Below are 123997 nucleotides of genomic sequence, written 5' to 3' on the forward strand. Positions count from 1 at the left end.
AACGATGAAAACACTTTCTTACTGTACACACTCATACACACACACACACACACACACACACACACATGACTTTTAGTCTCACACATTATTCACAAGAACACACACACACTCTTAGCCAATACAGTAACACCCAGGTCACACACTTCCCTCCACTGAAACACACACTCCCACATCAGGGGTAAGGCGTCAAACCAAAACCATGTGCACAGGCCGAAATGTTTAAAGTGAATAATTTGGCTTCACTTATGGTAAAAAGTTGTTATGATGGTTACAAAAAAGAATGCACAGTCACTGATATTCCTGCTTCATGAAAGTTTCTTTTGCAAATTCAGAATGTTTATGAACACAGTTCAGTATGCGCTTGTTTCAAGTCCGAGTTCTTTACGTATTGATACTGAGAGCTGGCTCCACATAGCCGGGTTTTCTTTGTGATAGTTGGCTTGACAAAACCTGAAAACCTAAAAACCTAAATCAGAGAGATTATTTGACTCAGCACAAAATAGAGCAATGGCGTGCCGCCTTCTTCTGTCAAGAACAGGTTGTTATAATAGATTGCTGTTAAGAATATTAATAAATATTAGAGCAAGAAAAAACAACAACACTATTGCACTTTTCACGCTCGGTGGCAGAAAACTGCTAATTGTGTAAATTCATGTTAATAAATTAGTTTTACCGCTTGATGCACTCTGTAAAGCTCTTTGAACATTAAACTCTGACACTGTCCTGTAATAAAGGATATGTGGAAATCACTTCAGGTTTTGGTCAGACCAAAGCGAAATGAATTTTATTGATTAAATATCACCCGTGATATATAGACTAACAAACAGCAAATCAGGGCCGAGCATAAAAACATCACCTAAAGTGATGATTGTTGTGCTGTCGTCATACTTTTAGTGTATGCCGTGTAAAATCTGAAGGTGTTAATATTACCTGAAGCCCTCAGCTGTCAGTCTATAAAGATTATAGAGAATATCGTCGGGAAAAGAGTTGGTGAAAGAGAATATGAATCTCAAACTCTGAACATAACCTCCTCTGGAGCAGGTCGGGTGTACAGCCAAGTTTCCATGGTGATCTAGCAAGGTTGAAAGAAAGCCACCTTGTGACATTGGAAACTCAACATACCCGCTGTTTACTACACACGCTACACACAATTTGTATAGTACCGCAGTAAAAAAGCATGTCTACAACAAGTATTGTTTCACTTCAGTTAGCAGTACAGTGCAGGGGTTTTTCTCATTGCATAACACTGGCTTTCCCCACAGTTCTAATTAACTTTGTGCATAAACACAATTTTGCAATATGTAATTCAGTCCTTTAATTCTGCTGCCACGTTCGGTTTATCCACTGAAAATTACTTTCAGAGCTGTGGACTCTTAGAAACGCTAACAAATACAAACAAAGCCTGATATTATGTAAAGGCCTTGGAAAAAAATATTTTCTCAATTAGCCTTTTTTTTTTTTTTTACGATGAGCAATAAAGCCCCTCAATAAACACAATTTCCTGCCAAGTTTAGAGCAGTTTTAGGATCTCACATGATTTGTATTTGGTCCCTGCTTTTGGTTTGAGGTGGGCGGTCAGTTGGAAAAACATTGATGACACGCAACATTCAAATCAAAATACGATAAAGAAATAAATAAATGTGGGTTTGCAGTCACTATACAGGGCATGGCCTCATGGTGACGTAGTTGGTGGTGAGTCCGTGATGTCACTCACAGGTTTCTGGAGTGTGGTGGCTCTGTCCGCCGCCATCCTGGCAGTTCTGCCTCCCAGCTAATCTAAAAATTGGCAAAGACGTGAACTGCTGATGGCACTGAGGCAGGCTGAATGATGACTGAATGTTCAGACAAGCCATCTGTAACAGGACACACTTGTCAGTCAGAGCATCCACGCTCTTAATCCTGCATAACTTTAAGCCTTAATATAATGTGAACAGGTGAGTTGTATATAAATTCACCCTCAGTACAGTTGTCATGAGCTATAGGGACCAAAACTGAGGCTGTAGAATATCAGTGACTATGAATTCTTTTCACCGATTTTGAAACATTACAAAGAAGAAATAACTTAACCCACGAGGAACCTTGAAGTTCTGCAATTTAAGTTCAAATGTTTTTTTAGAAATCACTTTTGGGAGTTCACAAAAAATATGACTCAGAATTAAATGATGAAATCAGTTCCACCCTTTACAGTAATGTTATAAAATGTGCGTTTCACTGTAATTGTAGACTTCTGGTTGTGATCACTGACGGTATAAAGAATGGACAGCGTATGCTCAGCTGTGGTGCTGGCTGCCGCCCTCCCGGTTCATCTAAAAATCAGCAACCATTGGCGGATCTAAGCCATCTGTAAAGGCACCCACCTGTCAATCAAAGCGTCCACGCTCTTAATCCTGCATAACTTTAAGCCTTAATATAATGTGAACAGGTGAGTTGTATATAAATTCACCCTCAGTACAGTTGTCATGAACGGGGAAATTAGCTACAGAGACCAAAACTGTTTTTTGTACCAGGCTGTAAACATGTTTATTTCTGCTGTGAAGTTGGACATTTGAACATGGGGACTTATGGAGACTGACTCTCTTCTGGAGCCAGCCTCAAGTGGACGTTTGAGAAACGGGGCACTTTCACATTGGTTTCACTTCACAACCAAGGATCGCCACTTGGTCTCGACAGGAGGCGCTGGTTTTATAGGACATGGAGTCGTGGTGGTTGGGGACAAAAGCTGACACCTGATCAACCAGTCGCCAAATTCAATTGCAATATCCAGGTTTCAACCAGTCTAGGGAGTAGCTCTGCATATTTATAGCACAATATGTATAATTCAAATACTTCGATCTGAAAAGGGCAGTTTGAAGGTTTTAGTTACAACTTTAATAAATAACGACTAACATGTTTCGTTCAACTTTGATTGTTGCTCAATCAGTAATGTAATGAGAAGAATGCTTAAATTTGAAGCCAGGTTTCCAGGGACTTTAAGGCACTGGCTACAGATGATGAATAATACTGCTGTAGTTGATCACATATTGAGTTTGCTTTACTGAGCCAACGGTGTTTTAACAGAGTGCTTGATTACAGCAGTTAGTCAGACATAACAAAGTTAGAGGTTTAAAAGCTCCACGTGGAATTGAATCTCCAAATTCTGCAAGTGTTTATGCCTTCGCTCATTGGGCCTCACAGAATCACAGGCACTCCTCACCACTTCGGAGAATTTGCTCCTCCATAATGGAAGTAATGAGACTAATAAGATGTTTTAATGAGTCTGCTTTAAAGAGTTTAAGTTCTCAGGGCGGCACTAGATTTACCAAAAATTGGGTCCTGGACTTGAATAGGATTTAAAAAAGCTTGATAACAGCTAATGAGAAGTGGCTTGAAGAGACAACTTTTAAGAAGAGGACAGCACTCTGGACTCCCATCCTAACCCCTGGACAAGTAATAAAAGTAAGTTAGTGATTAAAAAAGAAATCAGCTGCAGTCCCTTTAAAAAACTTCAAGGTTAGAAAACTTCTTCCTTGTCCAACTTTTTTTTTAAACTGACTTCGCAGACATTGAATCAATAATGAACTGCAAATATCAGTTTTTGGTTTCCGTATACTAACTTGATTTCTTTGAGTAACTGCATTCAATAAAGGACTGTCTGGAACATGAGGAATGGAAAATGCAGAGGACACCACTTTTTTTCCCCGACTCTTCCCTGGACAAGTAATTAAAGTAAAGAAGTAATTTAAAAAGAAATCAGGTCCTGAAAACTTCAAGGTTAGCAAAAAAAAAAAAGTGTGAAAAAAGTGTAGACTTTAAAGCCAAAACAAACTTTTTAATAAATGCAAATATCTCTTTTCTGTTTTTGTATACTCACTGGATTCCCTTGAATAGAACTGCATTCAATAAAGGACTGTGTGCAGCAGGAGGATTTTGAGGGAAATCTCCTTGAGAGACTCTCTTGTAGTTGCAGGTAATCAGGGGATGTGAGCGAGTCAATAAGTTGAAATGAAGCTGGATTTTCTATGATCTTTTCTACAATGCCCAAAGCTAAAGTTTCCATTCAGGATTTGCTGTTTAAAATTCTTTAGAGCCGAGAAGAATGCAAAATCATTTCCCCACATGCCCCTGCAGCCTCTCCGTCCATCTATTACCCATATCGGTCCAGCTTGTGTGTGCCTGTTGATATGTGCATGAATGTGTGTGTGTGTGTGTGTGGAGGTATTCGTGCATGCGTTCACCCTCCGATCAATATTCCTTGTCGGTTTGGGACAAGCGGCTCAATTCGCCTCACGTTCCTCCCCTCTGACAGCCGTGACAAAGCAAACAGCAGAATATGGATCAGTACCGCTGCTGTCCACCGGCCACTGGCCGTGTTTTGTTGACCAAAGAGCTAATATCTTGAGAAGCAGCATTTTTTTTTCTTATATTGTGTATGACAGTGTGTGTCACTATCCTACACACCAGCAACAAAAGCCATATAATTGATGCAAAGTACGCCCTCGGCGGTGTCATGGATTGATTTCAGCAGAGGTGTGGACCGTCTTATTTTTATTTTTTTTCTCCCCTCATGCATAAACACAAAAATCAACCTTGCTCCTCGGTTCTATATTTATTTGCCACAGAAACTATTAATCCTGTGATTTGCAGCTTCTTCTTTTTTTTTAGTTTGTGACCCAGAAAATGAAGTTTGTGACCCGTCATAAAAAACCTGACAGTTCTTTTCGCTTGATTAAAGCAAGAATGATCACGGAGGTAGTAAATAGCCATTAGCACAAAGAGAGAGCACCGTTATCACAAGGTCTTCAGGCTTAAAAAGGGGATTTAGTTTTAGAAAAACGCCTTTTCAGGTTATGTAAGTTGTAACTCTTGAAAAATAGTGCTATAGACTCGTGCAAATGTGCGAGCACAGCTTCAAAACTGTTATTGTGAGACGTGGTTTGTGGTTTAGTCCATTGACATTGGTCTTAAACGGGCAAAGGTGGAAAATACAACATTGAATGAGTTAATATTAGGCTATGATTAAGTGTACAAACCAGCTATGTGTGAAGAAATAAAACCCTTTCATGCATTTCAATAATGACACAGCACGTACGCCAACACCTTTGGCAAAACGACACAGGATAGTCGAGCCAAAGCTGCCTTGCTACATAAATGTGCACGTTCCTGCGAGGCTGCTGCCTCCCAAAGATAACTTCACATAGCCTTTGTCCAGTGTTGTGGCATCTTTTAACCCTTTAAATTAAGTAATCTGTTACTTCCTCTGGACTTCTGGATCGTACCATTACTTTTTTTACTTTTTTATGCAATATTGAATAAACTAATAAATTAAAACAGTCACAAATCTTCGTGCCACCAGCGGCAGCACTGAGCACCAGCTCTGAAAAGGAGGAACAGTTGGTGAGTGAGGAAACTTCTCGTCTAATAAAATATAAATCAAAATAAACTTTACACCAGACTTTTCTTTGCTTTGCTGAGTTTATAACTTTATGAGCGACTGAAATGTCCGAGGTCCATAACTAGTCCAAAGTTATGTGTAAAAAATAATGTGCAAACTAAAGCGTGGCTCTCTTCTTATCTGCTGTTGTGCACCGCTTCATTTAGAACTAATAAAAAAAGGGTCAGCCCTCGTGGCTCAGGGGTTAAGGCGCTGACTGTGAACTTTAACATCGGTGGCTCAAATCATCCGGGGTTCCATTGTTATCGCTGTCTAATAAAGACATACGATGGCCCCGCGAAAAAACTAATAAAGTAAAAGAAAAGTATATAACCAAAGCTTTAATATTACAGTGACTAAAAATACTACTTCCCTCTTTGATAATCAGCCCTGGCCTGGAAACACATTGACCGTTTAGAGTGCCCGTTTTATATTAAAAGTGCCATGCAGCTGAAAAACTCTGCTGGAGGTTCAGTCCATGTTCTGCCTTTCTGAACGTGTGTTTTTGCCTCATTTGCTTCATTTCTCTCTCCTTCGTGTCCCATCATCCCTTTTTAAACCTCCTCCACGCAACCGTCCTATTTTTTTACGACACTCCTGACGCCATAACATGGCCGTCTTAGTTTTCAGGAGGTTAAGAATGAACTCCGCTCTGGGACGTAAGGTCAGCGTATGGAGCAGAGGGACATTTGGTCACCCTCAAAATAGAGATCTGACCTCTAACCAAGGACCCTCTCCTTACATGCCTTGGCCTTCTCCATATATAGAATCACTTAGTTTTAGTTTTTCAAAGTGCCCCACGAGTTATTTATTCATGCAGAGAAATGTAAACGACTGCTCTTCATACCGGACCGGACAAGTCTGCTTCAGTGGCATTAGTGGTGAAGGAGGTAATGTGACATATTGTGCAAAGAAAACGAGGATAATTGATGGTTCATTTGGGTGTAATCAGTTTGTTTTTTGACCTTGGAGGGCTGAATGTGCATGATTATTAAATTATTAGTTCATCAATATGATTTTCAAGGATTTTTCTCTCTTGGTCTGGAGTCCATCTACCTTCACAAGTATGATTAAATGTTCTCGTGTGATTTAGAAATAAAGGCGGCACAGAAGTGTCCTTGTGTTTCTTTTCTTTTCTTGCCAGAGCTGGAAACAATTCGTGTTATTATAGAGATGGCCTCTTTCTTCTTTACAGTATGATGTGTGTGTGTGTGTGTGTGTGTGTGTGTGTGCGTGCACATGTGTTTGTATCTCTGCAAGTAGGCTGGCAGCGAGGAGCGCTTGGTTCGTCTGCAGTAAAAGAGGATCAACAAACTGAACTGCCACCTGGACGAATGACACTGAGTGTGTGGGAGATGGAGGGAGGCGGAGGTAGAATAGGAAAGAGACACAAACAGGAAGAGAGGAAAGTAGAAGAAGATAGAAATGAAGAGCAACGACCGGGAGAGGTTGTTAAACATTGTATAAACTCCTTTGTCATTACTCTACTTGATTATCGTTGTTATTATGTCGATTAAGTCCATTTTAATTTAGAGATTTGCATTTGAGAGAGGGGGGAAAGACAAAGCCATCACGCTCATTAAAATCTCTTTGATTTACATTTGTTGTTTCAGACTTTGTTGCTTCCGAAGAATGCAAATGAAAATCCATTAAATTAGAGACAAAACATGAAAAAGCAGACAAAGAAAGAGAGAGAGATGGAGAGAGAGAGAGCAGACACTTGAGAAGAGAGGAGAGAAGAAAGGCAGAGAGATGGATGGAAAGCTGTGGAGAGTGAGGAAGCTGAGATGATAACAGAGGGAGAGGTGAGGGAGAACGAGTGGGCAAACGAAAGAAGAGGAGGAAGGGGAGAGTGAGTGACAGAGGATGAGAGAGAGAGAGAGAGAGAGAGATGTAAGGAAAGAGAATAAGAGAGAGAGCAAAGATGTTAGTGATGAGAAGGAGAGACGGAAGAAAAAGCAAAGGAAGAGAGAAGAGAGCGTGGAATGAGAATGAGGAGGAGAACGGAGCGAGTGAGCGAGCATGGAAGACAGAGAGAGAGAGAGAGAGAGAGAGAGAGAGAGAGAGAGAGAGGATGAGTACTGAGTCATGTGACGGAGCAGCACGTGTTGGATGGTGGTGTTAACTCTCTCTCTCTCTTTCTCTCTCTCTCTCCTTCGCTCTTATTCCTTCCACTCAGATACAAGAGGTCCTTGCAGCCAATCAGGACGCAGCATTCCTGTACCACACTGCCTCCCTCTCTCTCTCCCTCTCTCCCTCTCTCTCTCTCTCTCTCTCTCTCTCTCTCTCTCTCTCTCTCTCTCTCTCTCTCTCTCTCTCTCGCCTTCACTGTCAGAATCAGAATCATCTTTATCGGGCCGTGTTTACGTTTAACCCTTTGACATCCAGTAATGATCTGACGGTGTCACGTACATATTCAGATCTCCTCTTGAATTTCAAAATCTGTGATTCTGAACAAGTTCGTAATGACTCGTCCTGCAGGGCAAAACAGCAGGATTTAAGATGTTACGACATTTTCTATCCCAAGTGATTCAAATAAACGAAGAAAATAATCAGTAAATTGAAGAATATGCAATAATTGTTACCTGTATCACTTTAAACTCACACAGATGTTTCTCGTTTTGAGTTCATGTAATTAATTCATAATCCTTCCTAAGTAAAAACATTAATGTGCAGAAGTTACATCTGACAAATGATCTTTATCCATGAGAACATAAAAAACGTCCAACATGACACAGTCAGATGTATCATACTATAATTATGTTTTGGTGTTGAGGTGTATTAATATAATTGTTCCTGAATGTGATGTCGTGAACGTAAACACTCCTCTTTCATCACTCGCTTCCTGTCATTTTCATCTCTCCGTCTATTCCTAGTTTTTTTTACTCGCTCTTTAAATCTGGATAGATATTTCTCACTTTCCATCTGTCTCTCTCTCTCTCTCTCTCTCTCTCTTCCTGTCGTGTGTTTAGTCGTGGATAGAAAGCTCACACACACACACACACACACACAACGCACACACACACACACACACACTCGCACACACTGGGATGACTAGGTTAAATATAATGCGTGCCGCTAAGCCTCGATGTCAGTGTGTGGCAGATGGAGGAAGGGAGAGAGAGAGGGTGAGAGACATTGGTAGTCAAATACAGACATAGCTACATTTTGAGAGAAACCCTAGTCGTGTGTGTGTGCATGCTGCAGTTTGTGTATTGTTTAGTGTGTTTGTTCATCTGTATGTTTCTATAAAGATGGTATGAATTTATGTCTAGACGTATTCTTTGTTCACGTGTGTGTGTATCTCTGTGTGTTTACATCCATAATGTTTTGCCATCACTGGCCAAACTGGGTTAATCGATACACACACACACACACACACACAGATACGATTGATTTACTACACAACGTTATGTGAGCGAAGATGACGTAACAAGTGTTGGGCGGGAGGAGGAAAGCCTTGAATGGAGTGTGTGTGGGCTGACAGATGTGACTCTGCACAGTATAATCATTATGTTGAATGTAAACACCATGAGCCTTAACAGAGAGTTTTTATCCAGCTGTAAATTTTAAAGCAGTGGGAATCCTACTAACACTTTAACGGCAAATATGTCGTTTCCGGTAAAACAGGGGGCAGCAATGAAACTATTCAAGATGGTTTCCAGTTAGACGTGTACAGTAAGTGGAACAGTAGAGCCCAGTGGTTAGTAGTTGTGTTTATTTGCATGAATAAGTATGAGCACACATGTTACAGCGGCGTGAGCCTGAAATAAAAAAGATGTTGCTGTGATTTAATTACAATAAACAGATCAAAAGGATGCTGAATTCATTGCATCACGATGGAAAGTCTAAATGTGTCCAGTCTGTCGGCAAGGCAACAAGCCAACTACTTTTGAAATGTTTGTTTTCTGACTTGAGTTTGGATCGATGAGGACCAACTTAGTTCATAGTAAAGACAGAATCAAGTAACACGTATTTATCATCGATCAGCACAACGGGAACTTACCTGAGCAACCCCTTATCCCCCGTACCCCTTAGTATCATAAAGGTCCACAGACGACGACGACACCTCTGCACCTCCACTGTTGCACACAGGTTGAGAAGTGAGAGTAAAAATAAATCCAGAACCAGCAGAACCAGACATGACTCCTGTGTTTGTTCCTCAAGAAGCTCCACCTCTGCCCCCACTGTCTTCTTCCTCCAGGCCCTTTGGGCTGCTGAAGCAGGCAGCTGTCTGTCGGCTAACAGGAGCTCGGTTCCCTTATTTTTCATCCTCGTATTGGACTGAGAGCTGAACAGTGACTCACTGTCGCCTCATGAGGAACAGGTGGTATTACAAGAGATTACAGGCCGAGGCTAGCTTCAGTAGATATCTCTGCAACACAATGCATAGACATCTTTAGAGGTCACCTCTTCAGATTCTGGATATGTTAATTGTAATTATTTGACAAGGAAGACCCTTGAACTACAATATATCTTTTACAAAACAGACCTGGATGAAACAGGAGCATCAGCCTTGATGGACTGAGAGACGATCAAAACATTGGATTCTAAAAGGATGAGGTGCAAACCAGAAGAAGCCTTATTGATTGAGAGAGCTCATTAAAGACAAAATCACCTTTTTTAATTGTTGCTTTAAAGAACTAAAACTGTAGCTGAAGTCTACAGGGAAGATGCCGTGTTGTCATTCGTGTAGACAGATTGGATTTACAGCAGCGGGCTCAGTGATAATCCATCTGCATAAAACAGGGCTTCTGGTCTCCATGTAGAGCCTTTATTTATTTACTCATTCATTTACTCATCCATAATTCACCGCCATGAATCTCGTGTGTTTTCTCCTGACGTGAGCAGATAGAAATTTATAGAGAAAGCAAAGATATGGGCGAACGTATGAACATGTAGCAGAGCAATCAATAATCCGACCTGGAGTCTGGATCGTCCATCACAATCCATCTTATAAATAAATCAATGTTCAGGTTACTGTGGGCATATGATGTAAAAACTTACAGTACTGTGCCTCTGTGTCTCTGACTAGTTCGCACTTGCAATGGGTCTAAGTGTTCGCTTAAGCATTAAAGGACGATGTACACAAAGGCTCGTGAACGGGGTCGCCCCTGCTTGGACTGTGGAATCTGGTCTCCTAGTGAAGGCATGGCTTCAAATCACAACAGCTGCTTCTCTTGACCCAGTAACGAAGTCATTACCACTTTTAGGACTGCTTCCTGTTTGCTTTTAATGATTAAGAAGTCCTTGTGATTAACCTTGAGAAGCTATACTTATCCTGAAACTAATTTACTTGGGAGCTTAGGAACTAAACTTGGGAACAGAGCTTTTTTTTTTTCTTTTTTTCACCAGAATTGGCAAGTTTAAAGATGTAGGAGCGCCCTTTGCCTTAAGTTTCATGAGGATGGCCATCAGCCGTCCATGTGCTCAATAAATGGATTGATAAGTTCTCTGAACATCTGTTACTTACATTGTTTATCCACCTAGATGTACCTTGCACATCTGTGACTTTGCCAATGACTGCAGGATCAGTGCTGCTGGGAGAATTCTTTGTGTATGAGGATGTTTATGATAGGTCTGGGTATCATCTGGCATCCATCCTGTGAACACTGTACAATATTTTTAATGCTTATGCAGCCAGCAGTGAAATTGTCCCTCCCAAGCCACCGTAGTTCCAGACATGTTGTTAGTATCTCCTCAAATGAGCTTTTAGCCATTACCAAAGAGAACGTGCGCTCAGAGTTATTCTCCAGGTCCCACTTCGGGGTGTTCCTCGAGTTTCTGTACTGAGCCCGCTGCAATGAGCTTTAGAGGCACTGCACAATCCATGAGACAGACCGAAGGTAGATGTTGTCGGTTGTTTATTATGTATTAGGAACAAGTAGGAACCGCAAACCAGCAAAAGATGCAACTGTACCATCTTTAGAAGAATCAGACGTTTCTTCAAAAGGACGTCAAACACGTTTCCTTAATCTTTTCCTTATATTTCTTCATGTATTACATCTACACCCCTCCCCCGACTGAAGATGTGAGGACCCAAGCTAGGGAAGCATGGATGTAATTAAGGGAATTGGGATACACTCACAGTGTTGTGCTGGGAGACCAGGCTACACCAGCAAGGCCAGTCAGAACGACCGGCTCAAGGTTAATCCTTCCTCAACAATTGGGCTTCTGGTCTCCTAATGGAAGTGTGGGTTCAAATCCCACTCCTGACACATCCTACAGTTAAGCTTCCTTGTTTTAGTGACAAGAACTCTCTATGAGTCCGGTGTTAAAAAAGGTGATGTCAGGTCTTTTTGTAAGTCGAGCAGCTTCATGACCAAACATCAGATAGGGCAAGAGACGCAGTGCCTTATCATAAACTGTGATATTTTAGACGCTTACATGAATTTCTATTCCTGCTGCATAACATCTAGTAGTTAGGATGCTGGCAGACATGCACCAATGCTCTGTCTACTGTTTAGATTTGGAGGAGGAGGAGGAGGAGGAGGAGTGCACTCCTGTGTAAGGTTATGGTTATGGGCATCATGTAGTTTTTTAAGGATGGCTTTTACAGCAGCGCCTCGAATGAGAAGAGTCGCTCGCTGCAGTCAGCTTTTATCTCCCAGGTCGCTTAGAGTGAGATAGTCAGGATGGCATGCCTGGTGATCCAAGATCTGTAATTCTGCTCACGGAGGCTTGAAAAGCGCTGGCCTAAAGATAGAGGCTATGAGAGTAAATATAGACACAGAGAGATGTTTCATTGCTTCTGCTGCATGACAACTGAATCCTCAGTTTTGGTCATTTTCAACGTTTTTGAACTTGAATTGAAGGATACTCAAGTGAATAAGATTTGCAACATCAGTAGACTCACAGTTCACTGTAGAGGCTCCAAAGTGCATGGTTGCAGGGTATTTCTCTTCGTTGTAAAAGTGACTAATGTTTCCAGTGTTTCACAGGTCACTTGTTATGTGCCGGACTAAATATAGTCCAGAAAAAACAGAAGATCATGTGGCAGAGCATTTGTTTTGGTATCGATGTAGGAAAACAACATCCAGGGTCCAAATACCAGAAACTAGAACCTGAAACCATCCTCCTCCTGGCAGTCCGAAGCCGCTGTAATACCAGCGTAAACACCAACACTCAGTGCTCTGACCACAGAGTTTGGGCAGTAATGTCACGGCTAACTGAGCTAACTAACAGCAGCTACAGTTCTGACAGTTGAGGCGAAAATGTTATGCATTACGCACTTCTTGTGGGAGATGAGTTACGTAGTGCAAGAACAGGCCTATGGGGTGCAGAGAGAGAACGACAGAGGCTCCACTGAACAGATTACAAGTCCGCATAGTAGAAAAATGATTCTAAAGTTATTATGTAAAGGTAGAAAAATGACAGTTCCTTTAAATGCATCAACTTTCCACTTTTCTTTTCACTCCCGAGCTCTTTCCCCTGGCTTTATTATTGGTAATGGTGAGTCTCAGGGGGACGGGAGCTAGGGCAGAGATGATGAAAAGGTGGAACTAAAGGTGATTAAAAAGAGGAGTTTGCTGTGGAAGTTTCAGACAAGTGGAAGTGAAGGAACTCTCTTTATCAGGAATTAGAATGTCCTCGCTGAGACAGCGTATAAATGAGGACGCTGCAGCTCGTTTGCACCTCAGTTTGGTTAAGGAAATGAGTGTGATGGTAACGAAGATTGGGGGAAGAAGGAGGTTGGAGAGGAGTGGGGGTAAGATGAGGAGCAAGGGATGAAGAATGAAGGAGGAGAAGGGTGGCATGAAGAAGAATATAAAAGAGGAGAGGAAAAAGTTGAGGAGGAAAATAAAGGGATGTAGAGAAGGTAAAGGTGTTGAAGAGGGGGACAAGAGGAGGAGTGGGGATGGAAAAGATGAATGATTATGAAATTATAATGAAAAAGGTATTGAGGAGTAAAGGAGGACGAGGGGAGAGGAGATGGATTGGTGCTGAAAGTGGGAGGAAACGGTAGGAACCCAAGTTGGCGGAGGAGGAGAAGAAGAAGAAGAAGGGAGGAGGCAGCGGCTGAAAACAGGAAAAATGCGGAAGAAGATTAAGTGTAGTAGGAGATGAGCAGAGTTGAGGAAGACAAAAAATGGTGGAAGAGGAGGAGGAGGAGGAGGAGATGAATGATGTGGGGAGGCAAAGTATAGGATGAGAGGAGGGAGTGGCCGTGAACATGTCTGACGTGTCCTCATCAGTCTCGATCACAGTCACTACCTCCAGCACGCACATACATAAAAATGTTTGCTCCGTACTTATGAGGTCCGTCGTTGATATGATGGATTCTTTACGGTGGCTGTAACAACAAGCATCAGAACTACGAGCCTGATCCCAACTGTTTGAACTTAAACTGAACTAATACCAACATCTATCAAAAATATCTTCACTATCAAAGTCTTACAGTAAACTCACATCAGTCCTCATAAAGATAGAAGCTGAAGAAGTTTTGTGTCCCTCCCTTCACACATGAAACTGTTTGCTCTCTGCATTAACTGCGGCGATGGTCGATTTGACACTCTGAACTGTGAAACCTCATTTTTCCCGTCGTTCAACCGAAATGACATGCCACTTTCACTAACACTAACCTTCAAAATGCGGATACAAAAAGTGACACTTGTAGTACGTCAAGAAAACAAGACATACTGTCCATTTTAGAAGCAGTTCAAGGATTCAGGTGGTGGATGGATGATCAAACAAACAGCCAGGAGACTGTTGTTTGTGCCCCATGTTAAATTAAGAGTACACATACCAAGACATATCAAGTTTCCTAAAGATAGCCGAGTAGTTTATGTGCCTAAAACTAACCAAACTTTAACCAATCCATTGCAGAAGAAAAGTATTCACAGAGATTACCAGAGATGTGTCTTTCCTGTCATTCTCGTGTATCAAGTTGCTAATCAGACTGCAGGGGAAGTCGTGGTCTGTTATCTGCTGGCTACACCAGAAGCCGTGATACATTGGCTGTTGGACGACGGGTTCTGAGACTGACTTCAGTCTAACTGAACTTTGCATGTTTTTTTTTTGTTTTCTTGATGCTTGAGATGCTGGATGCATCTCCTGGTCTTGTGGTGGCTGGGATGAGTTTTGACAAATAGATCGTGACACGTCAGATTCGATATATAACCTTTTGACACAATTTCACAGGATTTCTCAAATCGTTTTATTTCAGTAGATTCGCTCATGGAGGAAGAAATGAATAAAAGTTTTGGTGAACTTTGACTCACAAACAAAAACATTTCAAACAACACGGTAAAAAAAAGAAAAGACTTTTAACGAAGCTTGACACGCCTCGGTCTCTGCAAAACAGCGTGTTTATTGACCGCCCGCTTTGACACAGCTGGGGTTGAACGTGCTCCCTCCCTCCCTGCTGATCAATGAACACATGACCCGTCTATGAAATAGGTCACGCCACTGATTGATAACTACAAACAAGACATGGCTTCCTATAATATACATCAATAGAGGATGTTGTTTGTCTGCGCCGCTGTGTTTAATACTGTGTAATATCTCCTGACAGTTTTATGAGATTTTAATATATGAGGCTGATATTGGCCTTTTATTATTGCTTGATTGATCGCATGTTTATTGTAGGATCAGTCAATAAAAAGCTGCTTGTTTATGGCACGGCTCTTAAATTGAAATGATACTGACAGATCATTTCACACATTTTGGAGGACAGTTTAGTGTCCGTGATAATGTGATAATCTTTATCGGTTGTTCTTCTTGAGCAGTAAATTATGAGACCAAAGTTGTGACAAGTTCTTTTTCTTACTTTCCTTTGTTTCTCTTTCTGTTTAAAACAAACAAACAGATATATATAAAGCTCCTTCAGCGCTCGCATTAGTATCCTTGTATGTAAAATGCAAACAGCGGAGAACATCGTGGTGTAGGTGTTAACGGATCATTGGGTTACATACTGTAGCTGTAAAGGGAATATTATGTTGTTTTGGTGTAAATTCAAATGCATCAGTATCACTGTTCAGCAGAGGGGACAACATCCAGTGGGACTAGAGAGAGGATGAAAACATGAATGAAATATTTAATGAGATTAGGAAGAAAATTGTTTTAGCAGAGAGAGATGGGAGAGAGAGGTTTAGCTCAGCAGATGAATGATGACCTGTGTTTGATTTGATGTCGCAAAAAGCCAGAAATTCTTCCTCGTAATGTTCCCATTAAAATGCTGTGCAAGTTTTAGGCAAATTCATGAACTTTGGGGAAAATAAAGAATGGATTCAGTTTCCATCAACTACGTTTATGCAAATATATTCAGTAAATATAATACATGATTGCATTTCATTTCTGTTTCCCAACTATTTGTATGTATGTGTGTGTGTGGATTAGAACGGATCTCTTTGCAGCCCGCATGGATAGGAGGAACATTTATAGAAACCAGTAAGTCTTTCCATGTACATACGAGCATGGCAGCGTTGTTGCACACAGGCTTAAAGAAATATAAACCCATTCTTTACTGTAAGGCAGCCCAGGCTACTATTAGTATTTGTTAAATATGTATACATGTGTTCATAGAGATAAATACTCCCATATGGGGACACTTATGCATACGGCTAGTATGCATGCATACACAGATGAGTGACAAATTAAAGGAAAAACAACACTATAAAGTGTGTTTATAAGGTTTTGTTCCACCACCAGATCTGGAAGTCCCATGAGAAACATCTTGAAAGACCTCTTTAGGAACCTGTATAGCCTCCTCAGTGGCCACTAGAATGTCTTAAAGAACCACTAAAACACCTTGAAGGTCCACTAGAATATCCTGAAGGTCCACAAGAAACCTCATGAAAGATGAAGTGTAAAAGTAAGTGGCCACTGGAACCTCTTAGAACTACTGAAACCTCAAAAATACTCCTAGAACTTATTCAATGACAAATTCAGTCACCTAGAGAATATTATCCGTGCCAACTGGAACCTCCTAAAGGAATTCTAGACCTATCTCACTGACCACAACAACATCAACAGCCCCCTCAATGATTCCTTGAATCTTGCCACTTACAAAAAGGACCCCGAGAACCTCTTAAAGGACCTCTAGAACCTCTATGACTACTTAAACCTCCAAAACAATCCATAAAACCTCCTGAAAGAACTCAAGAACCTGCTTTACAGTCTCATAATAATGCACTCATATGTGAGTGAAATGAGTGTGTAAGAAAACCATGACTCATGGTTTGTCCTTTAACCTGTCACCTGTCCATGTGCTACTTCTGACGGCCTTGTAGGTCTTGTGTCCACACCCAACGACACAATCAGCTCATGCAAAACACCATTTGCCTCTTGCCCTTCTCCTGATTGGCCATTGTTGTTTGTCTGATGCCCTACTTGAGTCTTTAGGGCTGTAAGTTGTGCTCCAATGACCAAAGGATGAAAAGGTTCACTCTTTGCATCCAAAGATTTGCTTTATAGAAAGCAAAAGCATTATTTAATTGATATGTGGAGATCAACAAGCAACAAGCATCAAAGTGTGGACACACAGAAATGGTTGAAATTGGCTGTCAGGTTTGTGCACTCGCTTATTTGAATACTGATGCGATTTTCTTACTTGCGAGCTGTGTTTATGCATCAAAATGACCTGACAATATAAAATGTTTTATAGATGACTAGAAACCAAGGTCACTTCCACAAAGCTGTCCAGAGATTTGTTATGCAGAGAAATCTGATCTTCTAAAGCAGTGAAACAACTACATACATACATTTAGAGCCTTGGGCCCTGTCCAGAATGTAATGTGTAATGTTGGTTGACTTGGATTTTTGTAAATGGAGGTATATACTGTGTGTTATTTGTGTTTGACTGTTCACATATTACTGTATAATCCAAAAGAATGTGGAGTTACAGGCAATGTGAAACTGTATGTTTACTGTCAAGTCAGCACATGTACTGTAGGTTTGACCTGGAGCTATGTGTCCATGTGTGGGTGTGTTTACTCTCCACATAATATTCTTCATGTATGACAGTGTGTAGCCATGGGCAAAGTAAGCTCCTCCTTATCCTGCGATTCACCTTTTATTAACCAATCAGAGGAAAACATACAACCAGACCAGCCGTTTCATGCTGGGACGGTTTTAAAACCGTGCTTTAAGCATGCTTTCCTGAGAAAGCTGAAAAAGCCCAGAGACAAACTACATGTGTGAATAGCTCAGGGCAGTTTGCAGTTGGAATGAGTCAATGGGACTCATGGGATGTAAACAGAGAGAAAGAGGAGTGGCTCATGGGTTGGGACTGAAGGTGAGACCAGTGTTTCTCGTTTTAATGCTACCTTCAGGTGCTACAGAAATCTGTTGAAAGTATGAACTGTATATTCCAAAGTATTCTAATTGAAAAACTGATTTGGTACTCGCACATTTGGGCCTCTCGTTAACTAAGGGTATGCCTTTAATTATTCTCAGAATTAGGGCTATAAATGAGGATTAATGGTCACACAGGTTCTCTTGACCCTCAACATTAGTCCAACATTGCCCCAATCTCATAGAGTAGCAAACTAACCAACAGAATAAAAACTAAAACAACATAAAACATGGCAAAGCTTCCAAGTTTGAAGATGGATCACAAACACCCCTTATTGTTGGCGATCCATTATTGAGCATGAACAGTTCAGTAGTCCATAAAATGCACACATACGTTGCCATCAAAAACAAAACGATCCATTTAGCTCTTCTGATGTGACGTAGGAATTAATGGGGAATCTTCTTTGACATGGTGTCAATTAGTTTGGAGCTGAGTATGTTTAGTAACTGCTAAGTTAGTAGGATGAGGAAGGTAGGTTAAAAAACTATAGTGTGTAGCAAACTTTGTGTATAACTTGTAGCAACAAGAGCATTTTCAAACTATAATAACCAACACACATCTAATATTACTTAAATAAAACAAATAAAAAGAAGCAATATGTTACATGAAAATAATATCGATATAGACTCATGGGAGCTATTGCTCCAATCATTTTGAGCATCCATGTAAAATATATTAAACCAGTAATCTTTACAGTCACTGCAGAGCTAAACCAGTTCAGAATGACTTGCTCCAGCAGCAGTAATATGAATGGATATGAGGAAATGCATATCAGCAATGTACTTGATTCTATAATTAATTTATTGGCCATTATTCCATCTATGCATGGCCACCATCCTAACCGGCCATGTTATCATGTTCTACATCTCCTGAGCAGCACATCACTGCATTTCATTCACCATTGAAAATGGACATTACTCTGTCGTATGCTTCACTCTGCAAGGCTGTTCATGCGCTCTTTGCAGCAACACTCATGTAACTGCAAATTCTTACAAAAGACAATGTCAGTTACCAAATTCAGTCAGTTTTTCACTTGAATGTGTTGCCTCTGCTTTGAGTTACATGAAGAAATGTGCAGATTATTGTGTCTGTAAGCTGTAAACCACTCTCACACACACACATAGCCTCTTCACATACAAGAAAACAATTATGTAAATGTGCATTTTCATCATATCAAAGTGCCATGTAAGACATCAGAGGCCAGATCTAAATTACGGTAATTCAATCTGGAACCCAAACTGGTGAATTACGGTAATGTCCTCATTGATTTCTGATGATTGACCTTGAAACCTGACATCACCATCACAATCAAGTCTATATTTTTAGTCCTTGATGAGTAGGACCTTGATGGCAAATAGTGAGAAAAAGACTCTCTCACCAAGACCTTAAGAAGAAGGTGGTTGACAGAGCACGTGGTTGGGTACACGCAGTGATACAGGACTGATAGGACTGTTAGCTTAGCTGAAGGTGTTATTTTCACTTCCAAAGTCATGGCTAAGAAAAGCCTTGTGAAAGGTTATATCTGTTCATGTAGTAAGTAAAGACAAAAAACAAGTGAAGCGAGTGTAAAATCCGACACAAGCAGCAACTGTTGCAGATTATCAACCGGAGACTAAAATCCTTGCACTGTAATGAAAGACAGCTGGTACATGTTGGCTCGGTACATCCTGCTGCACTTTCTGTTTTTGGTTTGTTTCCGTAACAGGTATCTGTGCACGGTCTATCGTCTATCAGCGTCAGCAACAGCGCATCTTTCCTTTACCATTATATATAAATCAATGCAACTGCAAGGAGTGTGAACATACACAGCCGACAGTTACGCTTATATGAAGGCCAAACATCACGGGGTGGGTTATTATTACAACAACAGGCTTTAATAGGTCACTAAGTGAGGACATTTGAGCCAATAAAATCTATTTACAGTGTCAGTACATGTTCAGACCTTTCATGAGCATCTTAGGCTTTGATGAATGTCGACTTGGAACATAGAACTTGGTTTTGACTCAAGATCATGTCATAAATCTTATCGGAGATACACAGGAGGACGTACCAGGACTGTGCTGCCGGCTGCCTACAAGCACTGTTACTATATGTGCATCCTCTTCATACACCATGGAGCTTGGAAAAAAAAAACTTCCATGCCTACAAGTAAATTTTAAACACATGTCATGCATCAGTTACTGTTAGTCTGTGTGTGTTTTTTCATATGGTATTTCTTCTCTTAAAGACTGGAATGCAAAGGAAAAGTGCTCCGAAGCTTTCACACGCAGTAAATCTAGGGAACTTCTAACTAACCCAAACAAATATCTATACCAAGCCGGACCGATGACCAGTATCTCAGTTTGATCAGAATTTAAGACCAGGAAAGTACATTGCATCCATTTTCACAGCAAAACATGTCTCTAACAATAATATTTTGGGAATAATGGTCTGCCTTTAGACAAGGGCAAAGGAAAGACAAGACTGAGAATACAGGGCCCTCATGTGAGAAGATACAAATATAAATAGCCATGGATGTGGGGAGGGGTCCGTAAGAAATACCTGTGTCCAGAATTCTGCGTGATACTCTTCACATACAGCCGAGTATCATCATCATAGCAGTGGACAGTTGGTAGAGATTTAAACCATTATGCCTGAGAAATTTGAGTGTTAACATCACTTTTAATTACTATTAACATAAAGTAATAATGTCATATCATTATGAGACTAAATATGAGCCTCAACATTACAAATCTGATTTAAGATGAAAAAAAAAAGATATTCCTATGACTTACCATTTCACTTTGGACATAGAAAGCTTTAATATACATAAGATAAAACGTGTTAATACATATCTAAGAAAAACGTTGTCTTATTGTGGCCAAAACATGTAAACTAGCTGTAAAAGGATGCACCGATATGTGACACATGAGTTAAGTAGAACAAAGGTCAAGGTCAGCCTGCCGCCACAGTAACTGCATGCGCGAGGAAACAAGCCAAAGAATGATTGAGTGACGAAGCATCTGTGCACGAGTAGGAAAATCTTCTGCACAAGCGGGCGCACCACACAGGATGAATTAATACCTATATCACTGAGATTCACTCTGCACATTTTTTTTTGTCCTGCAGCCTTTCACCAGATTGGCCAACCAAGTAATGAAATTCCCCAGTTACATGTCAATGATTCCCGCTGCCTTGAATTAAACACCGCCATAAATCAGAGCGCTCTTGATTCAGTAATGTCCTCCGCAGGATGCATTTAAGGATGAGAAATGTAATTCATACATTTTTAGGACCCCCGTCGCTAAATATAACATAGGGAGAAGCAGAGGTAAGTGGTGAGTCTGGGACATGTTTGTGTTTGTATTCAGTTTAAAATGGAGGTCTGCAACAACACATAATCCAAAGAGGGCGCTGCCCTTTGCTTGACATTCATCATCTAATTAAAATATCTGCCTAAAACCTCCCTCAAATTTCCATAACTGGATTCTGCGTGTCTGACTTTCTCCCTCAGAGTGTCGTTGGCATCCGTTAATCTTTTTATAATCAAAGCTTGACTGCAATGCCGAAAAGGATTGAGACCATGGAATCAGCCATTTACTCGTGTTTATCATGACGTATTGGTTCTTTATGGAAATATTTAATATCATAAGTGTTACACTGGTGCACACATCACATATTTTATTGGCCTATTTCACAGTAAAATGTGTTTCATTGGCCCGACTGTGAGGCTGCTCTGTTGGCTCAGTGGCTGACTGTCTTTGGTCCAGTGTGTCTCTATTTAAAAAATATGGCAAATGGAATCAAATATGAAATGCATACTCCACTAAATTATACTACATTACGCTAAAATGCTTCTTTATATGTCATATTGGTGGTCATTTTATATAAGTTACCAGATGTCTTGAATGTAAACCCTGATAGTAACAGTACAGTTGAAGGAGTAAAGAGGACATTATCCGTCCTTCTAATGTGAAAGGTCATTGTTGCAGTACAAAGCATTGCTACAGTACAATCATGTCATCAATGTTGTCTGGTAGTTCGAGAGGAGGGATTCTGCATTGTGACTAGATATAGTTGCACTGTGAAGTGTGTCTGCTCCACTGTTTCAGTCCTCTTGCATTGGAAAATGTAATTTATTCAGTACCAAAACAACTGATGTAGATGCTGTAGGTTAACAATGCCTTAAAGGTACATGCACCTTAAAGTTAATTGCCAGTAACAGCAATACCTGTAGATCTTTTTTTCTCTCCTGTTGCTGAGATGTTTTTGGTAACTGCCTCAGATTTCCACTAACCATTAGGTAAATTTCCACTTGCAGTTCACTGGAAGTAACACAATCTATCAGTCAGTACCCTGACATTACTGTGGACATGCATGATCCTGATGATGATAGAAAGTGAACTCTATTTTAGACACGATGGAAGCTTACGTTGAGTGACCCACTTTGGAAAAAGAGAAATCTACTTTCCATGTAAGATACAGTGTCTTGTATCTAATATGCAGACATGCTTGGCATTAGCTGAACTCATCTATGACCCCAGCGGGAGGATAAACACTCCCTGATCATAGGAATGACCAATGACCTGAAAACGTCCAATTATCCCTGAAGTCTTCTGAGGTCAACATGACCGTTGCATGTCGACAGGTTCAAAAAGCTCACCACGTTATTTTCTGATCAGCACAAAACAAAGCGAGGAGGTGAACTGAGGGCGTAATACTGCAATGTCCACTTAGATGATATATTGTATTCACCTGACACATTCCAGCAGTGTTAAGCTACATCCTGACCTTAGATTGCAGCCTTGTTTTAGGATGAATGGCCGCACCACGAGGACTAAACATTATTGAAATGTCAGCTCGGATGGTCTGAATGCTGCTAAGACACACATCATCTCAGTTTACAGTTAAGAGACCTGGATTGCTTTTTAGTGTTAGCGGTGGTCTGCTGCAGCTCAGTGTGATATACAGAGCCACTAACGCTGCCTTGGTTTCTGCAGCATATAGCCTGTTTGTCATCTTGAGTGGAGTTTTCTTTTGGCTTGAGGTATTTGTTTTGTAAGCCCCGTGGCATTTCATTGTCTCTCCGGCACATTTTGTGTTTGTTCTCTTTGTCTCTTAGTTTTTATTGTTTTTACACAGAGATAACTAAATACAAGGAGAGTACAGAGTGCGTGTGGCTTGGGAGATGTTTCCCCATGGAGTGAGTATTTTTAGAAGACGACTCAGTTTAGAGTATATATCATAAAAGCCTTCTGTTAAGGTGTCGTGCAAAGCATTTCTCTCACCTTGCTGTATTGCCCTTAGCTCTCCTCACTGATCCAAAATCCACCTCAAGAACATGTTGTTTTATTCATCAATACACTAGTATCACCTCTGACCTTTAACCTGCTGAATATTAGTTTCCTGTGACACTGACACCGATGACGTGGAAGTTGAAGGTTATTCCACTGGCGGTGTATCTGGACCAGAGAGCTGGCTGAAGGCCTAGAATGTAAATATAAAATGTGGTAACATAAGAAGAGATCATCACGGGAACGAGACTTGGAACAGTTTATTGGCTCCTTCTTCTGAGGCCAACACCGACCAGACAACATGCCAACGTAGCAGGTTGAGTAATTATGGTAACGTTGCTATTTTTGCCATGAAACATGTGACTATTTCAGGTCGGGCATAGTTTTACACTACTAAATGAATGTGTTACATTTGATACTTTATTTCCAAGTGGGCAAAGCAAATGGGGTTGGACAAGCAGACAGGAAGACTAGAATGGAAGCTAAGCAATGCTCCTCTGTCAAAATGTCAAATCTAGTTTTAATACCTTTTGTATTTGAGTTGATATCATGGTATTATTGTATATATTCCTAAATACATTTGTATTTTAGCACCGTACACCATACTTGATGGGTACAGGTGTAAAAAATGGTCCCAAAAATTCTGAAAGACTGCGACAGTAAACCATGAACATTAACACTTAATAATACGAGCCCTTGTTCCTGTAGGTCAGAAAATACGTAGATTTGAAGACAGAAAATAAAATGTAGGTTGTGTATGAGTGAATGATGAGAAATAACTGAAAATTGTGGTTGACTGTGGTTGCACAACAATCACAGTTCAACATTTACTCAGAATGAAACCTGCAGTCAAACTGCATGGCATGGTGCTGTATCTTCTGCTTGTGTGGTTGCAGAATGGGATAACTATAAGTCGTCTTCCATGGATTTCTCTCTGCATTGTGTAACGTTGGCGTGAATGTCTGTTTGATTCTGAAGGGACGATGCCAAAATCACATGTTTGATGTGTTGACTGAAACATTTTCTGCAGTCAAACTACAATTTAACTGTTATATCTGGACAATTATGAGTTTAAAGCAGGCGCCTTTTCCCGTATTGCATATTTAGATTTCATAAAGAGATATCGGTGTGGTTCATAAACCAGCTTGACCATATGTGTGGTTTATCGAGCAGTTAAATTATGTACCTTTTTATTGCAACAATGTGACAAGTCGAAACAGGTAGTAATCCACAGTGGTGTGCTTCAACTGAAGCTGCAGATACCTGAAAAATGCAAAGAGATTTTGAGAGACATCAAGAGGAAGGCGGAGATTTCTTGTTAGGATGGCCATGTATGCGAGGCAGGAGGCTTGAGGCGGAGGTCGTGTGTTTATTTCACCGAAAGACATAAAAGACAAACTGTGGACCGGGCACGTAAGCGATCCTACCAACAGCCGCCACGTGTGGTGCAACTGGCAGCCTTATACCCTGCTGCTGCTACCAACCTAGACTCTGACGCAGCCCGGGGGATTCTGCCACTCCCATTACATCTCAACCAAACAGACATTAGACAAAAACCTTAAAATATCAAACTATGAAACTAACTGAATGTTTCTCTTGCAGGCCTGGTCTCCACTCATTCCCTGCTGAGGGCAGCACAGGACCTGCACACACACATTGTTAACACAATTTCAATAAAACATTCACTACTTTGGTTTGTGCCTCATTCTTTAATATATTAACTCATATTGATACCAAAAGTAAGACATGAAGTCAACCTCTGTAACACTTCTGTCATCATCAAGCACACACACACACATACAGGAATATAAATATACACAAACATTTCCTTTTCCTGTTCCGTCTCTTTTAACACAGAAATATGCAAAGACATACACAAATGTTCAGTTAGTTTGTACTGATCAGGACATACAGAAACATCATCATCATGACAATATTCCTGTTTGTTCCATTTATTTGCTGAGTCATGGGAGCACAAAATCAAAATGATGTCTGACAGTGCAAGAAACCCAGAAGGTTATAAACAAGCAGTGGAGGAGTGGTGCCTGCAGGAGAAGGTATACACTTAATTTATACCCCCAATTTTCTTTTAAAGAGGCCGTCCAGCAAAGGATAAACACCCTCCGTGATAAACAGTGACACGTGAGACTACTTTTATATTTAGCCCACCTGGAAATGAGCCAGTAGTATTTACACTTTGTCACTTAACTTCTGCTGCTGGACTTCAGGGAGCAATCATTATTCAATTATTTGCCACAGAAGAAGTGCAAATTACTACTGCTTAGATACCCAGTCCTTACTTCATGGACGCATGATAACTTTGTCATGCCTTTGCCATCCTGAGGAAAAAAATAATTCAGCTCACAGAACACAACTGGATGATGCACCTCAGAGGGTTGGAAATGGGAATACCCTGAATACCTGCATGTATGCAGCACCACAACACTGTAAACAAGCCAACACTAAATCACTTCTTTTTCACCAAATTGCAATAGAGTGGAGCATCCAACACTTGTTAGCGGAAATACAAATATAAAACATATGTACAACAATATGTACAAAGCTCCATTGGGAATGGCAACTTTGGCAACAGAGCCAAAAACTTTTTGACCGTTATGACTGCACTCACATTACAGTGCATTTTGACACAACTGAAACTCATTGTGAACACACTTATGTAGCAAGTGTAAGTATGAAAGTACGCAAATTACGACACAGGACAAGTGTGTACACAGTTACAGTAGGTACTGTAGGTCAGTCTGAACCAGATGTCGGTTAGACAGTGTTGGATGCTTCCAACTGTCAGTCAATGATTTTATTCCTTTATTTTATCTTTGTATCCTAATTCAAACAACATTAGTTTACTCTGCGGCCTGTGAGATCAGCTTGTGTTTGTGTCTCCTGTGTTTAGGAGTGATGGTCCAAAACTACAGAACTGAAACCCAGAAGCGCAGAAAATGTTCTCGTCTTCCAGCACTGTCCTCTCAAGTTTTTACGACACAGTCCTCACAAAGATAGAAGTACAAGACTCCACATGCACAGACATCCACACACACACACACACACACACACACACACACACACACACACACACACACACATTGTATTAAGGTCAGTGTTCTCAGCTTTTGATAGACATGCAGAGCTGTTATGGCCATCACCTGCCTCAGACAGTTAACCTTTTCCTGACCAACACACACACACAGAGCAGAAATCCCTTGTGGTGCAATGCAGTGATAACTTTACAATCAGTGTGTGTGTGTGTGTGTGTGTGCGTGCATGCGTGTGATTTCCTCTTTTGATCTTGTGGGAATAGCTTTGGAAAACTCATAACGCGATGAAACAGAACAGAGCGCCATAAAACTGTCATAAAATCATACAGTAAAAACTTTTGATTGCGTCATGTAGTCATTTTGTCCCCTGATGTAATCTCATGTTATTGTTCTTTTTTAAATTTTTTTTTAGGATGTTTTAATAAGATATCAGATAAGTGTGTCCTCCTGATCCGCTGCGTGTTGTGGCGTTGACTCTGAGATGCCTGCGTTCAATCCATAATGCATGTGTGTTCTTGCAAACTGCATGACTCACTGATGTGAAGCTGATTAAGAAAAAAAAACACAGTTATCTCTTTATTCTTTTTTAATATCCACTAAAATGTTTTCATCACGTGAGAATCAGCAACAATCGAGGCCAAACAACCAGTTGCAACATGTTGCCACCAGATGCAACTACTTCAACATGCAGCCAGTTTGAAATTGCCCCCGCCTTTTTTTTGCATGCCATGCAAATCCCGTTTATCTGCCCGCATGTTTTATGATTTCTAGAGAAGCTCCCTGAGAAGCAGTGATATCATGTTCAGACTGCTGCGTTCGTTGCCATTCAAATATAATTACAAAAGTTTTGGTGGCTGTCACCGTCAGCTTCAGAAAACACTAAAAATCAACATCCTTAGTTCAAATGTTTTAAATTTTTTTCAGCTAATGTCATCGACGCCGCTAAAGCTGAATGACTGACAGAAGTTGATTTTGCAGTTGCCCGGCAACGGCAAACGAGCTGCTGCTAACGCTTCTGTCCGTCTGCGCCGGTTTTTCTCAAAACAAAGGCAGAGCGGCTCGACGGGATTCGAGTTTCAAGAGTACAAAGTGTGTCCTGGAAGATCGGGCCTTTTTGTATTTAGTGTTTGTGATAATTAGTGTTAAGTTAATCTGGATGAAAGCGGCTTCCAGCTGGAGAACCTTGTTTTTGTGCGAGCCGTCTTGGTTCCTTGCAGTTTCTGGCTGTGATTAGGTGCAAAAAAATATGAACTATTGATCTTATGTGCCACATGTGGAGTTTTATTACCATTACATTTGTAGTATATTGATGTGGAGAAACTACTAAATACCAACCAGCCTCTGCTCGGCATTTTTTCCATGTAAAACCACAGGATGATATTTGGACTATCTATCTATCTATCTATCTATCTATCTATCTATCTATCTATCCATCCATCCATCCATCCATCCATCCATCCATCCATCCATCCATCCTCATGTTATTGTGGGCCCTGCAGGATCCTCCGCAGTGACCCCTGGACGTCCCCAGACCCCACTTTGGAGAACCGCGTGTCTTTAATGTGTTGGTTGTAAACAGATGCGCCCCCTGCAGGCGGTCACCGGGGGCACTGCTCCTCCTCCTCTTCCTATACTCCGCTCTCTGACTCCACGGCTCCTCATTCACTAGAAGATGGCGGACTGCGCTCCACTGTTAGATGAGGAACTCTCGTCCTTTGTCTTCAATTACCTGACAGAAAACTCCGGCAGCCAGGTAAGAGACTGGCCTCTTTGGACACACGGAACCTTGGGCTTTCCAACGCGGGGTGCGTCTGTGAGTGTCGCCGGCCGTGGCGCACGCTATTGCCCGGTTGATGCGAGGCTTTCGCCCCGGCTTGTCAGCAGCATCTCCCTGGCACAGTTGCGACCCGGCGTCTCGGTCTGCGTGCGTGTGTATGTGTGTGTGTGGATGTCTACTATGTCTTGACGTCTGGCTTTCACGTGTTTTTCGGAGGAAATGTCATCAGCCATGGGGCTGTGAGGGGATCTGTCGGACTAAAACGAATAAACGCGTTAAATATTGGCGCTGGGAGCGGAGAGCGGCCGGTGTGCTGCTGCTCGGGGAGGATTATTTGGTATGCGGAGGGGCGCTTTGGAAACTTTTGACGCAATCTTGAGGGAAGTTTTAATTTGAGTGCTGGAGACGTGGACACGTGGTGCGCCTCTGAACGCATGGACTTAGCCTGGCGACTATTATGATATTATGACATTATGATACTAATCCACCGGCTTCAGGGCTGCGTGGATTTGAAAATTTTGCGCCGACAAACGACAGACTTGAGTCTTTTCTGTTCTGCGTTACTGTTTGGCGTTTTATTTATTTCCTCTCGTAGAATCGAGGCGGATGTTTTAATAAAGCGTCTGCCGGTGGAGACACTGCAATACTTCAACGCTGTGTAACCTTATTTATCCACCACATACTAAGCTGTTTGCCACTCAGCTTAATCTCTGTGCTGGATATCTGCAGGGCTGCTCGGTTGCGCTTCAAAGTTGAGCAACTCCACCACCGATGATTCCTGTAATTTCTCCTAATTGGTCAATTAATGATTTTTGATGTTCTGCAAATCAGTTTTAGTGCTGATATGACAGTTTTTTTTTCTTTTTTGCAGCCAGTCGAGAAAGTTGGTGCGATTTGACGTTTTCGTAATGGTTTGCGTAATCGTTAGGCAACGGTTACAAAACATTTGTCTGGTTCACACGGAGCTGTTTGAGCGGTGCGTCCTGAAGCTGGATGTCTGGAGGGTTGTGATGATTTTACACTAAATCTCCAGGAAGCGCCAAAACGCCGAACTGCGTTTAGAAATCTCCGCAGTTTAGAGATTCCTGTTTAATCTGCAAACATGCACAAAACACACACGCACATTTAAAACGCATGGACTGGATCTGTCATTGAATGCACAGTCCACACACCGAGCAGCACTTGTTAAAGCAGCGTGCAGACTTTTTCGAACCGGCTCTCCTGTTAATCCCAGAATAATCTCCTGCCGGACTACTCGGCGGAGGGCGGTAGCGAGTGTTTGCCAATTTATATAAATTGACATTTCCTCGAAATGAAGTGATGCTTTGCACATGGAATGCACGCCGGATGCACTGGAGGAAATTCTTTATTAGCATTATCTCATAGGTTGTATAATATGATGTATTTTTTGTTGCCTGCATGGAAGGAAACAGTAAATTAGCAGATTTTTAAACGGGGATTGGTGTGAGGGGTCAAAAAAATAAATTCTCCAATGACAGAACAGAACATATCTGGTTGAATCTCCTGGCTGTAGAGTCCAAACACGCACGGATGATCACCGTGGACGTATAACCCCCCCCTGGTGTTACTGCATCACAGTGTGACGTAAGAATGCGTCGTGGTGATTGTTTTTACTCTGATTGCACGGTCATCGGAGGGTGTGTGTGTGTGTGTGTGTGTGATGAGGGTGGTGGTGGTGGGGGTCCGTCACAGCTGATTGACAGCTTAAGCAGGTTAATTCAGTGTGTGGTGGGATCCAGGTACTATTTATAACATGCAGCAGTGACTGTGCTTCCACATCACACACACACACACACACACACACACACACACACACACACACACATGCATGCAGATGAGAAGAAACAGTCCTTAATGAAGAAGCTGCCACTGTGACAACACATCCCGGTCATTCATCACGTCCTTGACATCACCCGGCTACGACACACCTTCAGGAACCCGCTGTGTTCTTACTGAGTTCATACACTGACTTCATAATTCGTTTTGATGCGCACAAAGGAAATGTGACGTTAAAGTGAAATAATGCACAATAAATCCTCAACATTCCTATTCAGCTGGACGGTGCAGCCGTGGAAGTCTTTGCATTGATGTCACACAAAACAAGCTGACGTCACAGTCCATGCAATAGGATAACTCATGCTGACTGCATGCATGTCTGTGCTCTAACTCTCTGTGTGTTTTTGCTGTAAAATCTTTCTTCTCGGAGCTCGTAACAGTTGGATTGCTGCAAAGTCCTTGAGTTAACACAGAGGGAGAAAGATGGAGAGCAAGTGGAGTGTGAAGAACAGTTAAAAGAAAAAAGATTATCACCGCTTAAGTTCTTTCTTCATGTGTAGCCCGATAAGGTTATGCTGCATTACCATGTTAATATTTACTCAGGGTTATTAGGACTGGCTGTCTCTCTCTCTCTCTCCTTCTTCCAGTGTGTGTCTATGCAGCTCGCCCCTGCCGGCTGGTTATTGTAATACTACTCTATCCTCGTGACTGGAGTTATAGAGCAGGGCTGCTGCAGTCATGTGAGTTGTAGTGGAGGGAGGGAGCGAGGGAGCGAGGGAGGCGTTTCCCGTGACGTAGACGGGTGACAGACCGTTCCTACCCCCCTCTCCTCCTCCTTCTCCTCCTAACATGTGACTGCCTCCCCTCTCTCTCTCTTTCTCTCTCTCTCTCTCTTTCTCTGTCATACAGTCTCTAGCTCTCTCGCTCGCTGCATACACTGCACATGCTTGCTCGTCTTTCTCTCATTCAAACACTTATTAATCATCCCTTTCTGTGTTTTACAGGCAGTGTAGGGATACGTTTGAATTCATGTGTTGACCTGTTGCAGATTGTTTGCACTCAATTCTTTCAATGTTACTGTACTTATAGCTGTTCATGTGTAGAGCTATAAGTGCTATAAGTGCCTCGGCTGTGATGTTTCTTCAGTGATCATCTCTCCCATTGTACGAGATCAGCGACCACGGGCTCATGTGATGCCTCGCTGGTCGGGCCCGACGCTTCAACTCTTTGGTTTAAATAAACTGCTCGACTCTAAAAAACAAATGTGTGGTTTCTGAGCAGAGGATGTGATCGGTGCGTCTGGCTTCTGCAACACACTTTCAGACACTGACTGACACCGCATGTTAAATGATGAAAGATGCAAAGAGATGAACGCGTTTCCATGACTGTTCAAAGTAAATCATCGAATCTGTTTATTGGGAGATAAGAATTTAAATGTTGTGGGTCACTTATGCAATCACTGAGTGAACGTTTGGATGAGATTGATTTTGCTTTCAACTTACTGTGACTCTGCATCTTTTCTCAAGTGCTGATCAGAAACGTCATTTTCTTAGCAAAGGAGGTCATGTCTTTGTCACTAATTTGGTCTTATGGTAACATAATCATACTCAGCTGTTCTCGGAGCGTCACAGGGGGCTTTGGACCCCCTTAAACATGCAGCTATTTTGTGTGTAAAAGAAGTATATACCGCTGGACTGATTGAAAGGCCGTAGAGTGCATTTGGTCGTCCAGATCTGTTTCCATGCTAATGATTGACCGGGTGTTTAGGGCCAGTCTGGGTCCATCCAGGGGATCGACTTTAGGGAAGATCAGGTCGACTTAACGTCAGTCACCACCACGTCCTGCTGTAACAGGACACAACCAGCCACGGGGCATATGCTAGTAAAATATTAGTCACTTCTCCTACTCTTCAGCTTTCAGCATGGCAGTTAAGCAAACCTTGATCTTGGAGAGAAAGTCACATGTAAGTCGAAGCACACGCCAGAAAATGCAGAACACATATCACATTTTGCCCTCCACTGATACGAATGTTTGCCGCATTGTGTTCTTATCTTAAACTACACGGGAGGCTAAGTTAACTTTGAAGCTCGGTTCAGGTCTGGAGGTCAAGCCGTTAAGAGTAAAAATAGTTGCACTAGTTTCCTCACAGAGATCATAAAAGTTTTTCAAAGCATCCAAGGTATCCTGCTCCGCTCCTCTGCTGTCTCAAAAACAAAAAGTCCAAATGTTTGATGATGGCATGCAAAGATCTGCAGCTCTGCACTCCCCGTTAAATTAACTTGAGTTATCAAAAAACACAAAGAAGAGAACATTCCCAACCTCAGAGAATATAAAGATGTGAGGTTGAAATGGATTGGTAATTGGAAAACTCTGGAACAACTTCCCGAGAACACGTCAAAATATTACTCATTGTTTCCATGTTTGCCTCCTCTGAACCCCCAAGACACATGTTGTTATCGGGCGGAGATAAAACTCATCTCTTAAGTGTTTAAAACGTTAATTGCATCACTGACACAATGCCTCCGCGTACCAAAATGGAAAACTTAATAAAGCTTAAAGCCATTACTGTGCTGTTGTTTAGCCCTATCGAGCCTCGTACTGTCAGTCAGCACTTTATCCCATAACCGTGATGCCTCTGCTCTTACGCAGCAGGCGGTCAGCTCTCATCCTCGGCTATCGGATGATCCTATCCAATTTCGGATCAGAAGTCACACAATCCCTTACCGACCACTTTTTTTAGTTTGATAGCCAAGGACATGGTACATGAACCGCCCCGATAATGCATCTACGCTTAAGTCAAGCGGTTAGACGCGTCACTTCCTTGATGTAGACCAATAAATCCCATTCAAAGTGGACGGTGACAGAGAGGAAGTGAAGGATCCAGACTTCCAGGTAGGCAGGCAGGCAGACAGGTGTATAAATAACACGAGAGAGTGATGGATACAGGTGTTATTGGCGGGTTTTGCAGCATTCCAGGGACAATGGACAGATTTCCAGGGAAATTTTTGTCTTTTTTGTCGCCCTCCTTTTTTTTGTGCAGCCTGTTTTGTCCCCGTTTCTACGTTATTATCTCTCTCTCTCTTTTCTTGTCTGTCTGAGTCGTGATGTGCAGTGCTGCAGTGCAATGTGTTCAGTGTGCAGCCTTGCAGTGACTCACCTGTCCCTTCTGTCACTGTGTACTGGACACACACACACACACACGCTCATGAGCATCACTTGCACACACACACACACACATTGCGCAGAAATGTGAGCTATAAGCTTGTGCTGCAGTTACATTTTTAGATTACAGGTCATGTGTCTGATGAGGTTACGTTGATATATAATGCGCTTCTTGTAGATCGCAGCGACTTCCAGCCCAGTGGGTCAAAGTTCAGGGGGGTCAGGGCTTTGTTTCAAGGCAAGACCCCTGTCTGTAATCTGAGAGAAGAAGAGGAGGGAGGACGGTTTTGAAGTTCCGGCCAGCGGTGCGCTCTTTTGTCCGCGGCCGGTGCTGTTAGATTCACAGCGTACATGTCGTGTCGCTGCGTTTCCTCCGTGCTGAGATGAATGACAGTGTTAAAATCGATGAAAGAGATTCAGCTGCTAAAATTGACTCTTTGGTCTTTGGGTAATGTTTCCAGAAGCCGACGCTGTGGGGAGCACGGCTGCTCACTGGTGGTTACTGTGGTGCTGCACCAAAGGTGCCTAGTGGTGGATATCTATCTGTGTGTGTGTGTGTGTGTGTGTGTGTGTGTGCGTCATAGTGGGCGCTGGGAATATGGCTGCTTCCTCTCAAATCCCTCTGAGGTTCATCAGGCATCCGGCTTAGACACTGACCTCCTCCTCCTCTTCCCAACCCGTGGGGTTTGTGCGAGCGCCTCTAAGCAGGAATCATGAACTTGCATGTGTGTGTGCTAACATGCTTGCAGAGGCAGGTAAGGGGGGGGTCTTTGAATAATTAATTGCGTGGCGATTCGTCAGCTGCTCACTCAGGCCTGTTTGGCATGGCAGACTACAGTGACACATGCACATCGAGGCTGCGTGAATCTGGATTCAAGAAGAAGAAGAATGATTTTCTCACTCGGAATGGAGAATACAATTATCTCTCGCTCTGCTTTGAGGATCTTTTTCTGGCGCGCCGACGCGATGCATAAAAGGCCCTGTCATTAGAGTTAGTGCAGTCACTTGAACACTGTGAATCATGGTCGTGTTGGGAGCCTTGTTAGCTTCGTCGTCACCAGAAAAGCAGTCGTGTAGTCTGTTACGCAAAGCGCTGCTTGTAAAACATGTTCCCCTGATTGTCAGAATTTCCTTGCAGTATGAGAAGCTCCAGACAAACAAGACCGACCCTTTGTGTTTCTGTCCAGGACTCTGGTTATTTCCTGTTCTTCATAATCACAGAGACATTTCCTTGACTCTCATTTTCCCTGCTCCGCTCTTCCTTTCATTGTCTCGCTCCTCTGTTATTCGTGTGTCTTTTCATTTTATGGATGCTACTCAGGAGTAATTAAAAGCTCCTGATTGGACGCAAACACGGCCCGAATCTAGTTTTCACTGAGACCGCGTCGGAGATATGAATCCAAATTGAAATTTTAATATGATTAATTATGGTGCAGGCCCGTGTGCAGGATGGAGAGTCATCCAGATTCATTAATTGCTCGCTACACCATTATTGCTTCGATCCATCCATCGATTTCCATCCTGATAATTTGTCGTTTACATCTTTCTCTTTTAATCAGCTTTATCCGTCGCCTCCCCGACAGAACGCAGCGCCAACCTTTAGCCTGCTTTCTAACACAGAGATAAACAGGGCCAGCAAAGGCTTACCGACCTGCAGGGTTTTAGGGCCAAACGCAACAGCACAGTGCGTCTTCATTAGAGCGGTTTCCACTGGCAAGCCGATATCAGGCTACACCTGAGCCTCCTTTCTGCTTCTCTTTAACCTAATTTGGACCTGCAGAGTTGCAGAGCTTGTTCTGCAGCTCGGTTTCCATCACAAGACGCGTTTTGATCAAGTGACTTTGGGATTTTTGCACGATTCATCAGTTATTTAATGAGATTTTAGTGACTAATTCGACTCTAAACTGAAGAAACTGCTCTCAGATCAGCACATGGACAGTTACAGCTCGAAGAATCTTGAAATCCAGTTTTACATCCCATCTCGCATGCATTGCCGCGCTGAGGGATCTTTCCGAACACTTCTTCTTCTTCTTCAACCCCTCCACCCCCCCGAGGTGGAGCGGCACTCAATCGTGCAAAGTGTCCAACACGCACAAATGGCTCCATTGCGTGTATCAAAGCGAGAGGCAGAGCGAGCAGATATGATGGAAAGGAAAGGAAAAAAGAATCCGACAGAGAACGAGACGCCAGTGAGTTAGAGTCTCTTTAGGTATTCATCATCTGCCTTTTTACCGCCTTAATTTATATGAAAATCTATTCGCTTCGTCGCCGTCTTCCAGGTTGTTGCAGTTATATCAGTGACTCAAACTAGAGTGGGATGTGAGGATGGACGTCTCTCCTTCATCTCGTCTCTCTCTCTCAGTTTTAACAGCGATTATATACTTTCCAGTCCGAGCCGGATTGTTACGACCTCATCATATTTCCCAACCCGTCTTTACTCCTTCTGTTTTTATGGCTCTTATCTTTTACGCCACATTCAGACACTGGGCAGACCACACGGAAGTCATCATTTTGGTTATTTACTGTTAAATCTTCATTTACATACCGTTTAACCTTTGCGACTCGCCGGCGGTGAGCAGGTTCGGATTCTTCGCCTGTGTCATTTGGATAAATGATTGTGCTCGCTGCTGTGGAGTTTGAACAAAGAGCCTTTTTTTTTCTGTTCAGGCCATTCTTTGGCCAGAAACTAATCATCAGATTACTTGCCAATGAAAATAATCACTACTTGCAACCCTGATTTGAATCGAAGCATGCAGGAGAATATAAAATAAGGTGGCTCCTGTATTGTTACCCTTTCTTCTCCCTAAATCCACCCTCATTATTTTCAGGGGGGAACATATTCCCAAATAAATCTTGCTTAATCAAATTACCTACGAGCTAATTGACAACACGGACTTTGTGGACGTCATTCCAGCGGGGCACCGGTTTGGTTTCTGGGTCTTTGGGCATGTGGAGCACTGTGCTTTAAGAGAGAGGGGGGGAACCTGGGAGGCAACAGGGTGCATACACATTGCATAGACGGCAGGAAGCGGAGCCCGGTAGGAGCCCAAAAAGCCTTCGCTCTGCGCCCCCCTAACACGATAATCCTTCCGTGTTCTCTCAGCATAAAATCAGCACTCTTTGTATGCCCGGTGGTGTTTCTGTACACACAGGTTGTCTTTGCCTCCGTGCGTTATCTCGACTCTTTTTGCTTCAGAGGATCGATGAAGTGGTCATGTGACGTGTTAAGTCCATCCATTCTTCTATGCATGTAGGATGGAGGCTCGGGATGAGTGTGCATGTATATTTCATAAAACATCCCATATCTGAATTCCTTGTCACGTCTCAGGCCCACTTATCCAAACACGTATGTTTTTTGTATGTGTGCACACAGACGTGCATGTGTGTGTGTGTGTGTTGAGTCTGTCCTTAGCTAACCTTTACTCGCAATTTGTATTCATCACAGGGACCCTGTTGCTATATTGATAGTGTCAATATGAGCGTGGGGCTGTTTGTCATTCTCCACACACACACACACACAGACAACGCAGCTTTGTACACCACCTGAGGGAGATAGGAAGGGGTTGAAGGCGAGGGGGAATCCAATCTCACCCAGCAGCTCAGGGCTTTGTAGGGAAGTATGCGGAGGCCCAGCGGTCGCCGAGCTCGCCGGCTGCCCTATTTCTTTAGAGCTCTCCTCCTCAGTTACCTGATTTATCACGAGGGGGGCTGCCACCAGGGAAATGTCTTATTTTTAAGCGTACGGACGGGGGGGGCGGTGTCTCTTTTGCTAAAATCTGAAGAGATGAGGAGAGGCAGATGAGGTGAGAGGGGTGCCATCAACCATCGCGACATGTCGACTGAGCCTGATGTCGGCCGTCTCTCCACATCTGCACAAGAAGTTGCGTCTGAAGCATTAAAGACGTGATGGATGCGAGTGGGACTGCATGCACAGTGTAGAACGTGCTGTGAAAGGGATGGTGCAAGCTACATTTCTGCAGCTTCAATTTCTTCCACTTTTATGAACAACTCAACGTTGATTCCTTTTTTAAAAAAGGGTTTATATGAAAGTTTGAAGTTTTAACGCAGCTGTAAAAAGTGAATTTTGAACTCATCTACCATTGTAAAAAGCAGGGCTTGTTCACAGTTTTAAAAAATGGACTTTAACACATCCTGCTGTTTTAAAATTGAGACTTTGACGCTGTGCAACACTGTAATAAACCGCGGGAGACAGATGAGGAGTTGTGCGAGCGATGGAGGTGTAAACGCTGCTCCAGTATTGGTTTGAGCTCCGTCACAATCCACAGCGTTGGTCTCTCTCTCTCTCTCTCTCTCTCTCCCCCCTTCTCTCGCTCCCCTTGATATTTTGCCAGTGTTTTGGCTGGGGCTCGTCCCCGACTTCACCGCCAGACAGATCGAGTTGTAAAGATGTCTGGACCGTGGATGGGCACGCACCCAACTGCACTAACACATCATCACTCCCTCCGACACCAATACTATAGCTTGCTGGACCGAAGACGTGACACACATTATAGCACACACACACACACACACACACACACACATACATATTGGTAGCCTGCCAACAGAAAAATGTATATACCAGTCTCAATGATCCACCGGCCCAGCAGGATTCCTGTGTGTGATTACGACTCATTCTGCACGAGTCTGGGATTTACGCGCTTCATTCGTGGCTGATGCAGAATTTCAACAGTTCCTCTGCTCGGCTTGAAGGAGCAAAGACGTGTGAGCTAGTTAGTACACTGACCGCTCTGCTAGTGGCAGGAATACTCCCATCCAAACATTCATAGCATCCACCGAATTTTGTCTGTGGTGAGACCAAAAGAGGATGAATGCATCAGCCCCAAAAAAAATAAAAAATACAAGCTTGGAAACACACTGGCTCTTTTCTGATGACATTCATTCATATGCAGATATCTGTTTATATAGAGATTAGCAGGAGTGTGTCTTGATCCTCATTCTCCCGCATTACCCGCTCAGATCTGTTTTCTGGATATCCGCTGGCTACAAAAACGATGTCAGGCGATAGCTGATGGGTTCAGAGATGGCAGAGGTTGTACTGATTGGATTCAATGGAGCAATTTGGGGTTCAGCATCTTGCCCAAGGGCACTTTGACGATGCAGACTGGATCCCCTGCTACGACTAACCACTGGCAGCGGACTGACAGTACTTTTAGTGGTAGTAATAGTAGTTGTAGCTGCTGTTGTAGAAGCAATACAAGTATTACTAATTGTACTGGTGGTAGTAAAAACAGGAGCAGTGTGGTGGTAGTAGACGTATACTGCTACTAGCAGTAGTGGTGATTTACTGGTTTAACAGTAGTGGGAGTTGCAGTAGTTGTACTTAACCACTAGTAGTAGTCGTCGTCATCGTGTGATTGTAAGGAAGGTTTGTCAGTTTAAAGACGTGTTTATAGTCTCAACAGAGCGGCGGTTGGTTTATCTCAACCATAGCTTGTACTACTGCACCCGCCTCTGTGTGTGTGTGTGTGTGTGTGTGTGTGATCTCAAGGGCACTAGTGTAAATGAGAGAAAAGGTTAAAGGAAATTTCCATGGCACGGTGTTGGGTAGCATGAGGACAAGAGGGGATGGACACACACACACACACACACACACAGGTGTGGCATATAGCCGTGGCAACCATGTGCCAGGGGAAGGCAAGCACAGGCTGGTGTGAACATGCACTTTTACAAATAAACTCAAACACACACACACACACACACACACTCTCTCTCGCTTAGCTCGTCGTAGTTATCTGGAAACACAGCCTATCACATTCAGTACAGAGTTATTTGATACGGTTCAATGCAGCGCGCACAAACACACACACACACACACACACACACACACACGCACACACACTCCTCTTCCAATATTCTGCTTTAAAAGCCATTTGGTGGTATTTTTAGATGTTTTTGCTTCCTCAGATAAAAGGTGCATTAATGTGTGTGTGTGTGTTGCAGCAGGGTGTGTGTGTGTGTGTGTGTGTGTTAAAAGTAGGGCTTTTGGCAGAGACGTGCACATCGCGCACGTGTGACCTCGGTGTGACCTCTGGTTCGATCATAATTACAGCGAGATCTCCATGTGGGTTAAGAGCGTCCTCAATCACAACTGGAACCAGCAACTCCCGATTCTGCCTCCGCCCTACAAAATAAAAGAGATGATCAATTACAAGCAGTAACTCAGTAACTGCCGACTAATGTAATAACTCATCAGAACCTAATAAATTGCCTTTCTGTGGGCGTGCAGAATGTAATAACCCTGATATTGTGATGTAACCCTCCCCGATAACGCGATGTAATTTCACTGATAATTCCTAACGATAAACACATTAGGGTGGAGCTGGCTGGCTGTGCAGGGCTTAGTGATGGAAACTTTCAAGGTATGTATGTATGTGTTGTGTTTGAGTGTGTGTGTGTGTGTGTGTGTGTGTGTGTGTGTGTGAGTCATATCTGTGTGTGTGTGGGTTTGGAAAGCAAGCGGCAGGCTTCTACCTGTATACAGTGCAGGGAGAGAAAGAGGTGGGTGAGGCCGTGACGTCCTTTGGGATGCATATACAAACACACAGCCTCACACATATTTACTGGACACACACACACACACACACACACACACACACACACACACACATATACGGCGTGTGTATGCGCGCCTAATAAAACACAAACCTTGTTTCTGACCCGATAACTTTCCGCTGTCGTTTCTGCTTTCTGTCTTAGCGTGTGTGTGTTTTTTATTTTATTATTTCTTCTTCTCTTTATCCCGTCATGATTTACTCTTTCTCTCTCTCTCATTCATCTCTCTCACTCTCTCTTTCTTTCCCTCGCTCGCTCGTTGACCTACTTCCCAAAGGCAGCTCAGGCTTGCGTGACCACACCGCTCAGTGCTATGGTGATATGGCATTACACACACACATACACACACATGCATAATGCTTGCACATACATATTTACAACTACACACCCGTGAGCATTCATCATGCATGAAGAGCGTGGATGGGCTCCCTGCTGTTGTATAATAATCCAGAGGATTACCAGTGATTAGATCTCCCTCTGATATGGATATTTATTGTTCCTTCATATATAGGTTGATCATTATTTTTTGTTTCAGTTAGCTGCTGGTTGTTTGTTTTTTCACTGGTTATATTTTATTTTATCGTGTTCAGTTTGTTTGTGAGTGTTTCTTTACATGACACATGAACCCTTACAGGGATCTTTCTCTGTGGAGATCTCCCCGTGTGTCTTCATGGGTTCCCTCCTTTCCTCTCACACCTAATAGGTTAATTGGTGACTCTAAATAGCCCGTAGGTTGTTTGTCTCTGTGTGCGCCGCGATGAGCTGGCGACTTGGTCGGGGTGGAATAGACTCCAGCCTTGCACGACCCCCCGATGAGGATAAACGCTTCTAGAAAATGAATGGATGGATGGATGGTGGATACCAGCCCTAGTATCATTAATAACTGATGTAAGCCTATATGATATCACAGTTTTACATCAGCAATCACCAAGTTTACAGATAATTTGTGCGTTCAGACATTCATTTTGTGAGTTGTAATCAAAGTCATCTTGCCGCTGCCGCCTTCCACTCTTTTTTAAATTATTTTTTTGTACATCTCCTCAGCGTGAAGAACCCGCCTCGTGAGAAATGCGTCCCAGTCGTTAAAGTTCACGTGCGCTCTGGAAGGTCTTCTGCAGAGATTGATCCAATAATTTGCATTAATTGCTTTTAATCACAAAATTGAGCTGTGCCTGTAGGGACGGCGGGGGGGTTCAGGTTAATGAGGAAATGATCTCAAATCATCTCGAGTTGTTATTGTGTGCGGCGTCTGCCTCTCGCTCACACACCCTCCCTCTGTCTGTCTGTCTGTCTGTCTGTCTGTGTGAATATCTCCATCAGCGGATTAAAAAACGAGTGGCGTCTTGTTGATTGCACTCATAGACACTCAGAGTGTGTAGTAACTGTAGTTCCTCCTCTCTCGTTCACTGTTTCCCTCTCTCGCACACACCGAGGCCGGGGCTGCTGTTGACTGAGGAATGTCATTACTATGATGCAACATGGGTAATAAGCCAAATTCTTTCATGGTGAGTGTGTGTGTGTGTGTGTTTGTGTGAGTATGTGTTTAAACATGTGTTCATCTGCAGGGATCTTTTGTGTGTGCGAGTGTGTGAAAGGTGTTTTGAGTTATTGTTGCGTTTCACGTGGGTAACTCGGGCGTTACTGAATGTTCATGCCGCGTCACCACAGTTTGAACACAGCAGACTGGATCAGTGTGTTCTGGTTTTATTGTTTCTTCACACCTTTCTCTGCTTTAATACCTGTGGTTTACCCCCCAAAAAAGCCTGTGTGTGTGTGTGTGTGTGTGGAAGCTGCCGGAGCAGAGATTTGTGCTGATGCATGACTGTTGATTTGTGTCATCTCGATGCATAAAATCTATATTAGCAGAGATTTTCCCCTCCGAAGCCTCCGGAATCACATTCAGACAGTCATGAGCGATCACTCTCCCGGGGTATTGTTCCAAGATATTTGAGTTTCTGTACATGGAGACACTTTTTATACCCGGCTTGAACTACTCCCACTGTTAGTCATATTGGGTAAGCACGGTGGTGCAGGGTGCAGTGCAGAATCATGCAGGGTGGGACCGCGCCTTTCACCCTGAGTGATCCGGCATAGGCTGCTGGAGGGGTTGATGGCATAAATGCATCAGCTTGGATGAGCTTCACCTGCTTGACATCACCTGATACTTCCTTCATTTGTCAGTAAGTTGCTCATGTAGCCGGTTTTGGTGTTAGGTGATAGCAGCGTCAGTGTTTTTCCTCTACACCAGAATCAACCATTCAGAAACCTACCTGCCAGTCGTGTGTTTGCTGTTGCAGCATGGTCTCGCCACACACACACACACTTCTTTCCTGTCATTGCACACCTTTCAGCACACACACACACACACACACACACACACACACCTCTCCCTCGTTGCTCTCTCGGGCGTCATGCTTTTCCCTCGGCTCCGCTCGGCTTTGTGCTTTTCTCAGCATCGCCTGACCTCGTTTCAACTCTCTCCCTCTCTTTCCGCCTTTCATTTACTCTCTCACCCGTTCGCTCTCTGGCAATGTCGCTCCCCCTTTTTTTTTTCCTCTCTCTTACTCTCTATTTACTGTATTCATCCCTTTCACTCGTTTCTCTCTTTCTGATCGTTTTTTTCTTCTCTTTGATGTCAGCACGGCTCTCTGCGTTTCACTTGAATATCGTTCTACCGATATTTTGGAGCTGTCTAGTTTGAGATGCCAGTTTGCCGGGACACACATGCACATGCACACACACACTCCCTCAGTGACAACTACAAGTTACCATAAGTGAGTGATGGATGTTTTGTCAATCAAATCCAGGATTTAGTTTGACAGCGTGCACACAAACACACACACACACCAACGGGTTGAGGAGCACAAACACTGTCAGAGGCCGATGGCTAATCGACACGGCATGAAATACAGAAAGAGAGCACGAGAAGAAGAGAGGGAGAGAGAGAGACAGTCTGGGAGTCTTCATGGTCTGATAGCTTATCGATTCCTCTGCAGGTGATTTCAGGGGGAAGACGGTCGGGTTGGGGGGAGGAGGAGAGAAGGTAGACAAAAGAGACAGGTGAGGAAAGATGGAGGAAGTGAAACTGGAGTCACGATGAAGTTCATTTCCTTCTGGTTAAAATAAAAAAATGAAGAGTTTCATGATGCTTGAAAGGAGAAAATGAAAAACTAAACCGGTTAGTCCACGAGTGGAAACCGAGTTAATCAGTAAGCCTTAAAAAAAGCAACGTCTTCCCATGCTGTGGACGTCCAGGCTGCACTGTAGACATTCATGGCCTTGAAATTTTAACCGGCTTTAATTAGTAAGCCGGAAATGGCCTTTATTGGTCATTCCAGTTGGCAGCGGGGTGAAGAGCATCTCTGCTAACCTCTTGTCTTCTCCCGCAGAGCAAAGCAGGCTAATGAGCACATGTTGGGCAGCTCTTTAGTTGATATTCATGCTAAGTTCTGTTTAATAATGAGGCACCAAGTTAATATGCCTTTCTTAGCCCTGGATGGCCTTGGCCGTCCCCGTCTTGCAAACCAGACTTAATTAGCCTCAGATTGTTCTTTGGGTTTCCAGGTTGGTCTGGTTTAAAAACGTTAGACCACTTGAGTGCAACGTGATTGGGTCCTGCAGCGGCTCTGCGTTGGAAATAAGTCTGAAGAGAAGTCCTGACACCTTGATTTAAATGTGGTTAAATGAGTGAGCTCTTTGTTGGCCCCCCGTTAGGCCCTGCAGAACAAATCAGGTTAGTTGGAGGGCCCCCGCGTTTGGCCCTGCGTCAGATCACCGCGTAACGCTATTTGATACTCAGGTCAGAGCCGGGGCCGGCCTTCTTTCTTTTGTGGCTTTTTATGTGTGTTTGGGTGGCACTACTGCCATATTGTCTGCTAATGTAGTGGACCGCCTACTGGGAAGGCTGAATGAGTGTGTGTTTGTGTGTAGGAGTATGTGTGTATGTCCCGGTCCCATCAGAATGAGCCGCATTGGTCCCGTTCATTAGTCCTGATGCCAGCAGCTGAATGAGGAGCCTGAACACCTCGGAAACCAGCGGAGAAAAGCTTTTCCAGAGCTTTCCTCGCTTCCTAACACTCCGGTCATGTTCTTGTATCGTGGCCACCAGCGCAAGAGAAGAAGACACGCAGCCAATACAGATTCAGAGCTCCGCTCTGGCAAAGCAGCAGTTCATTGTGTTCGGGGTTACGCTCTTATGCCGCCCCGACAGCTTCACTTCAGGAATTGTTTCAGAGTTTTCAAACGCGGCCGTCGTCTGGATGGAGTCGTTTTAGCATGCAGGGGTGTACAACAGAGGGATAAAGAGCTCTTCAGTGATGTAATGCCCCCTCTGGCAGCCGTTTTGGAGGTCCACTTAAACAGTGGCAGTAAAGTGCCGGTTGTTTCTGACTTTAGAATTTCAATTTGAGCAGAACCGAGTGGCAGATTTGTTCAGTTTCTGGGTAAAACGACTCTGAAGTAAAACAATAATATGATCCTGTGGAGAAACATGCTAGAAAACATATTTCTGGTACACAGAATGATGTAAAAGTTCGACCAATCTAATGATGGGAAATCAGCCCTTGACTGGACTGCTCACAGGTTGTGGCGTGGCTGCATGTGATGGCAGAAGTCAGACATGGCAGCTTTTACAGATCAGTGACAAACTTCAGGTCTCAGCAGGGAGGTTGCCAGCGGTAACAAGGTTTGAGCTGCCGTGACATAATTCTCTGCCTTAAATCTTAAAATCCTGCAGTCTGATGAAAAAATACCACGATGTCTTACCGTGGTACTCGAGTAATACTTTAGTACTGTATGTGGTTGTGTAGTAATCCTGCTCGGTTGATGATTGACTGGAAGCGTTTCCTCTCATATGGAAAGAAAAATGTCAAGACTGGTGAGATGACTAACGCTTGCATAAGAACATCCTACACACACACACACACACACACACACACAGCTCGTTTAACACCCACAAATTTGCAAATTCCCAGCGTGACAATGTGTACGTCCATAATTTGTCTTTTTCTTCTTGAAATATGCATTTCCTCGAGGAATGAGTGGTGTGTGTGTCTGTGTGTGTGTGTGTGTGAGAGAGAGAACAATTGTCATCATTTTCCTTTTGAACCTTAGCTGTTGCTTGCACACACACACACACACTTTGAGGATAGGACACACATCATCACAACAGTGTATTTGTGTGTGTGTGTACGGGGGAATGAGGGAAGTATAGTAATAGAATGAGGTGGTGGCGTGAAGGTCGTTCTGCCACTATAAACATGCTCACACACACACACACACACACACACACACACACACACACAAACGCACAAGGTCTCACATCAGCTGTCTGTCCCACCCTGTGTGTTATTTACTGCGACATTTTCCGAGCTAAACAGCTACCTGAGCTTTGTCCGAGTGTGTGTGTGTGTGTGTGTGTGCACGCGAGCGTGTGTGTGTGTGTGTGTGTGAAGGCCAGTTCCAGCCTGCCAGGTGAAAGATTTGCTGCAGACACGGTGACAGCGAGGGACATTTACCAAAGCAGCTGCTACCTGATAGAAAGAGAAAAAACAGAGGAGATTTTCCTCTTCCGGCTCCTTGAACGTATTTTCTAACTTGACTATGACTCAGTGTATTAATGCTGAAACAAAAATATGCCAATTTTTGCCGGTTATGGCCTCTTAAAGGTCCAGTGTGTACGATTTCAGGGGCTCTGTTTACAGAATACGACAGGAATGGAACATAACCTGTATAGATGTATCCATTATTGTATAATCACCCCCCAAAAAATCTGATTTGTTGAGTTTTTGTCAGCTGAGCATCTAGGATAGGGTGAAGCGAGGGGGCTTCAATCAGCAACTAGATGCCACTCAATCTTACACACTGCACCTTTAAATGTAAGGCTGACCTAGTTTCCTGTTTTATATCCTTGCATATTGAAAATCATTGGGGTTTGGACAGGTGGTCGAGGGGGTCTTCGCGGCCTCTGCAGGACATTTTCTGCCCAGACTTTTAATAGATTAAGTGAAAATGAATTGGCATATATCAATAGTGGAAATGGCTGCAGGCCGATATGGATTTTGTCCATCTATATTTCATTTTCAGTCCTCGTTCGTGCTCATACTCGTAGATTTTCTTCATTTATTTGCTTGTTTTGCAGCTGCATGTGTGCGTCTCTTATTCATAAAACTTGTACTTTTGTTTTTGTGATTTATATATTATTGGAAGTGAAATAACCAGATGCAAAACAAAGATAACTGTGTGTGTGTGTGTGTTGTTTGTGTGTACAAACCAAACCATAATGGCAAAATAAAAGAGGACGTGTGTGTGTGTGTGTGTGTCCTTGTGTACCTGTGCGATCATGTGCCGTTTGTGTACACACAACATTACTATGTTCGGTCTTTATGTGTGTGTGTGGGTGTGTGTTTTTTTGTGGGATAGCCTGAATATAATGGCAAAATAAAAGCGCATGTGATGTGTGTGTGTGTGTGTGTGTACATGTATGTGTGTGTGTGTGTGTGTGTGTGTGTGTGTGTGTGTGTGTGATGTAGAGAGGAAGCAGATCTTTTGATGGGACAGCTGGGAAGTTCAAAGCCCGCGCGGCTTCACATCTGATGACGAACACACACTTATCAAACACACACACACACACACACACATATTCTGGTTTTTGTACTTGGTACAGCTGCAGTGACGCGCACACACACATACACTCCCATGCAAACAAGCACACACACACACATACACACATACACTCCCATGCAAACAAGCACACACACACACCTCAGGAGCTGGTACACTTTCTGCAGAGCTGTGTTCAGAGATAAAGCAGGAGGTCAAAGGTCGTGGTACAAAGTCTGCGTCGCTCCGTCTTTGTTTCCTCTCTCTTTCTTTTCTACCTAATATGGCTCTGCTGCTGCACGAGTCCCTCCGTCACGTGTGTTGCAGTCCAGCGGGGAGGCCACACACACACACACACACACACACTCTTTCTCACACACACACTCTTTCTCACACACACACACACACACACACACACACACACACACACAAACACAAAGTTCACTGTCAGACGTCTCACACTGCGATTCTACTTCCTCCAGGGGTTGCTGCTTTTTTTGTTGAAAGTGTTTGTTTGGTTGTGTGTGTTTCTGTGTGTGTGTGTCCGTCCTCACATCCTTCTCTTCTTTCCTCTCCTCCCTTTTTATCTCTCCTCTTATTTCGCCTCCTCTCCACCTGTCCTCCTCCTCCTCCTCCTCCTCCTCCTCCTCCCTTTCTTTCCCTTCATCCTCTCCCCTCCGTCTTTTTGTGTTATCGCCTCTTTTCTCCCCGAGCCATCTTTTCACACCTCTCCTCCTCCTTTCCCCCTTTTCTCGTCTCCTTTTCTTCCTCCCTCTCCTCCTCCTGCTGTATTTTAGGATGTCAGCATGTGATTTCTTGCTCCTGCAGGTTGTTTTTTCAGACATTTGTTTGATTTGGAACAATTCACACTTTCTTTTATTAGTGTTTTGTGTGTCTGCATGCCTGTGTGTGTGTTCAGACAGACTGTTGATGCGTTTTGGTGGCAGGTCTTGTACATTTAACCATCTGTGAGATTAGGGAAATGGGTCTTTTCTTGCTGCTGCAGCTGCAAAAGCACCTACAGACTAAAATACTGGGGATACTTTTGAAAAATAGAACCTGCAGGTAGGAAAACGAGCCGTTTGGAGACGATGTGTGGGGGGGAAATACATACATGTACACTGTTGTGTACACACTGGAACTTTCAGAGCGGTGCAACTGGTTGTACTGGACTAATTCTGTATGCGTTAAGCCATTAAGCCCCGGTTATCTCCTCACATGTGAGTAAGCAGCCTTAGTCTGCTAACGTCTCCTTCCTCTGTTCGCTCACTGATCATCAAGTGGAGTACAGACAGTAAAGTACAGTGTGATTTTTCAAATCAGATATGTTCTTTAACAGGAAACGATGTGACGTTTAGAAGCTTCGGATCGTCCCCCAAAAGAAAAGCAATAAAACAGAAGCGAAAAAGAAAGAGACAGAAAAATGATGAAGTACAGAGACGGAGACAAAGTTAAAGAATAGATGGAAAAGGGCAAAGAGAGGAGAGAGTTAGATGGGAGATCAAGACTGATGATGAAGCGTCTCTTGAGTTTAATTGAAAACTGAGAGGGTGTAAAAGATGAAGACGCCGAGGGGGAAAAAAAAAGAAGAGGGGAATTGAGAGAGAGGTTCAGGAACATTCCCCGTGTGAGGAAACAACCTGAAATGTCACAGAGCTGGAGGAGAATATTAAAGCGTTTCAAAGACAATAAACATTTGTCTCTTAATAGCGTGCCTGTGTCAAACATAACACTCCAGCTTTTCCTAATATACTGTGTGTGTGTGTGTGTGTGTGTGTGTGTGTGTGTGTGTGTGTGTGTGTTTAATGCATCGACCTGAAATGCTCGTGCGCGTCATGTGTGCGTGAGCTGCCTTCTACGATGATGTGGCACCCCGGCATCCCTCACTCCGCCTCAAGGACAGAGTCGCTGATTGCACCGGCCACCCTCCGCTGCCTCCGTGTGTGTGTGTGTGTGTGTGTGTGACAAGGTGTTTATGCGAGCGTGCGTGTGTAAGTGATGTGTGTGTGTCTGCGCATGATGCAGCAGTGTGTTTGTCACTGACTGTCCCTGCATCTTCATGGTTTTGTGTCCTTGTAAATTATACCTGTGTGTGTGTGTGAGAAGCGGTGACAGGTTGCAAGTGGTGAGTTGTGTGTGTGGGGGTGGTGGTTCGCTGATATACGAGCGGATCCCTCACATGATCCGTGTGTGTGTGTGTGTGTGTGTGTGTGTGCTTGTTAGTGTGTGTGAAGCCACGTCACAGAGGAGGTGGGAGATCTGATACTTGATCATAGCGCCAACTGATCCGCCGCTACTGTACGCCTGTTTCCGTCATACATGTACCGCCGTATCTGTATGTTGTAAGGGGCAACGTTATCCTTCCATGATGTAACTCTGCACAGGTGTGACCTCCATTAATATACCCTCGGCGTCTCCGCTGCGTGAGCTGCGGTCGCCCCGTGAACAGCTGGTTGTTGTATTTGCAGAGTTCTGTGGGCTAGCTGACCATCCCTCTCCCTCCTGGGAGTTTGTCAGCCGTACTCTGCCGTGCATTGTATCAGTAATATCTTTTAAAGTCAGGATTTTTTGGAAAATGGCAAAAAAAAAAATGAGTCTAATATGTTGCTGCATGTATGGCATGAATCTTTTTATAGCGTGGGTTTAAGATAGCACAGATTAGTCCGGTTCATGTGATGAGGCGAAGTGGGACACATGACTAAAATTAGTTCCTCTTGGCTCCAAATTTTTTAAGACATTCCTTCATTTCCGAAGTGTTATTTGGAGGCGTACATCACTGAACTGCCCTTCTGTGTCTAAGAGTGAAAGTCAGTTGTCTTTTTTTTATCCTCAGCTCAGATTGTGTATATAATATTTGCCAAGGACGGTGGCGAGACGATGTTTACGAAATGTCTTTGTGGCGTCACTTCGCCTTGTTCTGTATTAAAATAATAAACCTGCTGGTTTCTCTGCTGGAGCTCTTACAACAAACTCTTACGCGGTTCTTTATGTTTTGGCTTTTACCTTCACAGTACGAAACCTTTTTACTCCCACTTTATTTGTCTGCAGCTTATTCTCTTGATCTCAGCGGGGATAATATATATATATATATATATATTATTTTTTTGTGGATGGTATGCGTATCTAAGAACAGAGCTTTGCCCTTACAACAATCTTCAGCAGAAGCTGCCAGCGTTCTTCTAAAATTATCATTCGACCTGTCGCACTCATCCCAAACATCTACATCTGAGTGGTGGAAGTGACTGACGTGGCCTTTAGCAAGGCGCTCGCTGACCAACTGCTTCATACCTGCAGTGCGGTGTGTTCCGGATGAGGTTTTACAGCAGGTATTTTTGTCCTGCGGCCATAAATTTCTGCATTTTTAGTCACCTTGCCCACTGCTAAGAAGGGTTAACAAAGGTCAAAGGTCAAGGCACGGGGGGGGGCATTCTTACAAGTTGTGGTCGCGCGTGCCTTGACCTAAGTTTGTGTCACAACGCTCAGCAGTAAAATCCACTGTAAGTAGACGTGTTAATGCCTAGTCATGCTTTTAGTTTTACCTTTCCTTGCATTTCTGTATCCGTGTCACGACTTGTGTAGGTACTGGTTATATATATAAAGAGAGGCTGCATCTGCTGTCAACCTCTCTGCATGCACACACACACACACACACACATAAAAACATGAAAGTGAACACGCCAAACATATTTATAGCTGTGCTGTGTGTGCGCATGTGACTGAAATACCGTACTCTACTTTGGCGTGGGAGCACTTGACGATCCTTGAGAACGTGCCGAAAAGGCTTCTGTCATTCACATGCTTGTGAGGTCACCATCTGACCATTTGTGTGTGTGTGTGTGTGTGTGTGTGTGTGTGTGTGTGTGTGTGAGGCCTGTGCCAGAGGACAGTGTGCTCTTGTGATGAAATTGGATCAAAGGTGCTCGGAGAAAAGTGAAACGACGCCAACTCGACCTCTTGAGCGGCGCCTGTCACCTCTTAGACTCGAAGTCCATATTGAGCAAGCTCATGGTGTGTGTGTGTGTGTGTGTGTGTGTGTGTGTGTGTTGCTGCAGGAGAGCATCTCTGATTGGCCAGCATGTCAAACTCGGGCTTCCCGGAGGCCTCCTCGTAGGCCACTTCTGCAGTTCTCGCTCTTGTTTTTTTTTTAAAGGCTGTAAGAAAATGTGAAGAGAAGCTGTCAGGATGTTTAAAGCCTCGCACGTCCTTAGTGTTGTTGTAGATCTCTGCAGCCGAAGCTGCGTGGATGCATTCTGCATCGGAGCGGCAGCTTAAATGTCTGATTAAAACGGGGCTTGGCTGAAATTGGATCTTATTGCTGTCATTTAGAGTTACAGCCTGTTTAATTCTCTCTACGTCTCGTTTACATTTTGTCCAGTCATTACGCCGCCTTTCTTATGTAATTGGATTTGTTCAGATGCACGGAACGCCGTTTGTCACTTTCAGGGACTGGTTTTTGAGTTAAAACATCAGCTGCGTTGCATTGTTGGCTGATAAAATGAGTCAAAAGTCAAAAACTAATGAGGAATTCATCAATCTGTTTCATACGGTAACACCAAACTCTCTTCAGGCAAGTTGTTATCGTTTCTAAATGGAAAGATGCACTGTACAAACACTCTAAATATGGACTTTTTACCGTCACATCATTGGCTTCATTTGTTTTTTTTATTGTCAGTCTACATTGCTGGTATCACAGCACCACATTGGGCTGTTACTGGAGGTTAGCCTTAGTGTCTATCTGGGCCAAGCACAGTGTTCAGAGCCCTGGGGAAGAGAAACACTTTTCTTAGCCATCAGACCTCGGTTAAAAAATAGAGCCTCGGTGCAAATGGTTTCAGATAAAAGCTGTAATGCACATGATGCACACTTGTGTGGAATGACTGCACAACTGCCTCACTCGACTGAAAACATCTTGAGCGTCCTCTACGAGTCGGACTAAGTCAAGGAGGATATTGAGCTGCTCTTCCGATCAGTCAGAATGCATGAAGTTATCTGGCTTACGTGTTCACACTGACACGTGTGGATTCTGTGCTGACGGCAGCTTCAAATACACAAAATAAGTCGAACTTATGCAATAAAATATCCCATAGACGGGCACTGTAAGTGTGCAAATGATCTTTCCTGATCAAATATGGATGGATACCTCCTATAAAAGTGAAACGCTGAACACATGATGTTTCAAACAAGTGACTGAACAGTACCAACCCACAAAACTGTTATTAAATGAAGCCATTAAAAACAAATCAATTTAATTACAGTGGATTTTAAAGTTTAATGGCCCATGAGCTTGGATGAAAACACTGAAATCTTGGCATGAAACCGGTCACATTCGGAGCTGAACTAATCACACGTTTGTGACTTTGTTACCAGGCGAGTGGTGTGTGAATAATTTGAGCTTTGATTGGCAGAAATCCTTGTTGGATGAAACGGGTAAAATGGCGTACATGGTATCATGTCGTCTGATTGGTTCGTGTTGCTTCTTTACTTAAAAAAAAAAAAAAGTGATAAAAGAAAATGAATTTCAGATTTGGCTCCTGAATTTTAATTTATGAGCTGGTGTAGGCGACGGAGTGAATTTATCTGTGTTAGCCGACATGAATGATTCCTCTTTGCTCCGTCCTCACGTTGTGATACCCCTGATGGTTCTGAACACACCTTTTGCAGCTTGACACGTTTTAATCTTAGCAAAAATCCATAATGCTATCTGGAGCGTTGGTTTCAAGGTTGGCGTTCAGAAGCCGTATAGGAGGAGCTGCTGCTGCTGCTGATGCTGCTGCTGCTGTGCAGATGTCGGTAAATGAAAGAGAGCCGAGGTTGCGCGGCTTCAAGCTGAATCCGATAATTCTCTGACATGTCTTGTGTGGTTCTGTTTCTTCTTCAGTCTGATACTTTCACACTCCCAGGTACTGCAGGCGGCACTACAGAGAGCAGAGGGAGCCGGGGCTGCATGCTGTATTTATAGCTGCACTGTTTCCATGCTACGTTCTCACATATATGCTGCATCCAAGCGTGTGTCCTTCAGGCTGGGAGCCGTGTGACCTTCATGACTGCTGCATATCAGCAGATATGGACAGCGATGGGGAGGGAGGAGGAGGAAAGATGAGAGGAGGAGATGGAGTGACTGAAGGGGGAGAGAGGTCAGAAGGAGGTGAGACGGAGAGCAATGAGAACGCCGTTTAGAAATGTGGTGCGCGTTTGCAGGCTGTTTGTGGCGTCGCACTCAGCTGTGCACATGAAGACGGACAGAAATAGTCAAGTAAAGTTCAAACCCAGAGGAAACGGTTGGACACAGTCACTGTCAGAAAGGTGTGGAGGAGGACACTGGCCCCTTTAAGAAGGAAGGATAAGGAGGTGGAGGTGAAATAAGAGGGAGGGAAGAAATAAGATGGTGTCAAGGAAAGGAAGAGGGAAGGAGGAGAAAGAGCTATGGTTAAAGGAGAGGAGAGGAGTTAGGATGCAAAAGAAAGACGAGACAAAAGAGGAGGAAGTGAGTGTTGAGGAAAAAGGAGATGGTAACAGGAAAGAAGAGGAATAGAGGAGGGAAGTGGACACGTAATGCCTCACTCAAGGCATTTTATTCTTCTTTGGTCGTCGTGAAAGTCTGCCTCAGTGCGTCTGAATGCTAACTGAGCTTTTTGTCCAATCGTTGGCCTCAGAATCGACCTCCCTGTCCCTCTTTTCTCTTTCACGTGTCCCCATGTGGGTGCCCGAGGTGTGATCGTGCACGTGTGTGTGTGTGTGCGTTCACGTATGAGCGTGCGCCTCGGTGTGTGTCGCGGGTCATTTGAGGATGACGCAGCCTGCTACTTCTTCTTCCACTTTGGCTGCTGAGATAGAGACGATTCACAGATTTGAATGAGAGGGGAGATAATTAATAGTGTTTATGCATGTCTGTGTTCGTGTGTGTGTGTGTGTGTGTGTGTGTGTGTGTGTGTTCGTGTGTGTGTGTGTGCGTGCCAAATCTGCAATGCTGACCGTCTCCAAGGAGATGCAGGAGGCGAGGGAAGCAGCCAGCATGGTGTAGTAAACCCAAGAAATGTCACTGTGTGTTTCGCAATAAAAGTGTGTGTTGGCAGGGGGTGTTAAAGTCAGCCCTCTTTACCTGCTTGTTTGTTGCCTAGCAACTCTGTGTGTGTGTGTGTGTGTGTGTGTGTCCTTCATCAATGCTGGAGAGATGCTTGATTGCAGGTAGCCCAGGTGTGTTTGGCCACGCCAAGTTTACCAACATGCCAGAGTGTGTGAGCGAGGGATCGTGTTCCAGCGGAGTGTTTGTCAGGTCTGTGCTCCGTGCTTTGTTTCAGGTGTTAATTACCTCCTCTCCTTTTGTAATCCATCAATCCATCCGTCCTCCTCGTTCTCTTTCATCGATGGACACTTGTATCCATCCTTCCATCCTCGCTTGCTTTCCTTCTTCTCCTCATCAGCCTCCATTTCCTTAGTTCCTTCCCTACTTCCTTCCGTCCATCTTTCTTTCCATCCTTAATCCATTCAGCTTTTCTCTTGCATGTTTTTCTGTTATCCTCAGTTTCCCTTCCTTCCTTCCTTCCTTCCTTCCTTCCTTCCTTCCTTCCTTCCTTCCTTCCTTCTTCTTTTCAGTTTTTCTTGCAAGTTTTTCTGTTTTCCTCAGTTTCCCTTCCTTCCTTCCTTCCCCTCTTCAACTATATTTAGACTCCTTGTAGACCTATGGTCTGTCAGAACACTGATGTTTTATCTCCGCTATGCAACATTAGATGGTTGTTGTGGAGTTTTGAACAGATACATACAGAGACATCGATCACGGCTCTCATGATGTTCACCTGTTGATGAAACCAGACGCAGCTCTGCAGTACGCTTCCCATAACATATTAACGATATATTGTTGGAAGATTGATCTCTACACATGTCACATACGTCCATAATGAAATAATCCTAAACCATGAACAACTTCAGGTTCAAATTCACAAACTCGTTCCCAGTGGAGAGTTTCACCATCGATTTGAAATGATCCTGAGGTTTTGTTTGACGCCCGGTGAGAATCTGCTGCTTATGATGATAATAATAATTGTCTATCAGCAGCTCTGCTTTAGTTTGATAACAGCTGCACAATAATAGACTGATGAGTGTCGGGCACTTTTACCCTCCTGTCACACACACACACACTGACTGTTGAGGTTAACCTGATACTATCTGCTGGGTGTGACTCTTGTCATGTTCTATGTACGCACACACACACACACACACACACACACACACACACACACACGTGTAGATCAGATGAAGTAGCAGTTGGAATGATGCTGCTGGTGTTACCTAACAGTGTTTGTAATCTCTCCTTAAGCTTTCTCCTGAAGTGTTAATTTGTCCTCAGCATTGTACGAGGCACGAACGCAGCCAGGAGCGTCTCAAGTAGCTTCCTGAGGTTAAAAAAAAAAAAAAAAAAAAGTGACCGCCAACAGTCACGCGGGGATATAGAGCAGTTGCCATGGAAACGCCGGCCTTGCTCAGGTTAATGAAATGTTGATTGCAATCCAAACACTTATTGTCGTGGCTGAGTTCAGTTTTTTTTTAATTGTTTGATGAACAAATTAGAAAATTGCCGAACAGAGGAGGAAACAAAATGTGATTTGGAGTTTTTTTTTTATGAACGTCCTTCAGTTCCTCGGAGTCGAGCTCGTTTCAATTAGTTAAATTTGTGCAAGAGATTAAACAGGTGGACGCTGCCACAACTCCAGGTGCTTTTCTTTTCTCCCCACTTGGCTGATTATTGAGCTCTCTGCCGCTTACAGTTTACCTGAATGTTTTATATCCTGATAATGGAGTCAAATTAGTAATCAAACACTAGACCTTTCTGCTTTAGCTGTCTGAAATACCGTAATTAAACTGTGTGTGTGTGTGTGTGTGCGGATGAAGAGAGATGGTTTGTGTTGGCTTCCGGCCAGCAGTGGGAATTACAGGTTATTTGTCAGAATAATGGCGTTAGTTGACTGGAGGAGTGTGTGAAGCTGCAGAGTTGGACGGCGTCGAGTTGTATTTTTGGAGCTTTGTTAATTATATGTGTGTCTATTTACATAACACTGGCAGTAAAAAATGTTACACGTTGTACCCTTTTGTCTCTGTGGATCTATTTGGCAAAAAAAATAACTTCCATTTGTGACACCTTTTTTTTTGTAGACGTTCACGTTGTAATTAAGTTACTCCAAAGTTAGCTTTTTCCTTGTTGGGTTTCTGGAGAACTCCAGATCACAGCACAGATTTATGCGTGGAAGCTTTTAGGACAGGGGTCTCCAAACTACGGCCCGCGGGCCACATCCGGTCCGCCTAAACAATTGGAGTGGCCCACTTAACGATCCCAAACAATCCCTCTAAACATGGCCTATTTTTCAAAATTGCATTTTCCTATTATAAAATATCCACACTTAATGATTAAGCTTGGCATTCTAATTAAAATCTACCTTATTTACCAACTATTTACAGTACTAGCTAATTTTCATCCCTTCACACAATGGTATATTCCGACGTGACTTTGCTCGTGATCAACTTTCGCGCAGTCTGCCCGGGGGATTCAACTCGGCGGGTCAGGGACGGCTGCATGGTGCGGGAGGATCCCCTCGTGGGACCTCTCCCCGGCGCTGGCTGGCCTCCGCAGATATATTTCCTCCGCGACCCGCTCTGGGTTGGCTTGGAAAGGCTCTGGGGCGAGCTTTACAGCGCCCTCCTACCTGGACCTCGCCGCTTCCCGGGGCCGTGGACTTAGTGCTCGCTGCGCCCTCTCCGCGACTGTCGAATCACAACGTAACGCAACTTTCACTTCCTCCCGCAACAAAATCGCATCAGGTTGAAAACCTCATGCAACATCAGGGATTTTAGGCCGCAACTATTTCAAAAAAGGCCGCGAAAACCTGATGGGACTGATATCATTTCCGGTTATAGACTGACCCCCATCACTGAAAGGAAAGTTGATGTGGCCCGCACCGAAAAAAGTTTGGGGACCCTGTTTTAGGACAGTAACCAAAGTTGAACATCCTCTGATAAATCATCATTCGGCTGCAATATTGCGCCAATAATCCTGTCAAAGCTTTGGACTTTTACCCTAATTTCCTAACAGTCCGTTGCTGAATGAAGATGAACTTTTCTCCACTTAGTGTGTGTCGTTCAGATTTCAAAAGTCTCATTTCCCAACCTGCACTCCCTGAACTTGAAATTACAAATCCATATCACCCCAACCTGGAGTGACTCGTTGGTGCTGAAATTGCCCAGATTCACCCACTTACCCACCAATGACCTCGGTGTGTGCAATTCCATGTAAGCTTGGATTTGCTGACAGTAATTTCCTGCTGCTCAACCTTGATTCCTGCACGCCACCTCGTACCCCCCCCGTTAACGACACACTCCTACACTCTGAAAAACCCTTTTCACCCCCTTTTTTTTTTTTTCTGCATCTTTAAGCTGCAAATCTCCCACCTCACCCAAACAACGTCTCGCTCTAATCCCTCTGTATTGACCGGGAGATGCCTTCTGGGGAGGTTGCACAGTGCACTGCACTGAAGTGATTTTTGCCAAATAATTGCAACGGATTCTCATGATTATGATGCATGATTCAGTGAATCTTGAGAATGATCTCATCAAAACTGAGTTTTTCTTTCTTCTTTTTTTTCCGCATTCAGATTTATATCGACAGCCAACGTCTCCCCAAACGTCTGCTTGATGGATTTCTTTGGATTTTCAGACTCGGAGCGAGTTTTGCTCTGTGCACTTGGAGTGCTCTCTGCTCTGATGATGTTCCAACAATAGCTGCGATTGTTTCGACTGCTTTAAACTCGAGCCAGCTTCATGAATATGGCTCAGTTAGAACTGTTTGGCCCTTTGTTGTTGAGCTTTTTTTAGTTTGTGTAGTGGCAACCAGAGTCACGCTAAGCTCTGTATTGTGCAACCTTTCGAAGCCCTGAAGTCAGAATAAGGCTAAAGATTAGACCTGTTTAGCTCGGGTTGGAACCAGGCTAGTTAGGAAACCTTATTTATCCATGCAGACACAACCAGGCTAAAGATTAGCCCTGTATAGCTCACAGACTAAATCAGGAGGAAGCTGTTTCAGTGTGTTCGCTCTGAACTCCGATCGGCCAATCACTCTGCGCGCTCAGAGCAATGTTGCCAGGGGGGACGTTGCTTAAAAAGTTGCTGGTGCACCGTTGCCTTGTGAGCAGATGGCCCAGCCGTCTGTCTCCACATTAGCAAGATACTGATGAGATGAGTCAGTTAACACACATGCACAGACACACACTTACTCACTGCCATCTGTGTGTGTGTGTGTGTGCGTGTGTGTGTGTGTATTCTGACATGTTCATGTGTGAGCTGCAAAGTCCCTTCCCCTTGTGTTTGTGTGCGTGCGCCTACATGTCTATGTGTGTGTGTGTGTAGTATCTCCTCTGTTCTGCTTCCTCTGAGACAGCAGGGAACATCGCTGACTCACAGTATCCACCACACACACACACACACACACACACACACACACAATAACTGTAATACGAACGGCTGAAACAGAAACGCTGCCGGGGGAAGCGATTGCGATTGCTTTTTTTTTTTTTGATAGAAAATCAAAGTATTTCTGATTGAAAACTATGTTTTTTGACCGCTGCATCAAAAACAATAAAACTCCAGGGAGAAAAATATCAATGCGCTTGTGCGTGTGTGTGTGTCTGTGTGTGTGTGTTGCGCAGGGTCTGGCTTCAAAAACACACACTTAATGGCAAGATCGTCTCTGTTCAACGCTGTCTGATAGACAATCCGTCGCTCTTGTGATGCATTTAGAAGATGTGGGTAAAATGTAAAAACAAAAGCCGTGACAGATGAAAAAGCTGAATTTTTTTTTTTTTTAGTACGAGTGAGCGAATCAAAAATTCTGCACACACAGTCGGAGAAGAGATGGGCGTTTGATTCGAACTCCGGGGGTGCATTGATTGAGCGCACTCTTTGTGATGGACTGTGGATGTTTTATTATTTATGAGTTATTCTTAAACAGTTTTAGTTTGTTTTCCATCTGCAGTTTTTATTATTCGGCTGATTTTCTCTGTGTCTGTCACATTAAAAGATACGTGCTTACCCAGTGAGCATGCAGGGCTTGTGTCTGTTCATGGGCACATAACTGTGTTTCTCAACGTTTCTTTGTGTAAGGGGGAAACGAGACTACAGTTGAGACAATGTGTGGTCACGTTGGCAGCGTAGGTCGTGTTTGGGCCACATTTCTCTGAAAAGTGACTAAAGGAAGTGCGATTTTGCAAAACTCTGAAAGCGTTTGTTCTGTTTCGGTCCAGAAGAACAGCACCACCTTCCTGTTTCGTGCTGTTAGTTCAGTTTTGGGAAGATTTCTCTCAAAGACGACGATGATGATGATGATGATGATTTACCTTTTTTTAAAGGACTGGTTCAACATTTTGCTTCCGTCATTTGTTTTTTTTTTAAAGGGTTGGATGAGAAGTTCAATGTCGCTCTCATGTCCGTGCATTAAGTATTGAGCTAGAGTCAGCAGGACGTTGGCTTGTCTGACTCTTCTCAAAGTCGAAAGATAAAAACCTGCCTACCGACGACTCTAAAATCAGCCCGTCCCCAGGACCTCTGCTTCAAATTATGACACTTCTGTACACCCATGTATGGCATTAGGCTTGTGTAAAGAACAACGGAAAGCGCATACAGAGGTGGTTGGGTCAAATAAAGCAGGACTGCTGTTCATGTCCTGTATGTCAGCTACGTAGTGTCACTTTGGATCGAACCCTAACCGAGCAGTTTTTGTGGCTAACGTGTGACTATTACATAATGTTAACTGTGCTTTTATTTTGAAAGTGGAACTGACGAAAATGAGAATGCGTCGCTAAAGCTAAAGCTCAGCAGATAATATGTCTTGTTAATTAAATCACTGCAAAAGCTGTAATGCAAAAATGAGTTAGGTTAGGTGGAGTTAACTCTGTCTGGGCGGGGAGCAGAGACTTCAATCTTTATGCTGTCATCTTCTAGCTTCAGCTTAAAGGACAGATATGAATGATATGATAACTCTTTGCAAGAAAGGAAAAGGACATCCCATCAATGGCTTTGCATTTAAGGTGCTATATACATATACAGGTATTAATAAATTGAGTTAAAATGCTCCAAAGTCCAACTTTAATTAGTTTTCTTGTAAGTAACACAGTGGAAATATACAGTATTTCATTCTAGCTGTTGGGTGCATGCATGCAACTGTGAATATCAGGTAGAATTGTGCTTAAAACAAGCACAGAGGATTAAAAACGCTTGAAAATGACGATGTTTTTGAATGCAGCCTCACCTTAACTGATCCCGAGTCTGACATTGCAGGGAGTTCTCCTGCTCGGCCCTCCTTCCCCCCCTGCAAATAAATCTGAAAGATGTAAGTGTAGGAGAGCCAGAGGTGAGGTGTGTAGTTGCTGCTGACTGCCTGTAATGTTTTATAGTGCTGTCGGTCGTGTTAGCGGGTCCAGACTCACATTTAAAAAAACAAAAAAACTATTGCTGTTTCTTCTACTGCTGTGTATTTACTGCAAAACTGATTATAGCACTATATCGTATCTCTGTGTGTGTGTGTGTGTCAAAATGAACAGGACAACTTTTTTTAAGGCTTGGCTATTAGCCATAAAAACATGCAGATATAAAAGCACACACATTGTTAGAAACACACAGAGCTGGCTCAGTGCAGAGTGAGTCTGAGATGTAGGGCACTGGGACTTATACGCTTTTTATTGCCTATTTATTAGAAGTTAATAGAGTACCAGGGAGACACGGAGATGGATAGAACCACAAAGGGAGAAAGATGATGGTCCTGATTAAAGAGAAAGAGCCGGGTGATGCCTGTAAGCAACTAGCGGATAAAGTCACTTTATTGCATCACTTTAAAAAAAAAAAAGGGCTGATGAAGAAGTTTTTGTGTTTTTTCTAATTATAAATGTGTTTAACCTCATTATCAGCTGCGAGCTCCCCGGTCCTGGAAACCAATTTGTGGACATTTAATTAAAAAAATATCAACAACCTTTAATGATTTTCCCAACTTTTCCAAATGAAAAAGAAAAGGCTGCTGGGATGAACTGTTGGAGGAATCTCTCTAACATTCCCATTTTTTTTTTATAAAGAAAAGAACCTGCACACTGGCAGAGAAATAAAAATCTATTTATTTCATACCTGAACGGTGACAGAGTCTTATGATCCAAATGTTTACCTTTTTTATTTTTGCCTCTTTTCACCTTTTTTAGATGCAAAAAAAAAGTAATTAGATTTTTTTGTGCTTGGGCAAAGTCTCTAGTTCTTTGTCAGGGTGTTTCTTCTGCATAATGAGGCTGTTTACCTCTGCTACATGCACCTGATGCCACTTTTTTTATTAGCCCGGAGTCGAGCGGGCAAAGCTTTCACTCGAGCATTGCAGAGAAAAAAAAAAAAAGGTTCCCAGGAATTCCACAGGGTCTTATGTTGTTGAGATTTCCAAATCATCCTTTTCCCAAAATATCTGTTTTGCTGCCATTCTGCCTTGATCCCTCGGATGAAGCTGCCTGTGTGAGAAAGGGACACATGGTGAGTGAGAGCTGGTGTCAGGTGGGGACGCATCAGGACGTGAGAACGCTCGCTTTGATCTGAGTTTAGCTGGATGAAGGATTCAGAGCCGGAGGGGGGTCAGTTCAGATCACACCGTTATTCTGGGGTTGGGGGGTGTTTGCAGGGGTGACACGGGGTGTGTTTTCTTTTGGTTGGGGGGTGATGACTTGGGTGGTCCAGGTGAGCTGTTGTAGCAGGGATGCTTGTCAACATGTTCCTGATTTACAAGAAGCTGTTTGTCACCGTTACTCAGATGGGGTTAATAAAATGGATTTAAATAATTAATCTAGGGGGCGGTGTTGAGCTCAGGGTCCAAATCCGACCTGTGGCACCTTTCCCGCATGTCATTCCCCATATCTCTCTCTCTCTGCATTCCTGGTACTCTTCATCTGTCTCCTATCAAAGAAATAATAAAGCTTGAAAAGGTCAAAAAAATAATCTTTGTTTTTCCTGGAAAAGACCGACCAGCCGCTGAGCTTTCGTGGACAGAATCTACTGTGGTGTCACTGTGGTGCTTTGAAATGTATTAAAAAGTGGATTACCGTATAGAAAATCAGATTCCGGTTGAACACACTGCAGATTCAGCCGCGTCGCTGCAGCTGCTGTGTGTCGACGTGGTCGAGCGTGCGCAACAGCTGTGCCGGTTTCTGCTGTAACACCATCTCTTCTGGGACAAACGGTGGGAGTGTTTGTGTTTCCTGGATGTGGGTGTTTGTATCTGGAAAGTGTGGGAAGCGTTCGGTGCGAGCTGACAGTATGTATAGATTCATCTGTGTGTGTGTGTGTGTGTGTGTGTTTGATGCACACGTGTCAAACGTCTACGTGTGTTTTTTTTGTTGTTGTTGTTTTTTTCGTTTTTTTGCTCCGGGGCACGTCAGCTGTTGGATGGAATCAAACCTGTGACCTTTCTGGTACTGGACAGGTGGCCTGCTGCCTGAAAATGAATGGGAGTCAATGGGAGACAAACACATAGACCCTGAGGCCTATTTTTACATGTGTATGTGTGTGTGTTTGTAAGTTTGTGTATGTGTGTGTGAGAAAAGACACAGTCATGCTCGCAGTGTGTGTGTGTGTGTGTGTGTGTGTGTGATTGCAACTCAGAGCAGCTGTTTCTTAACTGTGTCCTTTCAACCTCAACACACACACACACACACACACACACACACTTCTACACCCCAGCCACCCTGTGTAAAGGTCACTTCACTCCACCCTTCCAGGCCACGCTAGAGTTTCAAAACAAACCCACACCCCCAGAGTTTCCCACTGTCTTACAACAAGGAGGCACAGTGACACCCCGGACATTTCACACATGCTGTCACGCGCACATTCACACACCTTTTTATAAAGGATGGCGTCAGATCAGGTGACCGCTGACCTCTGAACCTTCTCTATGACCTGTGATCTAGACAGAACCTCTCACCTCCTCCTTCCCTCCTCTCTCCTTGCTCCTTCTTGACTCTCCGTGAGAGTGTGTTTGTGTGAGGAAATAAGTAAGATGATGGGTGATTTTTATTTTTATTTTTTAGGAAGGAAGTGTTGTTGTTGTGGTGTGTGTGTGTATAAGTCTGTGTCTAATTGCATCTGAGCATTTCCCTGAGGAGGACTGGAGAGGATAGAGGAGAGAGAGAGCGAGAGAGAGGGGGAAAGAGATGACGACTACGGCTGCAAAAATAACTTCCATATTTAGACCGGGAGGAAGAGATGCAGAGACGTACAGAGGGAGAGGGAGAGAGGAGGAAGATCCTGTGAGAGGCGGATTAAGAAAAGAGCATCACTGGGTCGTCAGGCTCTTCTGTAAAGTTTGCAGTTTTAGGCTGACCCCACACAAAAAGTTTGATGAATCTAATTTCTGGTCCTGAATCGAACTCCGACCCATCCGCCACATGCAGACTCAGACCCTCCGGGACCAAAAACAACCTGCGATGAACATGAGATTGTTGTCGTAGCACGGCACGTAGAGGGCTCTAATGGAGTGAAAGCAAAGTACTCGAAATGAGGGATCGATAAACACCAACAGTGAATGAGAAAAACCTTCTGTCTCTTCCCCTCTATCACCCTCTCTCTTCTCTCTCTGTTTCCCTTTTGTCTCGCTCTCTCCTTCTTCGCTGTATTGATGTTTTTGAAATGAATACTTGTCAGATAGCTGGACTATATTTAGAGCATCTCTCTCTCTCTCTGTGTCTTTCTCTGTCTCTAATAACCTCTCTCTCTCATTAGCTGCACACTGACCTTTCAACTATGTGTCATGATCTTCCTTCAGAAAGTTCAAAAGTCCAAAGATCCCATGAAAAGTGTCGATAGAAATGCAGATTTTGAGTGCAATGCAACATGCTCTATATCACCAATAGCCCTCTGGGTCAAGGCTGATCCCTCACTCTGTCCTTTTCCTGCTTTTCAGCAGGAATGACCTCATATTGATGAGCTAATAATTCTATTTTATGGATCTTAAAAGGAAAACATACCCCTTAAAGCAGCCATCATGGATGCGATTTATAGGATCACGCCTCGGTTCAGCTCTTTGAGAGTGTTTCTGGTTGTGAATCTCTACAAACAGATATCTGCATATGAACGCAAAATCTTGAGGGTTTGTGGCCGGTCACGTTCGAGCGGTCTTGGGTTGGATGTATCTCATGTAATGTAATCTCAGAACTCATCGGATGTCATGTGACGATGAATTAGCTTTTTATTTGCTATTTAAACAAATAATGTTCATAGAGATCAGCCAAAATATTTGATATGAAGTCTAATCAGACCGTAGAGGAAGTCTTGCTGCGGATATCCGGTTTCTGGATATTGTATCCTTACACGGGAAACTCAGACATGTTGTCCGTTGCCCTCAGACACTAAATCATCATCAGGTGATGGCTGAAGGCGTTCAGAGGTTGGTGCAACATAGATTTAAGTAAAAGCTAGAGGCTATTGAAATGATCTCCTGTCAGTGGCCGTAATCTGATTTTGGTTACTCGGTTGGAAAACTGTCCAATCAGAACAAGCTTGAGCTGAAGATGGTGGATGCACTGATCCCAGCAGAACCAGTTCTACAATCACAACTCGCCTTATTTTTAGTTTCAGTAATTCATCAGACAAACCGTCGATCTCTGATTTGAACCGTCATCACGACGACGTCTTTTTTAAAGAATGGGGCCGCCCAAAGAAATCCTGAGCCACTAGTCTAGTTTGTGCCCAAATGTTTCAAAGTTTCTAAAGTTTGGAGTGTGTTTACGGATCATGCTGTCTGTCTGTAGCAGGGTTTTTTTTGTTGTTTTTTTAGATTGATGAATGAGATTTTCTTGCCTTCCAGGCAGCCATTAGTATCCATTCATTTCAGCACAGAATAAAAACCAACTTACAAAGACTTGAAACTTGCTTGAAAAAGGTAATCCATCACCGTGAGCAACGTGTCCTCTTTTGTTTTTGTCAAAGTTATTGTTGTATGGTGATGCAGTGGAAAGCTGCCTTCAGTTGCATTCAGGTGCTTTTTGAGAAAGTTGGAAAAACATGAATTCATCTACATAAAAAAAACTCGTGTCGCTGCCTTGCATGACTTATTTCTCTAAGTTTCTTTCCTGTCTTTGTCTTCGCCCTCCTTTGCTCTCATTCTCTGTTTTTCCTTCATCTCTGACTCAGTGTTGGTGTCTCCTTGCACCATTAAGGAGTCGTGACTGGACGGATGGATGAAAGGATGGATGCTGGGACTCGTGCATGGAGGGATGGATGGAAGGGCGAGGGGAGGGGAGGGTTGGAGAGAACGGGTGTGTCGTGATGCTCGGCTTCACCTCTCTGCTCCACGGCTCGGCGGGAAGAGGAGAGGGGATGGAGAGGAGGAGGAGTGAAGGAGGGAGAGATAGGGAGAGCAAGTGGAGGGAGTTAAAGAGCATGGAGACGGAGTGGAAGGGAGAGAGGGAGCGAGGGGGAGGAATGATATGAAAGACAGAGTGTTGAGCAAAAAGAAAGAAGGGATTAAGAGGAGGAGAGAGAGGGGGGATAAAAGAAAAAGGAGTGACAGGGAGAGAGAGAGAGAGGGTGAGTTTGCAGACGCACCAGGCGCTGCATGAGAATTAGACAAGACAGCACACACACACACACACACACACACACACACACACACACAGTCGTGATGCATCTGCTACATGAGCCATTAGATCAGGTGACCGCGCTTTGGTCCGTTACCTTTTTTCCTGCGTGTCCTCTTCCCTCCATCTCTACATCCCTTTAACTGTATCGCCTCTTCTCTCTCTCTCTCTGTTCTTCTCTCATCTCGTCGCTCTGAACCTCCCTCTTTCTTTGATCATTCCTTCCCTCGTCTTCACTTCCTTCTCCCTTTCTCCCCCTCTCATCTTTAACTTTTCATCCCTCCTTTTCCTCCTTTTCTTTATCTCAGTCTTCGGTAATGAAACTCGTCAGTGTTCGTGCTAATAGAACGGCTGCGATACAGAACGGCCATAAATCAGCTGTGTGTGTGTGTGTGTGTGACCAGGCCACTTAGATTCATCACTGTGATATAAGTGCTTAATCTGCCTGGATACAGTACCTGCATCACGTGCACACTCTTGCTCGCACGTGCACTGCTGTAGGTGGCGAGGTCGAGACAAAATTTAAACGTCCTGCTTCAGTTTTTCTTCCGAATTTTACTGTGTGTGTGTGGGAACAGGTGTGTGTTATCCAAGCTTTGTGTAACACTAGACACCGACTGTCATTGTCTCTGTGTAAAGGATACCAAAAGTGCTGACTTGCTAACGCGGCTGTGTGTGTGTGTGTGTGTGTGTGTGTGTCTTTGACGTCCTGAGAAAACGCAAGTGTTATGCAGTCATGCAGGTGTGTGTGTGTGTGTGTGTGTGTGTGTGTGTGTGTGTGTGTGTGTGTGTGACAGCTGCCAGCTGGGCTAACCTGCAGCATACACACAGTGGACGGGTTTTTCAGTCCACCTGACAGCGTGACACACATTAACGCTGCAGCTAATGATGATTTTTATCATCACTCCGTTGATTTAGATAACGTTGATGAGGGCTGAAATGAAACCGAATGTTCTCAGACTTTAGCCCGACAGCTTCATCCAACATCGAGGGGTGGAGTCGTTTCTTCCAGAGCAAATGAAACTTTCAGAGTTTCTGGTCGAAGCAGAAGGACTGAACTGTGTGTCAGGGAGGACGAGCTGATTGCAACCGCGTCTCCATCACGGTCTCTTTGGTTTGCGATAATTATACAAAGGTGTCATAATTAATTAGGCTTTGATCAGCTGATACGAGGTGCTACGTGCCACGTCAGCCTCCTCGTCCCTCCTCTATCTGTGTTTGTTTTATTCCTCCTCAGCCCTCCAACCCCACAGTTCACATGCCGAGTGCCGCTTATCTACACGTTTCCTCGAAATCGACCTTGAGAAACCTGTATGTGTGTGTGTGAGACTGTGTGTGTGTGGTTGTCTGTGTGAGACTGTGTGTGTGTGTGTGTGTGTGTGTTGCTGAGCTGTGATAAGCTTTTTCTATTAGTTACAGCTAGCTAGGCCCACCCTGCTGTAGGGGAACACAGCCCATTACAATTGAATTGAGACTATAGGATTTACTCACACAAATGGGCTCTTTGGATCACTGATAGCCTGTGTGTGTGTGTGTGTGCGTGTGTGTGTGCGTGTGTGTGTTGTCATGACAATATCTTCCTGTGTGTGCTAGGGGGACACCAGTTTCCAGGAGGACAGTGTGTGTGTGTGTGTTGCTTGTGTCTTTTTTGTGTCCCTTAACTTTTTCTCTGTGTGTTTATTGATGCTTATGTGTAAGTGTGTGTGTGTGTGTGTGTGTGTGTGTGTGTGTGTGTGTCCACAAGCCAGGCATCACTCCACCACTCACCACTCTATAATGAGAAGTCGGTTTGCCCGGTGACCAATCTTCACAACGCAGCTCCGCACTATAATCTGCAGGCTGCAACCGACGGGAGAAATCACAATCAGCTGCTATTTGTCTTTCAGCTGACACACACACACACACACACACACACACACACACACACACAGGTTTGTTTATGTTTTTGTGGGAGTGCAAACAGGATGTGATTAGGCATGTAATTAGCTGTGAGCGCTGAGGTTTTCATCAGGTTTATGCTTCTGTTTGGGCCGCGTCAGTGAGCAGCTCTGACCTGCGAGAGAGAGACTGTGTGTGTGTGTGTGTGTGTGTGCGTGTGTGTGTGTGTGTGTGTGTGTGTGTGTGTTTTTGAACAATCACTTTACGCAGTCGGGTTCCTCTGCCATGTGGTCTGTCTCATCTTGAGGTCGACCTTGTCAGGAATTGATTGGTTGAGTAATTGATTATTGATTGATTGATTGATTGATTGATTGATTGATGGGTGGATGGATGAACAGACTGAAACAATAGAAGCTTCTCTTTTTAAAATTCTCCTTCAGACTTCATCCGTCCTCTGTTTTTATCACCTGCTGAGTGAAACAATTTGCCAACTTGGCTTGGCTGTCCCTCCGCGTTTCTTTTTTCTCCTCTCCTCTCCGTCGTGCTCCCCCGCCTCCCTTCTTTTTGTATTTATTTGTACCATGAACACGGCTGGGTATCAATTTTTTCAATAGTCATGTTTGAGTTTCAGCAGATTGACCAAAATATGGACAGGGACCGATAAAGTTAGACAGGAAAAGTGGGAGGAAGAGGAAGGATGACATGCAGCAAATCAAACCTGGGTTCAAGGGGAGCACGCTCTAACAGAAAAACAAAAAACAAAAAACCTTTATGCTTAGCTCAAAACTAAACCTTTCTTCACATATTTTTTTAAAAAGATTATTATTTTGGCCTTTTTATGCCTTTATTGATAGTACAGCTGAAGATAGACAGGAAGCAGAGAGAGGGGGAGTGACACGCAGTAAATTAGCCGTCTGATGCGGGATTCGAACCGGGGCCAGCTGCAGCGAGGACTATAGCCTCCACACACGGGGCGGCTGCTTAACCCACTACACTACCGACCGCCCCCCTTCTTCACGTATTTTAAATCACGTCACAACACAAACAAACCATTCCACAACTTTTCCATGACAAACTCTGAAATTAGAAACTTTCGTATCAAAGAAAACAACAGAAATCTGCAGATTTAAAAGGATAACTGGCAGAGAGGATCGAACACCCTCTGTGATGTAACTGCCGTAGCGTCGCTCCTTGCATCACAGTCTTTTTGGGATGCTACAAGAAGTGAAATGAGACCAAAGTAAAGGAGACTAGCACGCCTGCTCATTGGCTTACTCCAAAGGGTTTCTCGTTTCCCGCCCTTGTCTTTTGCTTCCTCTTGTTGAACCCACCTTTCCATCTCTGATATTTCACTGTCAAATTTTAAACCGAGGTGACTGAGATGCCCGGTGCTGTGGAGGAAACTGATGATGAAGTGGCGCGATTGAACACGCACGTCATCTTTTATCACCTTTTCCAGGATTTCGGTCCACCATTCAAAAAAAAGCTCTCCTCATGGGAGTTTACGTACATTCAGGTCGTTCCACACACGGAGGCATTATCTAATTCGACTCTTGATAATTGATTAAGGCCTGCTGCCGCCGGTGGTATCGTATTACAGAGCTGCAGGATCGTATTTCCCCACAACGTCCTTGCGCTCAGTGCCGGCTTCCTCCTCCTCCTCCTCCTCCTCTTCCTCTCTGCAGCTCTGTTTCTCTGACGTTACAGAGCCTCAGCTGTCCTTTCGTCAGAATAAGCAGAAAGCACTTTGTGTTTGCTGCTGCATCGTCCTTTTATTTTGCAGACAGTGTCGTCAGGAAGCAGAAAGGACGGCACAATATCAGCAGACAGCAGGACCGGTCCAGGGTGAGGGCAGCGGAGCTGAAAAACAGACAGGAATCCAAAGTAGACCACGTTTGGACCAGAGACTGAATGTTCCAGAAAAGATGTTTCATTTTAATTTAAGCACGAAAATAAAAAATGCAAACAACAAATTAAGGTTAACAAATACTGTAAGGGTGGCTAATTAAATGTTGTGGCTAATTAAACGGCTGAGATCAGGGTTATAACTGCCCATCGGAGTTTAACTGGAGGTGAAGTAATCTGATTGGCCGACCTGTCGCTGCTGAATTAAGGTCAGGCGAACCAAAATGGATCTGGAGTTTCAAAAACGCAGCGCGGTGTGACGCGACTGACTCGTAACAGAGTTCCAGGGAAAGGAGCCTGAACATGCATGTGTCTGCACACGGCGGAAAATGCACACATAGGTGATGAAAACACACACACACACACACAGCAGTAAATTAGTTTCCTCCTCTACACACACAAGCGAGGCATCATTAACCCCGCCGGCTGACCTTTGACCCGACCCCTGCGATAAGGTCCGCTCTGATTTTCTTCAATCCTTTTAAGAGCTTTACAAACGCTGCCCGCCGCCTGAAAATATAGATTACACAGCTGAGAGGAGGAGGAGGAGGAGGAGGAGGTGGGTGGATGGAGAAGAGAGAGATGGAGGGTTTTAAACAGATATGGATTATTGGAGTTAGATCGCTTACAGATTACAGGAAGTCGCAATTAGGCGATATTTACTGCCAATTACCTCGAATCTGACCATTGTCATGTAGAGAAATCCAAAGATCCAGTTTCCAGGATGCAAAAAGCCTCCACTGGTGTTTAAGTGAAGAGTCATTTGCAGGGAATAATGAGTGTCATGCCTACGACCGTCCACGGCATGTGACGGGAAGAACAGGAGAAAGATGAAGGGAGGGGAAAATGAGACGCAGGACTTTCCACGGGTGGACGGGCATTCACATTTGTTGCCTCCTCTAATGAGATCCTCGGTGAGAGTGATTGAGGAGGTTCGACCTTGATGCCTCATGTGGAAGCGTGTATGCGGTTTGTTACAATTTAGGACTCACATGCGTTAATGTAAAACAGAAGACGGAGAATTACGGGTCACACCGTGGCCATTACTGCAAGAAAGGAGAGGGGAGGAGGAAGGAAGGAGAGAAAGAAGTCAGAGGAGACATGGAAATCAACAAGATAGTGTAGGAAAGAGTGTAAATGAAAAAAGAAAAAGGGCTAATAAAGGGAAAACGGGAAGCAGATGGAGGACGGGGGATAGAAAACTGAAGCTTCAGTTGAGTGTGTAGTTTTGGACAGCTAGCCAATCCAATCCACCGGTTGGCTTGGATCAGCGTGCACTGTTAATTGCTCACGAAGCTATTGAGAACACCATCAGATACGCTGATCCCACAGTGATGGATCCAGTCCGTCAGGAGGAGGAGGAGAGGCTGCAGCTTCACGCTCCCTGGAAAAAGAAAAACTTGTGTACTTTCATCCAGGTGTTTTAAAGAACTCACTGAAGTCAGACTTGCACGCACAAACATCCAGCCGACGCAGCGTGCGGGCCGGCGACTCGCCAAAAGTTAAACAAAAGTGATCTGAACAGAAGAAGTTGAGGGTCAGGACCCGCCGAGGGAGTCCCGAGACAAATCTGAAGTGTTTTAGGTTGAATCGAGTAACAGTTTGACATTTTTCAGTGTTCACAGTGAAGCCGTCAGGTAACCAGCAGAGACAGAAACGCCAGTAAAACTCTGACTTGTCATTTTTTTACACGGATCGGAACAGACTAGCTGTCGAGCTGCTGGATGGTGGATTTTTCTTTTTTTTTCTTCACCATGCTGACGGAGCCACCTTAGCTGTTTCCACCTCTTCATGCTATAAGATAAACTAACTAGTTAGTAAATGAGTCTCAGTCCCTCTGTCATCAGAAATGCGCTTCGGAAGAAGAAACGCAAAGACGTGATTTATCAGTCTGTCAGGAGTTACAACAAAATAAATTCTTAACGTGATCACAAAGTGCTACAGAATCCCATTTGTATTCACTCAATAATACAGAAGTCTTTACATATAAATGTAGCTGTTCCAGTTTCTGCTCAGGTCCCGCTGCACACCGTGACGATTTTAAACCACGCACACAAGGTTCTGTTGTACAACATGCAAGAAAGAACTTCCCGTAGACAGACTGATGCGGGATAAAAGCTCGGCCGCCGCTGTGGCGTTCCTACATCTGAGCAAACATACATTATAAATAGAGAGGAAGATGTCCACATGGAGGACTGTAATGGATTGATAGATCGGGTGCAGGGGTTGCGGTGCAGATAAAGGCCGAGTGCTGTGGAATTAGATACCGGGGTGGCCGGACACCTGAGACTGGACTCTGAGGGTTAAAACCAGTGTTCAGTGGCAATTTAATCAACAGAGGTCTCTCACAGGGAATATGGAAAGTGGTTACCAGTGCTTAAAAGGATTGCAAGTCCATATTTTGGAGGAGTGGCGACAAAGGACAAAGAGAGGACATTGTGACGTAAACAGCCGGCACTCACAGAGGAAATGCTTTGCCAGGTTTTAACCTCCTAACTACTCGCTAAAGGATTAATAAAAGGTTTGGATTTACATTATTGATCCTTAAACCTCCATTAAAACCCGGTTGAATCATTCCTCAGCTCCGGCTGATGACAGTAAAGGCCAACATGGTTGGAAAGTTGCTCTGTTCCACCGTTTTTTAAATCATCGCCCTTTCCCCCTCTGCCTGTTCATCTGTCACCTTCTTCACACGCTTCGGTTTCAGACGTGACGCAACAGCTCGACTGAAAGTGAAAGTGAAACTGATTCAAATTCTTTGAAAACTCTTGAGCGTCTCTGCGAATACCGCCGGCCTCCCGGCTCCCCTCTTCAATGCCCCAAAGTTTTTTTTTTTTACTCTTTATTTCTCTGTCTTTCCATTCTGTTGTCACGCTGACGTGTCGCCCTGAATGAACCCAGCTGGCAGGGCCTCGGCACCGTCTCAGCTGCCACCGACTGCTCTTATTTCTGAGCTCTGAATCGGCTTTCCCCCTCCGCCTCCTATCCCATTACCCCGACGGGCCCAATACATGTGAGAGTCAAGGCGGCACCGCTCGGCTCTGTTCTCTCCTTCATCATTGAGGCTGGCTGCTGTTGGCCCAGGTTTGGCTCTATCTAGTCTTGAAGGATGCAGCATCACAGCTTTCTTATGGCGGATACTAATCCTACTATTAGATTGTTTAGTTCAGGAACTTTTTCTGTTGTAACGAGTGAAAATAGTTGGATTAGATATACTTTATTCATCCCACCACGGGGAAATTTAAACATACATTCAAACACAAGGTACAGATGGAAAAAAAAACAATTCCATAACCATCCAACAAACGTTTATTTTTAACAACAGAAGTTTGAATTTCATCAAAGCTGATGAACATCACATGAAAGTTGTTGGCGTTGACTTTCCGAGGCAGCTGAACTCTTGCCAACTTACTGTAAATTTGGTACCTGTCCACGTTTCCCCTCCGTCCCTGCTCCGAACTCATCAGCATCTGTCGTCATCGCGCCCCGCTCGCGTTTCACCGAGCTGCCGGCGCTGCCCTTCACGCGCTCTTGATTGGCTGTGTGGCTTTATCCGTCGGGCCAGTGGAACAGTCCGTTTTAGCCTTGACTGCTAATCTGACAACAATTAAGCAGGGTGCTTAGTGATGAGGCGGTGTGTGTGTGTGTGTGTGTGTGTGTGCGTGGAGCGGGTGTGGCCCTGCCTGCTGCTCAGAGAACATAGGCAGGAAGTACAGCTTTGTTATGTATGTGACAGACGGATCGATCGGCAGATGCATTCAGCCCCGGCTGCGTTTAGCAGATAGAGGAGCAGATATAGCAAAAGCAAAAACACACCTCACCCACATGCGGCGGGGTGGGTTTTGTCGCGGTTTTAATCAGCCTGTTGAATCGAGTAAAGTTTGTTTGGCTTAATGTGTGTATTTCCATCCCTCCGTCATTAGCCTCTTACAACGCAGGACACATGCGAGGGTTCACCTGGGCTGCCACTTCCAGATTTAGCCTCGGTGCCTCTGTCGCTCTCTCTTCCTAGCCAAGGGATGGTGTGATGGAGGGATGGCGAAGGAAAGGAGGGAGGGAAGGGATAGAGCCAGATTAGGTTGCATAGCGACAGAGGTTGGCTGGAGGTTAGATCGGTGTAACAGATCTCCCAGCAGGAAGGAAGAGCCGTAGACGAACTAGATTCCATGCTGAAGAAACCCAAAGAAAGCAACACTTGATTTTTAATGTCGTTTTCAGCACATTATCGATATCTAGGTTTACCGTTCAAAGACATGCAGTGTCATTAGTCATATTTATGAGGGTCATCATGAAAGTTGTGAGAGCTTTAATGCCACCACTCCCTCCTCTTCTGGAAAGCCGAAACCAAACGACATTTTCTTCTTTTTGACATGGACGTGTTGCAGCTTTTTCACTGATGTTTGGACACAAATAACTCCTGATTTAGGCAACACAAACTTACGTGGATTTGCATCAAATCACAACTTAATTAAAGGAACTCTTCATTTAAATATGAACTGAAACTGTGGAAAAGACTCCGACTGAAAACCTTAAAAACTCTCTTGTTGCACAAGCCGCGTGTAAGACAGAAATACGAAGGAAGTGAAAGCACGTGTCCGAGTCAAGGAGAGGAAAAGAGCTTCTCTGTGATACCGTGAAAGAACACAGTATGTCTTTCACTGAGACAATACGCTACAATCCATCATGTTTCATCAGCGCCTGTTGTCAGATTTAATAGTAATGAGGTCAGAGGTCATAGCGCCATCACAGCATTCAAAGCACCAGAAGTGAATATGAGTGTGACATGGACTGAAACGTTCCTAAATTTGTCACTAACGCTTAAATGGATTAAGTCTAATCCCTCACATGTAAGAGCAGTTAGATTCAGATTTGCATTACAGTACCTGGATTAACTATTGTTGCAGTGTGAGCGTACATGTAGGAACAGAAAGGCCTTCTACACGACGCATGATGTTTTTACTGCAGACTGAGTCACTCGTCGTGAGTCTTAGTTACTCATACTATATCCACACCAAGCCTTCTTCAGTCTGTTGGAGTTCCCGTGTTGGTTTTGTGTCCACGTGTTTCCTGATCCAACGACAAACTCAGGAGTCTCATGCATGTGGATAAGCAGATAGTACTGGATCAGGCTTTCCAGCTAGGGGTTAGGGTTAGTGACGTAAACAAAGTCAACCCCTCTGTGTCTCAATTTAATGTCAAGAGCTTGTATATTTTCTTAGATTACATAAAATTTCCAGTTACCAACAAGCCGAATAAGGCTACGGTCGTATATGCAGTGTGACCCCTGCTCAGTATCTGATCTGATGTGCACTGATTTGTATTCCATTTGCTTTGATTGAGGCCTTCGCTGGTCGCCAAAGCTGAACTCCACGCGAGGTAGAAGGTTTTATTCGCGCCTCTGCACGTGAAGAATGGAGGCGAAAATCCACAAGCGTCGCCTAAAGCAGCTGCGTTCGGTATACTTAGTAGGCGCGGAGCTGTTAATAAACTTAATGAGTTAATTTAGATCATGCACAATTTGATTTGCGCCTCAGATGAATGTCACCGTTTTTAATGTCAAGGGCCAGAAGCAAAGGTTCGCTCGCGAAGAATGGGGCGAAAATCCGCAAGCGTTGATTGACTAACGCGTGATCGTAGATTGCATTCGGAACAATTATTAGATGCAGAGCTGTTAATAAAGTTTTTGTTTCTCATCATTAGAATACTGTTTGGCTTAAGAAGACTCATCAAGCAGCTGTTCAAAGTGCGGAGAGGTTGGGATCTTGGTGTTTTTGCCTGAAGGGCACCTGAGCGGGGTATGAATGATATTATCCTGCTGTACCGTGTGAAGACATGCACACTGGAGCAGCAGTGACAGGAACAGCTAGTCCTCTAGTTTTTTAGCCGTGTCCCACTTCCTTCTAAATTGGCCTCATTTGTGCTCCCAGCAGCACATTCAGACACACACACACACACACACATTCAGACCGACACACACACATGCACGGTACACGTCTGCTTTGACCTCATGACTTACTGACTGACTGTGTGCCTGATCGCCTGCTGCTCATTCAGAGTTAAAGGAAACAAACTTAAATGAATTCAAGATTCGATTAGACCGAATGTTCCTTTAAAGGTTCAGCAGACGTAATACAGCTCCCTCTGTCTCTGAACTCTCTCATTCATACACACTCGCTCTCGCTACTGAGGCATGTAATAAGAAACACTGGCTGCCAATTTAGTATTTCATTCATTAAAACAGCCTGTGTGTGTGTGAGAGAGAGAGAGAGACACAGGGAGCCATACATCCACATAAATCACTTTGCCTATCATGTGGTTGCAACACTGCATGAGGTCAAGGCCTCACACACACACATGAACACACACACACACTTGCCACTAGAGCTCATCTGATTAGACTTGATTGATTCCATAATAATTCCCATTTACTTGCATCATCAAGCTTTAAGATGTGTGTGTGTGTGAGAGTGTGTGAAGGGTCATCTGTGTCTGGCAGCAGCTCCTCAAGTCACCAGCAGCCTGTGGAAGAACTGGTCATGAGACCAGGACGAAGAGCTAAATATAGCCGCACGCAGACACGCTGATGGCTGCCTGTGTGTAAAGAGCAGGCATCCCAATGATCCAGCGCACTCATCCAAAGAATCAGATTTTCATTCCTTTCAGTTTATTTTGTCCTTCCCTCGTTAATTTTTCAGTGGTGGCAAGAAAACGAGAGAAACTCCAGTGGGAGTGGAGTGAGTGAGTCTCTGAGGATCATGCAGAAAACGTGTAATTTAGGAGAATTTAGCAACATTTCCCTCCATGGTGGATCATTTTGGGCTCGTACTGTACTTTGTTTCGACCAATGAGAATGCAGCCATGAAGCGTACTTTGTACCTGGAGGATTCAAAGTTACATCCATGAGTCAAGTTATTTCAGACATGCAGAAGTGTAAACTATTTCGTTTGCCATTGCACAATGAAGGTTATGGAAGGGTTAGCCAGTGATCGACACAGAGGATACCTTTTCTTCCAAGTAAGTTTCCAAACTGGTTCGAGGCACCAACGTGTCTGCTGCCTGTTAACGGAAAGTTTTTTTTTCCTTGCCACTGACACCAGACGCTTTCCTCGTGGTGGGAATGGATGTGTCATAGCAGGAAGCCTCGCAGGTGTATTAATGATAGATTAGCATTCCATTTACACAGGAGGTCGTGTTACAGTGCGTACTGGTTTGCTGTCGCTGTTACCGGGACACTTAAAGGAGCTGATGGAAATATCTGCTGTGGAACCAGCCCGTTGTCGTATGGTCAAGTAATCAGCCAATCGATTATACATAAACATGAGATAACGGATGAATCAATAATGCCAGAATCATCGTACAAAGAGGTTTGAAACATGAGCCTGTGAGGGTCGACGGGCCACAGGTTTGAATCTCGTTTGGAGGAAGGAAACAAGCGGTGGCAGATGACGGTGTTGGTACAGAGTTAACTTTGAGAATGTGAAGCAGGTTGCGGCTCCAAAAACATTCGGGTGCTCAGTCAAGCTTCTCGGGATAAATAAAGATTAAACGACATGAGATAATGATTCCCATTGATCTGCATCCTAATTTAGCTTCCATCCTTTACCCTTGTGAGTTTTCATTGTCTGACTTTGTACCTCAATAATCAAACGGCACATAATTGGCTTTTTGTGGCCCTTATTAAACGTGGAGTGGGGGGGCCGGGCACGGATGGAGGGGGCGTCCTTTTTGTTCGCAGTAATTAAGCACATCCCTTCTCTGCACTGGCTGCAAGGGTGGAGGAAAAAATGAGTCGGGAAGTTTAAAATCGTGCAGCTTTCCTTTCTCATTACCTGTCAACAAATTACTCACCGAGTCGCGGGCGATGCTTTCATGTCATGATGAATTATTGGTTGTCAATCTGAAGAAAGGGGGCCTTTCAAGAAGGTCACAACATAATTCTACACACAGGGATGATGTATAGCATTGAAGGATCTTAAAAAACATGCCGTCTATTAGCTGCTTCCTGGAAGTAATCTCTTCGCGCGCAGGATGGATTTAAAGTTTCCTGGTTTGTCTTAGAAGCGATAAAAGAACGAGCAATCGTAGCCGCACAGACGAAAGCCGGAGCCAGAAGAGGAGATCACCCAGACTGTCTAATTGACACGTGTTCTCTGGGAAATGCAGTGCTGAAACACCACAGCAATTAGCGCTTGGCTGCAAGGATCGGGAGGAAAAAAGATCAACTCGTCTGTATTACCGCTCGCAAAGGGAAGATAAAAATCTGTTAATTCATAGTTGATATTACGTCGCTCTGTGCTTGATGTTTTTCCTCATTTATGGGGGTCGCGAGTCAATATATTTTGAGCGACACCGCGGGGACCTCCGAGGTGTCATTTCCTGTCAAAGTGACCTACAAGAAAGTGAGAGTTAAGGCAGTGGGACACTTAACAGACTCCCCAGTCTGGTATTCTGCCTTATATCTTCCATGTCACTTCAGTGTGCGAGGCTGGAAGGTGATTACAACTCTCCATCCGGCTCATCTCATCACCATTTTTCAGCTATATCGGCTCCGGTCTGTCACTTAACCTTCACATATGCCCCCTCCCCATTTTCTGTATGACAGGGCTCTTCAAACACTGGTTCAGACCATGTAGAGTTCAAAACCTGGTTCGGATATTGGTGTTTTTCGAAGCTATAGTCTGTTATGAATCTCCATCATATCCATAAAGGTCAAATCTCCTCCGGACAGCAGCTTGTCACTTGTGATTAATGGAAAAAGAGCTAAATTAGATTTTTGTCCTGTTGGAAATTGGGTTTATGTGCAGAATTAGTTCAGCGGACTCTGCAATGAGTAAGACTGACCTCTGCAACTTCTACCTCTTTAGTTGCAAGCTCACATGGTGGTTTAAAACCTCTTGATCCAGCAGTTCAGAAGCAGCAGTACCAAAGCCTTTGAGGTCCAAACCAAATTATTCAGGATGTACTACCCAACCTGAGGAAATCCATCACTCATATTCAGGGGAGACTCGTACTTCTTTCCCCTTCACCCTCCTGTGATCTACAACAGAGGGGCTGAGAGAGCTTGACCTTGTATGGTGGTGCCGGTGGTGCTGGTGGTGGTGCTGGTGTATCTGTGGCTGTGTATGTGTGTGTGTTTCTAAAGGGAAGTTTGGAGAGTCCAGAATACTGGCAAAGACTCACCGGCACATGACCGAGCTTGTGACTGACCTTACATAACATTACAAAGAGCCCGCTGTAGAGCTACCAGGAAGGCAGCGGCAGCAGTTGGGGCTTTGATTTCTCCGTGTGCATCAATAAAGTATGACACTGTTATCAGAACCGAGTTGTGGTCGGTTTATATGAAGCTTATTTTATTCAAAATAACACCTAGATTACGTAAATGTATCACAAAGAAGAAAAGAACTACAGAGAAATCTTGGTCATAATTGCATCTTGCATACTATTTCAAAGCAGATTTTGAGTAATTAGTGTGTCTCTTTCTCTAGTTTGACCTTTTTATGCTAAACTAACTAGCACATATCGAAGTACAGTTCATATTTTTAGCCTTTAGTCTAAAAACAAGTGACTTCTTAAGCCCCCGAAGACTTAACCCAACCTAGCGATAATTCCAGCCTTCTGGAAGATCTTGTGTAAAATCCCAACGTGCTATTCATAGAGACCCAATGGAAAGACGTGGAGCGTTTGCCTCCGGCACCATGGTGAGAAGTCAAACAAGAGATAACGGCTCAGAAAGAATTTCTGTGTCATGTTGTGTTCGTTTTGCATGTGTTCAAAGATAGAAGCGAAGGATGTGCGGTCCGGCACATGCTACGACAACACCACCCCAAGTCTCGCTCGCTGCATTTCCATATCCACTCGCTCGTTTTAGCCCAGATAGCTCTCTCCCACGTGCAGGCGTGCTATAAATAGAGCAGGTTTAATGCGTGATTGTCCCGGCAGGCTTTTTATGACTGAACGGGCCAGTAGGTTTTCACTGTTGTTACTAAGGCAGATTAACCACAAATGGTCACCACGCATTTGAATTATTTTACACCCCATTTCTCTGATATCACTGTTGTTACGCTGCGGTGCCCTTTACATAGTGGGTTTAAAGAAAGGTTAAAAGGTCAGGAGTAGGTTTTGCGTTCAGCATAAACCGTATTCTGGATTTATATGAAATCCAGCTCCATGCATTTCCTCTGCTCTGTTTCATGCATTGCTCTTGTGTATAAGAGTTATTGCATCTTTTCCTCAAATAAACCCTTTCAGTAACTTCAGAGGTGTCTTCAGTCTACATTAATTTCATGCCCATTTGCTTAATCTGCCCATTCTTATGCTCCATTTAAGCCATAAAAAGATTTAGCCAAAGACACAGTGAGTGATGTGTTCATTCCGGAGATGCTATTGTGTTAAGCCACTGCTATTATAGTACATTCAAACAGGGAAGAATAAGCCACTTCTTCTCCACTTTGTTTCCCTTTTAGCAAGCATAAAACACGTATTTTTTTCCTGAGGAAGGATGACTGAGCACTGTGGTGTTTTTCAGAAAAAAAAAAAGAAAAATCCTAATTTATATTCATACCTCAGACTTCTGGATTTCAAACTCTTTTTTTAGCTTGAGGCCACTTCAGTCCGATGTTCAGGGAGTCACTGAGAGTACCTTTTTAAACTTTATTTCATGGATACAAACATGCAAATGTGCACTCCTCTCACCTCCTAGGCTTTTTTTTTTTTTCAGTACCTTTACTGGGCTAATCGTGAAATGAACTGTGTTTGACCCGGTGCAGGAGGGCACTGTTCCTCTGAGGGAGATGAACTATAAAGCTCGTGCAGCTTTCAGCTCAGAGAAACTGTCTTCACCAGAAATAAATGACAGCGTTGGCTTGTGTTCAAACCCTAAAAATACAGCCTGTGTTTCTGTTTCCCTGACAAGTATCTTCATGCAGTCGTGTCATAGACATGTAGAGCTGCAGGATTGAGCCTGAAGACCTGAAGTCAAGTGTTTTGTGACTTGAAATCGACATGAAAGCAATGTTACCGGGTCAATGCATGGCCGTGTAAAATAAAATACGTGAATAATAAAAAATAAATGAAACTGTGTCAGAATAGCTGGACATGAGCTTTGAATATAAATATTTAATTATTAAGCCTGTGCATTAAAATGAAATGAAAAAAAAAAAACAGCTTTGACAGAAAGTTTTTAAAATGCTGATGGTCGAGATTTAAAGACTTAAACAATCCGAAGACTGAGCCCATTAAAAAAAACTCAACAGCTCAACCACCAAAGATGTTATTTCCCTTAATGTGCAAGAAGTTCATGTTGCATGGTTGTTACTTTTTCTCTTATCAGAAGCAATAACGAGTCTGTACACCAAGGTCTTATAACCATAAAAGCAAATACCAAAGATGATATATGAATCTTTAATCTCTGAAATGTAACCGTGTTTAAGTTGCCTAAACCTGGTCAGACCTTTTAAATGCTGAGATATTATATTAGAATATTATTTTAGGAATTGTTTGGACCTTTGGTTATTCAAGGACTTTCTATAAGTAACTATGTCACTATGTGTCAGCATTGCAGACCTCAGGGTTCATATAAGGAACTGCGGTTTGACTGCAGGTTCTTTTGTTGCACCGACTTGTCTTCAGATCTTCAAGTTCCACGTAGTTTTATTCTCATATACAATCATGCAGGTGCATTGACATTGACATGCACAGCTTCGTATAACTTAGTCAAAGTTGTATTTTAAAAAGAACAGGCGACTAACACTTTGTAGCTTGGAAAGGTCGCTCTGAAAAGTTTCTCGCGTTCTCTTCGGTGAAGGACGGCAGCTGTCCGCTTGGATTCACAGCAAGTTCTAAAAGCTTCCATCAGTGACACGTTTTGACTGGTTTCATTTAAGTGCTGCAAATCTGAGATTTCCAGTGGAGTGTTCACGTCTGGTTCCGAGCTTACATGTAACCAGCATGTGTGAGGTCACAGATGGTTGCGCTCAGACAATAAATGCAACACGATGTTGGTGTGATCACGTGCAAGACAGAGCTGCTAGTAAAAGGAAATAAAATCGAGGTGTCGCTCGTCGCTGAGCTGCCTGGTCGCCTGCTTTGCTTCCTCCTCCTTCCTCCTTCCTCCTTCTGTGAGTCATGTTGTGTAGCTGTCAGGGGCTTCATCATTATTCAGAGTCAGTGTTGGGAACGCGGCGCAGCCACATTCACCAGCCGCCTATCGCCTGCTGCTGCTGCTGCAGAGGGGATGTTCCAACGATCGCCACATATGTGCCGCTAATGCACGTTGTCGTGCTCAGTCATTTGTGTGTGTGTGTGTGTGTTTGTGTGTGTGAGCATGTGACATGGGCCAGTGCATGTGTGTGTCTGAGTGTGAGTGACAGAGAGCAGGAGACCCCATCAGAGCGTCATATAAGGCAGAGTTTCCATGCTCTGGTATGTGACTGTGATCACATGACACATTCAGCTTGTGTGTGTGTGTGTGTGTGTGTGTGTGTGTGTGCGTGCCCAGTTTACCTCTTTTCCAGTACAACATGTGTACCTGTGTTGTTTGTGTGTATGAGTTTTGGGAACATGTGTGTCATGCCCAAGGATGTTTTTATTGATTGACAGCTGCAATGGAGAGGAATGAGAGAGAGAGAGAAGCTGAGTGGAAACAAAGAAATCAATCAGCCTGTCCTCTGAGTTTATGAGGAGGTGGGAGAGAAGGATGGAGGAGAGAAGAAGAGAAGGGTGGACGACAAGAAAAGGGAAAAGAGGAGAGATGAGGAGCAGGGAGAAACAGAAGATAGATGAGGAGAGCAGAGAGAGGAAAGGATGGGAGTGAAGAAAAGGGCATGAAAGAATGAAGGGCAGGGAAGGAGAAAGAAAAAGAAGAGGATGTGATGCCAGAGAGGAAGGAGGAGAAGATGAGAAAAGAGGGGAAAGAAGATATTAGGTGAGGAGAGGAGAGATGACAAGGACGTATAAGAAAAGAGAGATGGAGGGAAGAATCAACAAGAGAGGAAGAGTTGAAGTTGAGGAGAGGAGAGGAAGAAAGAGCACAAGGACAAGAAAAGGGAGGAAGATGAAAGGGAATAGAAGAGGAGACTAAAAAGAGAGGGGGAGGAAAGGAAAGCACATCAAAAGAGGAGAGGAGGAAAGAGAAGAAAGCAAGGAGGTGGAGGAAAGGAATAAAGGAGCAGGTGAAGGACAGATGAGAGGAGTTAAGGTGGGGAAGGGAAGGAGAGCAGAGAAGATGAGGATGAGATGGAAGAGGAAAGGAAGGATGTGCTGAGCGGACGAGTGTCGGAGGGGGGGATGAGTCAGGCACACGTGAGAGAGGGATGTGAGCCGCATGCTAATTAACACACATGTACACACACACACACACACACAAGGTGGAAACACACACCTGCATCAGCAGCTGGAAGCAGAGGAAGCAGTGGGAGGGTCTTATAGAGGGCATCCTCTCCCCCTCTCGTCTCCTCCCACCTCCCCTTCGTCTCCTTCTTCTTCTGCTTCTCTATCGAGTCACGACTGCCCCCCCTTTCCTCCCCTCTTCCCCCCTTCCTTCTCCCCACTGCTCCTCCTCTATCGCTCTCGTATTCTCTCTCTTCTGACCCACATCTCCTTTTTTCTCCCTCTCGCCCACTCACAGTCCTTTCCTCCCTCTTCCTTCTCTTCATTCATGCATTCACCCTTTTTTCTTTTCCTCCCTTCTTACTTCAGTCCAACTCCCCCCTCTTTTACTCTCCTCTCTCTCCATCACTCCATCCTCTCTTTTTTTCCTTCTCCCCTTTGCCGATTGGCTCTTTGATCATTTCTGCTCTGCTGTACTGTGTGTGTGTGTGTCTGCTCTGAAAATTTAAATGATCAGCTTATATTATCCGTTCCTCAACCCAAATAAACACTCATCACACAGACCAAATGAACACACACACACACACACACACACACACACACACACACACAGACACACACTGCGAGACAGAGTGTTAACATTTGTACTTAGAGTTGTATGAGGTCGCAGATCAAAGCTCTGTGAACTGTGATCATTAATACAACATGATGAGATATTTTCTAAAAAAACTGGTGCTGATGGGAAGTGGACCGTGTGTGTGTGTGTGTGTGTGTGTGTGTTCAGATGTCTGCAGCGTAGGTTGGTAGTGGGAGAAAATCTCTAAAGATTACGAAGTATGGTAGCAAATCAAATAATGAGAATATTTTAAATTATTTAGTGAAGTGATTATTATCAGAGACGAGTAAAACATGCTGCAGTGATAAGAAAATACGAAATAATGAGACGAGACGTGACGGGAAGCGAGTGATTTCAAAGCGGAGATAATTAATTATTATGTCGTGAGTTCGTCATTTATGCATAAACTGTTTGTCGATGAGTTTTTGGGGGGAAATGTAAATTCTGTAAATTGCTTTTGTGAAAATGGTTTCTGACGATTAGTCTGGAAGAGGCTATCAGAGACGAACTGTTTGTCATCGTGAATGTTTCTCCACCCTCCCTAATGAAATACATTAACCAAACGATGAATAAAGTTAATAAAACATGCTTGTTGTTATTGACTGTTGAAAGTTTTTACATGTGCCTCTGCGAACTCGGTTTAATTTGAATTTATAGATCATCAGATTTTAGCTTCGGACAAAACAATGAAAATATGGTGATTAGTCTGTTGTACGTGTTAAGACTTTTTACCATTCATGAGATGGTAAAAGTTCGCCAGGACAGCTGCCTAGTGTGTACTGTTTAAATATTTACATTAACTTAAATAAGTAATTTGAATTTCATTGTTTCAAGGTGTTGTAGAGTCGCTTTAAACCTGTCACACGGTGTTGTAAAGACATTACAGCGGCTCATTTAATGGTCGGTTTATCTGCTGTCAGACTTTATATCAAGTATCACTCGTGCTTTCAATATTCTCATCAACACTTAGCGTAGAGACGTTTCATGCGGTGTAACAGAATATTGACTTCTGGGCTTCGAGGACTACATAACAAAGAGGCAACCTGTCGTTGGAGTCAGTTGGAGATGAGATTACCGCTGAGGAAACCTGATAGTGAATGAAAACCGTTGATTCGGTTAGAAAGATTGTTGGGGGGTAACTGGTCGACCCTGTCAGCTCAGCCAGTGAGATGAATGAGAAAGGAAGTGTGTGTGTACAGTATACATGTGTGTGGGCGTATACAAGAAAGAGAGACAATGCCGGTAACAGAGCTCGCTTCCTCGTCATGCATACAACAGGACTCTGAACTCTGGATCTTCATGTCCACACACCTTTACAACAAGCACACGGTGTTTGTAAAAGGTCTAGTCGGACAGTCTTTTCCCCCTCCCTCTTTTCCCGCCTCTTACTATTCACTTCTCCCTGTTCCTCCCTCGAGAGACCACAGCCACTTCCCTTCACACTGAGTCACGTACACACACTTCCTGCTCTTCTTCTTTTTTTTGCTCTCATTGACGTGGCTCATGTTTCTGTCTGACTCTCAGCAATGTGTTGTGGCTGCAGGCCACGTGGCTGCAAACCTGACTGACTGGAAGAGTATTTTAGTAGATCACAAAGCGGGGCTTGTGCTGGGTTTCTTTAAGAGTGTCTTGAAGAGTTTCTTGAGGATCGAGGTTTTGAAGAGTCTTGGTTTCAGGATGTCCCGAGATGGCTATAAGGTTCTTTGAGGGGTCATTTGTTTGGTCACTCGGGTTTCAGGTTTCTTTTAAGGGTTCTAGATATCCTTTGTGATTTTAAACAGAGTCCCTTTGAGAGTTTTTTTTTTTTAAGAGGGTTTAAGGGTTTTTGGGGAGGTCATGAAGTTCCCTGAGGGAGCGTCAGAAGTCTTTAGGGGGATCTTCTTTATTTTTCTTTCAACTTTTTGTCGTGTTCTTCCGGGGATCCGAGGTCATTGATGTTTTTTTTGTTTTTTTTAGGTGTCCTTCTTTTTTGAGAATTGAGCAGTTCTTGAAAAGATTGAGAGAAAATGTTGAAAGTCTGAAATCATTTGGGTGTCCTTGTGAAGCTTTTTACGGATTCTTGATGAGGTTTGAAAGTTTCCAAAAGGAGTTCTACAATGATGTTTCAAGGGTTATGGCAGGGTCCTTGATGAAGTTCAAGGGATGTGAAGGGGTTCCTGAAGGGATTTTTGAGTTTCACAAGTCCATTTCATCTCTGTCACTTCAGCTATCAATCTGTGAATGAATGAAACGTTTGTTTAAGCATGCATTACTGCCGCTGAAATGAGTCTCCATAACGTCTGTAGAGTACCCTGAATTAATCTCTGTTGGATGTTGTCTTACATTTCGTAAGCACAGCACAAATTATTCACTTTCCAACAAACTCTACATGGTTCACGTGATTCAGGAGATTTCCCTGACACTGTGAAACACAGAAAACCACAACCACCGTGACCAAAAAGTCCACAGATCAAACAGAGTAAATGGAACAGCTCATTTTACTGATTAACGCACCCTCGACTGAGAAAGGGGGACTAATCACCTAAAGACCTCTTGGGTCACGGTTGCACTTTGTCGTGAGCCGCGGGGGAGATGCGCGGTATACATGCATGAAGTCGTCTCCAGATAAGTGCTGCTGGTGTATGTGACATATTTCCTGACTAATCCTGCATTGTGCCGGGGCAGATGCCACTATTGGTTTCGGTGTCGAACCTCCTCTAACATGAAAGTCTCATTATCTATAATGAGTAGCTGTTGAGAGATGAGGGGCTGTTGATGAGAGCTCCTTGTGACTCTGACAGTGAACAGTGTAATAATATACAGTATATGCCAGATGATGGAGGCTTTTATCCAAAGTGCCTCACAAAATACTTCAGCAGCATACATATTTTAGAAAGGGTGGCCCAAGGGGAGCTAAACCCCCTAATTCTAACAATGGCTGCACCGAGCGACAAACTTTGGCCGAGGGAACACGTTTCCCATGTTTCAGAGAAAACTTCATTTCCTTTGTGATCGCACAAGAGAGCAAAGCAACAGACACGAGTGACGCATGCAGACTCGTTCATTTCTCACTGAGGATCCTTCCAGCTGTGATCAGCACCTCCAGTTTTTTTTTGGGTTCATGTTGTACAAAGTGACTCATGCACTTTTGTAGCATCTCAAAAAAACAGACAAAGCACCGCCTGGGAATTTTGCTTTAATCTCGATGTTTGACTAACGTGACCTTTTTCCCTCTCTCTGCCTCTCTTTTTCCGTCTTCAGTATGGGGAGGAGGAGGTGTGTTCGGACCGCTTGGACACCGACTTCCCGGACATCGACCTTTCCCAGCTGGACACCAGCGACTTCGACAGCGTCAACTGTCTCAGCGAGCTACAGTGGTGCAACGATCAGTCGGCGGACGCATCGCCGGCCTCCATCCACTACAGTACAGCAGATGAGCTCTTTGAGGTGAGGCTTCTTCACCAAAATACAGTTCAGTTATACCGAACAACTCGTGTTTCTCTAAGTCAGACATGGACACATTCTTCTCCTACATGTATGAGGGCTGTAAAACCATACATATGTCTTCTTCTAGCTTCCTCAATGAAGGTAGTCATGCTTGAATAGATTGGTATTAATAAGATTTTAAGTGCACTGACTGAAATATGGCGTACACGCTTCTGGTTCACTCTGAAATTCATGCAGAAGATGTTACAAATGCAAAGTTAAGGGCAAAAACAAGCCCTCGCACAAGAAAAAGAATCCCCTTCGACAATAAATTCAAGTTCAGATCGCTTCGGCTTTAAGTGTAATCCACAAAGTTGGCACCCTGAAGCTGTACTTCAACTGGAGAGTTCTCAAATCCGATTTTGATTCTACTGGTGGACCCCTGAACACAACATCAGTGATTCAGCAAATAGAAAATGACTTAAAGTTCACCTTTCAAAACATAGGTGAATACATACTTGATTGTCTTTATGAGGACATTTGCCACAGTCTGTACAAAACCCTTACATAAATCCATAAACATGCAATATAATAATAATAATAATAATACAAAGCCCCATTCAAAAGTTAATGTTGGGCAGTGTTAATGCACAGCCTCGCAGCTAAGAGATTTGTGTTCTTCATCTTGGGTTGAGGTTATGGATGAGATAGGATTGGTTGGAACTTTTTTAATTTGGATAACAGTGTTCAGTAGAAATCTGTTCTGCACTTCAAAGTATTTTGACTTTTTCCAAGAGATGCAGAGTTCAGAGGGAGTAACTTGTGAAGGCAAATTTCTCTATTTTTACTATTTTACCACCACAGATATCAAAGTACCTACTGCTGAAGAATATTTTCTTGTGAGATGAGGTGAGGAAAAAGGTGCCTGGTCTGAATCATGCTGCAGAACTGCTCATTTCATACAAATATGTTGTTTTATCTTTTTTTTTTTTATTTTAGGCTTTGTCTTGTTTTGCGTGGCCTTGCAAAACAAAGAAAAGAAAGCTGCATTATAAAGACATAATATATACGTTTCATGAGCATGCCAAGCAATTGGAGGTTTTATTTTATAGGGTAAAGTAAATGAAATCATAATTTTCCTTGTATAGCACTCTCCTAAATTAACCTAACTGCTTATGAATCTTGGCCTCGGGTGATAGGTGTTACAGCTAACTCCAGGTCTAGGAGTTTGGAGTTTTCAGCATATCTCAAAGGACACTACCAAGAAAGTAATTCCCTGTCACGCTGTTTGTAACATGATGGTGGAAGCAGCCCATCAGTCTGCATCAGCCCAATGCTTCTACAGGTCCAGTGAAAGCCCGGAGGCTCCGGTATCAGGTGCACTCGCTGAATTAATTCGGGGAATACCCTTCTTGTTTTCCTCTATATGAAAGCCAACCCCGGATCATTGATTGTCTATTGGTTTTCAGCTCCAGCGATGTCTCGTGGTCCCATTAGAGAGACTAAATTGAGTGTATCTTGGGAATAAACGCAGGCAAAAGAAAAGGGATAAAGTTGCATTTGGGTCCAGATCATCGGCTATGTAATGCAACTCTGCTGGTAGGAACCGCTCTGATGCTGCGATGCATTGCAGAGTATTGGCTCAATGATGGGAATGCAGGTGAGGTAAGCACAGACGGTACTCTCCGACTCTGCGCCTCTTAGGTTTTTATTTTTGTTTTCGATCCCCATTAGACGACGCCTGAGCGACCATTCGTCTCCCCGCTGTTGACGACAGTTTGCAGCAGGACAGGACTGAAAGCAGTACATTAATAAGACATTAGTATTGACGAGAATATGAGTAAGACGCAACAAGACGATGAGAGAGAAGACATGGAATCGGACGGATCGGTCTCTCCCTTCGTCTGTTCTTTCTGTTCTCATACACAGTTTTACTTACCCTCTGTTATCTTGTCTCTGGTTCTTTTTTGGTCCATTGTCTCCTCTCTGTTTCACTTGCACTCTTTGGTCTCATAGTTTCTTTTTTCCCCCATTCTCTTTATCTGATTTCTTTGTCTCTCTCACTGATATAATACACCTTCCTCTGCTTCCTCTCTCCTCTTATTTTCCCACTTTTTAGGCGCCTTTCCTCTCCGCTTTGACACGATTCTTTCTTGAACCTTCTGTTTATTCTCCTCAATGTCTTTACTAATTGCAGCTATGTAAATAGATTTTACACATAGATTTGCTTTTACGCGACCCCCTGTATCACTTACATAGACCTTTTTAAGAAAAAAGATATATACGTTTCCTCTGTTTTCCATATCTCTGCTGCCACCAACCAACCCCACCGCCCTGGCATATTATATTTTTAGCCAATATCGTATTGATCGGACTAATACAGCAGAGCAGACGGTCGGGCTGCGTTTGGTTATAAACACGCGGTAATGAATAGAGTGATAAGCAGACAGATGAAGCCCCCGGTGTCTCTGTCTCTCTGCTGTCCGTCAATACGCCACTTATTTACAGCAGCGTATCGGAATCTAATCCCATGTTGGACGGGATTGATCCGTGTTTGTGCGCGGCAGGGCTCCATTTAACCTTGGAGATTGTAGAGAGCGCAGACTCAGAAGGGTTTATTGCTTTGATGATAATCATAATGCTGTGTATGCATCTATACGCTCAAGTAAATAATTATACATTGCGCTGACTTCTATAGTTGTGCAACTTTCTGTTGCTGTCTCTGTGTACGTCCGACTCACTGTGGAATCTAATTATTATCCAAGAAATCGAATTAATATCTGTCTAATCCAATTAATATAATCAGGTAATATCCATGAGTGCTTTTAAGTGTACAAACATACTAGTAATGCTGTTAAAGCCTTTCAGATGACGATGTATCCACGTGGACAGACGGAGACACACAAGATTTAAAATAGAAATGCAAACAAACTAATCTTAAAACAATTTTTCATAAGTTAGATTCAAACCCATGCAGCACTGCGTGGAGACTAAACCCCCAAACAACTGTAGGTATCAGGAATAGCTCAAATCTGTGTCCCCGCAAACTTTTAATGTTCATTCTGCTTACGTATGAATATGTTTTCAGTGTCCTGTAGAGAATTTGAAATTCTAAATTGCAGCACCGGGCGAAGAGAGACAGAGTGGCAGCGAGCTTAAGATAGAAGAGAGAGAAAAAAAATCCTAATAAATAGTTTGGCAGCTTGGAACAGATAGCACTGGATGATAAAGAAGGGATGAATGGAGCTTGGTGGGTTCCCGTAGGCCAACCATGCTATCACCTCTCCACCAGACTCTGCTCTCAGCAAGATGGCAGCTCCATAACAGTAAACAAACCTCTGTGTGGAGGTACCAGGAGGGACGGGAGGGGCTGGAGAAAGGACTAAAATTACTGATAAACAAAATTTCACTCTGGTTATCTTTTTAATTTAACAATTTTCATGCTTGGGGAAAAAAAAAACCAAGAGAGAAAGAGACAAACTGGATCAGCTCTCATGAGAGGAAGACGAGAGTCAACGGGGTCGATTCACAAAAGCCCTGTTTTTGGCAAACCTGTGCATTTGTCTTACCGAAGAGGTCAAAGGTCAGAGTTATGTCATCTTGAGTTCATTAATAAGATGGATTTCAGGGCTGTAAGAGCGAATGGAGCAGAAAAAGAGTGGAAGGAAGGATTCAAGGAGTGATTCAGCCACGACACAGATCTTTTTCTATCTGCAGTGGGCAATAAAATCCAGAATACATACATATATATAAATCTGTCAGTTATTTTCCTAACCCTTTTTAATGACTCAAGGCTAACTGACTCACACGTGGCTCATTTCTGTGGATTGCAGGGTGCGGTTACACATGGTTTAGAAGATTATAATTGTGCACTTGAAAATCTTTATCCATCACACAGGAAGAAAAAAAAAAACTAATTATTGATTCATGTTGCTTCGGGGGTCCAATTAGTTGTTTTGTGGTTTTTGTTTCTGGTCCAAAATGAGTCAATATTACATCAATGAAAAAATAATTTCTCCAACAAAAGTTTGAAAGCATTTGTCGGTGCATGTGGATGAGGAAGTTCAACACCGTACAGGGAGGAATCAGAAGAAAATAGACAATGCAACTATTTTGGCTCATAAGTAAGTGATAGCCGGTGTCAGCTTTGCTTCCTTGTGGAAAATTTCTGTCTTCTCTTGAATGTAACAACAGCTGACGGAAATGGTAGCGATTTCTCGAAATGTTGCTGAAATCTCCAAAAAATGGAGGAAATGGCTTATTAAAAATGGAAGAAGATACTTTGACACGCTGTATTCTCACCCTTGCTCTTCCCCTCTGCAGATAGAAGAGGAGAATGCGGCTCTGCTCGCCGCACTCACCGACAGCTTGGATGGCATGGTGGATGCCGAAGTGGACGGGCTCTCCGTCTTCCCCACCCTGGGGGAGGAGCCCGACCAGGAGGAGGAAGAAGACGACGGCCTTCCTCTCACGGCTGAGAACTTCAGTCAGTCTCTCGGGGCCAGGACAGAGGACCCATCTCCATCTCTCGTAAGAACACCTTTATGCTTCCTGTAAACAGAGAGGGTTTCTCTGTCTTTTACCTTTGTTGCTGGACAGTCGGGCTGAAATAAAAGTATGCAGAGAGACCTTTGAGTTCATTCCCGGCTCCCTGAGGCAACTCATATATGGACATTTACCTCCTTTTAAGAACTTTACCTCAAATACGTTTTCATGTTTCTCTTTGTCACCACTGTTCTGTGAATCAAAAAGTTTCTTGCAGCTTAAAAAAAACGCCATCTGTTGCAAGCGAAGCCTTTCATACGCGCTTCAAACATCATGCACTCCCCCCTCCTCACCCGTCACACACCGTGCCTCTCCATTCCCATGCTCCCCTCTCTCTTTCTCCCCCTTAATCTGTATGTCGCGTTTGCTAACCTTGATGTTCCCCTTGTTGGCCCGCAAGGTTCAGAGTCCAGGAAAACAGAGAGAGGCACAGAGGCACACAGTGACCTTTCATCCAGTCCTGTCCTATATATGTATGTGTGTGTGTGTGTTGTATTTCTAGGAACCACGTGTCCTTACAAGAATAGGAAGGACGGTTAAAATCCTTCAGACTGGGGACACGTCGCAGACGCTTGTTCAAGGAGCTTTTATAGGAATTCAATTTGGTTTTGGGCAATGATGAGAATTATGATTGCTTTTTCAATTAAGTTAAGAGTCGGTATTGGATTACAATTAGTTTTGAAATTTAGAGCCGGCGGTGGGCTCAGCTTCCGATTGTATTCAGGGTTGTCTTTTATGTGCACAAGTTAAAAATCAAAACAAATAAAATAAGAATAAAAAATGTCATGGTGTCATAAATGACCAAAAACTACAAATAAGACCCGAGCTGTGTGTGTGTGTGTGTGTGTGTGGTCGGTCTTTCAGCACGTGGTCCAGTTTGTGTTTGCTTGTTTTGAACCTCGTGTCCGTCCGTCCCCCCCCTCTTTCCCTCTTTTCACACAGTGCTGCTGGATGCCTCTCTCTGTAGGCCCCTCCATCATTCCATGAACTGGACTTCTAGGAACAAACTTTGTTTTTCTCTCCTCTCTCTGCTCTCTCCATCCCTCCCTCCATCTCTCCCTCCATCCCTCCTGCTTGCACCTGAGCCACATGAAAAAAAACAACCACTAAACCGTCTATCCCATTATACGGGAGCAACAAATTGCTGTATCTCTTTACAGTAAATATTGTGCTGTCAGAAGAATGCAGGCCTGCACTCGGGTCCGATGCCTAATTGAAGCAGGAAGCTATTTCACTGCAGCAAACGACTTCTGATTACTGCCGTACCGTGGCCTTATTGCACTTGTCACGATGAATTCAACCCCTTTTTGCTTAATTTGACTTCAATTTCAGTTCGGCAATGGGCTGCTTACAGGGTTGTTCTTGAGCGCTCCGATTTAGCGCCGGCCTACAAAGATACTATTGTTTTGCGGCCATGAGTCATGTCGGGTGGCTGAATACCTGCAGCGTGTAAATATGCACCGAGCTGCACTGCTTTCCCTCGTTTGCAATTACACACAGAGTCGTGCTATAAAACAAGTCTGTCAGTGAGTTCAGAGGAGATTTGTTAAGCTCTGCAATGAAAGCCTGGATGTTTAGCAACACTTGAGGTTCAAGGAAGAAGCGAACAACGGGACTCAATGGAACAGCTTGTGGAAAACGTTCTGGTGATGAAATACTAGTAGGGAAAAGGGGATGAAGGCAAAATGCTTTGACTGAAGTTGTATTTGATGTTACAGGTCAAACTGAGGATCTGCATGTTTCATAATCCCAGATTTAAGACTTGTTAATAAACCGATGATTCCCTGACTTTTCCTTGAGACCCACCATGAAGTTGACACTTGAGCAAAACCTCATTTTGTGAAGTCTGTTTTTATGCTTTTAAGGCTGAGATCACATGTTAAGACTAGGGTTAGGGGTTAGGGTGCTACCACTGCTGGGAGCGTTGCAGGAATCCGACTGGCATCAGAGAGACAAATGACCAGAGGACGGGGCATTCCTTCCAAATTGGTGGAAATGACTGTAATGACCTTAGATGCTTCAGTACAGGATTAAGGGTAGTTTGGTAGTTGAGGAAGCCAAAGAAAATGCCAAGCCTCGCAGCGATAACCATTAATGTGTGCCTCACTCCATGCTGGCATGGTTACAACAAACAGAAAGCAGTGAGACAGAACTGGTTTTGTTGCTGTTAAATGACATGGAGGTATTGTTTAGTCCAAAACAACAAGTCAGTGATACGGAGAGGTCAGGCCTTAAAGATGCCATCGTCTTTTCACTGTTGTGTTGCAAAACATTGTCGCCTCCCCAACGCATGACTGCCCCAGTCCTTGCTTTCACCTTGAAAACTCCTCGGTTATCAGTCAACTAATGTCAAAATAAGAACGAGCGGAGGCTGGTTAATCAGTTACGCCTGCCTGTTCTTGCAGTTTCCACTTCCATCTAAGAGAAGACAGTGAAGGTCAAATGAGAAGTGGACGGTTCTGCTTGATGCTTACTGTTACAGTATACAGCGAGAGAAGCTGATTAACTACAGTTCAAGTCATTGTAGAAACCACCTCCTTCATGCTTACATCGTCTGTCAGCTCGATGTCTTGGTCTTTAAGTTTTCAGAGTGACGGTGAAGGAGCAGATTGGGAAGTAACGGTGTGAAGTTCAGAGACGGATGAGTTCTGCATTTGCTTTAAACTTCAGTGGCACAAATTCTAGTTTCCAGCTTCATGCAGCTTTGACCTGGAAGAGAAAGTTCTGTTTTTAGCTGAAGGTTTTTTAAGGTTTTTCTGCATAAATACGACCCAGTTCTTAAACTTAAACCTTACAAAAGCCAATGCATGAACTACTAGATTTACTGGTTAACTATTTGTCTGCATTTACATGCAGAGTACAATGCATTTTTCATGCTGCGGTATGATTTATCCTGCAACAGCTTGTTTTTTTTTCTCCCCAAAAACTGTCACAGCAGAGCAGAAAAGGTCTTTTCTATCCCCAGACGCACAGCACTCAGTCACCTGCTTGTTGCTTCATTCCCCTGACAGCTGGCAAGATAACACACTTTTCCAAAAAGTTTCCTCTCATACGCACAGCTCCCTTTTTCTGTCACAAAACCACAGACTACTACTACTGTCGCTACCGTTGTCGCAAGACTACTAGTACAGTCTCTACCTCTATATATCTGCTGTTGCCACTACAACCGTTGAAATATTTTCCCCTGGGCATCATCTTGGTACGCCTCCAGCTCAGTGAGTTTGTGACTCGCAAGACAAGTCAAACCTCGTATCGCTTTGGGGGATTCAGAATTTCCTATGTCTGGAGTTATGAGATGCCCGATATATACATTACATGTCAGGAACGCTGATACTAGGAACTGGGTGCTTTTAAATGCCAACCAAAGATAGTGCATGCATGCGGTTGACAGTAATGTAATTAAAAAGTCATTGTCAGAATTTAAACTGGAAGACTGGAGTTTGGAAATGCACAGCCGACTCCCAAATACATTAACATGTGGTGCATTGATTGACAAATTAGTGCCACTGTGCATTTTAAAATGCCGTCTCTGTTAGGAACTACCACAGTTATTACTCTCTACCTGCAGTAGCCACTTAACTGTAGTAATACCAAGCCTTCCACTGTTTAAATTGCTGTTTACACCACTACGAGTACCTATATTTATATCAGAGTTCTTCCATGACCCAGTGTTTTTCTTTTTCTAGGTTAATTAATGTTTTTTCTGTCTGGTATCATCTCCTGTTTTCCCAAGGAACAAAAAAAAAAAGTCTGCTCAAACAAAGATAATTCAGCTTCATTCCTATAAACCGACTAATTTGTAAGAAGTTTCATAACAGCATCCCCTGACTTCTGAAGCTTTCGAATGATTCACTTGTCTGAAATGCAGTGTTTCAAAACTCAAGGGAGGCATCCACATAGTTCCAGGACCAAACCCAGACCAGCCCCCCTGACAGAACCCAGAATTTTCACTTTACTGTAGATGATTCACATCATCCTGCATCCCTCGCCCTGTTTCCACTGCGTAAACTATCAGCGGCTAAAATAGAAACCTGACATTCACATCCACTCACACAGAAAAAAGCCTGGTGTAATAACATTATGCTGTTTACTCGACTGAAGCCGCCAGATGTGTGTGTGTGTGTGAATGTGTGTGTGTGTGTGAGTGCTTCGTCCCCTATTTCCATCACTTGAGTAGTTTACTGTCACGTGACTGCTGTCACTCATGTGTGTGTGTGTTCAGGCCCGAGTGTGGCGCTGCCCTCTACTGGCCAGAGGTGATTCTGCACAGTGTGCAACACACACACACACACACACACACATCGGTGTGTTTTGAAATTTTATTAGCTTCACTGGATTCACATTAAAGTGTATTTATGAGCCATCGAAGATGTAATTAAACATATTAATTAGTCATAACTCAAGTTTAATCCAATTATGGCTTGTGTTGATTTGAACGTAATATAATTAACGTATTTATACATGCTGACGTGCAGATGTGCATTAAGGAACATTTAGAAGTCTTTAAGTAGAATGCATAAGTGATAAAAAGATTATATCACGGATATCATTAAAGATAAAGATGACAGTTTCAGAGCTCCTTGTAACTCTCCACGTTTATTCCTCATTAAAGATATTCCCTCTTCGAGTGCCTAACATGCCGCTTTGGCTTCAGATTTGATGGAGGCCAAAGATATGATATGATTCACATAACTTCCATACTTGTCAACACCGTTCAGTGAGACTTGTATCAAAGCACCTGCGTTTCTATTGCCCATTCGTTTTGGGTTCTTCTTTGAATTAGTCACCCGTCTGTGTCGTGAATTATTGTTTTCATCTGTCACTTCATAATTGCAGAGCGGATTGTCACTGAGATTGGTCACGTTGTAATTATGGCCCATCAGACACACACTCAGATGTCTAAAATATAATTATGATTAACCTGAATCCTTTTACAGTTGATGCCAAAGCACTTTGCCATGTGTATATATACGCATGCTTAATTGTATAGATTGTCTTAAGTCAAAATGTCCAATTATAAACTATTATATCCAGATGCTGTTCTTATAAAAATACTTCTATGAGCCAACTGCAGCAAGATGGCTTGAACATATCTTAAATTGTAGGCACATGGTTGTCCCGGACACCAGTTTTTTAGGCTCTGGAGCTTCTGTAGTAATCAACAGAGAATATCTCACGACTCTGGAAGCTTCATCGTTCTCTGCTGAGATGGACTTTATAGCTGCGCAACACTTCTTTCAGTTTAACGCGACGTTCACCACCTGTGCAAGCGATGTCAGGCGTGTAGTACAGGAACGTGGCGACAAAATGCAACGAGGAGTTCGCCTTTATTGATAACCTGCAAAAAACTAAATGAAACAAATACCCTATGTATGTATGTAGTCAGTATCAGGGCCTTCATTGGTACAGTATGTCTGAGGTGCACCTTATTTTAGGTGTGCTCATATTTTCACTTTATCACTTTATGTCACATCTTCTCAATTTGTGTCTCTGTTCATGTGCATGTTCCTGTTATCTTTCATGTATGTGCATGTGTGATTGAAACTGCACCTCAGCTTTTTTCTACTGTGTGTGTGTGTGTGTGTCCCACCACAGAACAAGGCCTTCATTGATGCTGCCAGTGGAGCTTTGGAAAGCATCCAGTAGTAGAGTAGAAGCAGAGAGTAGAGTATAGTGTTTGAGGGGCCCCGTATGCTTCCCGGGAGCCTCTCAGTGTTTCACACAGACACAAACCTTCAGTCTCCTCTTCACTCTCCTCAATGGAGGGACTCTCGGAGGAGCATCATCGCGCACTCTGAGCCAAGTTGGCTCGCCCACAAAGGGCCACGGTGGCCCCATTAATGATGAAGGCGATCGTCCTATCAGTCATTTGACCCAGATAGTATTCTGTGGTTACGGCCAACTCTGTTGGGTGGTAATGTCGTACTCATTACAGCATTTCAGTAATATACAATGCTGGTGTTGTAAATACAGTGTGGTTAAACTATGACCCTTGGACATTGATCTGTAGCTTCATGGCAAACAACCACAATAATTAACAACAGTCTGGTGTGTTTCCTTCAGAGAAGTGTGTTTTGTGTAACATCAGTTTGATTCATAATGACTTCTCCCTCTAATGTTTCACATTATGTTCTCATAAAAATGTATGCCAACCTAAAAAGCCCATGAAGTGCTATTAAAAGCCCTTATCGGATATATATGGTTCCCGATATAAAGTTGAACTGGAGGTGGCTCAGGCAGCCCTGACGTATGTTTATCGATGTTATGGCGCCATCACCGAGGTCCGGTGGAGGATTAAATATCAAAGTTAATGGCTGAATATATAATAAGGGAGCTAGATCTGCTTAAACATGAAACATTCAGAGTGTAGTTTTATGTCTAGTCAGTCATATTACACAGTGAATCATCTGATTAGGCTAATGTGTTACAGGAAAGATAATCTGAACACATAGTACTACAGTCCGTTATGTAATGTAACCACTAATTCCACCGCTTAATGCATCGTTTGATGTTTTTTAAAAGAAGCTGGCAAACTGACGTCAAAGCGTTTTTTTTGACAAATTGGCTCCAGTTCTCGTTTTTAAAAAGTATTTTTCTTCTCTCTGTAAATTCCAATTTCAAAGTTTTCTGTCTGCGAGGTGGCACCTCATGTCTCCTGGGTAATTTCTTTCTTATGATCGTTTTTTTTGTTGTTGTTGTTGCTGCTTTGGCAAAGAAATTAGTCAAAAGTGGCAAAAATCAGGAGCTGTAAAAAATTCCAAACGCTTTGTTGTTGCCAGCCCTGGATGTGCTCAAAAGCCTCGGTCACCTGAGAAAATGAAAGGAACTTTTTACTTACAAGGACGCCCAAAATACTCAAAAAAAACAAACAATCAATTTATCATTTCGAATTATCCTTTGCAGCATTTTCCAACAGTGCCAAGTCATATTCAGTTCATTAATTGTATTCATTCCCAGCAGGGTTTAATTTGTCTACAAACACAATCGCATGACAACACCACCACCACGTCCCCAAACAATGACAGACGCCTGCCAGACGGCGCGTTGTATTAAGTGAACCCTCTGTTGCGTGGGACCCCTCTGCGGTACACCGCTCCAATCATCCTCATTCCTATCACATCTGTATGTTCCACATTGTCTTCTCCTGCAGCCAACGCTGCACAGCTTAGCGGGGGATTTTCTCCCCTAAGCTGATTTATATCAGCTGATAGCCCTGTCATGAAGCTAGGCACTGGAATGAAAGGATGAATAGACAGATGAAGAGAGAGAGAGAGGGAAAAAAAGGATAGTGGGGAATGGGGAGCAGTTGTGCTAATATCCATTTGAAAGGTAATATTCAGGGAAGGATTTGCTTCAGTTTCCTCTCTGTATCTCGAGTGTGTCTTCCTGTTTGATCTGAAGGGAGGCGAGTATGGAAAGAAGGAGGGATGAGGGAGAGGTAAAAGGCAACATTAAGGTGGAAGGATGGATGGAGAGAAGGAAGAGAGCGCAGGTTTATATGAAGATGAGAAATGGGAATGGCAAATAAGAGCGAATGGGTAGCGCAGATTTATGGATGAAAACACAGAAAAAGGAGCTGAAAGATGGGACGAGGATTAAAGGAACGGAAGAGAGGATGGAGATTCGCGAGGGAGGGACCATATAGAGGGATTGATGGAAGGACGAGACTGTTCGGGTGGACAGATGGTCATATTTTGTGTTACTATAGCGAGAGAAACGGCTGAATCCAGCTCCTTAATGGGAAACGTGAATGTGCCATGTAGCTGTCATCTTTAGGGATGTGATAAATGTACAGTATCATAACCTCATGGCCCCTTCTGCACATTATTCCCTTGTACAAACATCCATCTGTAAGGGCGTTAACAGCCGACAGAATATAGATAAAAAATTGGAATGAGAGGCTGAAGGAGCCAAATGTTGGACACTTTTCATCTCACTGTAAAGCTTCTGAATAAAATGTGGGAAAAAAGTTGTAATATTTGTCTAAAGATGTATTTTTAAAACAACTTTTGTGTTTTTTTTTACATTTATGACTTTAATCCAGTCCTTAATCTGGAATTTCATTTTAAAAGGAGCGAGGACTCAAAACCGATGTCAGTTTGAAAGACTTTCCATCCATGTGGAAACATCTGGTCCTCGAAAGGACACAAGTACAAGAACGATTAGTCGATTAACCACAAGCTGTTTTGATATCTTTGGGTTGTAGATGAAACATTTCAGGACGTTGTGGGCTTTAGGAAAAAGGGGCGATCACCCTTTTCTGACGTTTTATGGACCGTACAACTGCTAATTGACAGATATTTTCAGCCCTAACAAGAACAAAAGTACAACCAACCTCTGTGCTGAATATGTCCTGTGCTAACCTTCCAACTTGATTTCTCCCATTCTCTTCGTCACTAGCTGGAGAAGCTGCTGCTGACTCCTCCCAACGTGCCCACGGGCATCGACGCACACAAAGACAAAGTCCAGGGCCAACGCTATAGCAACAGGAGCCTGCACCTACGGACGGTCAGACCTCTGGTCAAGGTGAGGCGCGAATCAGTGTGAACATGTGTGTGTTAAAGGTAGATTTTGGCTGGTCAACAGTGCTAGTTTGATGTGATTTGAAACTCTCCTGTAATAAAACTCCAGCCTTCCTTTGTCTTTGTCAGACCTGCAGCAGCCCGTTCCCTCACAACCCCAGACACACATCTCTGTATTCACTGGTTAACGCCAAATTCTCTGTGTCTTTTGAAGGCTGGCGAGATAACAAAATTGGATTTTTCCAATCACTTCCCCTCAGAGGTGGCGAGTTAAGGCAGAAGTAATTCGCTGCTGCGTGCAGGGCCTGCGGTCAGCATCACTGCCACCGCACAAGTTGTCTTTAAGCAAGTGTCGGCACTTGTTTGTTTTTTTTGCAGACTGGAGTCAGACCAACACATAGAAGAGATATCAGTGTTTGATCATGAATCATTCCTCCAGAAAAGTTATAAAGTTACATTAATAGGTTTGTGCAGAAAGCTTGAAATGATCCATGTCACATTTCATGCTCATACAAATAACAGCTGTTCTCTCTCAAAACCAAAGGTGGAGGTAGAGTGACACAGTTGAAATGGATGGTCTGATTTTGTAACAGTGTTGTTTAAACTTAGTCTAAACTTAACCGGCCCTAAACCTCGGAGGTTGCTTATGAATCATAACTTTAAAAGGCACTGACACCATCAAATCCAACTCAGGCTGAGAAGCCAGAAATTAAAATGTAATGTTTAATGTTGTTTCTCCAGAAAATCAGCAAGATGAAATTGCCTAACACGGATAAAACATACAATAGTATTGGCGTCTTTTATCTTTGTATTCTTTCGACCGTATTGAGTCTTACAGAGAAAGTACCTCACTGATTTCTCAACAGTTTCCTCATGAGTTTACAGTCTAAATCTTTTCAAGTCGTCTTCCATGCATTTAGAGTAAAATTCATTATAAATATATGATAGTATATGATAAAACAGTGCATGTCATTCTCAGTGAGTCCGTCCAGGCTCATGAAACTCTCACTCCTGCCTCCAAAAAGTTCATGATGGCAACTGCCCAATGCAAAACCGAGGCTTCAAAACTGTTGTCCACAAACCAACAAGGGGACGTCACGGCGGGTTTACACTTTGCTGAACCGCTCCGCCTGACAGGAACAGGAAGAAAAACAGAAACATTTCCAGACAGCAGTTGTCTAGCCACTACAACAAGTTTTCTTTTATTCTCCAAAAGACAGATATCTCATTTGAGACAGTCGTAGAGTCCTTCAAGCCGCTGCCCGTGATAGATGTGCTGCCGGGTTAGAGAGGACATTTACAATGGCTACTGCTGTATGACTTGCAGTAATTGGATAGCTGCTAGCATTGTGCTTCAAGTGGTCATTGATTACAACACCAGTCATTTATCTTGTACAAGCATAAAGCATGGTGAGTCTTCACGCAGCCTTCTGGTCTGGCTCAAGAAAAGGAGGATAGAAAATACCCATAGGATGCAGCGGCCGGGATAAGCCAAGCCTGTATCCATCACACACACACACACACACACTTCTAACCTCCCTGTTGCTGGCAGTGTGTGTTTGAGCTTTAGAGTTTTAGAGTATAGCGTGGCAGATGGCGGGCGTATTGACTGACAGGGCAAGAGGGCGACAGTGAATCATAGTCTCTCTCTCTTTCTCTGTGTTCTCACTGTAAGAGCGATATAGAATCAGCCATTTCATCGCAGCTGCACACTGAATCATCCCTCGCGAAGTCGGAAGCAAAATTTACGGCTGTGTGCTCAGTGTTCCTGTAACCAGGGCAGGAAATTGAAGATACACCCCATGTATTCATGAGTCTGTTTTTGTTGTTAGGTGCTTCATTTTTCTTTTTTTTCCATGAACAACCGTAGACAGTGTGATGATATATTCCCAGCAGAGCTACAGTGGAGTTTGATAGAAAATGAAAAATGTTTCATCTAAAACATCAATAGTAAATGTCAGGTTTTAGTGTCAGTTCAATGGAGTCAAAGACCGTCGGATTTTCTTTAAGGTTGGCATTTCATATCAAAGTCCGTCGGAAGAATACTGAATAGTGCACGCGTGCAGATTCAGGTGATAACGTTAGAGAAAGTGGGAACCCTAATACAACAGTTTATCAAAGATAATTTCTTAAAGATCACAAAACAGAGCAAATTATTTCGATTTTTAGTTTTACAATAAATAAAATACTATAAAATATTGTAATTTATTTTCCAAATGAACTCTCCTGAGTATCTTTTTCATTCTTCGAAAAAAATTAGCTAAATATCTTTGATATTAAGTCAATAATTACTTTTTGAGGGGATATAAAATCAGTTTAAACCGATTTATTTTTGGTGAAAATCGCTAAAACACACAAGAAGGCAAGAAAGCAATGAGCCTTACATGCATACATTCAACCTCAGGAGCTGGAAACCGCCACCAAATTATCATAAGTGTGATTTGACGCTCAAAAAGTCTGAACCAGTTACCTGCTACAGTCCCAATAACTTGGGGCTTACTTCAGAGTGTGCTGACACTGCAAAACCAGAAAGTTTTGTAGAACATTTGGCAGATGTTTTTGTCGCGTAGACAGCCAGACAGTTTGCGGATAAAGCCTCACACTGGTATTCATGTTCTCGTGCCTCCATCTTCAGAGTGACCTCCCTCAGGAGCGGAAGCCCCGAGCCGTGCGTCCGGCGGGCCGCCTGTGCACCGAGCTCCACCGCCACCTCACCACCGCCCAGGACTCGGAGGACACCCCGGCCCCAGACACGGAGGAGGACGAGGAGGAAGAAGAGGACGAGGACAGTGAGTCGGAGGAGGATGAAGAGGAGGAAGGGGAGGAGGAAGAGGAGGAGTCTTCCAGTAGTGAGGTCGAGGGTGCGGCAGTTGCGGCTGCTGTTCCCGCCGAACCAGCCAAGCCTCAGTTCAGCTCAGAGAAAGAACTGCACTCAGTGGTGGAGCTGATCACGTACATGCACACCTACTGCCTGCCCACGCGCAAGCAGCAGGGATGGGAGCGTAAGGACCGTGACCTCCAGAGGTCTCGGGCCAGACCTGAAGCTTCCCGCCTGGCCACCACAAACTCTCACAGCAGAGTTGTCTTGGTGGCTACTCCTGGGACTAGTGCGGGCTTGACCGGGTCAGGCAATAATGTCCCAAGGAGGCTTCCCTTTGCAAGGCGAAGGGAGATGAAGGCCAACTCCCTTCTCCGTGAGCTCCTGCAGCAGAGCAGCTCTTTCGATGTGAGCAAGCCTTACAGACTGCACAGCCCTCCTTACTCCCACTCCCACAGCCCAAACAGAGGAGTATCTGCTCCTTCTGCCCAAGCTAAATCAGCCCCAGCCCACTCCCCCAATTCCACCAACCCTAAATTGGAGCTTCGTAAAGACTCTTCCTCCCCTGAGAGGAGAAACTACTCCTCTGAGGCGCCTCAAAGGCCGGAGGAGACTTCGGAGGACAGCGGCTCCTTCTCAGTCCGGCGCTCCCGACGTCTGGCCTCCTTCCCCAGCCGCTTCGCCAAACGTCTGCGGCCTGCACGAGCGAGGGACAGCGAGTGGAACGACAGGGACGTGAAGGAGGAGGGACGAGCGGGGGTCAAGCTCCTGCCCACCCAAGCGGGAGGGGGAACCACGACGGAGACGCAGCCAGAGCAGCTAACGGCGGGGGACGGCAGTGCCGGTACAATGGAGCCGACCAAACCCTGCTGCCACAACGGTGAGATGAATAGGAAACTCATCAGATCAGGTTTTATTGGAATGGCTCGCTTATAAATTATTCCAGTTTGGTTTCATTTTCTGAACTTACCCCCAAAATAATGACAAATGTGAATCATGTAGGATTTACTGACTGTCCTTGGAGACACACACACATAAGCAACATTAGATTTAAACAAAACCCTGACTTCCAGACCAGAGCTGGAAAAAAAAAATGTGACTGCTGATTACACTGATTATTAAGATCTGAGTCACACACGAGGTGAGAAAATCCCAGTTGAGACACTCGGTTGCAGTGTGAATGTAGCCCAGGACACAAACACAACACACACTTTCACACTCGTGCATGGTTGTGACTGTTGGCTTTTGATTCTGATTGCAGAAAAGCGAGCCTGCCTCTGTCTGCCTCTCAACCCCAAGTCCACAGGGTGAGTATCTCTATATACTATATATATACATATATGTAAGCACCTGCTATATTTCATCATGCAGTAGCAGCTTGGTAAAAGTACCCTTTAATTTTTCATGCAGTATCCAGCCTGCAGTAGCAACGTACTTAAAGTTTGCATCATTTTTTGAATGTTGCTCTTTGATTCTGTCGCTCTTACAGCACTCTGTTCTTTATAATGCTACAGTTTGATTAAAAAATACAGCTGCTACCTCATAAACTATCTTGCAAGCTAGAAAGACTCCAACAGTGTAGGTTTAGTCAGACAATTTAAAGGCTACATGCGTGATTTCTAACCAAACAATCCCAAATTGCTCATTAAAGCATTAACGACTCATCTAATAACCTTGACTGTGAACAAACGGTGACTCTAGCTGGAGTGCCGGTGTCCTAATTTCCTAAAATCACACTCTGCTTGTTCTTTATTTTGCTTTAACCCCCCCTAACAAAAAAAAAAAAAAAAAAAAAAAGCTGCAGTAGCCTCCGCAGAGGTAACCCTAGATGCCTCCTGGGAAATGCTGCAATGGCAAACATCTGCTTTCATTAGAATGAAATGTTAGACTTTCACCTTAATCTAAACTGCTTCCTAAAATTCACAGTGCTAAATATTTGTCTTCTGCAACCCATGGCAGACGGTCACGAATATCAAATAGCAGCGGCTTGTTAGTAAATGACCCCAGCAGAGGTTTGTTTTCTAAAATATTTCATTTGAGCTCACTGCTGGGTCTGATAAAAGTAGTTAAGTATATTTTTAATAGCAATTAATGTTTTTTAAAAGGACTCCAGATATGCATAATATCTTTAACAGTACTCAGTAGTTGAATGTTCGACATCATGGGACAGATTTCACGAAGGAGCAGAGGGTTGTTTCAGTTAAACTAATCTAATGCCTGTGAACATGCAAATTACTGCGTTAATCACCTCTGCTGCAATTTTTTCCAATTCAGCACTAATTGATTTGATCCTATTTGGATATTTGCTTCACTCTCAGTAACAGAATCTAATGCTCCGCAGTCTGGCAGCAGTCCATGGTTAATAAATTGTCGCTTCAAAGTATTTGGGGTGGGGATTTGTAGCTGGCAGGGTGGAAGGTTAGACCACTGAGTGGCACGTAACACAAGCACGGCATGATTTGAGAGGAGCTGAAAGAGGAGTAAGAACATTTTATGCATAAGCATGGTTTGCAGTCATAATATCATAAGACTGTATAATATTTTGGGCTTGTGATGATAAACCAGGCCCAAATTCTGCGATTTTCTTCCAAGATCCCTAATGAATCAGGACCCCTGGCTTACTCTGATGTTAATCTGTGCCAGACAAAGTGCCCTGACTGCTCGTACTTTTCTAAATTAACCTCCCCACCCATCCAGCCTCAAACCCTGGAACTTCTCCAGCTACAACCAGTCACAAAGCTGAATGTTTGTTTTATTTTTTCCTGTACAAACCTTTGGCATCCGTCCATCTTCTAAATGAATATGTCTTCTGAAGCGCTCACCAAAAAAAACAAAAAGTCGTGTACTCTGTAAAAGTTGTTATTTTTATATTTCTCTCCTGTTTCGCTGTGGAGGGTAAGTAATATCCCGCCTGAAGCCAATCCACTCGGCACCGCTCCTGCCTTTCATGGCAACTGGAGAAACAGAAACAGACAGCCAGAAATAGAAAGCAGAAGAAGAATAGGGGAGAGGACAGCGGAGTACATATGGTTGTTGTGATAAGCGCCGAGAAATGCCAGTACCATTTACAGGGAGAGGCATAATTCAAATTCAGCAGACATCAGCTGAAACTGTGCCGTTTTTATTTTGGTAAAAGAGAGCACAGAGCCTTTTTAAGACTGTTATTGGATTCCTCTTGTCTTTAATGTGAAAAATACAACGGATTCCAACATGACACACGATCCCTCTTTGTTGTTTCTTCACCATCAGAGAGTCCCAGTTCAGCACCAAGCCTTTTGAGCAGACGCTCAGTGTGGATCTCTGTGGAACGGCAGGTAAACACATTTCAGGTTTTTTCATTTGTTTGCTCGGACATGTATTAATATCAACGGGTTACAGCTCCGAGTATTTAGCCATAAATCTTGTTTTTGTTTGGGATTAGGAGTAACAGGAAGAGCTGTCAGAGACTTCTCCTTAAGCTGAAACTGTCATTTTGAAAAATATGTTTATTCTTGCCGACAGTTAAAGGTTCACTGTGTAACTTTGAGGGTGATCTATTAGCATAATATAACATATTATAACATGCATAACAATGTTTTCAGTGCCTTTTTAAAAACAATAAGTCATTATTTTTGTTATTACCTAGAATTAGCCTTTTATATCTACATATGGAGCAGGTCCTCTTACAAGAAAAGCGAAGGGAGCAGCAATCTTTGCATCAAAGAAGCAAAAACATGGAGAAACAAGAGATTATTTTTATTGTTATATCACCAATCTTAGCTTTTATTGGCATGCAAAACAAGTAACAGTGACATTCGAATATCACCTACAGTTCCACAGAATATTTAAGAAACCTCAATAGCCTCAACAGTCCACCTTGCACATGAAGGCCACCGTAGTTTCTCCTACAAACTTTGGGGAAAGTTGATTCTGCAATCTCACCACTAGATGCCTCTAAATTTTACACACTGTACCTTTAAACCAATCTCCTGTCTGTATGCTAAATATGAAGATGGAGCCAACAGCTGATTAGTGTAGCTTTAAGAATGAGGACAGGGGAAATGGCACCTTTACATCTAATGTAAATGTCACACTCTGGTTACACAGGGAATTGGATTCCTGTTGACTTTTCTTGTTGGTGCTCATGTCGGCATCTCTTCTCTCCCTCCTCAGGTCTCACCCCTCCCACCACCCCGCCTCACAAACCAGTGGAGGACGAGCTCTTCAAACCTGCCGAGGGAGGAAAGGGGAGCGAGGTCACAGGTGGTGGCAGCAGCGACTCTGTCCACCCGGCTTCCAACACCAACGTTTCCATGAAGGGCTCGTCCTGGCTGAGCCGCCCCCATCACCAGCGGAAGCTCCCAGAGCAGACGGAGCTGTACGCCCAGCTGCGGCGCATGGGCCAGGCCGGTGACAGCGACACCCACCGCACCTTTGGTGACCACGACTACTGTGCGCTGAGCCTCGGGGAGAGCCGCAAGCGTAGCGCTGCCATGCTTGGTGCCATGTTACAGGCGCAAGGAGGGAGCGATGGAGCACCCAAAGCAGCCGATGATCAGGTATGGGATGGAAAGGGCAAGGAGAACGGGGAGCGGCTGCTGGTGTCAGAGGTGGAGGAACCGCTCGAGAAGCAATCGGTGACGGTGGTGATATCGTCAGCGCCGCCACCAGACTGCCAGCTGGCAGGCGCCACACCTCCGGCTTCGGAAGAAGAGGCGGAGCGCTCGTCTGCGTCTCGCTCACCCTCGCCCATCCCCCACATGTGTCCCGACTCCCCCGCCAGCAAGACAGACTCCAGGTGAGGCAGAAGAACTGAGTGCAGGGAGGGAAGGGAAGGCGGGATGTGGAGATGTGGGTCAAGACAATTAGATTAACAGTGAAATGCAGACGGTTCAGACGGGGACAGAGCGAAGCAAGAACGTGGCCGAGGGAAGGAGCCAATAAAAGTGGGGCACAGTATGACAACTGCATTGTTGAAGGGCATTTTAGACATTCATGCACAATCCAAGAGCGACACTTTGATGTAGTTTTCTCGGCATACTGTTCAACGTACAGTAAACCAACTGCTCCACAACACAGCCTCTTTGCATAGCACTAAAACTGTGACTGATTCTTTCACTGAAATCACTTAAATATTGGAGACATTTCTCACAACCTAGGCAAGGCAAGTTTATTTGTATAGCACAATTCGTACACAAGGCAATTCATAGTGCTTTACAGAGGCAAGGAAAAACATTTGACATTAAGACAAGCAATAGAGATAAAAAATTAAAAAGAGAAGTAAATTTAATTAAAAACATCAGAATGTTAGAAAATCATTAAAACAGCAAATTTGAAAACAATTTAAAACATTAAACGAATCACTGGATTATGACCTAAACATCTTTCAAACATTCTGACACTAAAATGGCATCAACACACAAATCAAACTTATCTTAACTTATTAACACCTAGATGTGTAACAAAGTTTCTAGGTTATATTAAAGCTTATCGATAACGTCACGCGACGCACAACCCAATCTACGTTCAATCCTCCAAACAAGATATATCCAAGCAAGGTGAAGGGATAAGGGGGACAGGAAGTGAATACCATTTCAAACCAATGGCATATCGTTTGTAACAGAACAAATTCAGTTATGCTCATGCACTAACTCCATCCCGATCAGTATTCATGGACCATTCTATAAACAACTCATGTCTGACTTAGAATAAGGTCAACACTCATTTCTTTGTGGTCATAGTTTGACTCGACTGTCTCACACAGAATAAGGTCAGCGGTGACAGAGACAGTGGACAGTGACAGAGAGAAAAAAGGGTGTGAATGTGAGAGATGATGAAGAACAGAGCAGTGCCGTACTGCAGTCAGTGGGAGGAAGTCTCTTTCTTTTTTGCCGCAGCTCACCTGTTTCCTCGTGTTTGACATTTCGGTTTCACCTTGTGTCCGTCCTTATCTAACTATATCCTCTCCCTCTTTCTCATCCTCTTGCAGTGAGAACTCAGAGATCTGTCCCGACGACAAGCAGAGGAACAAAGCCAAGTCTGACGAGGTACAGAGAACATTCCCCCGCCTGTCTTCTGCATACTGCAATCCTGCTGAATCAAAGAGACTCAAATCAAAAAAGAAAACTCCACCTTAGTATCCCCTGAGCTCACCAGTCGCCCAGATTATAAAATACACCTTTAAACCAAATGCCCCACAACATCCAAAGATTTTGGTAACCACATAATGAATCTTGAGATGCATACTGCAGCTGCAGGACCAGAATAATACACTGCATGTAAATGAACACGGGGTCTGAATTGTTTCGCCTCAGGATGCCACCCTACACTCGCAGCCTTCCTTGCTTCAGTTCCCACGTCTATCTGTATTCTGTATTGTCCTTTGTCCTGACTGTTGCCATGGTTTCCCTGTTGCCAGGACAACTGCCAGGTGTTTTACATCCACAACCTGCCAACCAGCGTGACCCAGAACATGCTGAGGAAACGCTTCCAGGTTTTCGGCAAAGCAGAGGACTGCAAAGTCATCATCTGCAACGAGTAAGTGTCCTGATTCGGATTCCTTGATCTGAGGAAAGGTGATACTTCTTTGAAACTTTTTTCAGGTCTGACCATCCAAGACTAATGTGTATGTAATTTGCACTGACTTTATAATCAGATGGAAGTATTGTTGTCAGAAAAAAAACAGTTGCAATGTCATTAATTCATTCTAGATTAAGACATTGGTGCTTGAGAAGTTACCAGGTTCAGTAAATGAATCTAATTAGCAAGTCATCAGAAAACGTCTGTCTCAATTCCCTTGTAGTAATCGGGCAACCTGTGGGAAATCGTGTTGAGGTGCGATAAACACAACAAAAGATAATGAGAAACTAAGAAGGCGGTATTTGTTGGTGGACTAATTCAAAAAAACATTGGCCACAAACTTTTTAAAAAGTCTTCAGCAGGACTTTCTATTCTATATATTTCGCCTGAACAGTGGTAGGACTGCAAACTAAAACTGTAATGACTGCTGCAGCAGTTTGAGCCTCTGGTGTTCCTCTCTTCGTTCTAATGACTCATCATTTTATGTAACCATTTTCAGTTCTGTGCCTAACCTTATACTGAACTGTAGAGAACCAATGAGACACAGCAAGAACAGCGGTTTCGGGATCAAGCATTTTCTCGTATTTGTGTAGGTGACTCCAGGTGCTCCGACGCTCTACCCTTGACCAATGCACTGACCTCAGGACTGGTGTTGTTCTCTGGGCTTTGCACTGTTGGTGGCCACTGTTCCTAAATAGTAAAATACAGAGGACAAATTTCCCCATGGGGATTAATTAAATATGACTTTAAAAAGTTGAACTCGATAAGGGTGCCCTCTTTTTTTTTTTGTTGCAGACGAACCCAAACATTAGTCATTTGACTTACTTTGGATACCTGAAATATGCAGTCCAAGGACACATCAGATCTGTAACAAAGTAGATTGGGTTACATTGACCATTTGAGTCAACAAGCACATTTAATGATATGATGCTGACTGATTCAGCATTCTCATGATGCCAGTAAGTACCTTCTTCATTTCCTCAAAAGCAAACTGTCATTACCTTAATGCGTCTGTCTCTCTGCCTGTCTGGTTGTAGGGAGCGCTGTGGGGTGATAAAGATTCGCCAGCCAGGGGTTCAAAGACACTGGAGAGAACGGGAGACCGTTTTCCAGAATGGACCTGCAGGCCTCAGGAGGCTAACGAGAAAACGCTACATAGATCTTGGTAAGGAACACGCACAGAAAGTTAAATAAATTGCACAAATACCGAAGTGCACCAGGGAACTTCACCCTCACAACCTAACTTGCACCTTCACTTTAAAGTTTAGTGAAGAAAACTTTATTTTTGGTACAGTAGAAGCAATTTGGCAACTTACGAAATTGGTCGTGCTGGAAGTTTGGTTTTTGCCAGTCTGGGAACCGGACAAAGTTTTATTGCTCCAGCAAATTGTTCTGGCCGTCCTTCCAAAACTTTCCACCTGTCCTGGATTTGATTGGGCCGTTAATGTGGAACTCTTTCTGTTGAATCCACTATCGCGCCAGTATTTAATGAACTGGAAGGTATATTTTCTCTAAAAGAAGAACAAACAACTTCACTTAAACCGATTTGCAGGAGTTTAATTTACCAACTATGCTTTGTCCCAAGTTTTTTTGCTGCTCTGACTGGCTGTAGGTCTGTCCAATAGCACTTTCCAGACTAATTGACATGTGTGAATTGGGCAGGCTATGGTTTTCCTATAGCTATTAGTAGCTATTTTTGTTTGTGAGATTTTAACACCTAAATTGTCCAACTCCGAACAAAAGCATGCAAGTTCACTGCGTTGCCTTACAAGGTTGAAGAAGCACACTATTCATCTAAAATGATTTTTCTAGAAGAACTATGGATTTCACTTGTTGCATTTGAAAATGACCTTTTTCCTCTGTCTCAGATGAGGCAGGTCCGGGCCCCGTCAAGAGCAAGTACGATGCACTGGACTTTGACACTCTGCTGAAGGAGGCCCAGAAGTCCCTGCACCGCTGACAGCACAGCAGCCCTGACTGGCCGGCCTTAGAAAACTGCAGCAACACCCCTCCGACTACACGGCTCTGCCCTCAGACGGGCCTCTCAGTACCTCCATGCAAGGCAACCTCGCAAAATGTTTACATTTTTACCGTTGGAATAAAGTAACGATAAGGACCTTGTTGTTTTTTAAGTTTCTTTCACCGGAGGATACTGCTTAAAAATGAGGAAGCCACTGGGAGTTCAGAGGAGTTCACAGACAATGGAGTTTCAACAGCAATGGTACAACAACCACAAACGATAATGATACACTTCCCTTCTCTGAACAACAATAACAAAGCTGTCTGTTTTGGTGACATCATCGCCCCGTCTTGGAAGAGCGGGCATGAGAGACCTCTGTAGCAAAAATCCTTGCTATTCCTGCGTTGCGTTGGTCGTCGTGGTGTGTGTGTTTCTGCGTGTGCGTGTTCTTTGTTTTGTAAAAAAAAAAAGAGAAAAACCTCCTTTTTCCAGTCACAGGTGGTGAACCTGCAAGCTACGTTCGCCATGAAGTTGTGCGGTTGTATAACCAGAAAAAAAACACAAAAAAAACCCTGCTTTGTTTTAGCGAAAAATTGTGGATGTTATAAATTTTAAAAATCTATTGTGTGTGCGTTATGGACAAAGAATATATAAAAAAAAAAACATTTATTGTAATCATTTGATGACTGATAAAGTTTACAAATCTAAAATGAAGAAGAAAAAAATCATGTTTTTTTCTTTTTTGTAATTGTAGTGCTTCCTTGATTTGATCTATGCACTGTAAGGAGGCAAATGTCTCCGCTGTCCTCCACTTTCCCCCTTTTGACTAATCTCCAACTCTGCCATGCTGATTATTTTTGGCTTTGCTACTGGCTGCTGCAGGCTCTGTTTGGTAGGCGTTTCCTACATTAAGACCCCGACTCGGTCCTGGGAAAAAATGAACCTTCAACCCATTTGTTGGAAAACCACTTTCCCTACTACTTATGGCTATGAAAAGTTTGTGAAGTGTGACTACATTTCAAACAAATATTTAAAGTGGGTTTAAGAAAATCCCAGGGTTTGGTTAAAACAAGAACTGAGATAAAGTCAGTAAACGTTAGATTATCTGTAGAGCGATTGGTTGAACACCAACGCTGACATTGGTTAAGTAACTGCCAAATACATTTCACATGGAAATATGACAAATTGGCCAGTGTCAAATTTCCTCACACAAGGGTCAGTTTTTCAAAAATATTCCAGGTACATTTCTTTCCACATCCAGAGGGGTCTTAATGTATTTTCAATAGGGTCCCACTGAACATGTGTCCAACAAAGGCTGCAGCCTAACGACACCCCCTCGAATGCCACAGCCAATGCAACAGTTACTGTTTACATTTGGACTGCAGCAAGCAGGACTAAAATGGGGAAACATTGGTAAGCATTACATCCCAATCCATTTTTTCCCCCCCACATACAGTCCCATCAGTTCTTACATGTCCTGTAAATGGAACTATTTGGATTTTCGTTGGTTGACGTTGGGTTATTTTGACGTTGGGTTCCAAAGTACAAAGAAGAACCAGATCCGTTTGCTCTCCATGATAATGGAATATTCCGAGTAGATGAATCTGCCAGCTCAAACAGAATGTATTCAAGTATCTGAATGTAATAATTGTGTTTTCCCCATTTCTGCTTGCCCAAAGATTGTGAAGCTTTTTGGTGCTTTTACAAACGGTAGACTTGCTTAGTCATCCGGTTGACTGCATATGACTGATTCTGGCATGAAGCGCAGTCAGGGTAGCGCCAAATTTACATTCCTGACACAGCCAGTAGCATCCGCCGTGAAAAAAGGGAGAGAGCCTCCAAGCCTGCCAATACTGATGGCACCACACCGCCACCTACAACACAGCCGAGGAAGGAGCTAGGGATGGGCTTGAAAGTAACGAAAGGTTTCAGCCGAGAATCTTATTTCTCGTCTGGGAGGTACTGTATCAGCAGAGCATCTCTACCTCACATCCATCCATCCCTGCTCCCCCTGTTTTGTTTTATTTCCTTGTTCTACTGGATGCTCTCCCCCTCCTCTTTTATAACACACACACTTTGTTTTTTTGTCAGAAACGTTCTCTTATGTAAGGGTTTCCCCAACTGATGGATGGTTATGGGTAGTTTGGGGGTATGTGTTTGGTCTTTTTATACTATGACTCCTTCTACCACTAAGCCCCTCGTGAGGGGAATAATCTCTCTCTCTCTTTCCTTCGCTTGCCTCATAACGGTTTTTAGCGTGTCCGTCTCTTGGAGTCTCGACCTTGTGTCCTTGTGTAACTGAGTGTTTTGTCTTCGTCTCGTGTTTGAATCGGACACTGCTGACGCTTGCAGGTTGGTTAGGATGGGAGGGGTTGAACGGTGACTCGGTGGTCGGTCGGTCCTTGAGTGCACTTTGAGGAGGAAGATTCCCAATCTTTCCCCCCCTTCCTGCTCTCATTTTCTTGTGGGTCCCGCCATTTCCTACCGATTTCCCCGTTACACCTCTCCTTGCCCAGGAATTTCTATAAAACGCAGCTCGACTCTTTCTCTAACTTTATCGCTTTCTGTCTCTCGGTGGGTCAAAGGCCTTGTTTCCAGGTCTTCCCTACACCCTGGTAAACTCTCTGCTTTTTAACAGATCTCTTTCCCCTCAGCCTCTTCCTCTCTCTATGTAATCAACTCCTTGGTAACACACACACACACACACACAAAAAAATTGAATGTTTACATCACTCGATTCTCCTTTGACTTTATTAGGAACGCACACTAAGTACAAAGGCGCCTTATTCAGTGTTAAAAAAAAATAACAGCGAAGCGAAGTGGCCTAGAGAGACGCACCTTCTCCAGGCTCGATGTCCAAAACTAACAAATTTAGTGCTATACATACTGATTGAGAAACAAGGTGTCGACTATAAAAAGATGAGAAAAAAGAAAAAGAAATTTCAACAAAACTAATCGCAAACAACTGAATGAGTATTTGTGCTTAGTATGTATACTACTAAGAAGTGAGAGAATGTGCTGGTTTACATATTAAAAAAGAAAATATAATATATGAATATAAAATGTGTATATAGCACTATGCCTCGTTGTAAACATAAAATGTATTGTGTGTTTTTTTTTTGTTTTTGTTTTTGTTTTTTCTGGTTGGTTTTTGTAAAGGTGGCGGGTCACAGCTGATTGCTAATCAGACAGGGTCGCTTTTGTTCCAGTGAGTTAATGTTTGTTCAGTACAGGGAGGAAATTAAGGGAAAGAAAATTTAAGTTGAAACGACTTCGCAAAGTCCAACACTGTTGTTCAAAAAAGATACAAGTATCCCTTTAGACTATCACGCTAGAAAGTTCTATTTCTTTGCTGTTTATGAAACGACTAAATATTTTTCAATGTTTTTTTTCTTTTCTTCTGTTTTCTTAAAAAGCAATTTGAAATGCAATACATAATAATCTTATCTTTAAGACAGCCTTTCCGAAAAACTGAGGTAATAATGTACAGTGTGTGGCTGGTTGTTGGACTACGACTCGGGCTGTCGTTGAGCTGCGGATTCAATAGGCTAACTGGTATCGTATGTGGACTGCTGTTAGACACACACACACAAAAACAAAACAAACAAAAAAAATCATAAAAACAAAAACTACAGGAAGAATGTGGTCAGTCGTGTCGTTAACACATATACAAAACAACTAATACAGTATACTCTTGCACAATTAACGTCCCAAATAGTGAAATACCTTCACAATATTTTTCTTCACAACGAAAAGGAAGCGGTTGTAACTCCGGTTATTACCGCATTTCGATGGCGCGCAGGTTCGTTGAAATCTGAGTCGCGTTAAACATTTACTTGTATTACAGTAACAGCTATTAACGATACATATGACTCTGGGAAAATAATGTGGGAAGGAGGAAAAAAGAAAATATAGTCGTTGCTCGTTTGACCCAATTAAATTCAGACTAGTTGATACAGATGTGGGAGACACTGTGGGAATCCCAGTTTCAATGCTGCACATTTACTTTATCCCAAAAAACAAAAACAAAGGAAGCATTTGGATTAAATCAATTACAACTGTAAGAAAACGCGTCGCTAAAGCTGGATTGATGCAAAATAAAAGCATGAAGGCAGCCTGATTCGTCAGATTTATGGACGCTATGGATGAAATAGTGCGAGGGAACATTTTCAGATTTTCTTACTGATGACCAAAATGTCACCTTAGTTGTTGAATCATAACTTCAGGCTGTTTGGCCTGAGCGTGCACAGTTTCTACAATGTAATCCTAAATTTAGACTTCCAAATCTTGAGACTGCAGCATGCGGTGGGATTTCCACAGTGGCTGCCGCTGTGCCTATGAGGGTACCTCCATTGTTGTAGAGGTGGATGACATCGGAATAACCCCATTTTTCATCATGGCAAGCCTTAAAAATCAATCTGGGAGGGGGGAAATGAAGCTACCACTAGCTTTTATTATTACTGTCTCAACTCCTTTCCAATCCAATGTGGTTTATTATTAAATAATTACTGACGTAATTAAAACTTTTTTCAATAGCCATATTATAAAAAGGTATATACATATATATGAATATATATATTTGTGTGTTTGTGTAGATATCTAGATGATTATATACTTTCTTATAGAAAACTTTGATGTTGACCATTCTCCTCAGTGTTTTGAGAACACGTTGACACATTTCAACATAATAATACCGCTGTCCATTTTGGTCTAGGTCCTAGGTCGATGGACAATGAATCCAAATAAATAAATAAAAATAATAAAAAAAATAAAAACTTCCAAAGGGAATTACCCTCGTCAGAATGCAATACTTTTCTTTCCACTCTTCATTTCAACAAAATGGAAAATGGCAAGAAAAAAACCATAAAACTTGATGGGCAAGTTGACCAAAAAAAATAAATAAATCAAATAAAACTTACAACAACAATAAAAAGCACGGCTCGTGGAAAAAATGTGACTTTTTTTCAAAACGGCCACGTCGGATTCAGTTTTATAGATGTCATGTTTCCAATGCCATGGCCCACTTAAAAAAAAAAAACATGTTTGTTTTTATGTCACTTACCGTTTCTTTAGTTCGGGAAAAAAAAAAACAATGCATCTGTCAGCTAGATATACCATCAAATTAACCCCTACCAGGACAGGAGTGCTTGCAATACTGACCCGATTCCGGCTTCAGATTCCACTTTGATCTGTAAAAAACAAAAATAATAAAAAAAAATAATGGTTGTGTCACATTTCAGCATCAACAGTTGTACAATACACAGAAACTAATGGGTAATCTGTTAAACTTGATGGTAACAGTGATGTCAAATAGGCACTTAGTAGGGACTGCAAACTGTCAAAATCTGCTAAATGTGAGTGGGTGTTTTTTTTTTTTTTTTTGGTGGAGGAAAATATTTTGACATAAAAAAGGGCATACATTGTTTTTGTTGTTTTTCATTACTTTTGATTTTATTGTCTATTTACATCTAATGACTATCAAATCCACATGATTTTTTGTTTTGTTTCTTTTTTTAACTTAGTTTTTGGTAAAAACAAAAAAAGGTAAATACTGCTAGTGAGATTTTATATTTTTACATATGTTGGTTTTATTTTGCGTTTCTTCTTTCTTTTTTTTTTATTTATACGGCACTTAGTTTGGATGTCTTTAAATGGTGTTATTTTCTCCGTTTTGTGTGATTTCATATGTCTTGAGAATGTGGAGACAAAGGCATTTCAGTATTTTTGAATTGTTAAAATCTAGTTTCATAGAAGCGGAAGTATCTGATGTTATAAATTATATTTTAATTCATGTAAATAGTTTAAAAACAGAAGACTATGGCTTTCTTTTAAACTGAATACATTTCTCTTCAGAGATTGTTTACATTATGAAACTGTAGAGATGTGCTCCTCATATACTGTATAAAGTACATATATTCATTGATTTGCCTCCAAAAAATAAAATCCTAATGAACAACATTCTTTCTGTGAATTTGTCCCTTCTTGGCTACTGTAGAAAATTCAACATTTGTGGGTTTGTGGGATCATTTTAGGACAACGAAAACACGATTCTTACTTTCAGGTGATTATACACTAATGGAAACGTACTAATGAAAGTCTAAATGTTACACACCGGACCTTTAAATCTTTGCTTCTGCACTAGAATTACCTGGATAAGTGAAGTACACACCTTAATATCTTGTCATACAAACTCTGTAGGTCGTCTTTGAATCAGTCATCTTCATTTGCATGCTACTGAGGACATCAGCCGTGCAGCTGATCTTGGATTTCTTCCCCCAACAGCACAAACAGGGAAGTAGCCTCGAGCAGTAAGCCGGTCCAGCTGAAATGTTAATATGTAAATGCAGGTCATAAAGCCTGGATTTCACAGCAGTGAATGATGCATCAACGTTTATGAATGTTCTGTTTTATTGGAACCGTTAAAGCCACCAACTAATACAGCCAAAATGCAAAGATGTACTTTCAGAAATCCCCATAACCATTTGTCTTTATCGCACCACCTCTGGTTACTATCCCTTTTAATTCATACCACCTGCAATGAAATAAATAATGAAGTATTTCTGTGGATAGTTATGAGCCAGAGTCCACTGTCTTGTTTCTACAATAACCTAAAATGGATACACTTGGTTTCTTATTATTCGTACACTGACGTCCATCTGAATATTATCATGCCTTGTGCCTGACTACATGACTGCATGTACTGTGTGACTGTTGTGATCAGTCCATTCATGCTGCGTGGAGAAGTTCAGCTTCATGAAGCGGCACACTCATGGACACTCCCCTCGTTCCAGTCTTCCCATGGTTAAACAGCAACCTATTAACAGGCCGTCGGCAATTTTCTGCCTGGATTAACTGTGATTCACATGTCAGTGACTGCACTGATGATGTCTGTGCACGGGATATCACTATACCGGCATTGCTGTACTTAATGGTCTCTGGTCTCCTGTCACTCCCACACCAGCAAAAACACGAGGACCTTTATGTTCCACGAAGCACCCAAAGAATACAAGAGAAGAAGGAAATCTACCAGGCTGAATATTAATTGTATGAAACCTGGCTGTGAAGAGTGCAGAGGGGAAGGATCACGGCTGGTCAGATATGTTGGTTTGATGCAGCAATGATCAGTCTCAGATTGATGCATCATAGCAAGAGAAACCAACGGGGGAGATATTGATCGATTGACTAAATGACAAACGGTATCCATAGGCCTCACTGTGACATGAGCAAAACTAAATTAGATCAGGCATATTTGTAGTAATCTATTCAGACGTTTAGTTCTAAGTTTTTTAGTTTGTTTACTTGTGAAAACAAAGTTTTAAATCTGACAGGACTTTCACAGCAGCAGTAAGGCCATCATTTCCAATGCAGATAGCAGCTGTGCTCTCTCATAGTCCACCAAGGTTCAACTAAATTGTTCTTTTTTTCCAAATAATGTACCAGTACTACATAATATGCAAGAAAATGGTAAAAATTATAAAGTTCTGTAACTCTACTTTCCAATCCTACAGGCACTTCAATAAAAAAAAACTTGGCATGGCAGAATTTATTGGAGAAAACAAGTTAGAAAATTAATTTTGTCAGCCGCTTTTCATCCGGTCCATTCTGGCCTGAAACCAGCAAAAGGTGCCACTGAAAAGTTGCCAAAGTAACTTGAGGAAATGATCATAAAACACACAATTTTTGATGACAGGGAAGCTAAACACAACCAGAAGTCACGCAACAGCATCAGCAGCCACTCGAGTTTACGCGATGATTGCAACAGTCTCCCTTTAGCTCCGGATTGGTCTCAGCAGCCATTTTGCACCCAGAAGCTCGCCACACATCAGCTTAAGGTAGAGAGGGAGGGAAACTAGAACCAGTTACACTGTGGGGGTGGCCAGATGGAGAGAGTCAGGTTGGGAATGTTGCCAGGACACCGGGGAAGCCCCATACTCTCTCTGTGATAAGTGCCATGAGATCTTTAATGACCACAATGAGTCAGGACCTCAGGCTCATCTGAAGGATGGATGAGACATTAGACTGTCTGGTACACAATGCAATTGTACACCCTCAGCTGTGAACATCAACCACTCCCAAACACTCTGTCGGGGGTTGGGGTAGCAACTCACTCCTAACCTGAAGGGTTGAAGGATTCTCATTCCAACTACTTCACATTTTGGCTCAGTTTACTCTCAGGGTCAGACTCTGGTGAAGCCAGCATTTGTAAAAAAAAAAGCTGAGATACAACCCTGAGATCACCAAAGCAGACACGACTACAAACAGAATCTGTGACGAGGAACAGTCTTGGGAGAACCCACTGCTTACTACAGATACACAAAAACAGAGCTGCAACTTGCTATAAATGAACCAAACGGCTTAAAGCAAAACATAAATTAACAGACCCACAAACTCCATCCTGCGAAATGAACATAAAGTTTCTGATGACGCAGTTTAATACGGTAAATATCATTCATATTGTTCCTTTAAAACCGTTTGTGGCCATTTTATTTTGAAACATTGGTGATTAATCCTACAGCCAGAGGGGAGAGCAGACGATTAGAAATCATCCTGTCAGCCATTTCCTGCCCTGCTGTCCTCTGTTTGGTTGTTTCTGTGGGGCAGTCGTGACTGCAGCAAACAGAGCTGCTCTGCACTGCAGTACAGAGTTATTAGACACAGTGTCGTCCTCACGAGCTTCAGCTTAACTCTGATAGGGACACTACTGTCAAAAATAAACCTCATGGCTTCTTTTTCTGTCGTTATTTTTAGTGATCAACCTGCGTTTGGGGACATGTGATCGGCGTTCATTCGTTATGCGTAATATCTCAGACGATGGTTGATTTGTCACGTCTCATTAGTTCGGTTGGGGTTGCGTCTTATTAATATTACACTTTGTGTTAACTCACATTTTCTTTAATCTGAGTTTCTGTTCAAACAGAACTTGCAACTTTTCTATACTCCCATTGTACTCAGGGTTCACATTGCATGGTTGAATTTGTTTATTGAAAATTCAAATCCAGTAAGAAAAAAATATGGAGCTGCAGATGGCTGGAAAATCCAGACAATATGGTCTGTCTGTCTGCAGCACAATCTCAGTCAGGACTACAATTTTAGCCCATGTGGGGGAAAAAACAAACTGTATCAGTAATATTCAAAGCCCACTACAGTTTATAATGAATCTTCTGAGGGGAAACCAACCATGGAACTATTCAAGCTGCAGACACTTGACTTAAACACTCTCTCTCTAATGGAGCACACGTCACCCACAACTCCTCTCCATCGCCTCTGGTCCTGTGGCACCCTTTAGACCTTAAGCCCTGAGGTGAGCATTGCAGGTTTACGTTTCCAGGTTGTTCCATGACAGATCATCATGGCAACCATCATCATCATCATAGCAGCACGGGCAGAAAACGGAGAAAATTGTCCACCACAACTTCACCCCGTTTGGCAGCCCTAGAATTTCTCTGTTTCCATCTCCCACAGTGCAGATCAGGACTTCAGGAGTACTTTATTAATCCCGGCAGGGAAATTGCTTAAAGTTATTGTCAGAAGTGGGATTTGAACCCACACCTCCAGGGGAGACTACAACCTGAATGCAGCACCTTAGACCACTCAGCCATCCTGACATTGACTATAAGCAATCGACTAAACTTTCAGACATGCCAGAAATTCAACGGATTGACCAAGAGCCAGATCCGCTGATCATTTAGACAGTTAATCAGGCGCAGTGAAACTGCACGTCAAACAACGACCAATTTTGCAGAAACTCAGCTGAATTTAAAATTAGCCAGGAGGTGACAAATGAATCCGTACAGTGTTTTTACACAGACCGGCCAATGATTGCACACTACACTGTAATGCCATGTTATGATACATTATTTTGAAAATGACATCGCAGATGGCAAAATTTGGGAAGCTTTAAAGAATACGCTGCTTGACTGATGGGCTGAGCGACAAAGTGTTATCAGCAATATACTATGTCAGGGGAACATCTACTGTGGATGCATTGTATTTGACATTTTTGTAGCAATAATGTGCACCAGAGAAACACAACTAAGTCAAAACGTCAGTTCCTCTCTACATCCGATTTGCCTTCAAATGGGCCCTTTGTATCTACGAAGGAGAAGGTCATCATCCATGGAGTCTGCATTCTACAGTAGCCCAGAATGCACAAACCAAACACTGACTCCAGATGAGGCCTTTCGTGTTGAAGTGAGGGGTAATCAGCTGGTAACAACCTCATTAAATCCTACACACTAGACCTTTAAGGGAATGTTGTGCCTCTCTCTTCATCTTCCAAACGAGACTGATTACCCATGATCACACTGATTACAGAAGGGGAGCAACATTTAAGTGAAATGAGGTGAAAAATGCATAAAGAACAATCTGTTAAACACGGTTTAATATTTCTATTTATTGTATATTTGGAGTACAGTTTGCTGTTCATTCATCCTGCTTCAGTTTTCATCAAACTCAGCAAACAAAGTCTAATATTCTTGTTTAATCGGCAATATAAACATTCTCAAAACCAATTTAGTGTGCTTTGAATTGCAATAAATGAAGTTTTCCTATCAGCAGCGTAACAGTGAGCATCTCTTGAGATGCCGGCTGAACATGACACACCACAGGGAGCAGTCTCAGGTCAAAGGTCACCTTGTGGAACACACTGATAACTGCTCCATTCAGTGGACGCTGACCCCGTGCGACATACATGCTGGAAATAATGTCATACAAAGAAAAAGAGCATCCTTATATCTTTTATGTGAAGCTTAAATAGATGACAAACTGTATTTCGATGATATTTACTACCGCAGTCACGTCTGCTTATTTAATTTTACTGTTGGATGTCGTCGGTCTGCTGAATTAATATTTATGTCAGCCCTGGAAAAACATCCCGTCATACCTCGAGGGATTTTGACCCTGAAAGTGGAGATTAACACCTCTTCACAGTCCGGCGGTACTTTGGCGTTATGTCACAGAACAGATGCAGGCACATTCATTGTGACGAGGTTCACAATGCGGCCGCTTTCTGCAAAGATCCTGCATATTTGGCGAGTTGTGTGGATAAGCCTCTTAACTGTCCTCATGAGACGTGTTGATCCAAGCAGCCACATACATCACACCTGCTGCCGCTGAGAGGATGGTTTTTTCCCGCACATATTGAAGAAAGGTGAGAAAAGACGTGCCGCATCACGCGTCATCCTCCACGTCTCTTCTTTTGTCTTCCTTAATATCATTCTGTCTTTGAAAACAGCAAAAATCCATCCATCACAGCAGTTATTTCAGACTCTTCTTGGTGTTTTTCCTCTCCATAGTTTATTCATTTTATTGATTATGCTTTTGACAGTAAACTTCTGTCTTTAGTCATTTATATTCTCAGTAAAATGCCAACCACTTGTTGAATACAGATTCAAAAGTTTATATTTTCTTCTCTTCTGTTTTTAACAAATTCGTTTTGTTAATTTGGCTATGGATGATGACGACATGCACTGAATATTAAATAAAGGTCCAGTGTTTATGATTTAGTAGTGATGTAGTTGCTGATTGCAACTACCTCGCCTCACCTCGCCTTCTCCTTCGTAGTCTGAATGATAAAACGTACAAAAAAGAAACTATTCTAATTTCTACGTGAGTATACATTTATGAAAACGAATATGACACACTGAATCAGATTTACAAACTCGTGTTGTGCAGCCAACACAACGATGCGATGGTGCAGTCATAAAATGTCTTGGGTTGGCAAAGCCTTTATCAAAGAAGAGTTGTATATTATAAATATTTATTAATCGGTGTGGAAGACCCCTCTTTAGAAACGTGTTAGACCATCGAAACCCCTGTGACTAGTCTTATTTTTAGTTTTTTAGTCTTCACAGTCAATTAAAGATCAAACTGGCATCACTCTAAATTAAATCAATCAAAGGGCAGAGTCTATTTCTTCCCTTGTTGTTCCAACTTCCAAATAAATGTGATCCAAGTTAAAACATTCAGTTCTTCCTTTGGCTTTGGACCCCCTACCCCTCACTCAGGACCCCTGTTGTTTCCACCCTAACCTCAAAGTTCAATAAAAAAAGAAGAAGACTGGATGTTACTGTGGTCTCGTGGCCTCATCACTACCTGAATGCAGACGATCCTACACTGGGTTCAGGTAGAGGTTATTCTCTTGTGATCAGACCATTGGCTAGAACCCTAAATATAGAACACATATAAGTGTGCATCATAAATTGCTGATGAATGCATTGCCAGGGAGGGCGGGCGGGCGAAGAAAGCCTGAGCGAACTAGTCAAGTGACTTCTTCTGCTTGGAAACTGCAGCCGACCCATGCATAGTCGTCCTATAAATAGTCCTGCATCGCTCTCTGTGGCTTGCAGGCTGGCAGCTCTGCAGTCACGACTGCCCCCGATCGCTGCTAGAATGAGGCTAAAGCTGTCTTCCTGTAGGCTCACTGGCTGTACTGCAGCTGCTATTCTCTCTCTCTCCTCCCCTCTCCCTCCCTCTCTCTCTCTCTCTCTCTGCAGTCACGGGTTATCCCTGCGTCAGAGCCGAGCTTTGCAAGCTCCGCTGATCATCACAACCATATACGGCAATCCTTTGAGCTCCCAGTATGCCCTTACGTCACGGGGACTTACGTCATACACCGGTGACGACACACTCAGCTTATGTATCCATACTATTATGTTACGACAGCGTGTGTGTGTGGGTGTGGGGGTGTGTTAGGGAGGGTAGATGATGAATTTAGCTCATGTTCTGCCCCCTGTCGGGGCTTCAGTGGTGATCACTTTTCATTATCCCACTCTGGCATCATGTTGAGTTTGGTAACAGCATTATGTATGGCTCTAGGTGGGGGAAATTAACTAATGTGTACAAACACAAATGCATGCACATGCATAGTGCAGCTGGCGGATATTTATACCTCTGTCAGCTGTTGTGTAAGTCGTCTTTAATGCATGTAATGCATGCACTCTCATCCACACAGATATTCTGTGACAGAGCCAGTTTACATGTGAAAAAACAACAACACATCTGCTACAAATCTAGACTTTTAAACGTCTGCTACAAAGAAATTTGATTTTGTTCCATGTTTGGTCCGAATTTGAATGATTTGGAATTATTGGGAAAACCCGGCATCTTCTAAATACAAAAGTTTCCCTGAATCTATATTATTCTATGATTTATCCTTTTTTAAGTTACTGCAACATTGCTTGGGCTAGTACCCATCAAACTAAACTGCAGCCCATTTTTAGGTTGCAAAAACGTGCAGTGAGAATCATGGCTCTTTCTCCTCCAAGAACCCATACTTTACCTTTGTTTCATAAATTTGGTATTCTTAATATTTATCAGCTTAATTACTTCCAGATTGCTCAGTTTGTATATTGTTCTTTAAACAAAACACTTCCCTCCTTGTTTGACAATTTATTTTCTGCAAACAATCAATATCATAATTTCTCAACTCGTAAAGCCTATCAGCTTCGGCCCCCACAATCGAGAACTGTTTCATCACAATTTAAGATTTCCTACAGAGGTTCCAAGATATGGAATTCACTTCCTCCTCATTTTCTTAAACTCTCTCAACCAGCTTTTAAAAAATCTGTTAAACGTATGTTGTGTAATCAAGAACTGAATGTTCCGTTTCAATTTTTATAACACCTTGATGTGTGTATATCCTGGATCTATGTGTTCAGCTGTGTTTTATTTTTTATTTCTTTGAAGCTGTCCTTAGTTGTGTATGCCCTGTATAATACAGTAGCTTGCATTCTTATTCATACCCTGTAATTGTTTCAGGAGGTTCTCTTGACAAGCCCCTTGAGGTTTTTTTCGGACCTCCTTGCATGTCCGCTGTGCATAATATCCTTTTGCTGTTCATTTGTTTTTGAGTTTTTTTTCTTTTTCTTGTTTGTTTTATCTTTTAT

At 43.2% G+C, this 123997-nt stretch overlaps 1 protein-coding gene and 1 non-coding gene across 2 annotated transcripts; one reads left to right on the forward strand and one right to left on the reverse strand.

The window, feature by feature from the left end:
- The first annotated feature begins 27616 nt into the window (after window positions 1-27616).
- Window positions 27617-116069, forward strand: ppargc1b (peroxisome proliferator-activated receptor gamma, coactivator 1 beta). The gene is made up of 12 exons (XM_019255239.2): window positions 27617-27784; window positions 85544-85729; window positions 90032-90238; window positions 98654-98779; window positions 101411-102473; window positions 102855-102900; window positions 104843-104907; window positions 105746-106370; window positions 107562-107619; window positions 107991-108109; window positions 109189-109316; window positions 110020-116069. Exons 1-12 carry the CDS (start codon window positions 27704-27706, stop codon window positions 110109-110111), a joined length of 2796 nt encoding a protein of 931 aa, XP_019110784.2. The 5' UTR covers window positions 27617-27703; the 3' UTR covers window positions 110112-116069.
- Window positions 116070-119633: 3564 nt separating this feature from the next.
- Window positions 119634-119716, reverse strand: trnal-cag (transfer RNA leucine (anticodon CAG)). Its single transcript has one exon. It is a non-coding gene; the product is annotated as a tRNA-Leu (tRNA).
- Between the last annotated feature and the right edge of the window lie 4281 nt (window positions 119717-123997).

Source organism: Larimichthys crocea, chromosome I, assembly GCF_000972845.2.
Source record: "Larimichthys crocea isolate SSNF chromosome I, L_crocea_2.0, whole genome shotgun sequence".
NCBI classification, from domain to species: Eukaryota; Metazoa; Chordata; class Actinopteri; family Sciaenidae; genus Larimichthys; species Larimichthys crocea.

Bases quoted from the DNA above. Each gene is read 5' to 3' on its own strand.
- ppargc1b (XM_019255239.2), top strand. From the start codon at position 27,704: ATGGCGGACTGCGCTCCACTGTTAGATGAGGAACTCTCGTCCTTTGTC. The intron at 98,780-101,410 runs GTGAGGCGCGAA...CTCCATCTTCAG, and splicing joins CGGTCAGACCTCTGGTCAAG to AGTGACCTCCCTCAGGAGCG. The intron at 102,474-102,854 runs GTGAGATGAATA...TTCTGATTGCAG, and splicing joins CAAACCCTGCTGCCACAACG to AAAAGCGAGCCTGCCTCTGT.